General features: G+C 35.7%; 15 protein-coding genes and 1 long non-coding RNA gene across 19 annotated transcripts in view; 6 read left to right on the top strand and 10 right to left on the bottom strand.

Moving 5' to 3' along the window:
• Positions 1-1,212, bottom strand: part of LOC18043241 (phosphate transporter PHO1 homolog 1) — a 5,215-nt gene extending 4,003 nt beyond the window's left edge. The window contains exons 1-3 of the mRNA XM_006437705.2: positions 934-1,212; positions 510-810; positions 1-199 (exon numbers count right to left, since the gene is read on the bottom strand). The exon at positions 1-199 is cut by the window's left edge and continues 207 nt beyond it. Coding sequence (XP_006437768.1) covers positions 1-199; positions 510-810; positions 934-1,188 — 755 coding nt within the window. The 5' untranslated portion in view covers positions 1,189-1,212. The remainder of the gene's footprint in view (positions 200-509; positions 811-933) is intronic.
• A 14,398-nt stretch (positions 1,213-15,610) lies between these two features.
• Positions 15,611-22,004, top strand: LOC18043240 (probable isoprenylcysteine alpha-carbonyl methylesterase ICMEL1). Of its 2 annotated transcripts, XM_006437703.2 has the most exons (11): positions 15,611-16,952; positions 17,053-17,129; positions 17,327-17,396; positions 17,530-17,610; positions 18,106-18,180; positions 18,872-18,973; positions 19,070-19,210; positions 19,781-19,846; positions 19,935-20,078; positions 21,206-21,296; positions 21,649-22,004. In XM_006437703.2, the coding sequence occupies exons 1-11, from the start codon at positions 16,531-16,533 to the stop codon at positions 21,808-21,810; spliced, it is 1,431 nt and encodes a 476-aa protein (XP_006437766.1). In that variant the 5' UTR covers positions 15,611-16,530; the 3' UTR covers positions 21,811-22,004. The 2 variants fall into 2 exon arrangements, with proteins under 2 accessions (XP_006437766.1, XP_024041592.1); XM_024185824.1 differs by lacking the exons at positions 21,206-21,296; positions 21,649-22,004 and adding an exon at positions 20,527-21,190.
• Positions 22,005-22,779: 775 nt separating this feature from the next.
• Positions 22,780-23,315, bottom strand: LOC18043239. Its single transcript, XR_002906046.1, has 2 exons — positions 23,069-23,315; positions 22,780-22,984 (listed from the first exon to the last, which is right to left on the bottom strand). It is a non-coding gene; the product is annotated as an uncharacterized LOC18043239 (long non-coding RNA).
• Positions 23,316-27,903: 4,588 nt separating this feature from the next.
• Positions 27,904-31,218, bottom strand: LOC18043506 (ABC transporter G family member 21). Its single transcript, XM_006437699.2, has 5 exons — positions 30,806-31,218; positions 29,877-30,690; positions 28,989-29,177; positions 28,712-28,890; positions 27,904-28,619 (listed from the first exon to the last, which is right to left on the bottom strand). Exons 1-5 carry the CDS (start codon positions 31,046-31,048, stop codon positions 27,969-27,971), a joined length of 2,076 nt encoding a protein of 691 aa, XP_006437762.1. The 5' UTR covers positions 31,049-31,218; the 3' UTR covers positions 27,904-27,968.
• A 13,754-nt stretch (positions 31,219-44,972) lies between these two features.
• On the bottom strand, positions 44,973-55,306 carry LOC18043504 (phosphoenolpyruvate carboxylase 4). Its single transcript, XM_006437698.2, has 20 exons — positions 54,869-55,306; positions 54,023-54,186; positions 53,205-53,319; positions 52,889-52,966; positions 52,716-52,784; positions 52,464-52,542; positions 52,284-52,360; positions 52,092-52,187; positions 51,655-51,796; positions 50,863-50,994; positions 50,047-50,120; positions 49,670-49,939; positions 48,757-48,882; positions 48,573-48,674; positions 48,355-48,501; positions 47,639-47,737; positions 47,417-47,505; positions 46,604-46,730; positions 46,311-46,517; positions 44,973-46,040 (listed from the first exon to the last, which is right to left on the bottom strand). Exons 1-20 carry the CDS (start codon positions 55,022-55,024, stop codon positions 45,216-45,218), a joined length of 3,174 nt encoding a protein of 1,057 aa, XP_006437761.1. The 5' UTR covers positions 55,025-55,306; the 3' UTR covers positions 44,973-45,215.
• Positions 55,307-59,747: 4,441 nt separating this feature from the next.
• Positions 59,748-61,851, top strand: LOC18043503 (nudix hydrolase 1). The gene is made up of 2 exons (XM_006437697.2): positions 59,748-59,931; positions 60,679-61,851. The coding sequence occupies exons 1-2, from the start codon at positions 59,805-59,807 to the stop codon at positions 60,975-60,977; spliced, it is 426 nt and encodes a 141-aa protein (XP_006437760.1). The 5' UTR covers positions 59,748-59,804; the 3' UTR covers positions 60,978-61,851.
• On the bottom strand, positions 61,110-62,086 carry LOC18043505 (DTW domain-containing protein 2). The gene has a single exon (XM_006437696.2). It carries the CDS (start codon positions 61,843-61,845, stop codon positions 61,111-61,113), a length of 735 nt encoding a protein of 244 aa, XP_006437759.1. The 5' UTR covers positions 61,846-62,086; the 3' UTR covers position 61,110.
• An 8,279-nt stretch (positions 62,087-70,365) lies between these two features.
• Positions 70,366-72,502, bottom strand: LOC112099176. The gene is made up of 2 exons (XM_024186289.1): positions 71,662-72,502; positions 70,366-71,552 (listed from the first exon to the last, which is right to left on the bottom strand). Exons 1-2 carry the CDS (start codon positions 72,500-72,502, stop codon positions 70,366-70,368), a joined length of 2,028 nt encoding a protein of 675 aa, XP_024042057.1.
• A 2,955-nt stretch (positions 72,503-75,457) lies between these two features.
• On the top strand, positions 75,458-76,646 carry LOC18043502 (protein MIZU-KUSSEI 1). Its single transcript, XM_006437695.2, has one exon. The coding sequence runs from the start codon at positions 75,541-75,543 to the stop codon at positions 76,351-76,353; it is 813 nt and encodes a 270-aa protein (XP_006437758.1). The 5' UTR covers positions 75,458-75,540; the 3' UTR covers positions 76,354-76,646.
• Positions 76,647-92,039: 15,393 nt separating this feature from the next.
• On the bottom strand, positions 92,040-94,875 carry LOC18043500 (piriformospora indica-insensitive protein 2). The gene is made up of 2 exons (XM_024186435.1): positions 94,143-94,875; positions 92,040-93,412 (listed from the first exon to the last, which is right to left on the bottom strand). Exons 1-2 carry the CDS (start codon positions 94,353-94,355, stop codon positions 92,195-92,197), a joined length of 1,431 nt encoding a protein of 476 aa, XP_024042203.1. The 5' UTR covers positions 94,356-94,875; the 3' UTR covers positions 92,040-92,194.
• Positions 94,876-97,436: 2,561 nt separating this feature from the next.
• LOC18043499 (protein CROWDED NUCLEI 2) lies at positions 97,437-105,743 on the bottom strand. 2 transcript variants are annotated; one of them, XM_006437692.2, is made up of 8 exons: positions 105,107-105,743; positions 104,067-104,276; positions 103,184-103,437; positions 102,790-103,060; positions 102,606-102,689; positions 99,210-101,308; positions 98,107-98,320; positions 97,437-97,999 (listed from the first exon to the last, which is right to left on the bottom strand). In XM_006437692.2, the coding sequence occupies exons 1-8, from the start codon at positions 105,422-105,424 to the stop codon at positions 97,781-97,783; spliced, it is 3,669 nt and encodes a 1,222-aa protein (XP_006437755.1). In that variant the 5' UTR covers positions 105,425-105,743; the 3' UTR covers positions 97,437-97,780. The 2 variants fall into 2 exon arrangements, with proteins under 2 accessions (XP_006437755.1, XP_024041230.1); XM_024185462.1 differs by lacking the exons at positions 104,067-104,276; positions 105,107-105,743 and having other exon boundaries at positions 103,279-103,436.
• Positions 105,744-118,541: 12,798 nt separating this feature from the next.
• On the bottom strand, positions 118,542-119,730 carry LOC18043498 (clavaminate synthase-like protein At3g21360). Its single transcript, XM_006437691.1, has 3 exons — positions 119,365-119,730; positions 119,013-119,266; positions 118,542-118,887 (listed from the first exon to the last, which is right to left on the bottom strand). Exons 1-3 carry the CDS (start codon positions 119,728-119,730, stop codon positions 118,542-118,544), a joined length of 966 nt encoding a protein of 321 aa, XP_006437754.1.
• A 7,512-nt stretch (positions 119,731-127,242) lies between these two features.
• LOC112099175 lies at positions 127,243-128,772 on the bottom strand. Its single transcript, XM_024186288.1, has one exon. It carries the CDS (start codon positions 128,770-128,772, stop codon positions 127,243-127,245), a length of 1,530 nt encoding a protein of 509 aa, XP_024042056.1.
• A 1,088-nt stretch (positions 128,773-129,860) lies between these two features.
• LOC18043682 (probable transmembrane ascorbate ferrireductase 4) lies at positions 129,861-132,218 on the top strand. Its single transcript, XM_006437690.2, has 4 exons — positions 129,861-130,094; positions 130,195-130,246; positions 130,418-130,614; positions 131,699-132,218. Exons 1-4 carry the CDS (start codon positions 129,945-129,947, stop codon positions 132,005-132,007), a joined length of 708 nt encoding a protein of 235 aa, XP_006437753.1. The 5' UTR covers positions 129,861-129,944; the 3' UTR covers positions 132,008-132,218.
• A 728-nt stretch (positions 132,219-132,946) lies between these two features.
• Positions 132,947-137,335, top strand: LOC18043681. The gene is made up of 11 exons (XM_006437689.2): positions 132,947-133,282; positions 133,373-133,462; positions 133,550-133,717; positions 134,405-134,493; positions 134,865-134,953; positions 135,037-135,140; positions 135,248-135,347; positions 135,425-135,500; positions 135,625-135,739; positions 136,249-136,780; positions 136,886-137,335. The coding sequence occupies exons 1-11, from the start codon at positions 133,045-133,047 to the stop codon at positions 136,977-136,979; spliced, it is 1,695 nt and encodes a 564-aa protein (XP_006437752.1). The 5' UTR covers positions 132,947-133,044; the 3' UTR covers positions 136,980-137,335.
• A 2,143-nt stretch (positions 137,336-139,478) lies between these two features.
• Positions 139,479-142,295, top strand: part of LOC18043680 (protein CHUP1, chloroplastic) — a 6,056-nt gene continuing 3,239 nt past the window's right edge. Inside the window, exons 1-5 of one of the 2 annotated variants that reach the window (XM_006437687.2) lie at positions 139,479-139,764; positions 139,890-140,338; positions 140,504-140,595; positions 140,801-141,553; positions 142,155-142,295. The exon at positions 142,155-142,295 is cut by the window's right edge and continues 1,206 nt beyond it. In XM_006437687.2, the coding sequence (XP_006437750.1) occupies positions 140,230-140,338; positions 140,504-140,595; positions 140,801-141,553; positions 142,155-142,295 (1,095 nt within the window). In that variant the 5' untranslated portion in view covers positions 139,479-139,764; positions 139,890-140,229. Of the gene's footprint in view, positions 140,339-140,503; positions 140,596-140,800; positions 141,554-142,154 lie in introns of both variants that reach the window. The other variant, XM_024185992.1, reaches the window with a different exon arrangement.

The raw sequence follows: 142,295 nt of genomic DNA, 5'->3' as shown, positions 1-142,295 counted from the left end.
ATTCTTAAGTTCTTCCCTTGGCAATTGTACACACCACCCGAGAGTGTACTCAATTTGCTATCCACTCTTTTCATTCTCATTGACTTTCCCATCTCATCTGATCTTGGTGAGTCTGCAAATGGCACTTCATTTGTTTCCGGCTCATCAGTGCTGTTGTCTTCCAGTTGCTCCTGTTCTGTTCTGTCCTCAATGGACTCCTCTGTAGCCAAAGAAAAGAAAAATGAGACACAAATGTAACAGATAATTTAATTTGAGTCTTTGATTTGTCCTAAATTGAACATTTTGGCTACCTGCAATTTTAAATCACACTGAACCGAAGATCGTAGAAGTGATGCATATCCTGATTTATGCGAAATTGAGAAAATGCGGTACCTTATATATGCTTTATGTGTCTTGATTAATTGACTAAAAACAAATGATGTAAAATTTCCTTATATTGCATACGACTATTCACAGTTGAAAACAGAGCTTGTTTCAAAATTTTGATTGCATTGTAAGAGATTATATACCACATGAGATGGTGCATGAAATGGACTCGTCTTCCTTGGAGTCCTGGGAAGAAGCACCTTTGCCACGCTTTTTCTTCAGAGCAGTTTTGAGTTCAATGAGAATCTCCATCTGTTTCTTCAAAGACTCCCCTCTGTCCAAGAACTCTTTCTCCTTTGCCTTGTAGAATTGGTTCACCTTGTTCAGTTGCATGTCCAAACATTCAAAAAACTCCTTGGTCGCATCAGTGTCAGCAAATTGCTCCAGCAGCTCTGTCTCATACATATCCCCCTTACTTGCCGAGCTAGCGAGTTTCTTATGAACCTATACCACCAACACCAAAGAAGGGAAAAAACAAAAATAAGTTAACACACTTGAACGAAGCAAAGCATAATGCATGCATATTTGGATTCAACATCAAGAGAAAGGGAGAGATAAATTAAGTACTTGAATAGCACCATGATGTTCTCTATGCTGATGTTGGCCAAATGAAGAGAACTTCTTGCCTAAAGCAGAAATGAAGGTGCTAGCAAAAGAGATATGTTTTTGCTTCTTGGTACTTGAGGTGTTATTGCCTATATTATTAGTATTATCAAGGAGATGAATTTTCTTAATGTCTTTCTTGAGTTGCCAGTAATCAACAAAAGCTTCTTTCCATTCAGGAACAAGCTGACCCTCAAACTGCTTAGAGAACTTCACCATCTTTCTCTCTTTTCTCTTTTTGATTATTTTTTGGCCTCAAGAGAAAAAAGGAAAGAAAGCAAGTACTTGATGTTTAGCACCAGCAGCAGCAGTAGTAATAGAAGGCTCTGGGCTGTGAGTGTGTTCAATGGAAGCTGAAGTCCGCAATATTTATGGGGGTGAAGTGGAGAAAGGAATATAATGATTGATGCGCTGCTTGACAGCACATTCTAAAATATCCTCAGCACTTGATGCTTCCAAAATTCAGCTCTGCCTTTGGTTTCATTCCACTAGGCCAGGTTCGCGCGAGCAATCACCAAACCTCTACCGGATAAAGGTTTGCTCTCACAAGGCCAACAATGTTACTTAATTTATATGCTCATCAAGGTTTTGAAAGAGCTGGGAATTTAAAGCGGATCCCATCCATCGTGCATCTCTTAAAATTCACTAAAAAGACCTTGTGGTTTGCATGAAAATTGTTTATAGCCAAGGCCAATATTGATAATCAATTATCAAGCTGATACTAGCTAGTCAAGTGAAAGCTGATTGGCTAGTTCAAGTATCAACAACACACACAAAGGTGAGCTCTAATTAGACCAGCCAGATTTCCACTAATTCAGGATAATAAAGGTTTCAATTATTTCCCATCGATCACCACTTGCATTAATAATAAAATCAAAGTTTTTTTTTTTTTCTCTCCTTAAGATCACACACACACACACACACATATATAAGGGATGAAATATCAATAAAATACTGCAAAAATGGTGTTAGCACTCTGTAGGGATTACTGTGTTGACAATTAAGGGTAAATGGGACTGAGTTTAACATTATTTTTATCAGTATTTATCTATTTTTTTTTTTTTTTGGTTTGAATATTGGCGCTCGCTTCGCTCACTATCAAATATGCTTTGTGGGTAATATTCCTACAGATAAGGTAACTGCAAAATCATTTATAAAAGAAATTATGATGTACTTGGGATAAGCAATAATACTACATAATGGGAATTATAATGAGAGAAGGTTCCAAGTTATATTCTTTTGTTCCATACTTATTGCACTATTACTCCCACCCTTCCTTCAACTTGTCAACATGAAAATTAATTATTGCACTACAACCTTCTCTCTCTCTTTTTTCTTTTTTTCTTTTTTTCAGAAATTGAAAACTAAAAATTAACTGTGTTCCTTATTTTCAACTTTGCTGCCATGGCTATGTCTTTTCTTCATAGACATGGATTGCACTTGTAGCAGCACCAACACGATTATTTTGATTGTGGAAAACTGACGGCGGGCTTAACGTGGCTGACTCAAAGATACCCCCCGTACAATCTTTGTCCACATATATCTATTTTGTCCTCTTTTTTGCTTGATTTTTCTTTTCTTTTACCTTTATATATTCTCCTAATCTCTATCAAGATAGTTAATTATAAACTATACACCTTAAAGTATCATTATATTGTTAATAACGAAAAATTAACAAAACGTGTAGAATGTCCCAGAGAACAAAGAACACAAAATTTTCAGGGGCCAAAAAAACCTAAAAGCAATGAAGATGCCACCAGACATTCCGCACTAACCCAATAGTCGAAGTCAGGCGAATTTGATTGATGTGTAGTTGATTGAGTTATTTAAAAATTGCGCCTATCTTTTATAATTCGTCGATAAAAGTTCTCCAATGCAAACACATGTTTATTGCCAAACTTTGTGCTGGTTAAGCTTATGCTAGATATATTTCAACCCAAACAGGAAAAAAAAAAAAAAAAAACTATGCTAAATTTTACCTCTTATATTTTGGGAACGAATTTCGTGTATCTTGTGGTTTGTAAAAAAGGGAAAGAAATTTAATTTCCACGTAGAATGCCAGTGAAAATAGAGAAAAGCAAAAGGGGAACCCACCAAATCCAAGTCCCTTAGATTTATTGGACCAATTACAAGACATGAAAATGATGGTCTGATTCGGATTGCAATTTTGGGTGCGCCCTTGTAAGCTACCCACCTCTTTGTTTTCTTTTTTCCTCTAAGCCATTAATAACATTATCATCTCATGTACAGGCTGTATATAGAGAATTGACTTTTGACCCCCACAATATTTGCAATAATCGAAATTAAAGAACTTATATATACGGCTTATAACACATCAATCCGAAGCATCAGTATGGTTGATACAATTGCACACATTGACAATTCCCTAGTTGAGCACAAATCTTGCAAACTCCTTTCTATTTGAATGTTAAACCACTTGCTTTCTCACACATGTTTGGAGAGTTCCGAATTCCCCCGTGTGGTAGTTGCCAAGATTTTTTTTTAAAGATTTAAAAATGTATTTATTTGAATTATGAGATTAGAAATTGAGAATTATGATAAAGATTCAATGTTGAGCATTAAACCAACGGTTAGAATTATTTTAAATTTTGGGGGTTAAGGATTCAGTACTGAGCTGAAAAAATATAAGGTTTCAAGTTGTAAATGAAGGCAGGGTTTCAAGTTTCCCTTAATAAAAAAAAGATTTGCTTTTATATACATATATTTGAATGCAGATCTGATCAATTACTATGCCTAAATATCATAACTATACCAACCGGAATTGATGTAAGAAGTATTAACATATTTCTAATTCATAATATCAATAGACGGTAAGAGTAATATTACGAATATTTGGTTGGTACAAACTTTATGCTCCCATCGTTTTCTTCTTTAATTTCCTTTTCCGGTTTGAGGAGTACATGTGTTAGGATAATCTCTCACTGGCCCCGAGGCATATAACCCAAAAAGCAATATGATGGTACTAAAATTCAGGTGATAAAAGGTGATTTTCAATGGCTTCAAGTTGAACCATTTATTAATCTTGAGAATCGACGAGTCCTACTAATGCAATGCTTGCACGAACTTGAACAAAACCCTTAATTCCAAAAGAGAAATTCAAAATTCCTATCTTCACTACCAGTTTACCGCACTTGCTTGCCTTGATTTAAAAATGTTATAAATGTAAGTTTAATTTTCTAGCGCATTTCGTTTTAATTTCCTTCTGAACTTGATAAAAAATTGTTTTTGCTCAAACTTCAAAAGCGAGCAATGCAAAGTGATTCTTAAGCATATGATTCTGGATTATGGTTCCATAAACAATGCACTGAAAATATTAAAGTAGAATATCCAACACTTTATTAACAAATATACCCATCTTGCTCCTTCAAAATGGATTGAAAATCGATCTTTTTCATCTATTCGTTATCCATTTTGCATGATTCACCGGAGCATATACTCCTTTAACAACTGTACACGTATCAAACGTCATATCTTCTTATATCATGGAGTTATTTTTGTATAACTTTACTGTTGCAAAACTCTTCATACACCTAGGATTTCAATTAAAGAGTATATGCTTCTACTTTGCATCTAATTTCATGAAACGATTAATCAAATCGATCCACATTCCATCCCCTATTAGGGATTCTGATTCTTGCAAAGGTGTTCAGAACCACAATCTTCTGAGGAGTTTGGGAGGGGAATAAATAATGAATAGAAATTAAAATTTTATATCCATACATACATATGTGATGTGTAACTGAAGCATTGATACTTCATGTCTAGTGTTTAACTTATTCAAGTAAAATTATCGTAGTATACCTTATTTTATCTAATGTTTGGATTTTAGGGTTTCTAATCATACTCTAAATGGAAAAGATCTTCCGGAGAGTTGGAAAATAAGATTATGGAAATTGTCCATTTAATTATATTGTTGCTTGCTCTTGAATGAATTAGTACCATGTGTAATCCACTTAAGTCAAAAGAAAATTGATGGCTTCTTCATTAGGATAATTCTTTTGATCCAAAAGTTTATTTGAATTGTATTCCTTTATAAAGAGGTGCTCAGCTGTGTGCAATCGCATATTACAGCCGTTCAATGAGAGTTTGACACACGCGCAGTCACGCACAATAAAGTACTCGATTGCATAACACGTCTGATCATTCTTGTTCTTTTATATATTATATTGATATCTACAATTATCAGAGATCATGTTGATAATTAATAAATTTTAATTAAAATTATTTGCAATGAAATAAAAAAAATTATGAAGAATTTTAAGATGAATTTTAATCGAATTGGATCTCTTTCAATTGCAATTCAATAGTGTACACGATATTCTGATTCTGATTCTGTTTTTGGCAGAATCACCGGGAGTATAAGTGACATTATGTGACATGAGTTAACCTTTAATTTTCTACATAGATGCTATACGATTTGCTTCCATGATTAATTATGTTTTTTAATATTCTGAATTACTATGAATTGACGTAGTCTTGTTGTAATATGTCATTTATGAGATTTATGACTTATAGCATATGTTTTGATAAAAAGAATGCTTGCAATATTTTTGGTACGCAATAAGTCTAGTGTGTTGAAAATTATTTTACTTACTGAGTTGACTGTGTTAAAAAAATAGCATATCAACATGCTATTTTGAGGGCACATTTTGAGTGGGTCTCACTTATCTTTGGAGCTAAATATTCATTTACTTTTACTAGTTGAATAAGAGAATGATAAACTAATGTTTCCTTTACGTTTGTTTATTTTATGAACTTGTAATTGGAGAGTTTTGAAACTTATGTCATATTTATGTCTTCGGAAAAAAATATTTAGTATTAGACATATAGATTCATGGATTTATTTAAATAAAATTTGAGGTATTTCGGTTTAAGATTTTTGTGTAAGGATTTTGATTTATGAGTGACCTCCTTAACCACGTGCTCCACACGTATTTGATTTGGGGTGTTACAATTAGGGTTCATGTGCTAAGGAAAGATTCTTGTTTAAAGGAAAAGAAAAAAGAAAAAAAAAACTTCAAAGACTTACAAGCTGTTTGTTTTTCTGACTTAATAACTTAATTGACTTAGGTAGCGTTTACTTTTTGGATTGGAGTGGGAATCCTGAGGAGTGGGAGTGGGAGTAGGTTGTTTACTTATACTGGAATGGAAGCATGGAATGAAGATCAGAATCCAATTTATGTGTTTACTTTGTCTTGGATTGGAAGTAAATAGTTTCAAATTACAATTTTATCCTTATTTAAAGAATTATAGTTTTTAATTACAAAGCTAATAAAAAATATATTTAATGAATAAGTATTTATTTTATTATATTTGTAAATTTATAATAATTATTAATATTCTTAATTATGAACATCACATTTTTTTATTAATTTTAATTTTAATATAAAATGAAACGTTATTTTATTTAATTTAATATAATTATATTAAATTTAAATATAATTATATTAAATTTATTATTATATAAAATAATAATATAATATTATTTAGTACAAAATTAATATTTTCTTAGAATAAACTATTTATTATTATTATTATTAAATAAATATAGTACTATTATTTTTAAAATAAATATAATAATATAATAATTATTAATTCTCTATTAATATAATAATATTATTTTTAAATAATTTTAACTTACAATCAATGCAAATTATTATTTAGTTAAATATAATAATATTATTCAAATAAATATAATATTATTTATTTTATTTTATTAATTATAAAACATTAAATTGAATTAAATTATAAAAAAAAAGGTAGAAAAGGGAGAGGTGGGAGTGGGACTTGGAATGAGAGTCTCACTCCCACCTCTCCCAATGGGAGTCCCACTCCCACTCCCCACTCCAAAAATGAGTGGGGCCCATGGAGTGGGATTCCCAGTCGCTCCCCAATTTAGTGAAGTAAACACTGGAGTGGGAGGAATTCACACTCCTCACTCCCACTTCAGAAAGTAAACACAGCATTAATTGCAATCAGTTAAGTCATTAAGTCCATTTATTTTTTTCAACTTAATGAAATTTTTCAGTAATTAAGTCATTAAATCATTAAGCTAATTTTTTTTAGATTTTTGCTTAATCTAAAAAGTCTAAATGACATCATTAAAAAACATTCTTCAAAATATCCCTATCTAATTAATTAAATGTCATCCATACCTAAATAAGATTAATAATTAGATTTATTACTCATCTCTATAACTTATGATAATATAGTGGTAGAATATTTTTTTATTTTTTTTATTTTCTTCAAATTAGCATTACTTATCTTTATAATTTTTAATGAATATTTTTCATATAAAACATCATAAACAACAATAAAATTGATTAACATATACTAATTTAGAATATTAAAAGATTGTATTCAATTGAGCATGATTATATTATAAAAATATGTTATCTTATTTATTTTATTTGAGATGTTATCAATTGTTTGATATTTATAATTTGTAAGGGCATAGATGTAAAATTATTAGTTTTCAGATTTTTTTTTAAGTTAAAAAAAAAACAACTTAATACTTTTTTTAGCGATTCAAACAAAAAAATGAACATGTTATTCTGATTCAAACATTTAGGTTTATTCAGAATTCAGACTAATTTTGGTCTATTCAGATTTAAGATAAAACTGAAGAGTGATAGGCAATTTAGTTTATCATTACTAGGATCTTCAATCGGGTCAAGTAAGTATCTTTCCACCTCGGTCGTCACAAGCTTGCCCTCGTTTTGAATTAAAACTTTCTTAGCATATCCAAGAAAAGGGCGAGCAACTCGTAAAGTATCATCACCATGTTCCATTATGTACCCTTATTGCCGATCCGTGTCATCTATAAGGTGTGGAGAAGAACTAGAACCGCCACCGCCACCACTGGCACTGCCACTACGAAAACTCTTACTAGGCAATGGTGGTGAGGAGTTCCATTCACTATATGCATCAAAAAGTGAATTCAACAAGCCTTTCATCACCGCGACCATTTCTTCAATCTTCACATTATCATCGGAAAAAATCATACTAAAAATATGTTTAGTAAAATCCATTTTGCAGCGTGGATCAAGTATTGAGGCAATAATCAAGATTTTGTTGATTTTCTCCGTGCATTCCCAATATTTGTCATATTTTTCCCTCATACTAGAAGCCATCAAATGCACATAAATATCTTTGCTTTTTTCTAATGCACTCAATAAATTCTCGATTAAGCCAATTGTATCGTAACAAAGATTGAAAGTGACACTCAAAGAGGCTGAAAAAGTCAATGTAGCATCATAAAAGATCTTTAAAAACCTCACAATTCTTTCGGCATGTTCCCAATCTTCAAGCTCATGTGGCCCCACCCTATTTTTCCCATTTTCTTCCTCTAAAGTATGCTTCATACAATTTATCCACTTTTGCCATCCTCTCAAATGCCTCCCGAAATTTCAAAGCAGTCATCAACATCAAATAGGTGGAATTCCACCTAGTGATACAATCTAAAACCACAGTTCCATTAGGGTCTTTCATATGATTTACACACTGTTTAAATGCTTTTAATCTCAAAATGGATGATCTTACATACTTCACGGCATTTCGAATACCGGCAACTGAGGCATGCAACTCTTTTAACCCCCCAGTGACAATCAAATTTAAGATATGTGCACAACAACGCACATGCATGTAATCACCTCGCAACACAAGTGCATCAACATTCTTCCACATAAGCATTTGGTTCTTCACATAATCAATAGCAACATCATTGCCCGACGCATTATCAACAGTTATTGTACACACCCTCTCTATTCTCGATTCAAGCAAACATGACTCAATCTTTTTGCAAATGGACTTCCCTTTATGGTCTTCAATTATACTGAAACTAATAATCTTCCTATGTAAACACCAATCACTATCAATAAAGTGAGCTGTGATTACCATATAACTCATGTTTCTGAACTGAAGTCCATATGTCAGTTGTAAGAGACACTCTATGCTTATTCTTACATATCAAACTCTTCAAAATTCCCTTTTCTTCCAAGAACATATCCATAACATCTCTACTAATAGTTCTTCGAGATGGCATAATAAACTGAGGAACAACTACATTGCAAAAATGCCTAAACCCTTTGTTGTCAACAAAATTAAGCTGCAACTCGCCCAAGATAATCATTTTACTGACTGCCCTTCTACAAGCTTCTTGACTCCATCCTTTGGCAAAAACTATATTACTTGCATTTCCTTCACTACTCTCTGCTGCCAATTTTTGTTGTCTTTCATCTTGCTCTCGCTTCACGTTCAAGTATGCTTCACATACTTTTAAATGAGTTCCTCAAACCTAGGATGGCACTGATATATCTTGCCACAATAGTTGCACTTTGCTTTATATTGATTGTCCTCAAGTACAATGTAATGATTCCATGTCTCAGATCTTTTCTTTATTGGTCATCTCTGAGTTGGATTCTTCCGCTTTGTATTTGTCTTTTCTGTGGGTACTTGTACACTTTCAACTTCATCATCATCATTGGAATTTGATTTTGAATGTCCAGTTATTTGAAAATACAAAAATCATATTAATCATTATTGTTCTGTAACTTCCGTTTATGAATTTTCAACTAAAAAATAAATATAACTTTTGACTATATATAATCTCTCCAGCCTAGCTTACTAGCTAAACAAATTCATTCATCAAATTATTATTTGGAAATAAAGCAATTAATGACATTAACTTATCATAAAATAATTCTACTACCACAATGTACGGTATGAAGTTGAATTTTTAATTTTAAAGGATTGATATTGTTCCTTAGTTTATTAATAATTAATAAACTAATGTTATAAATGAATAATCATACATTAAATAATGATGATTATTTAATAATTAATAAATTTGAATTTTACATCAATACATATTCATGTCTTTCTCAACTAATATTACAAATGAATAATCATACATTAGAAAATATAAAAGGAAAAAACAGAACAATTCATGTCTTGCTCTCGGGTTTGGGGGCAGTTTGGCTGCTTGCTCTCGGGTTTGGCCCAAACCATTTGGTGGCATTTTCGATTTTTCATTTTCCAAGCAGTTACCAACCTACCCGCAAGGCTGCAATGCAACTAAAAAAACCCTAAAAGTCGAAAAGAAGCATGAAATTCTAAGTGAGTTGTGTTAACTTTCAATTGTCATGGGTCGGGTTTAATTGCTTACCATGAATAAAGTTGCTAGGTGTTCGGGAATAGTGGAAGTGGATTATCGGCGTTTGGCGTGGCAGCTGGTCGGCGCTGGACTTGATCAGTTCGGTGGTTGAAGAGGTAACTGTCAGCTGGGTTTAGGTCGATTAATTGGGTTCCGTTCGCCTGGGTTTCAGTCGAAATCGGCTAGCTTCCAGTCGATTGGTGTCAGCGGGCCGGCGGTGGCTGAGTTTTGGCGTGGTCGTTACTTGTTAATGGGTTCAAGACGGATGACAGGATGAAGCTGGTTTTGGCATTTTGCTTTTGCTCTGCTGCTCATGCTCGCTGAGTCCTGTGTCTTTTGTTAATGTCAGTTTGACAGTTTGAGTTGGTACTTGGCTCAGTTGGCTGTGACCTGTGCTGTGAGTCTATGATTGAGATGTAAGATCTGAGAGTGAGTGAACAATGTGAAGTGTGAACTGGTGAGTGGTGACTGACTGACTGGACTAGTGATCCGAAGTCCGAAGTCCGAATCCGAGCATGAGTTAAACTTATTTTTTAGCACTTTAGCTTATTTATTTAATTTTTTTTTTTTATAGTGCATATCCGATCGGATGATTCGGATTGATCCGAATCCGATTTGATCCAAACCAAATCCGATCAGATCCCACAAACTTCATCCAATCGGATTTACCTTCAAATCCGAATCCGATCCATTGCCCACCCCTATGCCTATGCATGCTTTCTTATTAATTTGGTCACCTTTTTCTAATAATATTAACTTGGAGAGTTCATTTGAGCTCCACTGTTCAATGAAGCCCAAAAAAATAAAAAATAAAAGTAATCCATAGAAACGAACTTGCGTACAGTAACTATGTAGCCTCCAGAGTCCTGATGATCTTGCATGAAAAATAAGTATTTGGCATTGTTATCTTTTGTTGTCGTGACGTACATCCTGTCATAAAAATGTGTTTTTGCGGCAAAATTTAAAAACCCGGAATGCCGCTCAAAATAACAGGGGAGGTGTTGAATTTCCATTAATTATATTAGGCTACATGATTTGGCACGGCAAATCACACAACTCGTCAAATCTAATTCTTTATAAATTTGGAGTAATTGCATGGCATGGGGCCTAGGTTGCTATTGTTGTATCAGACCCTTATCATGATAGGAGATTAGTTGTTTCAAGATTTGGAATACGCAAAAGAGATCATTTCAAGAATGATAAGCTAGTTTGTTTGACTTAAATCTTGACAGAAGATGGGATGGATCCCAGTTCAAAAGAAATTACGTACCATGTTAAGTTATTGTCTCTTTATGTGTCACGTACGTCTTTGATCTCTTTATTACACGGTGCACTCGGAAAAAAGTCTTCAATGCCTACAGGAGCATTGCTTATTACGTGACACGCAGTTACTAATCAATTTTTCTAACAATCCTTTCTTCTTTCTTTCATTCTTTTATTTGTTTTACATTTTCTTTTTCCTATTGACTCTTGAGAACTAAAGAACAATCCTATAAAACTCTAAAACAAATGTAGTTGGGCCATTTTCCAGCAAATGCTATTTGAAATTGACAAGTTAAAAAAGCAAATGTAGTTTATAAATAGTACACTTAATTTAGCACTTGATAACATTGCTGCTTATCCATTAAATATTTGGCAGAAGTGTATTAATAAAATCACGATTTTGTTGAAATATACTATGGCAAGAGTGAATGAACCAAAAAAAAAAAAAAACAATGTACGTAAAGCACTCAAGACTTTTCCTATAAATAGAATACCATATGATGAGAATACTGCTATAAGATATAGGTAAATTAAAGATAATTGGACACAATATTACATTCTCACACGTTCAAGATTAGTTACAATGATCTAATGCTGTGTTTCCTACTTTAAATCAAGAGACCGCAAATGGCAGTTTAAGTAAATGGGTATTTGCATGCGCCGAAAATTTTATTGTTTCGTATACGGATCACTAAAGAGAATCTATATTGTGGAGATAACTGCTTATACAAACCTAACGTAACTTCTCACTATGCCTCAAATATAAAAATAGCAAGGCTAATGATTTGTGTTAGGCATCATGCATGAGTGATAAGGCCAATTCAATTGATCGCATGCTTCAGATGTGAAGTCAAGAACCTCCGAGCAGCTTTTAAATAAAGTTGATAGTCTTCAGAATAAGTAATTTTTAATCATCATAACGACTTTATGGCTTACAGACTAAGCATCCATTAATTACAGGAGTTGGCACGATTGATTAATGTTTATGATTCCTTGTTGACATCTAATTTTAAACTATATTTATTAATTGTTATTCCTTATCTCACGACGGTGGCTATAATTTTAAGCTATTAGAGAATATATCGAGATCATGTTTCAACATGTATAATCGGAGAACATTATCCTAATTTGATCTTTTAAACTATATATATATATATATATAGAGAGAGAGAGAGAGAGAGAGAGAGAGAGATGTTCTAGTCTTGAATTTTTAAGTGCAGGAAAGTTTTAAAACCGTATGATTTTAAAAGTTTAAAATTGTAACTTTTAAAGTCGTGCGATTTTAAAACTTTCAGTTTTAAAACTTTTCCGCACTTTAAAATTTCTAATTAGAAAACTACTATATATATATATATATATATATATATATATATAACAAGGGTGGCTATAATGAGGTTGCTAAGGATCGATATGATCCTTAAGTGAGCAATTTGATTGATCAATCATATAAGTTAATGTTTTAACAAGTATAATTTGAGAACATTCTCCTAATTTGATCTTTTAATAAGTAATTAATTTATGAAGTTTGTTTGGCAGAAATCAATGAACCGAGTTGAGCATCTTTGATACGGAAACCCAATCATCAAACACATTTAAAATTGTGCTATCCAGTCTAGGTGGCATTAATTAACCCATCACCGACTCACCGTAAGAAAGTGAAAAAGAAAACAATTATAGTGGGAAAGTTTCAATAAAATTAATAGACTTGCTATCTCCCTCAATGGAGAAAAGCTTATTCGCTTAATTTATGGCTAAATGAACTAGCTAACAAAACAAAGTTCAACAAAGCAAAGCAAACACAAAAGAAAGAAAAAGAAATAGGAACTAGCTAGGGCTAGTAATAAGCAATGTCTTTGTCACAATTTATGGTTTAATCGATTTCCCAAAAAGCAGAAGCAGAAGCAGAAGATAATCTTACCGTGTAATACACGGGGTCATTCGGTCTCTGAAATGCGGGGAAACTTGCGTTCTGTGCGCTTTTAAAAGTTGAGTGCTTTTGCAATGGAATGCATGCTTTTGAGCTTTTGAGCTTTTCAATTGGGCGTTATTTCTCTCATCAACCACGCCAAGGCCAAACTCAGGAGATCATTTTCGCGACTCCATTCATATCATATCAAACAAAAACCGTATCACTTTTTAGTTGATTAAGCTTATGTCATGGTCGCGGACCCTATTCTTGCACCATCACCATTTTTTTTTTTGGTGGGGGGGGGGGGGGGGTGCTTTATAGGAAAAAGTAAAGTCCCATACAATATAAATCATTGTGCTAAAATATTTAGCTTGTAAAATGTAATGATATCATGTAATAAATTTTTATTCATGACCTAACTAGCGATGCATACGCAATTTGCTAATGGACGTTGATTTGTTCGATTGGCTGCACAGCCACAGTGCGAATCATCTTAATCCCTCATAATTATCTTCTCCACTCAATAGAGAAAATTGTCATAAAACTCATTGTAAAATTCAAAAGTGACTAGATATAGATGCATATGACATAGCCGAATCCTTCAGTGGACTTGATGTTTTAAAACTTTCAGTGGCGCATAATTTTTGTTTCCCATTTTGGTTTAATTTGCCAATCATGATCCACTAATTTAATTTTGTAAGCATTCATGAAGAGCTTTTGGCAAAGTACGATTAGGATTTAGAGTTGAACTTAAGCCTTTTCCACCAAAATACGACAGCCAAATTCATTTGAAGTTAAGCCTTTTTCAACTTTCTTTTATTGTTCATAAAGTGAATTAGTGAAAGTATAGTTTGCCCTAAAGAAACTTTAGGTTTTGTTTGACCACTGTCTTTAGCCAAAAAGGCTTGATAACTGTTGAGAAAGGTGAAACTCTTTAATTAAGTTGAAATAAACAGTGGAATTAATTATAGTGGGTCAATCATAACATAGCATATTAGCATTGTGTAAACTTTTAATTAATTATATATTTGATATATAAAACTATGATCCAATGACTTGAGTCTTGAATGTTTCAAGTGTTGAATTATTTTTAAGCTTAATTTGTCGATTGTTTTTTTTTTAAGTCAAAATTTTAGTGTACATTCATTCGCAAGCTAATGTGACATATGTTCGTTGATAATTCTCAAATATGATATGATCTTTGGTATTATTTAAATTTTAGTGAGAATATTAACAATATCAAAATTAAGAAAAATAATATGATAATTGCTTTCTATAAATATTATCTCTCTGTTTGTATATAGGGAAGATAAAAATTGTGATTTTTTTTAATTATATATACTATTGTGATTTATGGTATGTTTGCTTTTGATTCCAATCCATTCTGATTACTTATTAGTAAACACACCATTAGTGTGTGTAATGGTTGGATTTGGATAAATTGGATGGTCAGTTTAGTAACTTATAACTATACATTATGATTCCAAAATAAAATAAACATATCAATGGCAATACAGTTAATTCCAATTCTGATTCTCAGGCTAAAATAAACAGTTTGTTCTTATTTCTATTTCTCATTCCGATTTCAGTCCATTTTAATTACTGATTATTGATTAGTAAATACACAATTAGTGTGTGTAATCGTTGGATTTTGATAAAAGAGATGGAAATTTGAGTTTCTAGGAAATGATTTTAGCCCATTAATTCTATGGACCACAGCGCGCACAACAATTGAGAGAAGTGTAAAACCAGTGGCAAAAATGATGCTCCAGAGTTACTGATACACCCTCTCTGGGCCAGTCCGACGGAGTTACATACCCCAACTGAGAAACTTGGACTGGGCTTTAATTGTATATAGTTCAATAAATTTAATTGAAGATCTAAAGTTAAGGATCATTAATAGAAGGGGTAACTATACTTTTTCGATTGTATAAGCTTCTAAATTTCCAATGATATGACAAGAAAGGGATTTAATTCGAAGATCTAAAGTTAAGTTGGATTTTAAGTTATAAAAATTGATGAATCCGTCTGATATGGCAAATTGGCAAAGCCCACAAGTCAGATAGAGCCAGCTGCGCGCTTTCAGAAGTGGCCAAAATAAGCTGACATTGCAAGTTTATCAAAAAAAATTTGAACTGAAATGGAATGGTTTGATCTCATTTAGTACAAGAAACGTTAACAAGATTGTTTGGTATCAAAAAGTATCAGTTTATTTTAACATTATTCAAATCTACTTGTATATTAGGGCAAATCTCAAGATTATGAGTCCACTTTTCTTTTAAAGTACAATAAAACAAATTTCCAACAAAAATTTCAATGCTCCTGATACTTCAAAAAATTATGAGTATTAATGTTACTTATCTTAAAATATATCGCCCACCAAAAGAAAGTTCTTTTTAATATTTCTTTTAAATATTTATATGTGCACATGAGGCTTGGCTGGGTTAAAGAATTGAAGAAAGAACGGTATCTTATGGTTTTATTTGGTTCCATTTCTTTAGAAAAATAAGTTCATGGCGACTCAAAATATTATTCTATTTATTGTTTCTATATTTGTGTCTTGTGGGGCTGTTAGCCTGTTACTATTATTACTCCTATTATGATGGCGGTGCAAGAGCTTGGTATTAGATTCAGGCAAGGGCTTGTCAGCTTGCTGATCACTTTCTCCCTTCCGAGAAACGAAAGTAGAGGAGAGGACTGAGGAGTCTGACTCAGCTGGCGCGAAGCCAAGGGATGATCGGATCAGTGGGTTCTGTTGAGTGTGGATCAACAACATTTTGGATCTTCAAATACCGAAGAAAGTGAAAGTTTAAAAGTCATGGAAGGCAAATGCCCAGCCCAGCAAAAGCCAACGACCAATTCCAAGTTTCTCCACCAACGAAGTATAAGAACCCAATGAAATACTGCCATTTGGCAAAATCCCAGTGGCTTCTTCTCAAAGACTCCAAGCAACTTTGCCTCTCGTTTATCTTCTTGCACGGGTACATCCTCTGCTTCCTCGTTCCCAGAGGACTGAATTAACCAAATTTCACTCCGCTCTGCTCTTCTGCATAAATCATTTTACTATGACACCCTTCCCCCCTTGAGTATATATATATATATATAAAGGGAAGATTTTCAGAGAATAATAAAAAAAAAACTGAAAAAACAGTTAGGATAGTTCATTATTCTTCTTATCTTAAAAAAGGGGGGAAAGAAAAGAAAAGAAAAGAAAATGCCATCTCAGATCTTACCAGTAACTTATCATCATCGGGGAACAGAGGCGGCAGCAATGTTGATAAAAGCAGAGATAGAAAGGGATGACCCCACGACCAGTCTCTTAATTTCATCTGAATACGAAGACGTGGAGAAGGCCATCACCAACATCAAGCCTGTTCTTTCAAGAACCTCCAGTTACAACAATAATAACATCACTTCACCCAACGACAGTCCCGGTCTTGGCAATTGCTATCAGCAGCGACGCCGCCGATCCGCCAGCGACAACTCTCTCAGTTCATTGTCCGGCAGTAATGGCAGTGGCGCTGCTTCTTCTGCTGGTGGGTCCCGCCGCCACTCTTTTAGTAAAGATGTAGGCCGTGCCGCCGCCGAAACTTTCTTGGTCACTCGCTTGAGCTTCAAGCTGTTGAGATATCTCGGGTATGCTGCTGAAATTATTTTCTTTTTGATTCATTTATTTAATTTGTTTTTTTTTTTCGTTATTGATTGATCGATTGCTGATCATTTAATTTTTATTCAGGGTAGGCTACAGATGGATCGTGAGATTTCTCGCTCTTGGTTGTTACTCATTGCTGCTCTTGCCTGGTTTTATTCAAGGTCTCTACCATTTCTAGTCATTTGTGAAAATTCTCTGCTTTTTAATTCTAATACCACGTCAAGTGATTAATCCCATGCAAGCTTAGGCTAATAAGTAAGGGGCTCAACATTATGGCGATCCACACGTACATGTGATGTTGATGTAATTATTTATAAGGTGGAGTATGATAACTAGTTTGTTGGATTCTTTTTTGCAGTGGGATGTCACTATTTCTTCTCTAGTCAAGTACGCAGAGGTATAGTTTATGGTGATCAACCAAGAAATAGGTAGGCATATGTTGGGACTTAGTTTATTTCTTCTGCTCTGATGTGCAAATAATTTATGCAAATCCTTCTGTCTTTTATTTATTTATTTATTTTATTTGTTTAGCACAATTGGCTGAAATTTTGTGCAGCGCAGGCTTGATCTGTATTTCCCTAAAAGTAGTGATGGCCCAAAGCCGGTTGTAGCATTTATAACTGGGGGAGCCTGGATTATTGGGTGAGTTATTTCTTCCTTGATTTTCTATGTCTACTGTTGCCATTGAAAACTTGAGCTAGTTATTGCAGACATGGAAATCGAATTTAGACATGTGCATTGTAGGCGTTGGGAAAATTGGTAGTAGCTTACATTTTCTTATATGGGAATGCCAGTAAACTTTTATGTACTTGTACTTAATAATGGAAAGAACTCTACAGAAGTGAAAAAAGACAAAACAATTGAAGTAGGCGGAGTTGCATGCATACAACAAAGTATAATTACTTCTCTAGTCGCAACGATCTTACATGTATTGTTTATCTCGTTCGTGTCAGCATGGAAGGAAATGGATTTTGTTTTTTAATCTTTTTACTATCTTTACTTGGTTAGATGTTAATTCTTGTAAGTTTAGTCTGATTCTGTAAATTTCACAACAATTACCTGCTAATTTCCTGGATCATTTATGACTACCATCTTACAGCTACAGGCGTTGTTGAGTTTGTCTTTCTGTTGATGCAGTTACAAAGCTTGGGGTTCTCTTTTAGGGCAACAGTTATCAGAAAGGGACATCATTGTTGCTTGCATAGATTACAGGTGGTGTTTTTGTAACTTTAGCCATAAGTTTCATCATTTTTCTTTGCCATACATAGTGTCTTCCCAAGCAAATTGGGTTTTGTTTGTGTGCTACATTGCTTTGTATACCATTCACTAAGATGCAAATTCAGAACTTGAAGCACTTCTTGGCATTCGTCTAAGTTCGATCTATCATATGGATTCTGAATTGTCAATTCGTACATGAATATCACACCAGCTTATATTCACAGGCACATGAAAGTGGGCAAGATAAGCTTTCCGGTTAACTATTTTGTTAACTTAGCACCCTCTGACTCCTGCTTTCCTGTTTTGGTGGTGCCTTCTAAAATTGGATATCCCACGGTGCATTTATTGGCAACTATATTCCAGAAATAATCGAGTGTGTTAAAAAATTTTCTTATGCATCCACAAAAAATTTATTTCATTAATCTTAGTTCATTAGAATTTGTCAACAGTTTGTATGCCTAATTGTGTATCTTTCATTGACAAGGGCGGATTACGTGGATTCATTGACAAATGTGACAAGGAATTACATTTTTACAATTTTGATGTTAACTTATTAATAGTCCACTGCTCATATTGCATCAGTACCGAGGCTTTGGCTCTGTATTTTCTGTGCAAATGTGCATTCTCTATTGTATAACATCCAGGCACCTCCAACTTTGATCTCTTTATTGAAATATGCATGCAGAAATTTTCCTCAGGGAACCATCAAGGATATGGTGAAGGATGCTTCCCAAGGCATCTCTTTTGTTTGCAATAATATATCTGAGTATGGAGGTGATCCTGATAGGTAACTCTTGACTTTTCTTCTTCCCTTAGAATTATCTTATGTTTAAGAGGTTCTTTTGCTGAATATGCTATTCTTTATTGTTGATCCTTTGGATAGGATATATCTAATGGGACAGTCAGCTGGTGCACATATTGCTGCATGTACACTATTGGAGCAGGCAATCAAAGAGACCGGTGAAGAAGAGAGCACAACTTGGAGTGTCTCCCAGATTAGGGCTTATTTTGGTTTATCTGGAGGGTAATATTTGTTCAATGTTTTCTTGAGTCCTTGATATCTTCTTTGCTGTAGTTTAAAGATAATAAATTTGTAGATAAATCTAATGATAGTAAGCTATAATTTTGTTCTATCTTTTTCGAACAAGATGAGGAAAGTGGCTTAGTAATTTAGCACATTTCTTAATGGAGATTTGTTGAATACTGAGCCTTTTTACTTTTAATATAGTACATTCGCATTTTTTTTTTAACCCATATTTTCTAAATAGATTTGCTATATGACTGTGGTGTTGCGGTCTTGGTTTAAAACAATTTGTCTGACATTGTCTTTGCTCCTCAAGTGTAACTTTGAAACATCTAGTTCAACTACAGTTTGATAAGTTCCATCAAATCTCACTGAAGGAGATATGATTGTATCATCACAGAAGCATGAATATAACTTTCTTATCTGCCTTCATACCTATAGTTTGACCAAAACATAATCTGCCGCAATCCTTCTTTACCAAATATTTTTCTGTTCTCCATTTCCTCTATTATTTCATTTCAGTGTTTTGTGGTATTTTCTTACTGTTCTCCCCCCAAAATCTACAATCAGATACAATTTGTTTGACCTAGTAGATCACTTCCATAGTCGGGGCCTGTACCGTTCCATCTTTTTAAGGTACATACATGTTCTTTCAATATTAGATCTGGGTATGCATGCATTATCTTAAATCAATACATTATTCTTCTACTGTCAATTGCTGCAGCATAATGGATGGGGAAGAATCTTTGCGACAATATTCACCTGAAGTGCTGGTCCAGGACCCAAACACCAGACATGCAGTTTCTCTTCTACCTCCTATTATTCTTTTTCATGGCACTGCAGATTATTCTATTCCAGCAGATGCGAGGTTTTATTCTCCTCTTAAGTGAACTGTGCGATTGCATATGATTATCTTAATTCCAATTTATGCTTTCTTTCCTAGAGAAATTTAATTAGTTATAGAGCGTTCCTGTTTTTGATAATCCATAAAATCATGTAATTGAACTTCCCATTCTTTTCTGTGGTAAAAATGAAAAAGGTTCTTCTTTTTGCTTGTAAATGTATGTTTTAGCTAATCTCAATCTGCAAGTTTGTAGTGAATAAAATGTTATTTAAATATCAGCGGTACTTTTTTACTAACTACTTTCCATTCTCCATATAGGCTACTTGTTTATATCAAATTGTTAATCTTCTTCAAGTCATTTCACTTGGTGGTTGCAGTATCCTAAAATTGATTTTTCCTATGAAATATGTTCTGATTCTAGCTGTCATTGTTTAAAGAAATTACTCTTGAATACCTTTTTTTTTTTTTCCAGATTTAAAGATATGAAGCATGTATTTTATAGTGTTTAATGAAGAAATGATGTTGTGTGAGGCCTGTAATGCAAGAGGAGGATGTTTAGATGGGTCAGTTATAAATCCTATGGCAGTGGTAGAATAACAGACAACCAATAACCTCAAGATGGAGATGCTTCAGTTATATTTTAGGAAATTTATTGCTTTTATATAGGTTTGTCTGAGGGGAGTGGTAGGTCAAACAGCGAAAATGAAATGGCAATGAAGGGATTTAGAGAGGGTTTAAATAACGATGCTGTCTCTGCTGAATGTAGATAGAAAAAATATGCAGCACTTGTGTTGTAGAATCTTATGATTGTGGGTTGCATGGCACAATTGAAATGGATCATTGATATACAGCTTTTGATAACTAAGCCTTTGCAATTTGAATACAACCTATCCCCAGACTCAGAGGTTAATCCTAATTAGCCTAGCCCCCTCAAAGTTGCATCTGTATCATATGCATATGACATTTGAAGGTTAGAGGTTTTATCTATATTTTATAAACGTTCACTTCTCAGCAGTGGCCTGCACTTCAGCTGAACAATTATACAAGCCTCTAGTTATCATTAACTCCTGTTCTGTACTCCGTGAATGTTGATAAGCGATATAAATATCTTCAGTGCTTGTGAAGGACTTATTTTGATATCATTTGTGCAGTAAGAATTTTGCAAATACTCTTCAAAGAGTTGGAGTGAGAGCTGAATCGATTTTGTATGAAGGGAAGACACACACTGATCTGTTTCTTCAGGTATAAGAAGCAATCTGATGCCTTCTTTCTTGTTACCTCTGCCAAGTATTATTCATGGTTTGGAAAAATAGCAGCTTCAACAAAAATTTTGTCTCATCTCCATCTCAGGCATTTTTATTCCCAAAGTATACAAGTAAACTTAAATTACGTGGTGCATGAAAACTTATGGGGTTCTGCAAGATTTTTTTTTTTTTTAACAGTCAATAAATAGCATTAAATTAATGCTTCAATGAATAAACCTCCTGCTGCTCTGTTATATTTTATTTGTTCATCTTTTTGGCAGCAAAATGAATGCTAAAATCTTTATTTCTACAATTATTTACAACTTCTGTTTGGCTCATATGCCATTCAGGATCCAATGAGAGGCAGGAAAGATGACATGTTTGAAGATATTGTTGCTATCATCCATGCTGACGACCAAGAAGCCCGTGCCAAAGATGCAGTGGCTCCTCCAAGAAGACGCCTTGTACCTGAATTCATGTTAAAGTTGGCTCGCAGCATCAGCCCATTCTAACGATTTGCAACCTCTCAACAATCAGCTCAACATCAATTGGTTATTGATTTTATCTTCTCATGTTTTAGCTTTGCAATTTTTTCTTATTCTTTTTCTTTTCTCTGTGTACAGAAGAATTTTATTTTCTTTAATGTAAGCTCTTTTTATTATGAGTAACTTCGCAGATTTTAGGAGAATCAATCTAACTATAACAAAGACTGCAGCTATTTCAACACATTTTCTGCGATGCTGCAATTAAATTTACTAAATGTTAGTTGTTCAGTAATAGATGTTGTTGAAACAAATGGCAGGTGCAATTAGGAAATGAAGGATAGGCATCCTTCTGCAAGGGAAATGAGATGGAGTTAGTTGCTTGTGTCCTTCATATCTTAGGTCTTTGTGTATTGTTTGAGTGAACCTTTTCAAACAAGTTGCAGTAATTGATATTCGCATTTAATGGCAGCATCTGTAGATAGATAATGGAAAATCTCAAATCTATAATTAATTACTGGTTTACCCGGGGTTAACCATGTGGTTTTTTGCCATTGTCAAGAATCTTAGCATTATTAGGATGCTCTAAGTCCTGTTTAAAATTGGGGTTGGGTAGTTTGTTTAAATGTTACAGCACTAAAGTATTTGGTAAACAATAACTATTGTGTTTTAGAAGATAATTTAATTTTACTCCTCACTATCAATATTTATTTAATAACTATAAATTTTTTTCTCTAGAGCAGCTGCAGTTTCTATGATATAGCACCTCAATATCAAATAAGAATTTAATCGACAAGAGTCCTCTAAGAATGAGAAATTTAACTAACTCAAGATTATATGACTTTGTGTTAGTGCATCAGTAAGTGAATACTTTTGCCGTGTGTCCTTTCATTAAGGTTCAAGTGTTATATTATAAACAAAGTATACATCTACATAAATTTTATCGTGTGCGAATATCCATAAATACTTGGAAGACTGTGATTTGAGATTTTGAGTGGTAAAAGGGTGTTTGTAAAGAGCAATTTTATTTCAGTGCAAGCGTAGCAAGCGGCCTTACAAAGATGCCCAGCTATGAGGGGGTCAACTAAAGAAAAACATTTAGGAAATTAAATACTATGAGGTGATTAGTAGTACTTCATTGCCTCAGTTTAGCCGCTTCTGTAACGCCAAACTAGGGCTTCGCTGCTGATTTGCCACCTTTTCCCTATAAAACCGTCAGCAGTAATGAGCTTGGATACTAATACTAAATTTTCTGAGATATTGAACTTATTAATCTATATCAGCATACCTTCTTCTTAGGCTCCTGCGGCTTCTGTGCAGATTTCTTAGCGCCAGACTTGGAGCCTTGAGCTTTGGAAGCACCTTCGCTGGCCTTGGCTGCAGGTTCCTTTTTGGTCTGCCCAAAGAGTTGGGTACCAACAGGTTTCTCAGCCTTCAATGATGCCATTGCTCTCACAAAGTATTTAATTTAACCTTGCTAATAGAAAAAATAGTATGTGTTTTGGCTAATAAAATCACTCTTCTATGTGTAGTTCTCTCACAAACACAGACTATTTATAATGAAGATATGTGCAACTGTGAGTTGGAATTAGAATAACAAGTGTTACAAGGGGATGGGGCCAGATGGTGAGATGAAGAGAAGAGAATTCGAATATATGATTTGGAGATAGGGCACTGTAATTGTTACAGTAGTATCTGATTCTTAGCTATTTTCGTTCTTTTTGCTAACATTATATCAGTATCAACCAACCAACATGTGCTGTTAGCATATACTTGTAATAGCCCTGTTTTGTGCCATCTTGATTCTTAAATCTTTAATTAAAGTGAAGGCATAACGTCTTTCATAAACCAAATGATATATTATCCTGGGAGCCTCTAACGTCTTTCATGAACCACACAAAATTATAGGACCCACAATTTGTGTGGTTCACATGAAAAATGTATGTTACAATTATTATAACTTAGCATTTGCCTATTATCCTACAACTGCGTATGTATTATGGCTATAATTCATATATATTAATATATATATGACTGAGTGAATATGTCTAATTGCGGTGGTAGTTAATTTGAACTGGAAAAAGAAATCCCGGTTTGTTAATTAGTTTTAGGGTTAATTTTGATTTACCCATCATGAAGTGACAATCTTCAAATTGCCTCCCTTACTATTGAAAATATCAAGCTATCCTCCAAAACTCATTATCTTTCACAATTGACCGTCGTTAACTCGTGAAAGTACAATAATAATCCACTAATAATGTAATTCGTTAACTTAAATTGTTACACACCTACTATTTAAAAACATATTTCTTTTGTCCCTTTACAATTTCTAAAGCATCTCATCACTCATTTATTTTCTTATGGCGCACATTTTAGTCCATAGGTATGATAAAAATCAATATTAAAATGAAAAAAATAAATGAAACATTGAATTTCTCTTTTTTATTTCTTTTTCATCTTCCTTACTTCTTCGTGTTTTTCTTTTTTTCTTTTTTCTCCGCCTTATTTTTTTGTCTTTTTCTTCAATTTTTTTCCCTTTTTCACATGCATGACAAAAGTACAATCAGTATCCAAATCTAATCTCACATTGAATCAAAACTAAAACTTAATTTCTATAAACTAAAATCCAAAACTCAAAAGTTAGAATCTATAACTTACAAATGGGTGTTGCCAGCAACCATCAAAATCCTCAAAATCCAACAACCAAAACCTGAATTATTTGCCTCCTTAATGTCACTGCAGAACCATCCAACCCACCGCCGATTTAGTCGTATCATTCATTGTACGAATACTCAATCAACTCAGCAATCTTAGGCAAAAGCATTGCCATAGCACTGCCGAGAGCTTCGTCTCAATTCTTCTTCTTCGGCAATCAAAAGCCTCATTGATCTTTCATCTTATCGCAACCATTCAGCAGTCAAGACCCATACTTCTTTTGCTCTTTTCCAGTAGAGAATGACCACGTCGTGGCTGCGACAGTTGTGGAGTTCCAAGTCATTGAGGACATCATCTTACAACAGCTCTTTGACACCACAACTACCCACGATTGTTTATAGGTTTGGGATTGTTGTTTCAAATTTTTGTTTTGATCGTTTAATGAGGTACTATTACTAGAAAATTAGGAAACACTGTAATTTGATATTTGGGATTACTTAATTTTAAATTATGAATAATCTTTAATCTTGAATTAACCATATTATTAATGATAGATTGAATTTACTTTATTATTGTTTATTATTTTTAGTTTGGTGAATAAGCAAATGATTTGAAGAATTTTGGGTTGTGTGGGATGACTCTGGTTTTTTGTGAGACGGGTTTTGAAGTTTTAGATTAAGTTTGTGGTAGCATTTTTCTTTTGTTCTTTGATTTTTTTTATATCCATATATTTTTTTAAATACCTTTGGAAAAGGAAAAAAAGAATAATAATGATTATAATGATAAACATAAAAAAATGTAAAATATTATTCTTTTTCCATTTATAACTTTAATTAATTTCTTTATTTATTTTTTAAAATAAAATTTTCAAATACAAAAAATTAAAATTTAATCAACTCGACAAAATTAGACATATAGTGCAAAATGAAAATGTTTTAAAATATTAGGGATGCATATCATAAATATTTAAAATATTTGTGTGTGTTCTGAAAAACTTATTGACTGTTAAGGGAATGCACAAATACTGTTTTATCTTTTTAACCGTTAAAAGTAATAGATAGATAATATTTTTTTAAGAGTAGCTTAATGTTTTTAATTATAAGAGGGTCAATTTAAAAATTATCACTTCACGAAGGGAATAGGCCAAAATTTACCCTTAGTTTTAATTATCACCCTCCTTAAATTTACTGTTTTTAATTAGAAGACCCTATATTGTTTTATTATTTTTTCATTATGGTCCACCGACCAGTAAAGTCTGGGACTGGGTTATCAGCCGATGTCATTCACACCTGTCAAAAGTATGGAAGGAAAACCACTTTTAAAATTAATTTTCACGATTATATAAACACAAGATATACAATAAGGAGGTACATATTGGGTCTAACTGAACATGAATGCCCCTGTGGACAAAAAAAGGGTACAGTAAAATGATACGGTGAGTTATGGTAATGTGCTCGCAATAATGGAAAAATTCGCAAAAAAGGTGGCTGTCCAAATGTGAGGGGCTTCGCAGGCATTGTTGGGCCAATCAGGAGCCGACCCGTTATCCATCCACCGACGAGAGCGGGAGGTAATCGCTGCTCTGTGAAACCAGCCTGACGCTTTACCCTCCACTCTAAGACCCAAGAAGCCCAAGAGCCTTCGCTCGGGCCCCTGATTCAACTCTCTACTTGGATCGGGCAGGCCAGCATAACTCCCGACAAGCCCTTCCTGAGAAGCCCGGCCAAAGTCCAACCACCTCGTTGCCCCACTTGGTGACAGGCTCTCGTCACTGAGCCCGGCGACGAGTCGCCCCCTCCAGCAGCTTATTTAATAGTTGTTACAACATCTTGTAACCCGATGTGGGATAGATATGCGATCTATAAATCTTTTCCCAATAGTCGATAGAACCTGTTTCGTTTCTATCCAAATTAAAGTGTTTTATATTTGTTCTCCGTAACATCTCACAATCTTCTGTACATACACTTGCTCTACTGATTTTTTTTTTTCAAAAGAAATGCAATTTCCTGAAGAGGGAAAATATTCTTGAGTGCGTGTATATAATAGCTCGGGCCTAAAAATCAAGTGTATGTTATCCGTTTTAGACCTTTTCTTCATGCTTGGGATGTGTGTTTGCGCTTCATGCGAGCGTCTTTCATCCAAAATACGCCCCTTAAATGCATCCAAGGGTGCGGTAAAATCTATTCTTTAGTCCGAATTAATTTTAGCGATAACTATATATATCATTCGGAATATGAGCAGGTTAAACCAACTTCTAGCCAAACCACAGTACTCCAACAAACAGCTCATCCTTTTAATATTCAAGCTTTATTTATTAAGCGGGGCCTAAGAAGGGACACTTTGATATAAATTTCAAGCTAGAACTTTCATAATAACGACCCCTGTAAAGCATGATTGGCTTCTTGAAATCTTCACAGGCATATATCACAAAAGCTCTTAACCTCGTACTACTTAGTTCTTAGCTACTCCCTTCCCTCCTGATGCCTGCAAGCAAACCAAAAATGAAAATTTGATCCCATGAGTTAAACAAATTAAAAATAAGCAAGAGTTAAGCAATGGTCTTTATAACGTTTCAAGGAAAGATGAATGATATATGCACCTTCTTCTTAGTCTCCCGGGGCTTCTGCTCAGCCTTGTTAGTGGCCTGCTTGGTTGCTTTTGGTGCATTACCGCAGCAACCGCTAGCCTTAGGCTCTTTCTTGGCCTGCCCCGCAGGCTGCTGAGGTTTCTCTGCCTTGAGCGATGCCATTGACGTTCTCTTTGTATTGTCTACTGAAGAGATCAGAAAACACGTCTACTTAGCTGGCCTTGAGTAGAAACTCCATCAAATACCTCTCTATTTATAGCGGCGTTGCGGAGTAGTGACATAAAATAACTAGAATCATCAGTCACATTTGTTGAATGTTCGCTAAGGAAAGAATAGAATAACTCTAGACTAAAGCTGGAGGCCTCCTGGTGAAATATATGCTCTGTGATCAGATCAGATGCCTGATCGGGCATATTTTTTTACTGGCTTTGATTGATGCTTATTCTGTAAAACAGGTAGGATATTTTTAGGCGTATAAATCTTATACATATTTCATTTTCAGGAACAATTTCAGATACTAATTGATGTGAGACCGAATCGTCAACTGGAAAAATCTTATTTGCTCTTATTGATGCATAAAAAGAAGCTGATTTCGAAGGGAACATTTTCACATGAAATCAGCTAAACTTGTTCAAGTAGATAATGAAACTGGTTTTGTTTATGCCTTTTCTCTGCCCATTAATAGAATTATATAAATTCATTTTGTTCCTTCTGCTGATATTTCACAGTGAAATTTTCACTTGCCAGTACAAAATAAGAATACGAGTATCTTAAAACTGATTCCCCATGTGGGTAGCAAAGTTACATGAAATTGGATAATATATTTTCAATCTTTCAAATATTCCAATTCAATTTACATTTCCTTGAACTGGTAGATCAAATTATAAATTATAAATGCACACTATCTCAGAGTCACTGAACATTTTATTCATCATATATTATGTAGTCAGTGAGGCTGCCTCATCCGCAGAGTCACATAAGCCAATAGCCTATATCCCACCAGCATCATTGTCAAAGCAGCAACATCAATCAACTTATTATCAACACCAAGATACTTAATGGCCGGAAATTCCATTACGCTGCAATGCAATCCCGAGCCACAAGCATAAACTTCATTTGCCGAGTACTGAACCCCCACCAGAAGCTTATAGCAATAGTGGCTGAAAGAGATGTACTTCAGCCAAGCAATGAATGGTGACATATGCTGAATGTAGTACCCACCAGCCATTAAAAACACTAGCATTGTTACAGAAGCTAAGGCTGTGGCCTGTTTTACATCCATTATAATGGCACCGAGTAGCAGTCCTAGGCTTTGAGCTACTAGCACATTGAAAAGGATGATTGAGAGGGTTAGTAAAAATGTGATGAGTGAAGGCTTGAGACCCCCCATCCAATATGTAACGGTGATGAATATAGTTGGAAGAACAAGCTCCATTGGTAAGTCACCCACCATTCGCGCAAAGTAGTAAGAAGAGAGACGGTACATTCCTGAAGAACGTTCTTTAATGAGCATTGCCCTTTCTTGAGGGAACACGAATATGGCATTGTTCAACGGAAAGAAGCCCCAGAAGATTGAGAAAAAAAATAGGAGCCCCACCTGTTGAAAATTGAAAATGCATTAGCAATTAATTAATTGACAAAGGACATGGTCGTGGTCTGTCACAAAGTGCCACCATATTGATAATGCACCTGATCTTGAATGTGTGATCTATCAGAATGCCACCACAAGAGGCCTGAAAGAATTGAAACTGACAGGACTTGAAAAATTCTTAAGTATGAATACGATTCATGTTTCCTCTCCTGTAAGCCCCTTTTGAGGAGCACTTTGAATTGTTCCCACCAGCTAGCGGTCCATTCATTGTCACAATCTGCATTACACATAAACATAATGATGATAATAATTACTCAACGCAGTGAATGAAACAACAGCAATAATAAAACAGAAGCAACGATTATTTTCACCTACTTTTTCGAGATGATTTTCCTGATGCAATTGGGTCCCCAACATTTTGTTGAATCTCAGCCATTAAGGCAGGGTGTAAATTCTTTTTATATGATGAGATTAAGGACTGTTTTGTTGCATTTTGATCATCGTGGTGTTCTAATCTCCCATGAAACTCAAGCTGATCATCCTGTTTGACATCAGGAGCTATCCCTGAAGCACCAAATATTTTTAAAATTAGGATTAAATAAATTAATTAGTAGTCTCATAACTTATTAATTTAATAAGACAATAGAACTATATTTTCTTGGAAGGAGACCAATGGGAGAAAAAGTTGAGAAAATAAAAAAAAAAATACCCAAAGAAAAAAAAAAGTAGCGGCGCTGAAATTATTGACGCAAGATCACCATTAAAAAATGAAAAAGAGGCAAAAGCAGAATACATGAAATCATTAGACTCTGCTGAATTATTATTTCAGCGACCATTATGCTGGAGAACATTTTGTATCACACTTAGCTCTTAATAAGAATGAAATTTAAACCGTTTAAATTTGAAATTAAGTGCTGAAACTCATGAAGGATTAATTGTGCTTAGTTTCAGCACTTTTTGAGGGAGTTCAATTTCAATTTCAATTTCTTTACTTTTGTACGGCAAACTGTGAAAGCCACTAGAGTTTAATAGTTAGTTGTGAGTTAGTTGCGAGGTCGACAGAGTTCTAAAAAATGTTCATATCAAACATTTGTATCATTCACAAAAGCAAAAGACACCTCATGCATGTAACAACGGCATAATCTAATATTAGAACTAATTACTCCGTATATGCATTTTGGGTGAATACGAAACGTGACAGAAGCAAAAGGCTAGCTATTATTAATACAACAAAAGTAAAATAAAAATAAATAAATTACTTACCATTAGCAAGATCAAGCAGAAAATCAGCAGGGTTCAACAAATTGAAACCAGGCACATAACCAATGGAGCCAAAATAGTCCATGACTTGAGCTGCGCGGCCGCTGTAAATTGGAGAACCCTCCGATAACACCACCACCTTGTCAAACATCCGATAAAGCCGGCTTGAAGGCTGATGAATCGTGGTAATTACAGTCCTGCCACCTCTAGCTAGCCCTCTTAATGTGGCCACTATACGTTGAGCCGTGGTGGAGTCAAGCCCTGAAGTCGGCTCATCTAGCAACAAGCAGCTTGGATTAACAAGCATTTCTTGTCCAATACTAACCCTTTTACGTTCACCCCCGGATATGCCCCGAAAGAGTGGGCCCCCTACGACGCTATTCCTGCATCTTGTCAACCCAAGCTCCATGATAACCATCTCAGCTTGTTCGATTTTCTCTTCTCTGGTCAATTTCTTTGGTAGCCTCAACAGAGCAGCGTAGGACAAGGTCTCTAACACAGTGAGGTGTGGGTACAGCACGTCGTCCTGTGTAACAAACCCTGTTTTGCGCTTCAAGGAGCTCGAGAATTGGCGGCCATTGTATGTGATTTTGCCCGAGAATTTTCCCCGTAAACGGCCGGCAAGAGCTGTGAGAAGAGTGGTCTTGCCGCTGCCGGATGGCCCGAGCATTGCTAGTAACTCGCCAGGTTTAACCACGCCGCTAACACCATTGAGTACCGAGACAGTTCTTGTTTGCTTGTTAGGCTCATCATGCGAAGTAGCAAAACAACTTCCCTTACTTGTATGCAAGTTGATACTATATGCTACATCTTCAAACTGCAACATCAAAATATACATAATCAGTTGAAGACTGTTAAATACATGAACATTAATTTTTATATATATATATATATAGGGTCCCATGCATGCACATGAAAAAAATTCAAGGTACCTTGAGGGTGACAGGGTGTAAGGATTCACGAAGAATGGAGAATCTAATAACTAGGGGTGGTTCTTGGATTTGGACTGAGATTCCATCATCATCAGAACAAGGACTGACATTGTTAGCAGAAACGGATGGTTGAGCGTGGACCAAAACGGTGTCGGTTCGGTTAGAGAGAATGGTGTTAGCTGCAGGTGGACCGTTGCCGGTCATGCAGCTGCTAGTTTCTTGCTGATGATCAGGGGGCATCATTTCAATTTCATGTAAGGCTAGCTAGCTCTAAGAGAGAGAAAGAATCAAAGATGAAGAAGAAGCAGCAGAAGCAAATTAATTACTAAGAGGTAATACTGGACAGGAGAGAAATGGCAGCCACAATACAAAGCAAGAAGAGGGTCATGTGACTGACTTATATAAAGTGAGCAACAGGGCACGAGAATGTAAAGAGTCATTGGATGGTGATTCATAATATAGCCTCAAGATCAGTTCTACTGTGCCACACAATAAGGTAGTCTAGGGGAGATGCATAATGCATTCACGAATTACAGTTCCCCTTTCCACCTATCCTCCCGGCATTTCCTTTTATTTTTTCATTTTCTTTTTTGTACATATGTATATCTTATATTATATATAGTTGGGAATTAAATTATTTGCTTTAAATCATGTATTATTTTTTTTATTTATCCCATATATATATATTTTTTACTTATACCATATATATATATATATATTTTCGATCTAATTTGAAATTTGAAAGTGTGGAAAAATTTAAAAAAACTTTAATATCGTGGGGTTTAAAAGACTTAAAAGTTAAAGCGTATAAACCGTACAATTTATAAATTTTCTCGGACTAATATATATATATATATATATTGGATTTGATAAATTAATAAGTAAAAAGAAATATGTCATAACTGGAAGGGCTACTAAATGACAAGACAATACATACTAAAACGAATGAAACAACTTAATTTGCAAAATAGTACGGTAAAGAAAACAACAGATCAACGCAATATTACAAGAGTGCACGTGACTCACTTAAATCAGCTAAATCAATCCGAGTCGTCAAATACGAAGGACAGCTCAAATCAGCTCAGAGGAGAAAATCTCACTTTCCTGCTTAGAAAACTAACCATAAATAGTGCCAAAAATTTAGTTGGCACTGTTCGTTCAGCATGCATAAAGAATTATACAATTTTCTTTCTCATTAGCTAAAACACTTACTAAGGTTCTCAGTGCCTTTTACATATCAAGGAAAAAAACTAAGATTTAAAAGGTAAAATACGTATGACCAGGGACTAAACTACTTCATTCGTGTATGATTAATAGAATATTAGCATAAGTTTTTTTTTTAATTATTTTTTTTAATGGAAAATATCATCATGTCTATGGATCCGTACCAGTTGGCAAAGCTGTATTTGGACAAAAATGTATGCGTAGGCCCTCAAAGATGCAAATCTAAAGCAAGAAGAGAATTGACCCGCAAAAGAACACATAAGTAATCAAAAAATAACAATGCTTACGCTTGAACATATGCTACAAATAAACAGAATATATGTACATTTCTTTAAAAAAAAAAAATTGGATATGAACTATGAACAGTATTGTTAATGTTGAAATAAAGTGAAGGGTTTTAATCATCATCCACTGAGGTGTCGAATTCAAATCCAACTCCAACTCCAGCCAACCAAAACCAATATTTTTTCTTTCATCATCATCTTCTTTTTTTCTCCATGGAGCTGTAAATAAAGGAGGTATCTTCTTTATTTATTTATTAATTATTATTATTATTATTATTTTATCAGGAGATATAGCCATGAGAAAAGAAGTTGGTTCCTCTTGCTTTATATAGGTGTCAAATTCCCATTCAATGAATGAGATAGTGGCTCAGATTGTGTCGCGTTTGCTGTAAAAGGCATTGTTGAAGGTTGTCTCCATCATTGAAAGGTCTATGCTTTTTTGGCTAAATTTCGACAGTCTCCTCCTCTGATTTGTAATACGTGTCAGAGCCGTGGAAGTCCATAAAGGATTTTGTATAGGAAGAGCACGACAATGCTGTATAACGGGAACTTTTCTTTTAAATAAATATTACAAAAATTTAAGTATAGACCATGCATCATTTTATAATGGAAAACTTGCATCAATTTATTGATTAATTAATGAATTAGTTTTATTTTTTAAATTATAAGAATCAAAATAAAGATTGGCAAGCCAAGAATCAAGTGCATAATTGACATAAATTAAGAAAAAAGAAATTCAACTCGCGTAAAGATTAGCCAAATCTCCTTAAAAAATAGTGTATCTTGCTATGATCCTATCGCCAAAACTAGGACACAACTATTTTTCTCTTCCAATCATTAGCTATCGAAAGCTTCAATAATATATCGAAAAGATAGATTACCACTTCCCTTCTAATAATTTTTGCTTTTATCACTTAATTTTCTATTGAAAATTTCAGGGATAAAGTGAAAATCTCGATCATTAACGACAAATGTTATTCTTCCCACATTTTATTTATTTTTTTAAATTATTACTTAGCTTAATGGCAACTTAATTTCTCTCCATCCAAGAAATTGAAATGATGCTCCTGATCATCAACAAGAAACTAGCTGAAATTTAAATTGAATCCTATTCCTCTTGTTTTTAATACAAGGAAGTTTATTACCTCAACTAATTGATATCCGCTTCTCATATGCCATTTTCTTCAAAGTTTTTTCGGCCAATATATTCCATTAGTGCTTTTATCTTTTATTTACTTTTGTAAATTTACGAAAATTATATATTTTCTGAAAAAGTTGATACCATCATAATAATTAACTTTTTTATACGTAAAAATTCACTTGCAATGAAGTTATTAAAACAATTTGGAAATAACTGCGTTTTAAATATAATTTTCAACTAGAATTAGATCGAGTCCTCCTTGCATTACAAGAAGGTTTATGGGTCCATTAAATCTCCCATAAATGGAAAAAGAAGAAAGAAACTTTATATCATATTACTTCTCGAAGAAAAGCATATATAAGGAAAAAAGATGTATTCCAGGGCATCATTTTGATGGTCATATTCCCTCTAACTTACTTACCAAATTATTCTCATAAGTTAATTTTTGCATATCTCTATTCACATATAATCGTAGCCATTAATAGTTACACCAATCTCGATCCGAATATGACATGCCTAATTTTCCCTATTGGGTGCATGAATTTTTACTGTAACATGGCATGTGCAAACAGTAAGCATCACTATATATCCATAATGTGTCGAAATTTAAAATAAGAAATCTGATCGGATGAGTGATGGTCTAAACTCTCATGCATGCACACAGTATCAAGGCCTTTTGCCTTGGATCCTCACAGAGAAAATATCCGCGATATTTATCCTTTTTGTGTTTCCCTTTACTGTATGTTAACAGTGATTTGGATTCTCTAGTACCAAATGTGTATTATGAAATTGCGACATGTGGATGTGGTTGTCTTCCTGTGCTTGAAGCTTCGTGTACATAAGACCTTTCTCTTCCTCTTCTTCTTCCTCTTCTTCTTCTTCCTTTTTCTTCGCATCGCCATCAAGGGGAGACGATGCAACTTTTACACGTGGTCTCTGACACTGTGAAAGTGCTTTCTTCTTTATCTTCTTTCTCTTTTTCAATTAATTTCCGAAAGAAATGCATGCAATAGTTTTGATGTGATTGGCTCAACAAGATCCTTCGCTGAACTTGGAATCAAAATTTTCGTTTAAATCACGAGATCTTCAGAGCATAATCCTAATAATGATCATTAATTATTATCACTTTATATACATACTTCCATTGAAGCAATTTAGTATCATATCACATGCCAGCCGAGGACGAATAACTTAATTTTAAAATCATAAGATGTCAGATGGGTAGGTGACAGAAAAACAATTTTATTTGCCAGCACTCTCTAATTGATCGACATAAATTAGCTATATAGCTAGCTGGCTGCTAGTTCAATTAACATGCATTTTTCAGTAGTGTATTGGTGGGAATTAATAACGAATAAAACAATGCCACTTCAAAAGGATTTCCAATTAAGAATTGGCACTTCACAACACTATTTTATTTTCTTGTGCGGAGAGAATATTTTCTTTCATAAAGAACAGAAACTATGTGTCGATCGATTTTTCATAAAGAATAATAAAGTCTGCTTAAAAAAGAAAGAAAGTAGAAAAGCTTATGAAAGCATTACAAGCCGAGAAGAGAAATTAAAACAAAACAAGGTAAAACGGATAAAAGAAATGCACGTTTTAGTGGGACCATCATAGTCGACATTTGTCTCAACGGTAGTGTATTAGTGGAAATTAATAATTAATCAGATATATATTTCGCACCCTCTATAATATTATGGCATTTCTTGAACGTATATATATAGTATTTTATTGGATCATAAAAGGTGTCTTTGTAATCAAAATCAAGCACACAAGATACCATGATTCTCGTAATCTTCTGCTAACTTTGTTCTCGTGGTTCATTTGTGGTAGGAAAATTATTATTATTATTATTTAATATTTTTATCTGGGACTTATTTGATATAACTCAAATAATTAGGGACCCCTATGTTATTACTCCAATTATTCTTAGAATTGTGATGTGTTATTATTATTATTATTATTTTATATACATTGGAGCCTAGTAAAACTAGGCTAAAACAGAACGGGAAATAGAGGTCCCATATATATCATTACATAACCAATAACCAAGACCCTCGGGGGGGGGGGGGGTTTCAAAGACATGAAGTCCAAGGGGTAAGGAACCAGCAAGTTTTGCTATGGAATCTGCAGCACAATTGGCTTCCCGATATATATGCTTTATGGTAATGAGCCATTGTCTATTCATTAGTTTCTTTATGGCAGGTATGAGAGAAAAATGTGCATTAAGCATCAAGCTAGTAGAGGAAAATAAGTTGGGAAACACATTGGCTATCCACCTCTGCAATTAAATAACGAATGCCATGGTCCCAAGCAATATTAAGTCCTTGAAAAAGACTCCAAAGTTCTGCAGTAGTCACCGATCCAAATCCAATGTTCATGCCAAAGCCAAACTACCACTTTCCAGAACAATCCCTCACCAAGCCCCCAGCGCTGGCTAGACCCTTCTTTAATCGTGATCCACCAGTATTTAATTTGAAAAAAGATTCAGGGAGAGCTTGCCATCTAACATCTTTGATGATCTTATTACTCTGACTGAAACTAAGAGTTGATCGTGCATTTTGAATGTCCTGAGCCCAAGATTTAATTTCAGCAACAACATGATCGTGCAATAATAACGAATTGTGATGTGTTATTATTACAAATAATTTTACATATTGACTTTACTATAAATACTGTCTGTTAGTGAACCCTCGTGACAAACATGCAGTGTGAAATATACTTTTTCTTTTTCACTTGATTTTATCTTTTTTATAAAAGCGCACAAAGAGTTGGTGCCATTGTATATAACCAGAAGCAAGCCTACAAGCTTTGCAAAGATTAAAGTTATTGTAATTGAAAATTGAAGCACAATATGTGACAAATTGGACTAATCAATATTAAACTAACACATCAACCATCCCTTAAGCATCTGCCATCTCAGATGCAATATCTAGCTGATATATGTATATGAAAAATGCAGTTGCCGACTGGCAACTTTTTAAGCATGTGCGTTTCTGTATATACATTATTGTCATCAATAAAAATAGAAATCACTTTTTCCCATTGAGGTGGAAATTCCCCAGCAGCAACCCAATGAAAATTAAAAAAATGGAACCAAACGAGGTTTAAGAATCGTGCACGATACAGATTGGATGGGACATTATCACATTAATGAAGGAAACATGTGGGGAGACGATTGAGAATTGAGAAAAGCAAAGTTAAAATTGCAGTGGACAATAATCGTATGAATTAGTGCTTTCTCGCAATGGTACAAAACACTTTGATTATTTTTTACTTTTTTGACAGCTTTTCTTTTCTTTTTCTTTTTCTTTTTTTAAATTTACTTTGTTTCGATCGTTTCTAGCTTTCTGTAAATATATATTTTCAGAAGTGGCCATTCAGAATTGCAACATCTTTAAATCTTTCAAACGTTTTGTTTTGGGCAGCTGTGACTTTCTTGTCCGTTTCGATTTTGACAACTGCGATAAAGAACCTAATGGAATGAAATGTAAAATTGCATATCCCTTACGATTGAAATTCCTCAACAGAGCTGGCCGTTGCTCTCAGTGTAAATGACTAAATGTGCATGCATAAGTTTAGTTTCTCTGTGTCGTATAATATGTGCGTGCACCATTCAAGGCAAAGTTAATATAAGATTCAAGCTTATGATAACTACAAATAATATTATATATGAAGAAAATGGAGGTATAACTTTATTTTCAGTGCACATATATGAGAAAGTTTCTTGAAAAGAAAATTGTAGAATAAATTAAAAAGAGATCATAAACTTTATTCTCAAAAAAAGTTTACAGTGAAAGAACTATATAAACTTTTTAATGCTAATATAATTAAAATGATTGGAGTTGTCCGCCACAAAATTTACTGTGAATGTTGCAGCTGATTTCAATAATAAAGTGAAGCTAGCTAAAAAAATTCAATAAATTATACAAAAATAGAGATTTGAAACTATGTTGAAGGGAGGCTAGCCCTCAGGCAGTAGTGTCGTAAAAATTTCTAAAAAGTAAGAGACAAAATATACTGGAATGTGAGGCAAGCCGAAGTGGAGAGTACGGAAGAAAGATAGTGTAGTCCTTCCCAAATTTACTTTATGTGCACTTCAATTTGGCATCATATGCTTGTTGCCTAGTTATAGTATTTATCATTAATTATTATCATTTGTACAAACTAGCAATTTTAATGCTTATAAAGTCGTATTTAATGATATGCCAATATTTATTATCTGGTGTTGTACTAAAGTGAAGCATCCGTATCAAGTTGAATGAGTAATTTCAACACAGCTAATTAGAGTGCTTCTTAGCAAGCTGTTCAATCGTAACCATTATAGATTCACCCAAAAAAAAGGGATAAAACGTAATATATGTGATAAAATAAAAACAAAAACTAAGTGCAATTTAATGAATGGGAATAATTTAGTTTTGTCACAAAGCAAGTCATGATGGATAAATATTTTGCGTCAGAGGAATGCCTTGTAAACACACACTTGATTTGGCAGAAACAAACGATAAGGAGTCGTAGCAAAATTGGTATCATCGTGGTTTTGAATAATGTAACTACCGCAGAATTGAAGCACTACTAAATGTGTATGCATTAATGGACAAGTCTACCTTCGTATACAATTCAATGAAACCTGAGGGTTGGCCAGCACACACACACACGCATAAATACAGTACTCTTGTAGTCTTGTTAGTGGGTCTAGTCAATATATCTATGCTTTTCTTGCGGAATTTATTTTCAGAAACATCTCCATTACATCCCACTTTGAGCTTATATTTATAAGTTGGCGGGCAAAGATAAGCAGCTGGGGTCACCATTTGTGATACGTACTAAATACGAACATGACATCAATTTTCAAGGTGAACCATTAAAATGACACAACTATTAAATAAGACAAACTCGTGTCGGGTTCAAGTTTTAAATTTTCAACACATAAGAAGACAATTTATTATGAGGAGACGGCCTAACTAACTCAAGTGGTAAGAATATGACCTCCTTAGGGCTAAGATACTAGGTTTAACTCTCATTAGGGGGGAATGGAATGAAATCCGATAATCCTCCCATATTTTTTTTTAAGAAGAAAAAAAGACAACCCATTGTTCACACGATTAACTATTCAAGTTGTTATATCTTCCTAACCGAGTACATCTAGATTCTATTTTTCTTATTATACAAAATTTTTGGTTTATATCACATTAGAAAAAAATAATTAGAACTTGGGTATGTGCTCAAATGGTAATACGAAATGCAACTTTTAACTTTAAATCCTTACCGTTGAATTGTTGTGCATAAAAATTAAGTTAATTAAATCAAATTTTTTTAGCAGTTTAAAATGTTGTAAAAGCATTTAAAAAAAATGAGGACGTCTGCAATTGAGAATATATATATATGAAAAGTTTTTCAATCTAGAATCAAAGTTTGCGACAAATTTACGATGTCGTAAATTGATATAACATTATAAACTAATTTATGACAGCATTAATCAGTCCTGAATTTTCATCCTAAATATATGTACAATAATTTTTTCATAAATAATCTCTTAATTATTAAAGTAAAAGATAAGTTAAAAGACAAATAAAGAAAAAAAAAACTCTAATGCAGTGTATTTTTCCAGAGTAGATTGAAATTTATGTTTTTTTTATAGTCTTGTTCTTTATCATATTAAAATAAGGGGACCTTTATTAAATAGTAATAACATATACATGTGTGTTTGTGTGATGAGAGGAGAGGAGTGGAGGAACAGGATTGGGAGCGTCACTTTTTTGACACGAAATATTAAGATGAGGTTGATTTAGATTTTTATTTAATTGAAAAATAAATAAATAAATATTGGACCCATTCATTATTTTAATTCTTCTGTTTTCTTTCTCTAAAATTTATTCTTCTACCGTAGTTTTTGCAAAAGTCGTTTCATTTGCTAAACGTTTGCCCCTAAATTTTCTAATCTCTGTCATTCGAATATAAGTTTAATGGATTGAATGGCTCTGCTCACTTAATAGACATCCAGAAAACAACGATGAAAAGACTAGCGTACCTGATTAATATAGTCACTAATAACCTGTATGACAACCAAATTTAAACACTAATAATAAACTCATTGAATTCGTGTTGGCCTAAATTTAAAATGATACGACAACCAAAACTGCTACCCTGAAAAAGTGTTGCATGTCCCTAATATTAACTTCTTAGTTAAAAGATAATAGCGCTGATTATTTTAAGGATAAAAGAAATTAAAAAAAAAAAAGAAAGAAAGAAAAGAAATAGAATTGGCGTTTTGACTAAATGAAGAGAGAAGGTGGCACTGAGGAATTGGGCAGTCAACTTAGAAAATAGTTTTTGCAGATCGTTACTTTTTAGCCATGATTAAATTATTATCTTTTTGTACAAGTATAACTTAATTTGCAACATCCAATTGAATTTTATCGGTAAAGATATATGACATTTTACATGGCTAGCTAGTCTTTAACGGGGTAAATTAATTAATCCCGTTTTGACTTTTTGAAGTTGAAAACACAGCAAAGGGGTATGATGATGGCAATTTGCTTATGTGGGGCGAGTAGAGGATCTCAGAATCGGCTATCGAGAGGGCCAACTTTTGACTTTCGAGTTCCCCCCTTCGTTGACACATGTGATAATTAAGGTGGATGTAATTGTCATGCAGTTGCAACCCGCGTCATCAACTATTAATTAAAACACTTTGAGATTGAAATGTGGCCTTAATTATTACCAACATTTGCCATTAATTAATTCCACTACTCATTACCCATCATGTCTATTGTTTCCTTCTTTGCCACCTTTGTACGACCTTCCATTTTGTATAATTTTCTTTGCAGTTTTCTACGTTTTCTTATTGTGTTAGTCCCAACTTCTTTAATTCAATCGTGTAGAAAAAGAAAATGCAGAATTTTGGTATGTCATATAAATTAATATGGTCAAAGATAAGGATATATAGATAAATGTCGTGTTTATATTGGTTTCAATGGTGATAGATGTCGTGTATATATTGATCTCTAGTGTCAACACAGTGAAATTATGTATATATCAAATCATGGAATAGAATAGTAAATATTTAATTTAATTATTTAAGTTTGAATTTGACAAATAAAATAAAGAAGAAAAAAAAAGGTCATGCTTGAAATGAATCATTTTTTTTTTTGTCTTAATCACGAGTTATTTTGGGGAGGGCTCTAAATGTGGGAGGCACCTTTAAGGCTTTAAGGCCGTACCACGGCCCAGACTAAAAGTTTCCGCTCGAACCGGAGGCACAGGTTCTCCCAACAAAAGAGACTTCCCTACGACTCGAACTGGGAAACAAACACAATCAAGCCACTTAAGGAGACTTTATTGTCAGTGGAGCCAACACTTTATTGGTTGCTTGAAATGAATCATGTTGACACTTAATCAATCAAAAATCTAACATGATTTTTTTGGCACTAGCCGCGAGCTCCATTACTGCATTAAATATCTTTTTAAAGTCGCTTTGCAACGTCTTACATCGTTAGTAAGAAGGACTCTTTAAAGTTGAATCATAATGAAACCGTCTGTTGCAAACAGACAATACCTCGATTACAGAAGAATGTTATAACTTTATTTTCTAATTAGCATTCCATACTGCGGTAATGGAATGATAATTTACAAATGGTTCATGATGACATTGTCTTTGGTAATTAGTAGAAGGACGACTAGGGGCTAATTAATCAAATATTTTTTTGACAAACGTAGTAGAAGTTGTTCATCATCAAAACATAAATCGCGTCCAAAACCTATTTTAAAAATAAATAAAATAAAATAAGAGATTGACGTCCATTTTGAATAGTCGTTGGTTGAAATTCAAGGTGGAAATAGACATCGATCACTTACTTATCATGAGAAAGCATCACTACCATTTTACTCATAAATGAATGTACCTCAAACTCGAGGACTCACGTGTAATAACATGTTCTAATCTAAATAAGATAGAACAATATAAGTTCTAACCCTCGTCAAATTCAAATCATATAAAATAAGATATAAGTTTTCTTAACTTAATTATACTTTTAATCATTTCTCTTATACAAAGAGATCACTACTCGAATGTAGGGATATACAAAATACAATAAAAGAAGAGAAACAAGATTCCAACCATCTTCGCTACGTGCAACTTTTTACGTCACTACTACTTTTATCTATTTATTAACATCTTTGAATCCTTTGTTACTTTTTCCTTTTCTTTTTTTTTTTTCATTCTCATGCTTTTTTGAATTTTGAAACGATTTGAATTTATGGTGAAATAGGAAATGAATAAGTTTATCATCTCCTAAATGTATGATCTCCTATAGCCAGTCAACATTCAGTCCAAGTTGACGCTTCGTAGTTACTTCCCTTCATTTTTTACCTAGCCGTCTGATTATTAGTTGTCTGTTACGATCTCTCCACGGGGCGCACAATGATGGGATGTGTCTGATTATGCGACGTACTTACATAACTTCCTATTAATGCACACGTGTTCCTAGGTTTCATCTCTTTTGTATCATGTGATCTATTTCTTTCTTTATCCTTTTAAATTCCAAAATTTTTAATCGGTTATTAAACACCTCGTTATCTAAAATTGTTAGTCAGATTATATCATCGGCTCATTAGTTTACCTGTTTTATCACTTTGGGCACAAAACAAGTAAACTAGAGCCTAACTATTATGTCCTATTTTCCCAACCATACATATGTCGGTAGACTAAACTCAACACGACAATAATTAAGATATCATTCTTCGTTTAAAATTATACATGCCTTCATGCACTTGTCGTCCCCTTAAAGTGTTTCAAATAGAATGTGGATTCAATAAGGTCTCCTTGAAAAAAAGGTCCCTGATGAGGTAAGTATTCTAGTTTAAAGCATTCAGAACAAAACTAGAAACCTCCTTTCTCTTTTTTCTCTAAATTATTGTCATTATGATTCTCGATCTCTAACTTAAATACCAGATGATTTTTGCCAATAACAACACCGGTGCCTTTACAATTCTCTTGTTTTGCAAATACGACATACTACTTTGGGCCAAAACCCATTAGATCCCATCTCTTTGTAATTGGATCACATCGATGCGCAAAATTCTGGTGTCAATAATAGCAATTGATATTTACTAGAAGGATGAGTTGTGGTAAGAGTATTAAACACTTTTTTCTCACCACACAATTAAGATTAGGTTAAAGTTTTAAGATAATGTGTTTATTAGCCATTTGAGATTTTTTATGTTTTTTATATGGCAGTGACTAAATTGGATCAGTTTCACAGTAAAACATTGATGACGACTGCACAATCTTAGAGATAAATATTAAATTTACACCACTTGTTGTCATGATCTGACGGTTATTATCAGTTTTTTACCGTAGAGTTCGATTCAACTTAACCTAACCCTTTTTATATAGAAATGAAACTACTTTTTTTAAACAAGAACACTCTTCATTGTATTTTTTTTTTTTTTTTTTGGCATTGTTCCATTTGCATTATTGTTGAAAGATAATGAAAGGCATTTCATTTATTGATCATGATGAGGCTCTTGAAAAGTAAAAAGCTTCAAGCTATAGAATTAATCAAAGCAATCCTGTTCATTTTAGGGCTGCATTATCGAGATAGTCAGTCAAAAGTTAGAGATGCCTATACCTATGGAATTGGGACTTTATTTACATAGGCAGTGCCGTTTAAGTGTCCTACATAATTGTCCCATGGGAAATTATAAATTCTATATATTTAGTTTACTCTGTTATCAAATTTATTAAAATACTTTCAAAATATATCATTCGTCCATCATAAGTTAACAAAATATATATGTCGTCCACTAAATCGTTTAAATATAATGACGTCAGAGGGATAAGCTGATCTTTTTATATGATACAAGTGATAATTTAAGGGTATATAAGTGATAATAAGATATTTTAAGAGTATACAAGTGATAATTTTTAAGGATAAAATCGTTAATTCATTATAGTTATGTTAACTTTCAAACGACGGTTAACGGTTTAGTGGTCGACAGATAACTTTTGTCAATTTAGGGTGCACGATTGATACACCCTTAAAGTGTGTGGTATTTTTAATAAAAATACAAATTTAAAATATACAAATGATAATTTCCTTTGTCCCATCAAGCATGCATCATGTTATTCTCAAAATAAAGAAAACCCCAAACAGTTTACTTATTGTAGCAAATTACCCTCAATGGCACAACATTCATTGACTTAGTTAGTTACTTTAAAAAATAATAATAATAAAGTTAGGCCGGCGAGCACTTATTCGACTGAGGATCATATATGCTAAGTCCAATTGTCACTCATGCATTTGCACCTAAAAACATCAAGTGTATAATGGAAGTCGGAATCCGAAGTGACCTCCCACTCAAAAAGAACACAGAGAATTGAAATGCAGACGTGCTGGTACGTACAAGCTGCTAGCTGCGAGTGCGTCACCATGAAAGTTGCATTGAGCGAGCTTGTGTTCAAGATTCAAAATAATTTAAAAGCTGGACCGGACAACACTAAGAGCACCAAGGGCGCGTTGGTGGAAGCTTGAGGAAGCTTCAATTATGGCAAAGTTTGCAGACTTGATTGATTGACCCTCACTTGCACAAGTGACGGCACCGAATTTTCCCCTTTAAAGAACATCTACCAATTGGCAACTCATGTCCAAAAGTGTATTGATGAAAAAAAGAAATGGTGAAAAAAAAAAAATACTAAAATTAGCAACTAGATTTTGACATCGGATTCCATGCAGGCATGGAGGAGATTACAAGAATATCCTCTTTTTGCTTCACCAAAAGTTTTGAGACTTTTCACCCAGTTGATTGCATAAACGCTTCTTGATATTTTGTGTAATCCTGTTAATTTTCACTCTCATCCTATTACATATATTCGTTCTGATATACATATTCATATTATTTTGAAGAAGATTACTATGCCAAATGCATTTGTTTAGAAAGATGTGTCGATATCATTTGAGGAAGAACGTATGGATCACTGAACGATAGATAAGTAAGGCGAAACGTGGTGCGTATATATAAAATCTTCAGGCCAGCGGTAATATTATAAAACATGCCGGTATGATCTTGTACGACGTGTCGACTTGTCGGATAAAAATTGTAAGATCTATCAGTTAGGCCTTTACACCAACTAAGGGTTTCAGTTTTACGACAAGATGGGTGAGTTTGAGAGACGACCCATTTATAACATGAATCGTGTAAAGCAGAGAAGAAACAGAGCTCGATAGATCTCTGTATGCTTTAATTTTTACAGCTTCCATTAAACAGACGTAAATATGCTTCATATTTTTAATGATATCCTGCAGGCGCAGAAAGTAGTACTTTTTCTACTTTGAAGTGTATTAAAACATAATATGTCCCTTTCTCTTAACTGAATCCGAAGTGATCACAAGACGACTGTACCACAGTTTTAAATACAAGACATGTTATGCTCAATTTGAATCGCTTTTACCAAATGTCGATGATAAATGAAAAGGCAATTGCTTCCACAAAGAAATAAATAGACTAAGGGAGCTCACAAAAATACTACTAACTGAAAATTTTCCACAAATTTTTCCACACAGCCTTTGTCAAGTACATTTAGTTGTGACCTCAACCATCAAGCCGCAGTTCTAAAAAGAAAATTACAAAAATAGAAATAGGAGTAGTTTCCGGCATACATTAGCAGATGACAAGCGAGATTTTACTAAACCTGTCTTCCCGATATGCATACAAGCCACTTAAACTTAACCTGTGTTAAACCAGCTAGCGAATTGACTTAACCTGTGTTCCTCATACCAGCAGCTATTCCATTTATAGTGATGAGCAATGCATCTCTGAGTTTATGGTTATCATCATCCTGTCTCAATCTCTTCAGTATCTCCACCTGCAACATATTCATAGGATTGAGATATGGGAGTCTGCTCTCAATCAGCCTCCTCAAACTGCGGTTATTCTCAGATAGCTTCTCATGCCCACTAACCACAAGTACGAACTTCTCAGTTGTTAAGAGCTCCCTCCTTAGCTCAGCACCAAGCTCTTGCCTACTCTCTGAAACAAGGACTTCATCATAGCGCTTGGCTATATGAGTGTCTGCCTTCCCTAAAACCATCTCTATAAGATCTATGGTAGACTGGAAAAAGGGCCATTCTTTATACATTTCTTTCAAGTCTTCAGTATTTCCCATGTCACAAACACCCTTCAGCCCTGCTCCGATTCCAAGCCAAGCTGGAAGGACAAACCTGGTCTGGGTCCATGCAAATACCCATGGAATGGCTCGAAGATGGCCAATTCCTGTTGAGCTCTTTCTTCTTGTGGGGCGGCTTCCTATATTAAGGTACCCTAGTTCAGCCTGGGGTGTAGCCTCGTTGAAGTAGGCAAGGAATTCTGGGTTTTCATAGACTGTGCTCCGGTAATTCTGGCAACTAATTTTTGAGATCTCCTCCATGAGATTACGCCATTTTTCTTCTCGAGGAGGTTGAGGAGGTCGCATGGTTGCAAGCAGCACAGCAGTTGTGTATATCTCTAGCTGTCTAACAGCTGTCTGTGGCAACCCAAACTTGGCCTGCACCATCTCCCCTTGCTCAGTCGATCGAAGTGTTCCCTGCCAATTCAATGTGGCCATCAAGTCACGTATTATAGGACTATCTTTCTAACAAAAAATTAAATTTCAAGAAACTAAATTACAGCTTCTAATACTTATTGAAGAAAGTTAATGATAGCACACATGGTTAGAAGAAACTAAAATTAGCAGATCACAAAAATTTTAGCACTCCAAGTCGCACTATATTAAAAACAATATGTACCAGCCATTTTAAATCAAGAGACCACAATTAACTTTGAGTTTATATACAGGCTTTATCATAAAACTCACCATTACAGAGCCAGGCGGTTGAGACTGAATGGCAAGATATGTAGGGCCACCACCACGGCCAATACTCCCTCCTCGCCCATGGAAAAGAGTCACTTTAATACCAAACTCATTGCAGGCAGCCACAACATCCTCTTGGGCTTTGTATAGTTCCCATGCAGCAGTGAAGCGTCCAGCATCTTTACCAGAATCAGAATATCCAACCATCACCTGTCCAGGATAACTCTGTAACATCCACAATATCCATGGAATCTGCATATAACTGAATCCAGAAACTCTCTGCACAGGACACATACCTCTTGATGCCCGTTATGGTTTTTTATAATGTGCTTTCTATACCAGTCAATTGATAACAATTTCCTGATCACCAAACCAGCTCCTCTCAAGTCCGTCACAGTCTCAAACAGAGGAACCACACGTAGCCTATTCGAAGATAGAAATAAATCAGTTGAGAATACACATGTAATTATTATGTGAAGATTTCCACAAGGACATGCTAAAATAATCAAATTCATCACTCAACATGCTATTGCAAACATGCAAAGTAGAGAGCTCAGTGCTTTCCTCTTCCTCATGAGGATCTCTGTTACCCATAGTATGTTAAGTTATTCTGCCCTTCCTAATGTTTATTTTTAAATCACCTAGTGAGGAAAATGAACTGTATAAAAGCAGAGAAATCATGATTCCTCATGTCAACATTATTTTGGTACATGAGTTTATATTTTCATGTAAGTGAGTGTGAATGTGTGTTCATTGCACGCACTTGTGTAACATAAAAGTTGGTGCCAAAGACATCTAAAGCTAGTGGCACCATTCCCTCCTACAATGAGTCTGGAGTGGTATTGAGTCCTGGATTTGAACCCAGGGAATTGAAAAGTAGGGTTTATGTAAGATTATTTGATGATTCAAAATAATGTTACTAACAGTGTATGTAATAGGTTAATACATTTCTGAAAAATCCTAAATTGATATTCCCATACATGACAGTATTTTCGATGCCACAAAAAACATAGATGCAATTCCCATGCTCCAATAAACATATGATGAACAAATATTAAAATAAAAATTTTGTACAAGAAGTTTAAGGTATAACAGAAATGTAAACTTACGTTCCACCAGGACATGGTCTCCCTAACTCACCACTAACAGCAAGTCGGGCGTCTTTCTGCAAAAGCTCTACGGCAAGGACATCACTTGCCTGCCAATTAACAAACACAAGTTAAATTTACCATCTATGCTATATATATTACATAATACGAAAAAAGGCTCTTTTCCAAATTTCACTAACTGAAATGACTTAAAGAAACCCCAGTAGTGGTAGCAGAGTATACATTAGAAGCCATAGAAATGACGTATGCCCCAAGTGAATCACTCCCTAGCTCAGCAGCAACACGGAAGGTATCCAAGACTTCTTTAACATCAGAAGGAACCTGAAAAGATCCAATGAAGTTAGAGACATGCATTCATTAAACCAAATTAGGAAAAGAAAATGAGGGAAGGTAGAAAACGTGCAGGCCCTTCTGATGCCATCTCGTTTAAATATCCTGGAAGGAAATATAGATTCCAACTCAACTTAAAAAGTATAGATTACTTATTTGATAATCAATTTACTCAAGAATTTCTTCCATAGATGCTTTACATAGTGCAACCATGATAAAAACTCCAGGTCATGAACCATAAAGTCAAAAAAAACACATCACAGCGCAACCTTCATGGGGCAAAACTAGTTTTACCATAATGCAATCTTTCTTTTTCCTCAGGTGCATAACAACTCATGCATTATCTAGGTTTATACTGAATTAAAGCACAATGTTTTTCTCCATGATCTCTCACTAAAACTAGACCTCATTAATTGTAGATCATTAACTTCCAACGTTATAAATCCCCACAGATACAATAACAAGACAAACAATTGGAACCCAACATTTGAACTATTCTCTTTAATATTACTAAGTAATCGACTGAGAAAATATATTGTCCCATGAAAAATGTATAAGTTTTGATTTGTAGACTTGTTAGTAACAGCAATATTTTCTAAACACCTTACCTCAATAGTAGGCGGAACTAAAGGCCGCTTTCCTTTCAACTCCCTCGTTAGAAATTCCAGTTTTTTGTCTTCGTCCCACTCACTGTATGTACCCATATCCAAATATCTCGTAATTGCATCTAGCGCTTCAGCATGTCTACCAGATTCCTGATACATTGAAAATCTCAGTTAAAATGGTTTCCTTCAGAAAGTCGATGGAAACATTCTTAAGAAAGCACCTGACGCAAGTCAAGCTTCATCAACACCATTCCAAAGGTGACAACTCTCCTAATAAGATCACCGAGCCGACCATCAGCCAGAACCCCAGATCCACATGATTGCTGCCATTTCACATCACAATATAATAAGAGCTCCGTTAGATGTGCTGTTAACAGCTGATTTGTAAAAGAGAGAATATATTACCAGTGACTCATAGCATAGAAGCAACGGCTCCAGCAGTTGATCCAATGTTTCATAGTAATCCCAAGGATCAAAATCACAAGGAAGATCCTCGAGAAGAAGTTCCAGCCGTCGTCTTGTCTTCATAAGCTGAATAATGGAACATCATGCACTCAATTACTTTCTTGTTGTGTATAAAGAATGCCAATTAAAAGTCAGAAAAGAGGCCTTAGCATGAGTTAATAATGAGAGCAAGTAGTGGATCAAGTAGCTGCCACACAATTATGGATGCACAAGAATAAAGACATAACTGATACTTTCCCTCCAATTCTTTGTCTAAGCAAAAATGCAATTTCCTAGATCTACATAATAGCAGTGTGAAAAATTAAATTTTTATTCTACCGCTGAATTTAGAAAATATCAACAGCCTTAATCCACTCAAATACGATATTATCATTTTATGTTACACATGATAAATAAATGCTTGTCTTTCAAACACCTGTTGAATAATCTTGGATTTTATGAAGAACTTCAAGACATTTGTTGCCCTGGAGTAATCTAAACATACTTGCTTCAGAATAATCCAACAAGGACCACCATCATATGACTAAGATTCAAGATGTGTAACCACATAGGTTATTAAAAAGCAATATAGAATCTCTTACTTAGCCAACAACCAGATTTCCAGGGTCTGTAAATTTCATTGTTAAAAAAATAAAAATAAAAATTGTAAGTTTCCAGTAACGGTGATTGCATCCTTATTAAAGGAAATCATATTTGAGAAAAATTCCATTCTCTGCTACACTAGATAGAGGCAGATATCCCTCTTCTTCGCCATAAATCATCATATCACCATTCATTTCTCATGCAAGCTTGACATTTTTATTAAGTTTTTATAATTACACAAGTATGAACTGGCTCAGAAAAGGAACAATACCTTTTCCTTCACATTGCCGAGAACAATTCTGTAAGGAGCAATTCCAGAACGTTGAGGCAGACTTGGCTCCAAAAGCTTCTGGAAGCTGGACCTTCCTATCTGAGATTCTGCAAATATTTTCCTCTGAGCAAGCAGTGGCATAGAGGCGAAAGAAGAATTACATGATATCCCTGCCTGAGAACTGTTAGAACTAGCACCGTCTCCATTGGCAGCTGGTTTGCTTGTATTGTTACAAGCATTTTGGCATGGTGATTCTGGACCAGTAGAGTCCTGACCAACCAATGTAATTCAAAAGAATTGAAAAAAGGAAGAACAAATGCAAATTTTAAGTAATCAAAAGTTTCTAATGAACCTCAGTATCCTGCGAGATGCTTTACCTGGCCACTTAATGGAATGTAATCAGTCACAGGCAACTCTAGCTTGGGATAGTGTGATCCTCCGTCATTGCATTCTGCAAAAGGGAAAGTTAAGGAATGGTTGATCATGCAGATCAAAGAAAAAACTGAACTAAAACATCGTTCATAGTTGAACTATTTTCACAAACCAAATGATAAAAAGAAAAAGTGCCATAATTGCAGATAGTGTGTATGAAGAAAATGTAGGCTGTGCAAAAACGTTACATACATTGGGAGAAAAATAATAAACTAATGTCCTAAAATCTCAAATTAGTTTCATATCCCATTATAAATTTTGTTGGAGTAATGCATTGGTTAACCATATGATTTGACAAGGCTATTAGAAACCTGAACATAATAATGTAAAATTTCACATTGAATTTCTTAGTCAAACTATCCATAGATTATAGAAAATTGAAAACGCATTTGACAAGAATAAATATATATTGATTTAATAGTAATTTAAAAAAAAAAAGATTGAGAAACCATCAACCTAATAATGTAACCTGCCACATTGAATTCCTCAATCAATTTGTTACAAGGATCATAAGAAACATAAAATGAATTTAACAATGCGTATAGTCGACTGAAAATTTGAAAAAGAAATATAATAAAGGTTATGAAATTTGATTTCCTACAGCAAGTATATGAACAAAAAAGTTGATTCAGTAGTGGTTTTGGAAAAGAAATTTCCCAACTAGCTATATTGTAAAAAATAAATAATTAAGATTCTCTATTACCCAAAATTAAACCACGATCTTTTGGGGAAGAGAATTTCCAAAAGCAGCTTTTCCTTACCAGTGCATGAGGGGAGATCAGCTCTTGCAGGAAGTTGAGTAGGAAGGGATGGAGCCTGTTGGCCATGATGCTTCAACTGATTTCTGCTCAACGCTTGGTTCCAACTCTCATGCCTATCCCCTGACGAAGTTTCTAAGGAAACATATGGCCACCAATAATATAAGTTTGGTACCAGGAGTTCACAAAATTGGGGATAGAATCACTAGGTGATGCAATATTTGATTCGTGTTATTCCCAGCTTCTATCATAATGACTTATGAAAAAAAAAAACTTGAAATGTTTTATGGGTGCAAAAAGTTTTCTCATAATTCTGTGTAATTGACAGTTATGACTTCTGACGCTTTAAGTACGTGTTTCTTTACTTTAATAAACTAATAATTCAAATAATTTTTCAAGTGCACTAATGTTGAGTAGCAATTAACCTCAATATCCCACAGTAATATTTAAACTTTTAACACAGCCCACAAATGCAAGAATGTGTATAATCCAACAAATTTCTGCACAGATTCAAAGGCAGACTCCTGTCTTCACTCTTATTTTGCAGCATATAACAAGGGATTATGAACACAAGACCTCTCAGTCAAATAGACTCTTAATACTAGAGGAACAACTAAACCTTAATGCTTAAAGCTGACAGATAAGGTCATATTACACCGTAATAACTAGTCATGAAAGATAAATATTTGTCAGCCATCATTTACCATAAAGATGAGCATGAAATCAAATAACAATGACACTTTTCATTGTGTACTCAGTCAAGGCATCATATTAACTTAGTATGCTAGATAAAACCTCTTTCAAGAATGTCGTGTGCCAGTCTTGACATTCTGTCACTGCATCGGTTCATGGATAGCTCAAATCTAAGGCTATCAACTTCCCGAATGTAGAGATCAATGGCCATCCACCTAGATAAAAGCGAGACATCTCTTGTGACCTGAAACAGTAAAAATTAACCAGTTAATGACATCCTGAACCCGATAGGAACAGCACACTGCAACAATAAGTTCATTTCAATATAACTATTGGGGTGCCTCAAGCTATTGCCTTAGCGCTTTTTCAACCTGGATTACTCACAAATGTAACAAATGCTTGTATCATCTAGATGATAGCAAAGTCATGAATTATTCTACCACAAGAGTTTTAGAATATTTGTCATTTCAGATTATTTTGTCAATAGTGGAGATTTTAACTCAACCCAGGTAAAGAGCAAACATTTTGAAATGCCTCACCTTAGCTGTCACATTTGGATTTCCATCTCTATCACCTCCCATCCAAGACCCGAACCTTATTGGTGCACAAGTTAATGGAAGAGGCTTTCCTGTATGCTGAAAGAGCAAAATAATATGAGAATATGAAGGGTATTGAAGACCATATATGCAGAAAGAAAAACTGACAACTTCAAACCCAAACGAAGGATAAACCTTTTTTAGAGCATTGCTGACACGACGTAGATAATGAGGTACAGCTTTCCAAAGGGATTGCTCCACAATGTTCAAGCCTGATATATAAAAAACAAAATAATCACAGAATGTATATAAACACAAATCTACAGAGGACAAGAACCAGCATTTTGTGACACATCCAGAAGACAAATAGATTACCAGCCCTAGCTTCATCTACTGGTGTAGGTTTGTGGCGTCTAAGCTCATCTGTCTGCCATACTGAAGTTATCTCTCTCATCTACAAATACCAGCCAGAATGAATCATGAATCACGAAACACAGACAGATAAAACAGCATATTTCAACTTGACCATATAGAGATCCCCCGTTCCCACAATAAATCTGAATGAAAAACTTGTCCATGTGTAAGAAAGGCAAGGCAGGAATTTGCTTCAGTGGAAAAAAACAGTACCATATCTTCTATTTGCATTTCTCGATCTTCATGACCAAGATCAGGTCGATCGTTGTAATCTAAAAGATGCTGCAAGAAAGGCCAGGTTGGCAGGTTCAGATTTAGAGAGGTATTGCGTTATCACAAATTTTAATTATTTAAAACTTCATCATGAAAAATATAAACACGCTTACAGAAAGTCTGAGGTGTTTGTATTGTAAGGTACGTCTATTAATTTGGGTGGGATGTGCTGTAAGAACAATTTCAACCTCCTACACCAACAAGAATTTAAAGAACACATTATAGAAAATTGAATGAATAGATAATGTGCCAACAATTAAAAATTTCAACTACATTGTGCTCCATTTGGCAACTAAGAAGAAATATAAAGCTAACCAAAAGAATATGTTTATTTGATATTAGCGAACAAGATAAGTAAGCCTCGTAAATATACTTTGACTTAAGAGAGAAAAATAGAATTTGAAAAAGGAGAAAAAATAATAAAAATACCTGCTTGCAGACAGTGTCATAAAGCTCATCTGGAGAAATTCCACCCTGCACTAGCTTACTGAAAATGTCGTCACAAGATTTTGACAAATGAGCGACATTTCGTGACTTACGAACCCTGCAAAAAGTTTTATATATCCAGAAGATCAATATAGTGGGTATAAAACGTAATAAAGGAAATTATGTGAATTTCCAGAGCACTTGCTCGTTACCAGAAGGTATTTCAGTTTTGACATAAATTTTAAGCTAAGGCAGAAGTTACTGCAGTTGGATTCCTAAACCATGTGGTAGAAAGAATTGCCAAAGCGTAAATTGAAAGTGAAAAGGTTTACTAAGGAAAGAAAGTAAGGAGCTAATGACTTAGGCCCTATTTGGCACTGAGATGCTATAACTTTTAAACCACAACTCCTATGGAAATAAAAAATTGTAATATGAAATATAAGTTGATGGTATGTAGTAGATATACTTTTAGATAATAATTTTGAAAAAAAAAAAGATATTCTAAGTTTTTCATCAAATAATTGTAGGATCACATTAACTCAACTTCCAAGCCATGACAGCTAGTGCTCACCAAACATTTTAATTACTGTAGCTTAAAGCTACAGCTGCGCAAACTCAATACCAAACAGGGCCTTAATGCTCTGCGCACTTTCCTCCTTAGCTTACAAAAAACAAAATGGAGCTAAGTCTTTCACAATTAAACATTAGACCAAAAGAACTATAAAAACATTTAAAGAAAACCACATTACTTGTTAGCAATAACATGATGAGATAATAGAAATTGAAACAATTTGATCAAATGGATTCCTAAGTATAATTACCTGTGATGGGTCTCGGCAATTCCCATTAAATTGAGGTAATGACTGAAAGCACGAGCTAGTATTAATGCTTCCTCTAGTGTCATTTTGGATATTTCCGATGCAAGCTGCTTCTCGAGCAGCTCTGCAGTGTCCTCAATCCCCGACAACCGCATGGTACAAGCACTCTATAATACCAAAAATAGTTTCATTCTCAATTGGTAATCTCTTTGCTTACAAAGAGAATGTCAAAATGGAAATGATATTATGTTACAGACAACAGACTTTTCCAAGAATAAAAAAATAATGAAAAACAAAAAAAAGGTTGTACATATTTAGTTTGGCAAGGAAAACTAATAATGATGAGATACAATAACTATTTCATCCTTCATATTATCTCGGCAATCAAACGGACAGAACGAGAAAATTACATAATAACGATGGAAGAAAAAAGAGAAAATATAATAAATATAATATGAAATCATCGAATCAATTCATCTGATGACAAAATTAACAGATAAGCAAAGTGGACACCGTCACTTTTTATTTAAAAAAAATAATAAAAATATATAAAAAACTCTTTTACGTTTCATTTTCATTTTTCTAAGAATATCCCGATCGGGTTCTTCAACAAACGAGCAAAATCACAAAAGCAATAACAGAGAAAAAATTAAAATGAAAAAACTAACAGACGACACCTATAATCGGAAAAATGAAAATATAAGTAACTATTAACTCAAAAATATTTTAAAATCTAAGACCGTTCACTGCATCATAAATATCGAGTCATCCATCATTCCTCCAACACAAAAAAAAAAAAAAAAAAAATAGAGAGGAAGAAGGAAAAAATGTTAAGAAAAGGAGAGAGACCTGAGCGAGGACACGAGTGCGCTCGACTCTTTCCATGGACTCGCTTCCAACTTCTCTTTGCAACACATCGTTTAAGAGATTTCCGAGCAGCTTACAGTCATCATCAAAGCTCTGGAACGATATCTCCTCCGCTATGTCGTCCGTTGTGTCCGTCATTGTTCCTAAAACGACGCCGCCGCCGAGTGTGAGAGATTATGAAGACCAAAATACAAAAAACGAGCGAGAGAAAATGTGTTTTAGGATTTCTGATTTGAGAATAAGAATAGACAGTGGTGTGTATTGTGTTGTGTTGTATTGTGTCGTGACGTGGTTGTAGTAGTGGCAGAGAAGGAGGGAGACTCTCTCCTCTCTCTGTGTTCGTACGATTGCGAAATAGTTTTTCTGTTAATAATGCGGGGTCCAACTACATATTTTAATAATTTTCTAAATTTTGTATAACGAACATCGAATCAAGATTGCCCGCGTGGCCATCACTGAGGGTTTGTTGCGAAGCATTTTTGTTCGTTTCTTTACCTCCTCGTCGTTGACACTCATGACTGGCAGCTCTGCAGCTGAAAAGTTAAATAAAAAAAAATGTTACTTTAGAAAATATTAATAATTTTCTTTTGCCTAAGATAAGAACAAGGTGCTATCGGATTCTGTGGAGTTACAAAGGATCATTCCGCGAGATTCTTCGCATATATCAAATTAGGAAAATTTTCTTTTCACCTAGAATAGCTTATTTTATTTTTATTATTATTTAAACCATAGATTTCTTCTTCTTTTTTTAAACAATAGCTTAAAGTATCTTTTCATGAGGGATTACAAAAATTCTTACGGGGACGAGTACTCTCGAAGATTTTTTCCAATCGAATAGGGTACGGAGATAATTCTATACCCAATTTCTTATTCGGAAAAGGGACGAAAAATTTTTTTTACCCAGTTTCTTATTTGGGGAAGGGGCGGGGATGAGGTAGAATCCCATCCCCTCCCCATTTCCCCATTTTAATTTTTAATTTTTAATTTTATTTTTAAAAATTACTAGTAAATAAATAATAAACTTATAAATATTGGTAAAAGTAACAAATATCAAAATATTTATTTTATTAAACTTTTAGGCTTAATTAACTAATTAAAGTCTTAAATTTTTATTTATGACATTAAAAAGGTTGGGTAGATTCTATTAGCCCAAAAATTTATTTTAATTTTAGTTTTGTTTTATTAAAAATATTAATTAAGTATCTACATTTATTTCATTTATTTTATTGTCGATATAAAAGTAAATTCTTTTTCTTTTTATTCTAGGATTATGAAGATTGACAAAGATAATTATTTTGATAATTTGTATTTTGCATGTGACTTTTATAATGGATCAATGTTAATGCAAAATATCTTTCGAACTTTACTTTTGTTTGAATTTTTTATTTTAATATAATTAACTCAAAATAAAAAAAAATGTATTAGTTATTCGGGGATCCCCTGTTATTATTCGGGGAGGGGATGAGGATTCTCTCAAGCAATTCTGACGGGGATGGGGACATACGCAAAATATTGGGGATGCGTACGGGGAGATTGGTCCCCTCCCCTCCCTCCCCATTGCCATCCCTACTTTTCGTTAATTTATATTTAGTATATTACATAATTTATTGAGATCTGAGGGTAAAATAAAAATTTCAAATAATGATATTCAAACTATTTTAAAGTAAAACTCTCAAACAATTAAAAATCATCAATTATTACGCATAAATTTAAAATTTATAGATAACTTAATAAATAAACAACAATAATACTACATAATATGTAGAATATATATTTAGGACAAAATTTAAAAAAAAACTATACATTTTATAGGCACTCAGATGAGTTTTTTTTTTTAATTTTTTAACTTGTTCTTAACTTTAATATCGTCAAGATAAATAAATAAATAATCAATTAGTATTGTTATTCTACCAAAAGTAAAAACAAACTCCTTCGTTTACTTAAAAATATATATATACTAAGAATATAAAAACACATGTTTAAGAATACTACCAAATAAAATATATTACATTGGTGTGTGTTTTTTTATCTTTTATGCAAAAAGACATATGTTATTTAATTGTTCTTGAGATTTTTATTTTAAAATAGCTTGTATTTATTTAGCTGAAAATTATATTTTGCCCTCAGTGAATTATAGAATAAACTAACTATAAATTTACATAATAGTATTTTGAGTTATTATTTAAAAAATAACGATAAAATGAACTATGGTTTAAAAAATGAGAATAAAATAGATATTATATTAAACCTCAAGGATGAAAAGAGAAATTTATCAAATTTAAAGTTCCAAGATAAAATTTTATCGTATAGTGAGTTTCACAAAGGTTCCTTTTCTTATCTTATCAATAAGCTAGAGTTTTATTATATATAAATGTATCTGAAGCATAGCTTATTTCTTATCTTACTAACTAATCAAAAAAGTCTTCATCAACTTTCTTACGAGGTTTTTAAAAGAGATACTAATGTATCATTAATTAACCATTTAGGAAGATAAATTATTCTCTTATGTAGCAATCGTACCTAATTAATAATTACAATTAACTGATGGTTAACATAGATTAACTTTCAACTTTTAATGAACAAATTAGTTGAAGTTTTTTTCAGTGATTTTAACAAAAAGTAAACATTACTTGTGACGGTTGGTTAAAAAAGGGGGAGGCCTCAAGGTCATGTCCGTGACTTGGTGGTGACACAAAAGAGAGGGAGAGGCCGGGCGTGATTTGGGCTACCTTTTAATTTTATGTGGTCAGCACACAGTTCGTTAATGACTTTGTTTTGTTTTGGTAGTCCGATTATGAAGGCAGCGTGGTTCGCTTAACTTGGTCAATTATACATATTGATTTTGCTCCTCCTTTGGTTCATGAACAAGTGGCACACTAATATTTATGTTTTAAGAGTAGTGCTATTTTCAAAGGGTAAATTATTCATTAATTGAGTGATAGTTAATCCGCTAATGAAAACTGTGGTGGAGAGTGTTTTAAGTTTGAGTTTTGCCATAATAATGCCGATGCGTCTTGATTCACAACCACTGAATCAAAGTCATGATGTTGTTACTGTTGTTGCATCATATCATACAATTTATACCATATAGTATTGAGTGTATAAGATGAAATTAATTAAACGCATGACTTCGTGCAAGAATATGATGATACCCCATCTTGGGCTAGCCAATTATTTTATTATGCAAAGGTGTAATGGTCCCATTGGCCGTAGTATGTGGACAAGGCAATTAGGCAAGCACAATCAAGCAGGAGGCCCGAGAGTCTTAATCAATCACGACCAAAAAGGCACATGCCGCCGCCCCCTTTCACTCCTTTTTAGCCTGCAGCCTACAAACAAACGAATCAGAAAAGAACATCATAAGAATAGAGCCAAAATTATACGTCGCTTAGAAATACTCTAGTTCTTATCAGATCCACCCAAAATGTATCCACATGAAATTTGTTATTAACTTTTCATTTATGTGAAAGATCAACAGATCGTGGCATCTTTGAACAAGTCAAGAAGGGCGTGTTTCTCCACATATAACGGGATGCGATGCAATTTGCCTCTAATTTGGTGGTCTTTTGGGCCTCCTCTAGAGCCTAGAGGCATTTTATGTTGCACAAAGTGCGGGCTTCACATTTTTAAAATTTCATGAAATAGTGTGTAAATGGTAAGACAAAAAATGAATTTGAAGGAAAATCAACTTCTATTGTGCCCGTCTTTGGTGATAGAGAGTGGCTTTAAGAAGTCTGGCAAAACATGAATTAGTAGAGCCAAAACTTACAGTATAAAGTTATGAACGATGTATCTTTTGTGGAGCTGTAATTTGTTATGTGCACATGCAATCAACTTAGGTGGAGTTATATCTTCTAATAGTATCTCTAGAGGCACAATTGCTCTGCTCCATAATATTCATTGTGAAAATACAATGGGTTAATTAATTGTTTCTAGTTATAGTTTGTTTACATACCGAAATGTTAAATCAATTAAATTATAACGATGTTTGCTCACAATCTATATCGATTGACCTGAGTATTAAACTATTAATGGGTAATTAGACCTGAGTATTAAACTATTAGTGGGTAAGTAGAAATTGACCAAATTACTAAGTGGACAAAAATAGACGTAGATTATATTGAGTTGCTGTAACTTTTATATAATAAAAATTTCACCGTGAAATAAATGTTTATAGTGTGTTAGAAAATATGATTTTTTTTTAATAAATCAAAGGGTACAAATCATTTCCTATGGAAATGTTTCCAGCCGGACAACCATTTGCGAATAATTAAAAGTTAATTTCGCTAAAAGTAAATATTAAATATGACTTTTAAAATCAAAATTTTAGGTTGCATGTGCTCCATCTTTGTTGAAGATCCATCATTATATTGGTTGAAAAAGCCGAATCTAGCAATAGAGAGCAACTGAAAAGAGCTGAGGCTGTATATCTCGCATTACCTTAAGTTATTTCACATTGTTACGAAGACGTTCTTATGTAAATGTCTCTTGTATATTTTATTCTTCACCTTCGTTAGTAAGTAAAAACTTTCTCGATCATGTATTATTTTGGTGTTTCTATAAAATGATATTAAAACTAGATCGCACTTCACTTATCAGTATTGTTGAATTAAATTTTGTGCTTGTGTTTAAGAAAAAAAATATTATTTTTAAAGTTTGGGAAATAATAATTTTAACTCCAAAAATAAGTAAAAATAATAAAGGTTTTCAAATTATGATGTAACAATAAGAAGCCTTCTGCGCATTTGCATTTGGGATTGATAACAATCCGTTAATCTTAAGGGTATTTTAGACTTTTCAATGCAATTTGGCCACTTTCATCAGTCCATTTGCAATTTTCCTTTTCCTTTTTGAGGGCCGCGGCACTCTGTTCAGTGTTCACTGTTCAAACTTCAAAAAGTCGTACGAAAAAAAGGCCATGGAAAATAGGCCGAGAGTTGGAGTCGTAGTGTTCGTGCTGCGTGGGAAATCGGTGCTGTTGGGGCAGCGCCGATCCTCCATCGGTGACTCTACCTATGCTCTTCCCGGCGGCCACCTCGAGTTTGGTCAGTTTCTCACTCATTACTTTTCCATCAAGTTCGAGATCTTTTTTTTTTTTTTTTAACTCATCACATAAATCAAACTCCGTTTTGTTTCATCTCATTTTTTATGCGTAACATTTCAGTTAATTTCTGGTTCGGGCTGCGTCAGGTTTTATCACTAATTACAAAGAGAGAAGAGAAAATATTTTGGATTAGAAAATAAGGACAAAATTGCATTAGATCTAATTTATTGTATCTACATTTGTATTTGTAATAGCTTTGTGGCCCAAGTTTGCGGTGAGCTAATTGCAGTAAAACATCAGATAAAGAGAATATTTTGTGATATATTTTACCACTAGTGCAATTTTGTTACTCTGTTGGAACTCACTAATGTAGATTTGGCTGACAATATATGTATTAAGATTTAATTAGAGTTCACATATGTGCATCTAAATTTAATCAAGAGATGAACTAATTACAAATTCATACATGTTTCTAAAGGATTGAATAATGATATAGTCAGTATTCACGAGTTCCTAAAGGATTAGCATAAAGAAGAATTTATTCCCTTTCTTGATAGAATTCCCATCAAATAAGGCTATCAAGACGGAATAAACTAGAAGATCCATTGTATATTTGAGTGTTTTCGGTACTTGAACAACAACAAATTAAGGTACGGTAAATTTACTGATGTTTATGTATTCGATAGATATTTCTGTATCATAAAGTTTTTCTTTCATACTCAGATTTCTGTTTCTTCTTCATCTTCAGGGGAGAGCTTTGAGGAATGTGCAGCCAGAGAATTGAAAGAGGAAACTGGGTTGGATATTGAGAAAATAGAGTTCTTAACCGTGACAAACAGTGTCTTCCTGGAGAATCCTAAACCATCACACTATGTCGTCATATTTCTTCGCGCAGCCTTGGCCGATCCCCTCCAGGAGCCCCAGAATCTTGAACCCGACAAGTGTCACGGTTGGGATTGGTACGATTGGAACAATCTTCCTCAACCATTGTTCTGGCCTCTAGAGAAAATGGTACAAAGTGGGTTCAATCCCTTTCCAATTGACTAGATAATTTGATATTAGAGATTGCTTCTGTTGCTACATTGTCAAGCTCATTCAACATTTTTATGCCATGTATTCTATATTATTACCTAGTTTTCAAATCTTACACCTGAGAGGAATGAAAACAACGAAAACTCATTCATTCAAGCAATGTTTTCATTTCGTTCTGTTTGCTCTTTTTCAACAGTTTAGGCCTTAGTTTGACAGGCTTCAAAAACCCAGCTTGTAACCTAACCATCTCTCTCAAAACCCCAATTAAAACCCTCTCAATATCATCTCCTTTATCTTCAATTGCCCCCAAAACCCTAGCCACTGCTTCCAAAGTACTAACGCAACCCTTAAACGGCTCTTTTCTTAGCACCAACTCGTCGTCGTAAATGCTCCCACCTGTCAAATTCTCGTCCACATCCAAACAAGCCCTTATGGCTCCTACACTTTCCAGAACCCCTTCGCTCGCCTTCACCATCTCTTTCGCGTGCTTCCACGTGGCATCGAACGCTATTAGGAGTACATTGTCGTGGTTGTTCAGCGTCTGTTTGAGATCCGATAGCGTGACTGCGGGTGTTGTTGGGGATGGTGGGAAGAGGTAGATCGTGGCGAACGGGGATTGGTCGGTGAAGTGGGAGTGGAGGAGTTTGCGGGAGAGGTGGGTGGTGACGTGGCGGACGGATTTCGTTAGGAGACGTGCCGTGTTGAGCTTGTGGTGGGCCTCGTGTGGGTGGTGGATGATTAGGATTCTTGTGTTGGTGGTGATCGGTGTGGTGGGGATGACGTGGCAGAGACATACTGCCTGTGGACGGTCGCAGTTGCCGCATATCCGGCGGCGCTGCGGCGGCGGCGAGTTGCTTCTGCTGCTGGGGTCGTCTGATTCCATGTTTGATGTATGTGTCGCCGTATGCTGATCGAAGCTTTTCCTTTCTTTTTGTTCCGCGTAATGGGACAGTCAAAACGCAGCGTTTGCTTTCTTCTATTTTCGCCGTCACTAACCTTAGGCCCACATCTGGAATATTGGCCAGCCTATGGAAGCCCAATAAAACCCACATGACGGCCAATAGCTGGATGGTAAGTGGACCAAATTAACCTTCGAATACAGTTTAATGTCAGGGCCCTGGGCCCCTGCCGACCGTTAAGAGTTTCAAATTTAATATAATTACTTCCAAAATTTGTTGTGAATATGATTTGAAAATGGCTTACGAGAGGATTTCAATATTGTTATGAAGAGAGAACTTTTTATTCAATATTGTTACATCTACATATCGATATGATTTTCAGGTTTAAAATTTTAGAGGCTGTGATGGAATCCAAAAAATCGTCTACATAACTTTTTTGGTTGAAGTGACTGTTAAGTAAATACAAGCACCAGGTCGGCTATGCTATTATTTCCACCCCGGTGTGGATCACCTCAGCCTATGGTACGAGCCGAACACAGGGACAAGCATAAACCGACCAGAGGGGAACCCCTGCTAGGGGAATGTATCGACCAGAGGTATACACCGAGCCGATACCTGTCCCCCAGAAAGCGGGAACACAATCCCACAGAACCGCGGCCGTTACGCTGTTCCCAGAACACAGAATCGCGGCCGTTACGCTTTTCCCAGAACCGTTGAAGGACACGTAAGTCCCCACGTTTGCGACAATGCAACGGTTAGAGTCCCGTGAGGGGCTGCCACTACCCGAAAAAGGGGGGGATGAAGGGCAAACGGAAAGGTGGGGACAGCGGCTATAAAAGAAAAGGAACTCAACGGAGAAATGGACAGAAAAACTGAGAGAGGGAAAACGCTGCCAAATTGCAACCAGACCATTTTCCTACGAATTTCAGATAAACTTCTTGAACCCAAATCACATTGTTTTCCCGTAAACACCTTGAGCTAACTTAGGCATCGAAGGGTTTACGCCGGCAAAACCACCGGCGTCTCTGATCCGTTTTTTGGTGAGCGCATGTCTATTGAGAGGAAGGGGGACGATTCCAGTTCCAGTGAACGAGCAACAACAGATAACACAAACGTTGGTGAAAGAATCTGGTCGGTCAAAGGGCGAGCAGATTTCAGCATCAACATTTTGGCGCCGTCTGTGGGGAGCTGGATAAAAAGCTACCACCGAATTAGCACTTACCAGAGAGACAGAGAACAAGTAGACATGGATTTGTCAAGGAAAGACGCTTTGAGGGAGGATAACGAATCGGGGGAAACAATCACCCTTCGGGAAATTGCAAATGAAGCCCGAGAGAGGGTGACGCAAGATCGATTGGAACGGATGGAGAGGCAAATGGAGACTCTCGCCACCATACTGAATGAGCTAAGAGATGAGCGGAGAAGGGATCGCGAAATCCTCGTGGGGAGAGATGATGTGGGAGCAGAGCCCAACATCCGGAGGCATAGAGTCGAGGAGATCCCTCCGCCAGCGGACCAACCTTATGGGGTTCATCCCCACAGAAGCACTGGTTGGATTCCTGGAGAACAAGTAGACGAAGGGAGGAACCAACCTCGCCCCAGGCAAGTACCGGGAGCTGATGGCCGAGGAGTCAACGCTGATGAAGGAGAGCTCAGACAGCGGTTGCAAAATACCGAGCAGGAGCGAGATCAGATAGCTGCACGTGATCCTGACCGTGCTGTAGAATTGGAGGGAGAGGTGCGCAGACTAGCGCAAGTGATAGAGGAGATACAGGGTAAGAGGAAACCCCCGAGCTGGAGGATAATGCTAGATGAAGAATCTCCGCTATCAGCTGAGATCATGGGTACCATAATCCCAAGAGATTTCCGCTTCCCCGACCTCAAATACTCCGGGCGAAGTGATCCACTGGTGCACATTGAGCGTTTCAACGACATGACAGGTGTGCAGGGGCTGACACCAGCTCAGAGGTGCAGGGCGTTCCCGTTGACGCTAGAGGGACGAGCTCGAGAATGGTACCGCAAGCTACCCCGAGGAAGTATAAAGGGGTATGAGCAGTTGTGTCAGGAGTTGGCCGAGCAGTTCCGAGGGGCAGTAGCCCCAGAGGACGACATGATGGAACTGATGGGGATGAAACAGGAGGAGCACGAGTCCCTACGGGATTTTGTAAAGCGATACCACCGAGCCGTACTTGATTTGGGAGCTTTCAATCACCCGCAGGCGTTGAGGGGTTTAAAGGAGGGTGTGAGGATAGGCCGGCTATGGTATAACCTGAGAAGCCCCCTGGTGCAGAATTATTCAGCAGGGTATGAGCAGGCGAGACGAGATATTGAAATTGAAGAGGAGAAATCAGCAAGACTAAAAAGTGAACAGCTAGAAGAGCTGAGGCGGAAGGAGCGGAGAGCCCCGAAAGGGAGCGGGTTGGGAAAGCGAACTGGAGAATCTTCAGGGATGGGCGGAACATCAGCTCGGTCCCGCCCTTACCCCATAACTCCGAGAGCACAACAGTTCCAACACAGCCGGGCTCAACCTCCACGCCCCCCAATCCCAGAGCGGCAGCGAGAATTCCGGCAGATGGCTGCCCACCCCTATCACAACACTCTCAGAACATTACATGCAACCGATTCCAGGGCTAGTCGACTAGATCAATTAGCAACTGGGACAGCCCGAGGTGACATTCATGATAGCCGATCAGTTCAGCTAATAGATCAGAGCTCGGCCTATAGACAATACACTCCATTAAAGATCTCCATGGATGAACTATATGAGAGGATCGAGGGAAGAGGCCTGCTATACCCTCCAGCCCCAATAACAAAACCGGCTCATCGACGGGATAAGAACAGATTCTGCAAATTCCACGACACTCACGGTCACACAATCAGCCAATGTCGTGACCTGAAGATTCAGGTGGAAGATTTAGTAAGGAACCGATACTTGGATGAGTATGTAGACGGAGTGTCCCCTGTCATTGAGTCAGAGTACATACGGGATGAAGGAGTTGAGAGGAGTCTGGAACGAGAACAGCCGACCATCCGTGTGATAGCAGGAGGGCCAACATTGGCCGGGGATTCAAACAGAGCACGGAAGAACTATGGGAGATACGCCATGGCTGGCAAAGAGGTGCTTCTGAATTTACCGGCAGCCAAAAGAGCAAAAGTGCGGCAAGTTCCTATTATGTGGACGGAAGATGACGAAGAGGGTATTTTGTATCCTCATGAGGATGCCTTGGTGATTGAGGCAAAGGTGGCCGGTACAGAATTGCAGCGAATACTGGTAGACACGGGCAGCTCAGTAGACATTCTGTTCAAGTCGGCCCTAGATGATATGTGGATTTCAGATTTGAAGCTGGAGCGGACAAATACTTCCTTGAAAGGATTTGGAGGGGGACGGTTAACTCCCTTGGGGATCATTGAACTCCCGATTACTGTAGGGACAAAGCCGTTTGAACGAACGATGATACTGGACTTCGTCGTGGTAGAGGAAAGAAGCCCTTACCAGATGATATTGGGGAGACCGTTCATGAGGATAACCCAATGTGTAATGTCCACGCATTATCTAGCGCTGAAGTACAGAGTAAATGGAGTTGTGGGTGTAGTAAAGGGCGACCAGAGGATGGCCAGGAGCTGCTATGCTACAGCGGCCAAGGAAACGTTGCAGGTCACCTCTCTAGATAACCGGGGGGAGTCAAAAAACGGTCGCCAGGAACCTGTTGAGAAGCTGGAGGAAGTTATTGTTAGCAGGAGTGACCCGAGCAGAGTGGTTAAAGTCGGATCGGAATTGGGTGAAGAAATAAAAGGCGAGCTGGTGAAGTGTCTACAGTCCCATGCGGACATATTTGCCTGGTCTCATGAGGATATGCCAGGTATTGATCGAGGGGTAACTTGTCATAAGCTGGCAGTCAGGAAAGGGGCAAGGCCGGTGAGGCAGAAAAGGAGGTGCTTCAACCAGGAACGGTACGAGGCCATAAATGCGGAAGTAGAAAAACTGCTGAAAGCGGGATTTATAAGGGAAGCCAAGTACCCGGAGTGGATTTCCAATGTAGTACTGGTAAAGAAGGCCAATGAGAAGTGGAGAATGTGTGTAGACTTCACGGACCTCAACAAGGCATGCCCGAAAGACAGCTTCCCCCTACCAAAAATAGATCAGTTGGTGGACTCAACCGCGGGTCATAGTCTGCTCAGTTTCATGGATGCCTTCTCCGGATACAACCAGATACCCATGAACGAGCAGGATGAGGAAAGCACGACCTTTATAACTAACATGGGTTTGTTTTGCTACAGGGTGATGCCTTTCGGCCTGAAAAATGCAGGAGCTACCTATCAAAGGTTGGTGAACAAGATCTTCAAGCCATTGATCGGACATACAATGGAGGTATATGTGGACGATATGATCACAAAGTCCAAAGAACCAAGGGATCACGTGAAGCATCTTGAGGAAACCTTTGAATTACTGAGGAAGTACGAGATGAAGTTAAACCCGGAGAAATGTGCATTTGGGGTCAGCTCTGGCAAATTTCTGGGATTCCTGGTGAGCCATCGAGGGATTGAGGCCAACCCGGAAAAGATACGAGCAGTGATAGAAATGAGGTCGCCACGAACAGTAAAGGAGGTGCAGAGCCTTACGGGGAGGTTGGCAGCATTGAACCGATTTATTTCGCGAGCCACTGATAAGTGTCACCCTTTCTTCCAAGTCATAAAGAAAGGGAGGAAGATGGAATGGACACCGGAATGCGAGGAGGCATTTGGACAGTTGAAGGAATATCTAGCCCGCGCCCCGTTACTATCAATTCCGAGAGAGGGTGACCAGCTGTTTTTGTACTTAGCAATCTCTAAGTGGGCTACCAGCTCGGTTTTAGTCAGGGAAGAAGAAGGGAAGCAACGCCCGGTATATTACGCAAGCAAGGCCCTAGTGGACGCAGAAACTAGATATCCGCTAATGGAGAAATGGGCGCTAGCTCTGATAACGGCGGCACGCAAACTCCGACCATATTTCCAAGCCCACCAGATTGTTGTGATGACCGACCAACCCCTTCGGCAAGTACTTCAAAAACCGGATGCGTCAGGTCGGTTAGTAAAATGGTCGGTGGAGTTGAGCGAATTTGACCTGTCGTACAGGCCCCGAGGGGCAATCAAGGCCCAAGCCCTGGTAGATTTTATGGTGGACCGCATTGAACCAGGGGAAGAGGTCCAGGAGGGACAACCAACAGAACAGGAGGATTCGAAGAGGATATGGTTGGTGATGGTTGATGGTTCACGTAGTGAACAGGGATCCGGGGCAGGAGTTATAATACGAAGCCCAGAAGGTGTTGAGGTATCCTACGCTGTAAAGTTCGAATTCCAGCTTACGAACAACCAAGCTGAATATGAGGCCTTCATTATTGGTCTCGGTCTTGCATATACGCTACGAGCAGAAAGGGTTGAAATCCGAGCAGACTCCCAGCTAGTATGCAACCAGCTCAGCGATCAATTCCAAGTAAGGGAAGAGAAATTGGGATTTTATGTAAAGAAGGCGAGGCAGATGGTCGAACTATTCAAGGAAGTAGAGGTGAAGCAGATATCCCGGAACGAAAATTACCGAGCTGACATGTTGGCTAGGATGGCCGCAACTGTAGATCCCAAATTACCTAAATCAGTTCCACTAGAGGTGAGGACCTCGCCGAGTATAGGAGAAGAAGTAGAGGTAATGAGAGTAAGCACTGAAGAATCCTGGATGGACCCGATCCTTGCATACATCCGCGATGGAGTTTTACCAGAGGACAAAAGGCAAGCGAGAAAGCTAAAATGCCGAGCAGCGAGATACACATTACTCGATGGAGTACTCTATCGCCGAGGATTCACTTTGCCCCTGTTGAGATGTGTGGATGATGAGGAGGCAGATTATGTATTAAGGGAAATTCATGAAGGAATTTGCGGCAATCACTCGGGAGCGAGAACTTTAGCCTTCAAGGCACTCCGACAAGGATACTTCTGGCCAACTGTTGAGTGTTAGAAAATGCATATTTATAAAGGAGAAAACCGTCATTTTACATTTTAAGTCTTACTAACAACCCTTACTTTTATATATTTAACCTTCTTGTGATTTAATTACATGTGTTTTATTTTAATTAAGTATTTTATGTATTTTAGGGGCATTATAGTCATTTCACAATAAAGGAGAGATCAGACGGCAAAACGGACATCACTTTTGAACTCAGGACGGTCGAAAACCTTAGGAGGAGCATAAAAGGAAAAATGGCACTATTCACATGTACGGTACTATTCACGTGTACGGTACTGTATACGTTACTGTTCACGACACTGTTCACATAGACGGATGATGACGTGGCATTGACCGATGATGTGGCATTGACTGATGAGATGTCACGATCCTGTTGGACTAAAATTCTTATGTACTGTTGATGGTGACGTGGCAGCATATCAGTGGACGAAAAATCTCGCGTACGGTGCATGCATCACACAGGATTATTTTCAACCAAACCGCGTTACTGTTCATCCGGGTCAAACCGCGTTACTGTTCAAAGTCGGGTCAAACCGTGTTACTGTTCATCCGCGTGGTCAAACCGTGGACTGTTGACTGATGACGTGGCGCAATCCTGAGCGTCCAAACAGTTTTAGCATATACCAAATCATTTCCACCATAAATCCAACAACCCATTTACAAAATTAATTCTACACAATTAAAATCCACCTCCTCGTGGGATCGACACTCGTCACCATAGATCTATACTACAATAGATTCGTGCGCTTGCGAGTACATTAAAATTTGCACAACACCAACCATGCATCAGGATGCGAAAAGGATGGCAAAAAACTGTAAAACCTGCCAAAGCTTCTCCGAGGTTCCTGCACAACCCCCAGAGAAGCTGACCACCATGACATCCCCGTGGCCTTTCGCTCAATGGGGAATCGACTTGATCGGACCGTTACCTAAGGGCCGAGGAGCGGCGACACATGCAATTGTGGCGATAGACTATTTCACCAAGTGGGTGGAAGTGGGAGTCCTCAGCCAAATCACGGAGAAGAAGACAACAGATTTTATTTGGAGAAATATCATCTGCAGATACGGGATCCCCTATACCATCGTTACAGACAATGGGAGACAGTTTGACAACGGCAACTTCAGGGAATTTTGCCGAAATTTGGGGGTGGACCTGAAATTCTGCACCCCGGCACACCCCCAGGCAAACGGATAAGTGGAAGCAGCCAACAAAGTGATAAAGAAGCTCCTGAAAACTAGACTGGGAGAGAAGAAGGGGGCCTGGGTTGACGAGTTACCAGGAGTGTTATGGGCTTATCGGACAACTCACAAGACCGCCACAGGGGAAACTCCGTTCGCCTTAGCATTTGGTCATGAGGCGGTAATCCCAGCAGAAATTGGAGTGGGGACACATCGAACGGAATATTTCAACGAGGAGCAAAATGACGAGCAGATTTGCTTAAACCTAGACTTGCTTGAGGAGAAGAGGGCAGGGGCATCGCAGAAAGTGGCCCAGTGTCAGCAAAGGATGATGCGTTATTACAACAAGAACGTACGCGTGAGGCAATTCCGAGCAGGAGATTGGGTACTTAGGAAGGTGAACCAAAACACCAGAGAACCTAACCATGGCGCCCTTGGCCCGAAGTGGGAAGGCCCGTACAGGGTGATACGCGCCACTGGACCAGGAGCTTATAAGTTAGCATACCAGGATGGGCGAGACGTGAAAAGGTCGTGGAACGCCGAGCACTTGAAGAAATATTTCCAGTAAGCAAAATGCTCTACTGAATTCTCGTTCTGACAAGTTATTTCTGTTAAATGCATGATAGCCTGTTGTACATGCATATGTTCTATGTTTTTTGTAAGGCATTCAAATTTCAGTAAAGATGAATCCAGCATGAAGTCCCCTGGTAGCAAGACCAGTAAAAATATTACTAAGGCAACAAAGTGCCTGCTTCTGCTCGGTCAACGAAGACCAGCAGCTAATTTCTCGAAAGTGTCACTAAGGCAAGTAAGTGCCTGCTTCTGCTCGGTCAACGAGGACCAGCAGCTAAATTTATGAAGATGTTACTAAGGCAACAAAATGCCTGCTTCTGCTCGGTCAACGAAGACCAGCAGCTAAATTCTCGAAAGTTTCGCTAAGGCAAGAAAATGCCTGTTTCTGCTCGGTCAACAAAAGACCAGCAGCTAAAGCTACGAAAATTCTACGAAGGCAACAAAGTGCCTGCTTCTGCTCGGTCAACAAAGGACCAGCAGCTAATTTTTCGTAAATTTTATTAAGGCAAATGAGTGTCTGCTTCTGCTCGGTCAACAAAGGACCAGCAGCTAATTTTTCGTAAATTTTATTAAGGCAAATGAGTGTCTGCTTCTGCTCGGTCAACGAAAGACCAGCAACTAATTTTTCAAAAAATTTTGCTAAATGCAAGTAAACACCAGACAAGAGATCCAATAGAAAGTATCTGGAAATCTCATAAATGTTCAATTCTTTATCAAACGAATACAACTCAAGAGTTCATACAAAAAAAAAGGGGGCCTAAAGATTATGAGAGTCAGCGGCTCCAGCAGCTGAAAGATCAGCGACCTCGGGAGGTAAAGGGTCAGCAATCTCAGGAGGTGGGAGATCAGCATTACCGGGACGTACAGGCACGGACCCTTGACCTACTTCGAAAGCACGTCCCCCAATTTCCTCCTCCTGCGCCCTATCCAAAGGAGCCTCCACCTGATCCTGCTCACCCTGCTCCTTATCTCCCTGGCTGGCCCCAGTCATATACCTCTCCACCCCAGATTCCAGCTTGCTCACGTCGAGCTCGGGGTATTCTTCCTTGAGTACAGACATGATACACTTATAGCTGAAAGCAACCCCGGAGTTGTACTCAGCATCCAACCGATCATCCACATCAGCGGATTTGCCTTTCTCTTCAGCCAGCTGGTCACTCAGGGATTTGATCTCTCCCTCAAGGGCGGTCCTCAAAGTATCCCTTTCACTTTGAGCAACTTGAAGGTCAGACTTTAGGCCACCCAACTCGTCCTCAAGATTGGAGGAGGTGGACTCAGCAACCGCAACCTTCTCCGCCAGCTCCGACATCTGCTGGTTCAGTTCGGCCAGCTTCTCCTTGGAACGATCAGCAGAGTCAGCTTTCTTCTTCAGCTCCTGATTGTCAGCTTGAAGCTTCCTCTCATGGCGCGCGGCCCCGGCCTTGTAACACGAAACCATGGTGGCCAGCCTGAAGGATACTCTCTGAACAGAAGCAGCCAACTCTGAGAGGTCCATACTCTCAATGTCCTTCACCATCTTGGGCCCCACCGATCTTTTGTAATCCTTCTGATACAAGCTCAGGTAGTCGCCTTGTTCCCGAGATGGCAGAGGGGAGGATCGGTCCCCAGACTGGAGGCTGACCTCGGGACTCTTGTCAGAAGTTCTCTCCCCACCACTCTTACGGGGCGGGGGAGGGGGCAGAGCAGGAACAGGAGCCTTGGATGGGCCTACGCTGGTTTTCTTCGGAGGAGGAGGTCGGTTGCTGGAGCTGCCTGAAGCTCGACCACACTTTCTGGTCATAGCACTGAGAATCTTGTTATCCATCCCGGCAGCTATATCCACTAAGCCCGAGCCGACCAGACTTGTTGGTGACAGGAGGTCTTGGCAGGTAGACGCGTTCAATAGAGCCGTTTCCACCTGAAGCAAAGGCCAATCTTCAAGCCCCCCAATCAGACCCCACGATTCTGAAATAGCACAAAAGGTTAAAGAACCCAATAAGTAGCAATTTTATCAATAATATAGGCAAAAATGAACGACCTGGGGTGACAAAATTCGTTGGAAGGTAAATATCACCACCCAGCGAGTGAGCTGCTGGACACCAATTCCCCCCAGCAAAGAAGAATTTGTTCTTCCAATTTTTGCACGAGGAGGGGAAGCCGGTGATTAGTTTCCTCTTCGCAGAGCTCGACATGAAATAATACCAGCCTGCTTCCCTCGGGCTACTCCTCAGTTGGTATAGATGCTTCACTTCAACAAGGGAGGGCTCCTCTGATTCACACCTCTTCCACAACACATACATAGCCGAGAGAACCCTCCATCCATTGGGATGTAGCTGACCTGGGGCCAGGTGCATACCACCCAATATCTTAGCAAAATAACGTTGAAGGGGCAACCGAGCTCCTAATTTGAAGCTCTCCAGGTGCATCGTCACATACCCCCGCGGAGGCCGACTGGGGACGTCACCTTTTCCTGGAACTACCAGGAGAACCTCTGAAGGAATGTCGTAAAGGTTCCTCAGCTTGAACAGATCGGTTTCGGTGGTAGCACAAGCTGTGTAGTCAATAAGGTAAGAATCCGCCTCTGCCCTATGACCAAGATGCCTTCTTTGAGGAGGTCTGCTCGGTCCGGAGCTACTCCCCTCACCATCACCGACTCCTTCAGGAACCCTAACCCTACCATAGCTGTGGTTCTCACCAGAGCCCGAAGCAGGTCCGCCTCTATTACCTACAAGCTCTATTTCGGGGGAGGGAAAGACAACTAAGGGGCGTGGATACTCAAGGGTATCCCTCCCATAGGAAGGACCTACACTACTGGAGGGACCTAAGAAGTCGGTGGGTATTGGCACGTTGAGGCCTGAACTCTCCGATTCTTCATCACTCTCATCAGCAATCAACTTTCCTCTCCGGTTTGACATATCGGAATCCCGAAAGAAAATAGAGAAAACTCGAGTATATGGACACAAAGAGGGCAACACAGAACCCAATCAACAACAACCAGAGGAGAAGTTAAAAGCAATACCTGGATTGAACTGTCACTGATGGCGCGGCCGTGATAGAGAAAAAATCCAACAAGTGGATACTCCAAACACGAGAAGTGTAAGCAAAGTTCAGAGAGGGGGTTAAGTAACGACGGAGAGACGAGTAACAAAACGATGACGATGTGAGTCTAGGGATTTGAAACGAAAAGGGGGAAACGATGGCATTTAAAGTGATGGAGACGCCAGCTCACTCACCGTACATCGAGGACAGATAACCCGTCGTTTCAAATTTCAAATACGAAGAGTATGGAGATGCCACGTCACTAACCGTTACAAAAGGCCAGGGTAGATGTAAGCCCAGATATGCAATGGGCGCGTGTTCATTTAGGCCCATGCTCAGGTCGGAATCTCCTCAGAAGAAAAATGATATCTCAGATCCGTCCCATTAGACAGAAGACCAGAGGAAAAACCCCCGAATGGATAAGATCCGACTATCAGTTTCTACTCTTGACTCATTTCACTCGCAAGACCAGAAACTGGGGGACTGGTGTTAAGTAAATACAAGCACCAGGTCGGCCATGCTATTATTTCCACCCCGGCGTGGATCACCTCAGCCTATGGTACGAGCCGAACACAGGGACAAGCATAAACCGACCAGAGGGGAACCCCTGACAAGCATAAACCGACCAGAGGGGAACCCCTGACAAGCATAAACCGACCAGAGGGGAACCCCTGCTAGGGGAATGTACCGACCAGAGGTATACACCGAGCCGATACCTGTCCCCCAGAAAGCGGGAACACGATCCCACAGAACCGCGGCTGTTACGCTGTTCCCAGAACACAGAATCGCGGCCGTTACGCTTTTCCCAGAACCGTTGAAGGACACGTAAGTCCCCACGTTTGCGACAATGCAACGGTTAGAGTCCCGTGAGGGGCTGCCACTACCCGAAAAAGGGGGGGATGAAGGGCAAACGGAAAGGTGGGGACAACGGCTATAAAAGAAAAGGAACTCAACGGAGAAATGGACAGAAAAACTGAGAGAGGGAAAACGCTGCCAAATTGCAACCAGACCATTTTCCTACGAATTTCAGATAAACTTCTTGAACCCAAATCACATTGTTTTCCCGTAAACACCTTGAGCTAACTTAGGCATCGGAGGGTTTACGCCGGCAAAACCACCGGCGTCTCTGATCCGTTTTTTGGTGAGTGCAGGTCTATTGAGAGGAAAGGGGACGATTCCAGTTCCAGTGAACGAGCAACAACAGATAACACAAACGTTGGTGAAAGAATCTGGTCGGTCAAAGGGCGAGCAGATTTCAGCATCAACAGTGACGAAGACGGGCATAATCATCTTCGATTCGACAATTTTTAATCAGACCCTAAATTTTATTCTCCAGTAATTAGGTCAGTGGCAGATACAGGATGTTCATCAAAGCTTATCAACTGAACCTTGTTTGTAAACCGAACGAATTTCTATATGTGGCAATGATTTGGTGCATTATTAGCAAGACAATCAATTTGTTAAACCTTAGAAAATTATTTGTGGAAACTAAAAAGCCACTACTAGTTTAATATTTCTCTGAGCTGTTGTAGATTTTTGACTTGGAGAAACTTTAACTGTACAATATAATAGTCATTTTTGTCAACAATTTGGAACTATCATCTATCTGCATAAGGATTTTATAATTAGTCGTTAATACATATCTGATCACTTGTCATTAAGTCGTTGGCTATGGACCATGGTTGGTGATCTACGGCTTTGGTCGATCGGTCTAAGATTAAAATAAACAAAGGGCCAAAAAAATAAAAAAATAAAAATCATAATAACTTGTGATTTCATGTGGGATCGACGGACTTATCATGCTAATTGCTACCTCATAATTCAGCATGCATGGTTTGACTCACGGAGCTAAAAAACGTCCGCATCTCATGTGGAGCACACATGTTGTCTGTAAAGCAAAATCCTAGATGGTACATCTGTCTTGGGATCGCTTCCATTTACACTAAATAATTACACAAATAATTATATGGCTATCAGCCACATTGACGAAGTTTATTGGCTCGATGATTGTAGCCATCATGATTACTGAATAGTTCACTTTTTGACATTGATGCTCTTTTTGGTGTGAAACTGCAGCTAGCTTTATTAATGATTCAGTTTTCTTAGGTTGCGATCGAAACCCATTGTATAAAAAAAAGTGTCATTTAACCAAGAACCTTCTGAATTCACCGCGAAATGACTGCTTGGTCGGGGCACATAGTTAGCTGCAGTATTATGAACTAATAATTCTCTTCTGTTTACCCAAAGGGATAAACAAGAACTGCGATTATTAGAGGATACAAAACACAAAGGTGGCTGACGGGGTGGCTAATGTCTGGGTATATGTGAAATTGGTGGTGGTGGGAGCATGAAATGACTAAAGGGGCAGCCTTGGGGTAGCCCTGTTGGGTACGGTTTGGTGCGTCTTTACCTGCTCGCTCTTAATAAGCTGTTTCCAATGCAAAGTCAGATCAGACTATTCAGTCAAGCTCCCCTCCCTCTCTCTCCCTCTCTCTCCCTCTCTCTCCCTCTCTCCTTTTTCTATACAATTTTCAACTTCAGCCCCCACACTTTTTGATAAAGAAATTAGTAAACACAGCACAAACACAAGCCATTGTCTCCTCAGACTCAGATTCCTTTTACTGCATTCCCATTTCAAACCCCTTCTCTTGTCTCTAATCAGTTGTTTGTTTCTTTGTTTCTTTGTTTCCTGCTGCAGTTAGGTGGGGCTGCTCACCTTCTTTTTGTCAGGATTCTCTTCCAAAGTCCTTTCAGTCTCACAAGGCTGACAAAAGATCACACACAACCAAAGAATAAATTCACTTCCCCACATATCAAACTACACACTAGAAACTTTTACACATAATTAATATTACTCTCTCTCCTAATTAAGTAGTCTCTCTCTCTCTCTCTCGCCAAATTCTCTCTGAAGATCATGAGGACAATCATGGCCAAGACTCCCCATGACTCATCTTTCTCTTTCTCCAGGAGATACTTCAACTGGCCGAAAAAGAAAGTTGAAGATGATGATGATATGGAAGAAATCTTAACCGACTCCTCCTCCATGCATTTCTGCGAAGAACATAACAAAGAAGCAGTGGAGCCGGGAAATATTCCAGGGCCAACCCAAGCCACTTCCATGATGCCAGCACGGAAGAAAAAGTCATCAGCTGTTTCAAAGCTCCGATCAGCTCTCACTGTCTTTGGCAAGAGCAAATCGGCATATCACTCAGGTTTAGGCACTCGAGTGGTCGGTACCCTTTTCGGATACCGACGTGGGCATGTCCATTTTGCGTTTCAGGAAGATGCTAAGTTGAGTCCAGCGTTCCTGATAGAACTGGCAACACCCACGAGTGTTCTGGTTCGGGAAATGGCTTCGGGACTTGTCCGAATTGCCCTGGAATGTGAAAAGAAGACCGAAAAGAAAGGCCTGAAGCTGCTTGAAGAGCCTGTTTGGAGGACTTATTGCAATGGCAAGAAATGCGGATATGCAATGAGGCGTGAATGCGGGCCAGAGGAGTTGAAGATTCTGAAAGCTGTGGAGCCGATTTCGATGGGAGCTGGCGTGTTGCCAGGGGATAATGAAAATGGTGAAGGGAATGGAGCAGGTGGGTCCGAAGGTGAGCTGATGTACATGAGAGCCAGGTTTGAGAGGGTTGTTGGGTCCAAAGATTCTGAGGCCTTTTACATGATGAATCCCGATTGCAGTGGAGGTCCTGAACTTAGTGTGTATCTGCTTAGGGTTTAGCTTTCAAGGTTCAAGTTATAACCAAGACTAAATTTGGAAAAAAAAAAAAGTTGGAGAATGGGTTTGTTGAGATCTGATCTCCATGTATTTTGCAGTTTTTGGTTTTGTGGAATGGGAATGCAAAAGCATGGTAAGATTATAAGATAAATGTGGGCTATGGGTATATGAATGTATAGGTATTAATTCTCTTTTTTGGGAAGTGGTAACAAGGAGCAAATGTGTTTCTCTTTCCGAAAATTTTGTGATCTCTCTGTTCTTTTTCTTGTCTTGTGCTTGCTGTTATTCATATAAACTCTCTGGTCAAATTGGTTTTATGGCTTCACATTTTTCATTGTATTCAACAAGATGGCACATGATAAGCCATCGGTACACTTGCTTAAATTGTGTAATGGGGCTTGTTAGGGCTGGTAACTTGTTAGATGGCACATTAATTTTGCCTTAAATGGAGTGATTAAGCCAATTGTTTGATTTATGGTGACCGTTTTACATGGAATCCTCCTAGTTCTTAGTTGTAGTATTCAAACTATTGGGCAGATGCACATGAATTTGCCGCAAGTCTTCGTTCAAGAACATCCGGAAGCAATTTACTGTATTTATTAGGAACAGTACTGGTCCATTTGGAGATATGGCACCATTGATAATTTTGCTATAACCCTGCCACCACAAGAAATAGCTTTAAGTAAGTTGAGAATTCCTCTGGGTCTGTTAGTTGGGCTTATTTATAATTTATGTGCTCGGCTAATTCGACCTAATAATAATAATATTTACTAAAGCAAAATCTTCCCGGACAAATGTCTTCATCGCCAGCGGATTTTGTTTACCCAACCAAATCAAAATCTCCCCTTCAAATATCTTCTAAATAAACATATAAGCAATTAGGCATCACGAGATTCAAAAATGCTTCCAACCCCATACATATAATCATTTATTATATTTTCAAATCAATTTTAAACATTTTCTTTGATGCGTATTGATTACAGCTAGGAGGAGCAAACAAAATCCGTTGGGATTCCTGATATTGGAGATGCTATTTTGACTGAATCTAAGTTTCAAAGATTCTTGCTTTGGTTGTTAGTTGTTACATGTAGATGCACGAGTCCAAGTTATTGCCTTATCAATTAACTTTAGTTTTTTAAATTTTATCTTCTCCCGAATTGAATAATATAATTCCCATTTATTTTTGTCTCCATATCTTCAAAATGGGCATGCCACATTCCCAATATTCATATCTTTTGTCTTAAGTGATCGAACCAAATTACTTATCTTGGAAGTTGGAAGCAGTACATAACATCTTTGGTTTTAGAGAATTACACATCTCGCAAAGAACTTTGTGGTCTATTTATGTAAACTATGTTCCATAATAATATACTGAAAATTCCACCTATTTTGAAATGAGATAAAAGTTTTGGGAATAATCATTATCTTTCAAATTCTTGATTGCATATCCCCAAGTTTGCACTCATATTTTCTTGGTTTCGCATTCGCCAATTCTCCTCTCATTTATTTAATATATGTATTGGGACAATAAGATGTCGTCTTATTCCGGTCTGGTTACAAGTTTGGACTATAAAATGTAACTGGGACGGGATTGTAGTAGTCGGTTTTAAGGTGTGTTGATAGCATCACTCTCTTAGTATTAGCCAAGGATCCACTTTAAATGAGCCTCTATCTGAAAGCCCAATAAAATCGGGCTTCATCATTTGGCGGAAGTTAAGGCCCAGTTTTGCCTCTACAAAAGTTAGAAAGTGGAAATAATTTGTTTTTGGTTAATTTGATACTTTTGGCAAAAGGGCAAAACGTGAGCGTACTAAATAGCTTCTACGTTATTATTATCTTTTTTTTTTTGGCAGTTTGGAGAACGAAAAATGCTAACCATATAAATTAAAATGGTACCAAACACTATGTTAGTTATTGAATGAGATTTACTATAAATTTTCCTGTTTTCGGATGTTTATAGGAGACGTCTTATCAATAGTTGGTGACTGATGTAGCCTAACTTACAAACTAAGGTAACTTTTAAGTTGTGCAAGGGTGGGAAGAACTAATGCCTTAAATTGTCTAATGTGCATGTAATTTATGGAATTAGGTTTCTGTAGTTCTCTTTATAAATGGGTGCATCAGAGCGAGGTTTATGAGTGGCTGGACACTAATAATAACTTAGGGAAATAAGCCATGGTTGCAGTAGGAGTTCTTCACATGAATGCTGGAGATGGAAAAACTAGCTATGCCAATAACTCCTCCTGCAGGTCTCTTTTAATTCTTTCATTAATTTGTGATTATATTAATTGATTGATTACTGCTTGTAAATTTTGGTGATGTCAATTTATCAGAAAAAAGTAATCCTGCAGGCGAGGGCATTCCTGTAGGAAACTATCAAAAATTTGAGCAGTACACGAAGTACTCTCCCAAGCAACTGCTGTTTCAATGTTGCGGACTTGGGTTGTTCTTCAGGACCATATACTCTCTCGGTCATATCAGAAATCATTGCATTATTCATGGAATTTGTTTGTATATGTTCAGAAAATCACAGAATTTCAGGTGTTTCTCAGTGATCTCCCTGGAAATGACTTCAACACCGTTTTCACGTCTCCTTCTGCTTTCTAGTATCAGTGGAGCCTCAAAGCAGCTGACCAAAATTTATTAGACCCTTTTGAATCTTGTTTCATATCAAACGTCCCTGCTTCCTTCTACACAGGCTTTTCCCAAGCCCGACTATTCATTTTATACATTCTTTTTACAGTCTTCGCGGACTCTCTAAGGTTAATTAGACTGCTAAATAGAAATTGCATATGAGTTAGTATTTTCTTAAATAATGACTATAGAGTAATGATTAGTGGGTGACTGTACTCGCCTTATGGTTAGTGATAGTGTCACGTGACGTTATTTGATTAATTCAAGACTTTAATAATATTTACAAAGTCACAAAATTCTACCATATATTTTAGATATTTATCATAGGATAGGTACTAAATACTCACTAGACTATACCTTTCCTGCTTTCGCAGTTGTAAGGTTTTGAGTTAACTACAGGATTTGCTTCCTAGCTAATAATACTAATTAGTAGTATTGAACTTCAGACTAGATATTTTCTTTACCTCTAGTTGGAATCCGCCCTGTCCACTTGCCACATATTTCAAAAGCTACCATTTCAGATCTTTAAAGTGAATTCCAAATCAGTCTTTGTGCTTCCATTCCCCTTACACTTACTTTTGCTAATATATGGTGAATCAGCAGCCCCTTAAAGATAACCTTATTTTTATATTAACTAATAACCTTCATATTTGTAGCTAACCAATAGTTGAGGTTTATTGTCATTAATACTAAAAATTAATTAATGATTTTATAAAAGTAGATTTAAGACACTATAAATCCATCCTGAACTTTAATCTAGATTCTAAGCTCGGAAGTTATGATGTTGTAAACTCATCCCGCGTAAAATGTTGAATATATATACATACTAACAATGCTGTGAATTAATATTTATAAAGTTAGGTTCCGGAAAATCTTTGGAATAATAAGTGGAATATATACATGGCAAAGTCGAGCCCTGACGGTGTATAAAAAGCTTACTTAGAGCAATTCCGGAGAGATTTGTCACTGTCTCTCAGCTTAGGATCCGAAGAATTAGTGCGTGGAGGATGTATGTTTCTTACTCTCCTTGGGAGGAGCATTGCTATTACCGCTTGGAGCTGCTAACAATATCTCTCCTTCAATTAGTCGATGAGGTTTCCTAGTTTTTCTGTTCAGGATTTGAGTGTTCCCTCCAGCGTAGAGAAGTTTTCTCGACAGAACCCATGCTTGCTACTCATTTTGGAGGCCGTATGGTGAATCCCTCGTTCGCCAAGTATGCCAAGCATGTGGCTCAGCATCTGGCTCTTCACGACCACCAAGAAGTAAACTACTAAACTAGGATTGGATTACAGATTGTCATCCCGTTGCCAATTTTCAGTCTATTTCAAACCAAATTTAAACATTTTAATTCATGCATTATTAAGTGTGTTATTTCTCGTCTCCCATCCATGAAAAAAAAAAGGTACAGATCATGTTGATTTCAGCCCAGAGGCAAGAGCCAGATAAAATCCATTGGGATTCCTAATATTTGGAGTATTATACTGATTAAATCTAAGTTTCGAAGATTTACTTGGGTTACTCCGCGAGTTTATTTTCTTTACTTTTTTATGTTGAAAATGCACCATCAATAAAAAGATAGAAAAATTTTAATTTTATGTCCTTTGTGCCTTTTGTACTAAATCTTGTGCGGTACATTTTGCATTATTCTTTTTTGTATATTTCTTTGGGCTTATCAGTAATTTTCATTTCTTTTTGTTTTCCGTATATTCAAAATGCTTGTTCTTCAAGGCGGCGTGTCATTTTCCTTCCCGATAATTAAAATCGGAGGTGTTTGATAAAAGTGCAAAGCTATTTGATGAAATGCCCATGAAGACCCGTTTTGGCGTGAAAGCAAGAATTTGAATTTAAGCTCTAATGTAAATGCAATTCATCAACAGGAAGCAGGAAGGAAAGCTCATGAAGAATCCAGAAGAATGACAAGGACTACTTGAATCACGGGTCGGTATTGATGCTGCAAATTGAAGGGTTTTGATTTATCAGTGAATGGAGACAAACAGTAAAATTACAAACCTTATCACTATTGTTTGAATTCAACGTGTAATCTCGGCCCTCGATCACTATTTTAGGTCAGCAGGTGTATAGTAGAGTTGATGTGTATGTATTGCGCAGAAATGCAATGGATGAAATAGGTCGGCTTAGACAAATTTGTTGTGCAATTGTTCATTTGTTCTTTATATTCTCTGCATACGTGGGATAAGGTTCAGATTTTCAACTCCAATTCCTATACGTTTTCTTATGTGATTTTATCAAACGTCTTACCAAAATACTTGTAATTTGTCTTACATTAGGTATATTGGGATAACCTCTTAAATCAGCTGGCATGTCGTACGATCAGACTTTTGAGTTTTGTACAACACACTCCTGCATCCATTTATACAAAATCAAATTTGTTTTTTTTTTTTTAATAGATTTTCATTTAATGAACTTTTTTAAATGAATGGTGCTACAGAATGGCCAACAAGATAAACGGAACAACATCGGGAGCCGAATAATCAGAACGCTCCCATGGGCCATGAAAAGAAAGGAGCATTACAAATAATAGTGCAGTTTTGCAATGGACAATAGCTTTCGTTGGGTCAGGGAACCAGCAACAGCCTCTCTATTCAGGGCCCTTAACAAGCCCGTTTTCACCTACTGGTCTGTTTCTGCCAACATTTAATTGGTCCAGCCCAATATTACTGGGGCTACCGGGCTAGTGCCGATGGAAGCCACACTGTGTGTAGTGTTAGGCAAAAAGTTTGTGGATGAAGTTTTGAAAATGTTCAATGGTGGTTGTTCTTTTTTTTTTAAAAAAAAAAAAAAAGGGAAAAAGAAATAAAAAAGCAACACATGGGTTAATTTTCTTAAAATATTATTTAAAAGTAATATTTATCAAACATAATCAATTTTTATTTTACAATTGTTATAATCTTTACACCAATTCAATATTACTGCACCAACTTAATGTTAGACAGATCCGAATCACATAGTCTATATATATATATATAACATCCTAATCACATAGTTGTTAAGTTATCCGATTTCTCTATATTTTTTATTATAAATATTATGAAATTGTAATGCTACTCAAAAACAAAAAATAAAAAAAAAATAAAAGAATGGACCATAGCATATTTAATAGGGCGGAGAATTAAAAGATCTCGTATCTTTCAATCCATGATTTTTCTCCGATTCTTGACTATTAGACAATACTATAATCTCCGGATTTACAATTACAGTGAAAACTGATTCTTCACAAAGTTGTAATGTTTCAGAAAATTTATATATATTATCAGTTGCAAGAAGTCAAAGGAAGTGGACTCTAGGATAGATATTAAACACACAAATATGTTCAAAGAGACATTATGATGCTTAGTCGCTATAATACAAGCTTTAATTTGGTAAGCTAAAAACTGCTTTGCATTGGAAATAGAGAGCTGGTGGTTTTAAGTCTTAACCTAATTTGTATACGGCCCCATCAAAGTAGAATGCACAAATTCAAACTATTAAAGCAGTGATGAATCCTTCTTAATTATGAATTTTAGGTTAAAAAAAGAAAATTCATTGATGATAATTTTTCAATTAATTTTTTTTTTATTTGGCCGATAAAATTAACATAATCTTTCATGTGAATTACACCTTAAGACGTGCACGATATCAGGCAGCTTAATTATAAACTTCACCACCATCTCTGTTTCTTTTTCTTACTTTAGAAAAATGCATTAATTAAGGCTTTTGACTAAGTCATCGCCTTGGCAAATTATGGGATTTGTGACATTCCTTCTTGTGCTAATTTTCCTTATATTATTATATGAATAGCGTGGTTGCAAAGAAGTCATTTTATAAATTTATTGATCACACTTTCAAAATAAACAAGTTATTACTCACAAAGCTAAACAAATGTGTAGGATATAAAATTTATACGAGGATAAACGAAAAGCACGTGCATGGATGAATAAAACATGGGAATAGATGAACAAAAAGAAACAGCTGTTTACAACTACCACATTGTAATATTAATAATATTTATTTATAATTCATTATTAATTTTTCTAAGATAATAGATGAACAAAAACCAACAAAAAAAAAAAAAAAATTGCTCGGTCAAGTGAGTCTCTAAGATATATCTAACTTTATTTATATTAATGTGACATTCCCAAAAATCTGTATCTATAAATATGAATTATAATCACTTATTCATAAAAGGAATACAATTAATATAAAATAATTCATATATTTTCTCTCATAAATCTCATTATTACTTTCTCTCACTTTTTACTGTTTTCTCTTCATCCTGATACAAACCCTTAAATTCTTAAGAAAATAATGAAGGACCATGGGATCCTTCAAAGTGTCCAGCAAAATGAATGCCGAAATTTAGGAGACAATTTTCCAATCTTTAAACTCTTACTTTGCATTGGAAAATAGTAAAAGAAAACCGTGAAACACGACCAATCTAACAGCAAAAATTAACTTAGCCGGAAAGAAATTAAGAGTAATATTATTTGATGGTCTTGAGATTTGGCCATTCATCAAACGAGGAAATTAATTAATTGCACACAAATCTAAAGGGCACGTGACCAAAGCCGAAATGATTGCATTCATTGTGTTTCTACATTCTTTTCGATATCAGAGCAAGAGAAAAATTTTGTTCTTTGGGTTATTTTTCTTTATAATCATTTCCCATTAGATATATTATATAACACTTAAAAGGGTCACCTAGCGACTTGTATTTTAAGCCTAACACAACTTGTTTAGGGCGTTCACATTAATAATATCAATTATGGAAATTAAGAAATTACCCCAAGGACTCAGTCTAGAAATATGTGTGTAATGCATATCGTGTATGTTAATTAATTAATTCACGGAATCAAGCATAAATATTTCGACAAAATCTGGCAGCATATCAAATTATGTTGACATTTTACCCTCATCTAAACAACTCGCCAATCTTCAAATAGCCAATAGGAGTGCTCTTAATAGCATTATAGATAACTTGGTAGCAAGTGCACCTGTTTTTCTATTATTCTATTAAAATTTTGCTATTTTAGAAGAATGCAAAAAGGATCGTATAGGTGGTGTTGTTTTAAATTTGGATCTCGTGCCGTGAGCTGTCCTGATTTAAATCATTCTTTAGTTACGAATTGGCTTCAAAGAAATTTTACCAGTTAAACTATCTGGCACCCACTATATAATAATAAGTAGGTAAGGAATTCCAGAAGAGACGATTGGATTGAAAATTCAAAATTGTAAGATTTTTAACACATTCACCAATTGCCAAGTGACTTGCCTCTGTGCTTAAATACACATACTTGTCTATAAATCCATGCCTTATACAAAGCTTCCATTTGGATTGTTTCCTCATAAATAATTGTGTCTTACGTATTTGGTGTATATAATACGCATACTTAAATCATAGATTTCAAATGAAATTTTGAAAGTCTTTGGACCAATCATAAATTTCATACAATCATACTTTACATGTATAGTATGAAGGTTCGATCATATGTATCTTACCAAGTTCCCTTAAACAAATACGAAATTTCGTAAAGGTGGCATTCCGTACAATTAATTTATTTATCAACTCCCATTTTTCAATAATCTAAGAGGTTAGTTAGCCGATTAAATATTATTGCGATAGTCCAAATTAAGTGACACACAATGTTTAGCTAAGACCTAAGAGGGCCGGACACACTTTAATTAATTAATATGAGATTATTGGAACGCACAAACAGAAAGTCTGAGGACACAGACTTTGCATGAGTTATATATTTTAATGAATAATTTGATGAACAATATTCAAAGGTGATCTGGCTGGCGACTTCTGAAAGCATGAGTTTCATGGCGTTATAATCGTTTAAAATTAATATTATCTCTTTATTCTACTTAATCATCATATGGTCGTACATTGCTCCATATTCACACTATATTCATTAATTGGCCTTCTATTTGGAGTGAAATGTTACAAAATTAATCAACAAATACAAACCAATGCAAGTGGATCTTTGCCATAGTTGAGAAAGCATGGTGATCTTAACAGCATATGAGTCTCTTTCACTTTGATAAAATCTCCAAATGTTGAACCAAACTTTACTCAAAATAAAGAGTCCCCTTTTGTTGAACAGTGAATTCAAGATTCAACATATAATATTCAACTTGAGGCTTAAAAAAGGTGTGGGCCAAAAGGCAGCAAAGTCTACACTCAAATTGCTGAAGCCGACTTCAATTCTAGCTCGGTAACCATCTCAGGCTTCTCATGTACAGTAGTAATATTGAAAGTAGAGCCATCATACAAATGCTGGCTCTTAATTCAAACCTAATCTGTTCTGTAAGGTCTTCCAAAACTTTATGGCAAAATTTATTGATAAAATGTAATGCAAAACCAATCATATGTAATGATAAGCACATCATGATCACAAAAATAACTATAAGGTCACAACTCACAATTCTAATTTGAACTCCTTCACACGATCAAAATGAATATACTCTGTCATCAACTAATACAATCTTTCTATACAGTATACATAACTAAGAAAATCACAAACCCAAAAAAAGAAAGAAAAAAGAAAAAAAAGAAAAAAATGAACCCCATAATTGTAATCTGATCACCTCATCTCATCAGAATTTTCATATACAATTTCGAAAAACTTAACAATCTCAATAATCCCCCAGATACAAAAGAGATAATGAATGTTTACTCAATTTTGAGTAGAATCCACAACAGAATTGTGCCTCTTTGATGGACCAGAAGGCGGTATCGGAGTCCCTTTAGGCAAGAAGTTGAACCTCTGCCGTTTGTACCTGAAACTGGTCTTGTGAAGCTTCACGTTCACAGAATCCATGGTTGTGCCGGGCCGAGCCGCCTCGCAAGAACCAATAAGAACAATAACGATGAGAAAGAGAAGATATATTTGTTTGCATGATATATGCAAACACTTAGAAGAAGAAGAAGAAGAAGAAGAAGCCATATAAATTGTTTGTTTTGGGTTGGCAACTAGCTAGGGTTTTAGAAGATTATGAGAGAGCTAATTTATAATGTTTTTAACTGAAGCAAAGGGTTGCTCGTTTATTTATGTATATAGATATATATGTGTATGTGCATGGGAAAAGGGAAAAGGGAAAAGGTTAGGCAAATGGGTATGCAAAAGCAACGAAAGGGAAGAGAAGCAAAGGGAGAAGGAAGTGACCAATTGCACGCTAACGACTATTGAGATTTTTTTATATCTATTTTATTTTTTTTCCAATGTCAACGGTTGAAAATAAAAGAATTGTTAAGTATTTGGTTGCCGGCTTAGACTTTACTTTGATGCAAAACTTTCCTACTATTTTCTTTTCCTTTCATTTTCTATTGGTATTTTTTGGGTTTATTAAGGTCAATTGAAAAGATTTTGCTTGAAATTAAAACAAAGCTTACGTGTAATTACGTGATTTGAAATTTAGGTGCATACAAATGGCTCGGTCCCCGTACTCAACACCATCCAATCACAAATGGCTTGGACTTGAATTTAATGCTTGCAATTGCAATTATGTATTCTCTCTCAACAACAGGGATGTTTGGCAGCCTAGAAAATGATATTAATCACATCCATTGTGTATATCATTTGTGATAATTTTGTTGTTGTTGTTGTTGTTTGTTATTATTATTATTATTGGAAAAATAGCATTTAGGATCCTGATTTTTTTTTTAAATATCCTATTATAATTTACAAATATGATTTTAAAATGTTAATTAGTGTACTATTATACTTATATTGCTAGTTTGATGTGATATGCTGTATCAAATTTGAAATTAAAAGTCACATTTATTCTTCGACAGTAAAAAAAAAAAAAAAAAGGATAATGCCATGAATTATGAATATAATGGTTATTAGAAAAATCAGAAAGCTAATTAAATGATAAAAGTGAGAACCAAACTATCAATCTTTTTTTTTTTTTTTTTTTTGGAAAAAAGAAATTAATACACCTATCATTTGTTTGTGGGAATGAGGTAGCCTTGTCTCACACGTATATAATGGGGGTTTCCACATACGACAAGTATGGCAAGTCTAGGAAATAAAATAAAGAAATAATGTTGTAAGTAGTGGACTATTTCGCAAATCTGAATTTGCTCTTCAGCATTATCCACATTTGCAGCACATTTGGCAATCATCGAAATGCTGAGAAGCTTGTACAGCTGTTATCTAGCTAAGCCAGCAGATGTGGGAGAAGGACCGCCAGAGGAGCTACGGCAGGCATTTATGTATATACGAAATACAATTGAATAATTTATACAGGCTCTCTGAAATGAATGTCTCAGCTCTCTGTTTTGCCAAAATTGCGCAATAGATGAGCAATTACGACTCTTATTGTAATATCGAACTGTCAAAAATTGGTCACAAAAAGAGACAATTTCCCCCTTCACTAGTATGACTCTTCAATCACGAGGCAACCCCAAATAGTTAGCATTTTAGAAATATTCTTAATTAAATCTTGAGTGCATGTATATTGTCATTCGTGTAATATCTCAACACTCACGTTCAGTAGATGAGGAAATTAAATAGAAAAAAAAAATAATAATTGTACTTTCAAAGACAACCTTGAAGAATAGCTTTTTAACATAGAGTTAATACTAATCCTTTGTTTTTATTTTTATTTTTTAATACTTTTGAATGAATCAAAACAAACATTATTGGAGCTTATAGGGGCCACCAACCTACCTCAAGTATTATGAGGTGTAGAAACTAAATGTCAATGACTTACATCCATTCTCTTATTAACAATTGATTTTTAAAGAAAACCAACAACGCATGAAGAAGAGAGATATTTTATGAGAAATCAAATTCTATTACTTGGTCCTTCTCAAAAAAAAAAAAAACTCTATTCATTGATGTTTATCATCATGCACCATCACATCAAAAGAGACTGGTTACATGTCTTTTTACATAGGAAACGAATCATGAACTAAAACAACAAGACCAAGCGAATCAATACTTAATTAGGTAAAGACTCGTACAACTTTAACAAGATAAATTTTAAACTTCTAAATTTGATTAAAGTGAACTAGATAACTCACAATCTACAACAGAAAAACTCGTCGAAAACGAAAATTATGTCTAGTAAAGTCGTGAAGGACGTACATCTTTGAAATTCTCGACGTCTATGGAATTTTTTTTTTTTGTCACTCAAAGCTTGATTCAAAAAATAAATTTTCTTTTAGTCTTTAGAGTTTGAACTAATTACTCAGATAGTTATCTATATTCAAAGGAATATTCAAAACATCCATGTTGTTATTTTTATATTTTTATAAAATTAATTAGGGGAATGATATTTTTGTCCAAAATAACTTTAAATTCTTACAAGTCAAACATACAATAGTCAAGAAATAGAGAATAACGAGGTGGCTGAATCTTAACGGAAGCATTTATACAATACTTACCTTTGAGGTAATTTTGAATCTTAACGGAAGCATTTATACAATACTTACCTTTTCAAAAACTAAAGAAACATTAATCCTAACTAGTTTTAGTGCTTCAATTCTCATTAATAGTGAGAGTTAATTTATTTGCATGTGCATTTAAAGTATCGTTTTACATAACTTATACTCAACTATTGCTTTGCTTAATTCAAAACTCGTATATGTGAGATCCAATGGAAAGGGTTGCCTCATCATAATATCGAATAAAACAAATATGAATATAATACATAATAGGGCTCCAAATAGGGGATTTAGATAAAATAAAACAAATCAATTAATTATATAATTAAGGGGTATCTTTTGCGTGAGAAGAGACATCACAAGCTTCATGGGGTCCATTAATCTGACGTTGATAGACATCTGTATTTAGTACAAAATCTCAGTGCTGATTGCAGTCTTATTATATATATGTTTGTTAATCCTTACGTTATTTTAATTAAATCATTAATCCGTAAACCCTAATCTCCATACGTGCTATACACCACAAGGAAGAAGACAAGTTAATTACAAATTCGATTTAACTAAAACTTTGTTTAACTTAAATTGACCAAATTACATGCGGCCAGATCTATCATGGAATTTTAGTTTATTGAGCGATAAATATTGATGGTCCATTTGAAGACTTTAGACAAACGTGACTGTGTTGAACACGTGACGTGTGTCGCAGTTGGTTGATTGCCATTTTCAAGATGAGAAATATAATTTTAATTCCGTTCCAAATGTCAACGTGATGCGTGTGATCTCAGCCGTTGGATCAAAGCTTAATCCTTGGATAATTACTAGTGGCAATACGTGACTAACTGTGACCGACATTCTTGTATGGGTAAAAAGTGAACCCTTGAATGGCAGAGCAAAGACTTACATTGTTGAATCTTGAATGGGTCTCATGTTAAAATCCCATCTTAATTAACAAATATGACGACGTGTGACTCGTTGTTTACTATTGTAAGCTCAAAATCGTCAAATAATGTGGTGGAATTTGGGAGCTGTCGTGCCTAAGCGTGAAACATACATACGATGGTTCAATAATTAACGCCACGCATTTGTCACGTCGCGTGTCAAAATCACATGATTTTTAGATGTTATGAGCTTGATGTATCACTGAAGACACTGCCCAATTTTCGATAGTGGTCCATTCCAATACCGCTTCGTTAATCAAGGCAGCAGAATTGGCCATTCATTTCTGAATTCAGATCGTAAGCTTGAATCGACAGAGGTACGCTATTTGGATTCATCACTTCAAATTTCTACAGGAACACACAGAGTTTCTGTTATTATTAGTAATAATTTTCTCATTATATATTTGATAACTTTTTGTTCTAACTGAAGACGAAAGTAACAAAATGTAGAGATGAAACTGTTACTTAATAATGAAAAATCTTCATAATTCAGCAGTAGTAGGTTTTTAAGTTGTTAAAATTTGAGATTATTTTGTCACGATAGTTGGTACGGTTGCAACATCATCACTACATCACCTAAGTAAACTGAGCACTGTACTTGGGCTCGTTTCCCTTTGCTCACTATATAAATAAGAGAAGTTGTAAATGATTTTCGCTATAACTTATTCAAGAAAGTGATGGCGATGGATGCTGATTTAATAACGTCTAAATTTATTAGTTATGGTACACTTTTTTTTCAGATTAATGCATGCATGAATCAAATGATTAATTTGACTGTAGCGTAGCCAATTCAGTCAAACCAAATACATTGTGTATTACCAGATTAACACAAAATGGTTCTTTCTCCTGCATCTCCAATTCAATGTCGAAATCATTACAATTATCATATGATTAGAGCTTTATCTGTTCAAGTTCCTAACTATTTTAGCAGATAAAGCCAAATTTTTCATCATGACTCCTTCCTATGTTTAAAGCGGCGTGCTGCGGCAGTGTTTGGTCCAAGCCTTATAGCTGCCGAGGTCCATTTTGGCATGAGTTTCGGCACTAAATGGGCTGCATACTGCTATAGCCCGTGACCATTTTATATGTGATAAGAACAAAATTCGAACCGTTCCGATAAGATTGGTAAAAGTTTATAATTGATTCGGCTTGTTACGGTCAAAGATGAAGACAGGCCTAATAATATATATATGTAGAGAAAATGTCGTTAGGGAAGTCAATTGAATTAGCCGACTCCTAAAACTGAAGCCCGTCAATATCTTTCTAGTGAATCACTTGTGAGCGACTGCACACTGTCAAAATCAAATTTGGGCTTTCATTTGTTTCGAAAAAGAATATATATTGGGCTTTTTTTTTTCATCACAAGACCAATTGCACTGCTATACATAAATGGTGGCTGCGCATTCGCCGGTAATCTTAATTAGCTGATCGAGATGTGCATACGATAACGACGGACGATGTGGACAATAAGTGGGCAGATAATTCACGTAACCATTGGTAATTTAGTTTGAATAAAAATATACTAAATTTTTAGAGTAGGCCTTTAGTTTTGAGGTCCCTCAAAATTTCCCATAAAATCTATTTTTAATTGAAATTACCTAAATAGATAAATAAATAAATTTCTTTCTTTTTGAATGGAAATTCAAATAGACGCTTAAATAAGTTATATTCACTTAACATAGTTTTTTATGAACCCATTTCGTAATTTATATTGATTATAAGAGTTTATAGTTATGGAAATAAAAACTATATGATAAGAACAAAGTAATTTAAGATTTTAGGATTTGTATTTAAAGTGAATTTTATGGGAAGATGATGGAATTTAATATATGGGTTTGTGATTTCTAAATTAAACAGGAAGAATTTTTAAGAAATAAAGTTCGAAAGGGTGTGATGACTGATGAGGATTTTTGGGTTGTGAGAAGCTCCACTGAAATTTTTAATGTTGAGCTATAGCCCACGGCCCACAATCGTGGATGGGCCTTCGTTTTCTGGAACGGCCCATGGAAACGGACGAGAGACTAGCCCGAGGTATTCATTCGATTATGGTCCTTGTAATACTCTACCGTGGAATACAAAAGAAGCTACAATTATTTCTCAACCCACTATGGAGATTAGATCACGACAGGTCCCAAACTTTTAATGAAGGCAAAAGTTAAGTGAGCAGCAGTGAATTTGCTTTCCACAGGACGGTGATCTTTTAATGTCCCCAAGAACAATAGAAGAAACCAACATAGAACAATGTGATGAAACCCGCACCCAGATCATCAACTGACAATTTTCATATTTGTCTGTCTTTTCATTTAATCAATTGACTCAGTATGTTCAGTTTTTTTTTTTAATAAAAACAAATCAATGGATTCGGCTGCCTCATCATCATCATTTTCCTAAACCTAATGTCCACAGAGACATGGCTATGGCTGCACCTGTTATTAACCAAAGCAGAGGCTATACCTACACGTCTAAATGAACCCTACACTTCACTTTCAACTTATTAAAGTTATAATATTAACTGCCATTGCCTTTAATGTATATTGTACTCTAGTGAATAAAACCCAACGACTCGGATCCCGATTTAAAACTTGCAGAAATTCCCAGCTTTTAAGTTGGATATGGACTTCCTGTTGGGGTTGCTGGTAACTTTATCAAAGTATGAGACTTCAATGCAATGGCAGGGACAGTACTGTCCCGTAACTTGTCCACGAATTGATAATTCATTCCGGTAAATTAATATATGGCTATGAGAGATGAGAATTACAGATGAAAAGCTATCAGCTTTTAATACAAGATAAAGAAAAACAAACAATAGAGGTGGCCACATCTAAACAGGTTAATTTCTAGCTGCTGGTGCTAGGATCTCAGCTCTAGGCATAGGGTCCTATATGAAACTCAAAAGCAGAACCATCATCAACTGCACCAGTAAAACCCACCGAAACCCATTAACGCTATAGCTTGAGAATCCCAAAGAGGCCATGAAATGGGCGTTTTGATTCAAATTTTCACCACCCAGTAAGTTTTTTGAAACAGGTTGAAGTAATGTGACCTCTTGCTGGCATGGTTTTACCCCAAATGGAATGTGACTTGTTGACGTTAAACCAGAAGGGTAACAAAGATTTGGATTGTTCCAGGCTCCAAAGCGCCTACCCATTTTGCCATAAAACCATTCAGAGAATTGAAGCTCTCCAGATAGATTGTTTCCATTCAGGTACAATGCACTTACACAAGGCATTGTTGCTAGCTTTGGTGAGATGCTGCCTGTTAGCTTGTTGTTACTGAGACCCAAAAATCTCAGCCTCTTCAACTCAGCCATGAACTCAGGAACCTCACCAGCTAAGCCCGTGTTGGAGAGGTCCAAAATGACCAAATTTTGTAGGTTTTTCCACTCTAGGCTCTTGAGGTCTCCACCTATTGGGTTATTTGAGAAGACCATCTCCTCTAAGGAATACATTTCCTGAAGTGACTTGGTCAATTCACCTGAGAACTTATTGTTTCTAAGGTCCAAAAGGGTAATATTCTTTAAATAACCAATCTCTTTTGGTATCTTTCCTTCCAATTGATTGTTACTTAAGTCAAACTTCAGGAGTGAAGTCAAACCTCCAAGAGACAAAGGCAAAGGCCCAGATAGTGAGTTTCTACTTAAATCCAGAATCAATAGCTCACTTAAGTAACCAAAACTATCTGGAATACGACCATTTAGCCAATTTCCAGATACGACCAGCTTCTTCAAGTTGCTTAACCTGCCAAGATTTGTTGGTAATTCTCCTGACAATCCATTTTCCAGTAGCACCAAGGATCTCAGCTTCATCAAGTGACCTAAGCTAGTAGGAATTGGTCCAGTGAGACCGGGGTTTGATCGAAACTCCAATGATTCAAGGCTTCCAGCAAGATTTTCCCAGCCACTGATGGGGATGGTGGTCGGATGTTGCTGCGAGGATGTGAAGCAGTTGAAGAAGGAGAGTGATTTTAGGTGCTTAAGCTCAAACAATTGTTCTCTAAATTCCACATTTGTGACACACCCAAGAGAATTGTCGTGAAGAGAACCGAAGCTCAAGGCAGTTATATACCAAAGGTCATCATAGATATCACACGAGACACCCTGCATTTGAAGAAAATCAGAGCAAGAAATATCGCATTCAGACCTTATATCAAAATTAGTCACATTTATTTGCAGTCTATATAGGAATTTTGTACTATGTTATTTTCAACGTGTGAAAGTAAATTAAATATGCCTTTTGTGAGCCTAACACTCAAATGCCAATAAAATAAACAACTTTCTGTTGGACCGTTGAGATTTAATGAAAATGAAAAAAAGGGGGTTCTTAAAACTGTAGAATGTGATAATAAATGTAAGAATTTTCACTAGAAAGTTTGATACAGGATTTTAGCTGAAAAGTGCAATAAGGATTCAATTCTGCCATTTACCAATTTTGGAAATATTGTTTGGCAAAATTTTAAAGCCCATTCTAGATTTGGTTTCTGAAAAATTCTACATTTTTTCACCCTTATTATGAAACTAACATTCATATCAAAATGCATCAAACAATTGAAAGTCGTTTTCTTGTATTTTTTTTCTTTTTCATATTTAGTAAGAATGATAAGAGTATCACCAATGCTAAAACTTGAATATGTCTAAAACATTTCTATAATTTTTTATTAAAAAAATTGCAGAAGATTACACAAATGTCAAAAAGTGCACTATTCCAACAAACAGAACTGGCCAATCTTTATTGGTTGCTACAAGCGCACCAGAAAAAGGCGGCAGCGACCAATTGGAAATTAAGCGAGGAAACAGCTGCAGATAATTAATAGAGGTTAAAAAGCAGTACCTCTATAGGAGTCCACCCACATGGGTCCGGAAAAAGATTTGAGCCATTCCACCAATTACCTACAAAGCCTTTTATGGCAGTGTAAAGTGCTTCTTGCTCTGCTTTCTCCATTGGAGCTGCTTCCATTTCTCCTTCTCCGTAGCACCTCACTCCCAAACCCAGGACTATAAGTGGAACGAAAATGAACAGCTTGATGGCCATACCGCTTTTCATGGGTTAATAACGGAATTTAAGTTTTCTTGAAGCTCAAGAAGAAGCTTGAAAACTTTTTTTCTCAGAAAAAAAAAAACTTAGTAGAAGCAGAGGGAAAGCAGAGGAAGTTGGAGTGAAGTAGCTTTGGTTGAATGGTCATTGAACTGGATGAAATCTTTGACGGTTGAAAGCACTATGGGTATATAAATTCATTTTTTAATCAAAATAAGATGAAGAACAAACCGAAAAGACAAAGGAAATAAGAGCTCAAAACCATCAACAAAGGATGCAAAGATCTTGAGAAATATAATGGCAAGGCGGGACCCTTTCGGAAACTGTTGAGTTAACAGAGTGAAGGGAAAATGAAAATGGGGAAAATACTAAGGCAAAGCGAGAAACTAGAGCTCTTTGTTGCCTCATGTTTATAGAAAAGCTAAGGAAAGTATATAGCAGAGGAGTCCACTGGCAGGGAGAGAAAGAAAGAGAGAGAAACACAAGATCAATGCATGCACAGTTCTCAAAGCAGAACACTAATAGTCGAAATGACAATAATAGCAGGATCAGAATAGTAGCCAACTGAAAGCGAAAGGAAAGGGCAACCCTTTATACGGGCCCTTGTGATTCTCCCATCGGACTTTTGATTTAATTACTATTTACTACTTTTAATGTGGGTTTATCAGAAGTGTTGGAAAGGAAGTGGTTGTTGGAAGATTTATTGTTTGAAAGATTAGTTAGGGTTAGGGTTTTTAGAGGGGGGGGCCAATGACAATTGTTGTACATGCAAAGAAAGAGAGATGCATGTAAATGCATGCAAGACAATGTTGGGTTTTTTCTTGGTCTCTTGCCCTCTCTCTCTGTGCTGAGCTGCCTTTCTGTTTCTTTCCTTTTGGGTTTGGTTTTTTTGGTTCTTAACAGTCACAGAAACACATAGGAAAAGACAAAAAGAGCTTTGAGGTTGTCGAAACGTTTTGCTGTGGCCTGCGGGGTTACTGTTGTGTCTGGCTGCCTTGGCTATAGCAGTTATGGCACTCTGCGGTGGTTTAATTAACAAGTTCATTTAAGGCAACAACAACAGTGCATCAGTGCATGTGTAAATTTAATTTATCCCACTTTATTTTGCTTGGCTTATTTAGTGTATAATGTTTGTGTTTCAGATTCTCCAGTTTTGAATATTGGCTAAGCCTGAGGGGCGAGGGCCTCTATCTGATGTTGAGACCAATTATTCTACACCATATTCTGTATATAAATGAGCTTCTCTTCTGATTTTGGATTGAATCCTCTGTTATCGTCTTCATTCATTATATAATCTTTTTCATTTGCTTTTTTGCTAAGTAGCTTCTCATGAGCAAAATACAAAATAGATAAAACTATCAAGCATATATCGTCATTAATTGATACGTGACATTAAAATTTTAAAAATTTATAAAAACTTAGATTATGAGAGGATAACACACCTCCTTACTAATATTTAGAAGCAAATTTAGTTTTTTATTTCTTTTTTCAAAGGCTCATATGCCTAAATTTTTCCATCACAAAGTTAATATAAAACGATCCCAATAAGTTTGTAATTATTAAAAAAAATTAATATAAAAAAATCAAAGATTAAGCCAAGTTCTATCTCCAGTAATAAGAAGCAATTTTTCTAAGTCCTGTGTTCAAATTTCATGGAAATTTGAGTTATTAATTAAAAAAAAAAATACAAGAAGACTTGTAAACTTTGCAGTGTCATTGTAATAAAAACATGTCATGCTCTCGACTTTCGATTTACTTAGAAAGAAACTAACCCAAATTAAGCGAGAAGGCCCAGGTAGGGCCCATTTAGTGAATCAAAGCCCAAAGGAATTACCAATCTTTTGTAAGTTACCGCTTGCGGCTTACCAATAGGGTTGACAATGGGACAGGATGGGATGGGATTTACCAATCCCAGTCTCATCCCGTATATGCAAACGGGATGAAAAAACGTCTTAATCCCGTCCCCATATTTTTTTTGGGACAAAAATATGTCCCAATCCCGTTCTAAAAGAGATGGGATCCTGCGGGATTCTATCCCAATTGGAAAAATTTCCATTCTTAATCGGTAATGAGACGGGATGGGACGAAATTTGTCAATTCCACTCCCGTCCCGCATATGTAATTGAGATAAAAAAATGTCTCAATCCCGTCCTTAAATTTTTTTATGAAACAAAAATATGTCTCAATCCCGTCCCAAATGAGATAGGATCCCGCAGAATCCCATCCCATGGGGGAAAATTGCCATCCCTACTTACCAAGTACATCCTAGTCCCACTCTAACCAGCTAAGTCTCCTTCAATTGAACGAGAAAATGATAGAGACAAGGAGGGAGGAAAGGGAGCGAAAGAGGACGACAAGATTAAATGAACAGTTTTAAGAAGCCAACCTAACTTGGACCACAAAATACAGAATTGATCAGGGCTCAGAGATAAGAGGCCTACTGAGTCTAAGCATAGCCCATAAAGTACTTAAAATTTATGTGGGCAGGCCTGCTGCCCTAATTCAAGCTGTCAAGTCCTTTTCTCTCTTACCTTTGTAACAGTGACCCCATTTTACAGACACATTGAGATTTCATAGGGAGATGGGGCTATCTGTGACTGTGACCGTGGTCTCCAGCACCAAAGCGACGATACCAACATAGGCCACACTTTAGCCGTACCCCTCTCATTTTAATTTCACTCCTATACTTTTTCTGTTTTTTCCCTGATAATTAATCCAAAGTATTCAACCATTCTTTTTTTATGAATATTGATGATGCGGACTGAACAAAACAAAGCAAGGGGCACTGATTTCATCAAATTGAGACTTCGATTTTTGCATCAACAACAGAAACTAGGGGCATGCCGTGTGCTCGGCCTCCGCCAACTTTTCTCCTATATTTCAGCTTCTTTTCCCCATAAATAATAATGAAGTGGCAAAAAGCAAAAAAGAATAGTGAAAACTGGAGCGTTATTAGTGATTAATTTGATTTAGGTTTTCAAGTCTCTGATGAAACTGAATATTCACACAATGCTGTGGTTCGTCTCTAATGACGATTGGAGACTGAATCCCTTGCTTTGACATGCTACAGCAAGCTAGAACTAACAATTACCATTTTCCAATAAATTGGCGAACGGCAGCTCATTTTCATCATTTGGAGATACTGGTTAAAGAATTCCATCCGTTAAATTGAAAAATGAAATTACAAGTAGCTTAAATCAAATCAACGAGGGCGTGGGTTCAGCATCTATCACAACTCGCCTCCGAATTTTAAGCAAAACCAGTCAATCATCCACCGCCTTTCTCTTTTTACAGCAGATGAACTTTCCCGGTTATACTAATTTCTTAATAATACCTATAGAGAGAGAGAAAGAGAGAGAGAACAGCTCCAAATACAAGCCTTAAAGAATAAGGAACAAAATTAAAATACAAAAAAATGGGAGTTGGGAAGTTCTTCAGGATGTGAAAAAATTCCAAAGCTTCTTCCCTATTGAAGCTTCCCCAGGATGATCTGAATCATCATCGTCATCTTCTTCATCCTCAAGGACTCTGCCCCCATTCTCATCTTCATCAACATACTCTGATGTACCATTAACTTCCTCACTCAACACAGTATTTTCAATTGACTTGGGGGCATCAGCATTCTCGTCAACTATGTTCGTAGTTGACTTAAACTGCATGAAATAAGAACAAATGAAAAACACACCCAACAAATAGATTGTGGAGGAACATCAGCTAAAATTAGCTACTAGCCAAAACTTGGAAAGTAAAAGGATTTTACCCTAACAGCCCTGTCCTGTGAGAGCTCCATGCTTTTTACTGAAGTAACCTGCGCCAAGTGGGTAGATTTCCTATTCTCATTCAGAACTGCAGGTGGGAATGTAGAAGCAGATTTCGGATTTGATACCACTTCCACTGGATTAGTAACTTCAGCTACCGTCTTATTAGCCTTGCTCAGATCAGCCGAGGCCTCTAATGCCAAGACTGCGCTAGAACTGATAAGAGTTAAATAAGATATATTAGACTAAAGAGTGTTGGTTCTTGCTCACTATAGCTTTAGCTATATTCAGAAAAAAAAACCTAACTGGATCGTGCAAGTAATCAATGAAGTTACCAATCAAGGACAGAGCACAATACTGTTTTCTGTGAGATGGAAAACCACAGAATAATTCATGTGAGAAGATATGTTCCATCTCAATGAATTTTACTTTCACTAAAATGTTTCGATTTCAGAAATCAACTCTCATTCCATTTTCTATTGTTCAAATTTACACATTTTTTAGATTATCACAGTGAGATTACCAAAGATGGTAAATATAGCTCAACCTTTAGCCTCAGTGATTACAAATATTTAACAATGCCCTTCACCACAGTATACTTCAATGAACCTACATTACAAGAGATTTTCAACCCTTGTGACCATACACAAAAGTGAGACTATATCTCAAGATCAAAAATTTGAAAGAATGTTTTGCAATTTTCGTTTTCTAAAGTGGAAATAAGATGTTCTTCCAATGTCAGAATATCATTTTATTTTATTTCAGCAATTTCTCTAGTAAAACCAATTCAGGAACAAAAGCTAATAAAAACCCAACTCGGTAAACATGATAATACGTTGATCAAGCATACTGATACTCAAGCCCTTGGAAACTTTCTGAAGTCGGGGAAAGGACTGGACAGAGAAACTGGCCAGCAGTAAAAACATTGATTTGCAAACAGTCAAACAAATTACTATACCATTAAAGCTTGTTTCTATTGAATAATTTCACTGGAAAAGTTCATCAAATCAGTGCACCCCCTGAAAAGAAGCATCATTCTAAGATAGAACTACAGCTTTATTTCATCACAAACACAATCCACACACAAGAAAACATTAATGCTTACGTCTTGTGTCGCCTGAGGTTGTATCGCCTCTCCCCTGGAGTTTGTGACACTGTAGCTACAGTTTGACGCCTCTTCCTACGGCCACCACCAGCTGTGACACTGTCAGAATATCCCTCGCTACCAGCACCATCTTTCTCACTCTGCGTAGTTTTTGAGGTTTGAGGTCGTCGCCGCTTCTTTGCCATATTACTTGCTTCCTGAGTATGACTAGAAATGCCTTGACTGTCCTCGTGTGCCTGAAAACTTGCATTCAATCCTGCACCTTCTGGGCTTTCCCCAAGAAACAACTTTGCATCCTCAACCGCAGCCTTTAATGAGCGTGTCCTATTCACTCCAGACTTGCGCTTTCTACCAGGTCTCCGTTTCCCACTCCTCAGTTCAGACTGTTGGGAATCCTCAGCAACATCTTCTACTTTACTATCCATGTAGCTATGCCCATCTACAGATGGAGCATATTCATCATCCACCTCTCTGTTTGTGGAATCATTCACTAGCCTGAAAGATGATTGAGGTTCATCTTCAGGACTACTGTACCCTATTGCTTCTTTACTGACAAGCACACCAGGCCCCTCAGCTTTTTCTTGCATAATAGTGGGCACAGCTGACTGTGGTTCTTCCTCTTCCAACATTGAAGTAGAAATATGCTCACTCTTTTTAATTGGAGATATGCTGAAAATTTTTGAAGTGCATTTACGCAGCCAAGACATGCGACCTCCAGAATCAGCTCTTCCCAAATTCATTCCACCATGAGAATTACTGATATTTGAGTCATAAGGAGCAGCTACATCACCTTGAAGGTTCCCTAAACATCTTTCTGCCACCTGTGGTAGAGGAATATCATTCCTGGCTTCATCATCAGGGAGTTGCAGGTTTGAAATTACAAATGCTCTCATCATTTCTCCACAATTCTTGCAACTTGTGTGCTTCTCAACAAACTCCAGAAACCGTTCTTTTTCACGTTTAAATTGCTCTCGATCACCATAAAGCCTCCTACAAAGAATATCAAGCTCATCAATGTCCTTGCGCATTCCAAGTTGTTGTTCTTGCAGCTTCTCCCTGTTAACTTTAACTTCATGCTTCTCCTTTTCTAATTGATCCCTTTCAGACTTTATTTCTTGTATTTCTCCCTCTGCAACTTCCTTCAAGTGAGCAATATCATTAAGTACTCTCTCCCTCTTCTCCTCAAATGTCCTTGTTCTTTCTTGCAGTTCTTTTTCCATTTTGTCCCGCCTATTCAGCAGCTCAGCCTCCTGATTCATCCTCTGCATTTCAAATTCTTCAAGCATCTTCCTGCGATCATTTTTAGCTTTTTCAGACAAAACCAACTGCTCATGCCTCATTGTGGCTTCAAATGCTTCTTTGTCTAGTCTGATAGCTTCTATCTCCCTCTGAACATAATCCCGCATGGCACATTCCTCTTTCTTCAACCTTTCTTCTGCAGAATGCTGCAATTTTTCAAGCTTCTTTTTCTCGTCAGCAATTTTCTCTTGTTCTTTATTAATTTCATCTCTTTTCTCATCCAGCACTTCCCATTCTTTCTCAAATTTCTCCCGATCCTGTTGCAAATCTTCGTGCTCCTTCAAAAGTAACTCCTGCTGATGTCTGTACGTTTCAATCTGTTGTTTCAGTTGTGACTGCAAACGGAGGAGTTCTGACTTCTCTTCTTCATTTATTTTCAGTTTCTGACACTCCTCTTGAATCTGCAATTCCTGCTGAGCATTTTCAGACTCTATCTTATCAATCTCAACTTTAAGAATCTGCAAGCTTTCTTTGTCAGCAATCAATTTTTGCTTTTCCAACTCCAACTTTTTCTCCTCAGCTTTCACAAACTTTTCTCTCTCTTTTACAGATTTCAACCTAGCTGCGAGATCATTCTCTTTCTCCTTCACTCTATCTGACTTCTTATCCAATGCTTGCTCACGTCTTTCCAACTTCTCTTCCCTGTGGCTAATTTCAAACTCTTGCTGATCCAGTGCACTTATCTTACTTCTCATTTCCTCCTCAATTGATTTTCTCTTCTCTTCCAACTCCAACTCAAACTCCTGCTGCTTAGCATCCAGAATGGCTCTTTGATCATCAAGAAGCTTCTGAATCTCTACCTGAAGAAGACCATAGATACAGAAGTTTTTGAACGACAACATAAATTCATTAGTAGATACTTTCAGAACAAACACAAACTGTTCCTCTTAAAAGCAAATATAATCATTTACTTGCTCCAAGCCAACAAATGAAACTACTCTAACCAGAGCCAGAAACAGATGAAGAAACTTACACAAGCAAAAACACAAATATGGAAGTATAAAATAATTTATCGCCACAACCCAACACAAGTCAAATGGCCAAAAACATTCACCACACCCTCTCTAATCGTTTACAACAAAAAAATGCAAAGTCATCATAAAAATGCTGAAACTGTCCCAGTTGAGCTATCATTTAATTAATGAATCTGTGGCATAAGTTCTCATGAACACACAATGACAACATACCTTTTCCAACTAAAAACACATCCAAACAACTTTAAATACCGAACAATGTTATTGTAAGGCTATCGAAGAAGCTCTAATCAGTCAACAATAATTTTCTTATTCAATTGGCCTAAACTTGGCATAAGTTTCTATGCATGAAAAAGCATTGTCAGTTTAATAAATACAACACGTGATTCGACTCTTAAAATTAAGTTCTGCAAGGCTCATCACCGTACTTTTGCCAATTAGTTTTGGGCTATCAAACTAAATAATGAGTGAGAAGGAAAAAAAAAAAAAAGAGAGATTGGAGTGGGGGACTGTGAGAGAAGAGGAGTTAAGAAGGAAAACCTGATACCGGCACATACACTTGACCCAGAAAAAGTTCAGTTAGGCCGTAAATATTGACAGAGGATCTAAATTCAGGCTGCAATAGAAGTGAAAAAATTTTGATTTCAAATGACCTTCAAATACACTTGCAGCAGAAGGCTCTCAGTGACATTTATGCACACAAAAATCTCAGAGCGAAAGAGAGAGAGTATGTAGCATTCATTATTTGCTGAGTATACTGGCTAGACCATCTTGAATCATAACCGATAGCAAATTAAAGTCAATAACAAAAGAAGACCGACTCACTCTTCATGTATCAGGTGTGAGAATATCATCCAAACTCCAACTCAAAAGTTTTACACCTAATAAGCTTGCACAGTTTCATTACTAATAAGCAAAAAGCATTGATGTTGAAGAAACTTCAAACGACGTCGATAGAGCATCGGCATATTGTGCTGGCAAATAATGATTGAAAAATGTCGTCTATTGCTTCATGGTTCAAATTGAAAAGAAAAAGTAAACTACCAAACAAGATGTATTCCAATAGTTGCATAATGTACATAGAGCATTTACTTAGCAGGAAAGAACAAGCACTGGGACTCACTCTTTCCCTTGCATTAAGTTTTTCTTCTATTGTCAGGAGTCTCTTTTCTTTCATTTCTACGGTGCTTCTCAAACAATCAGCTTCCTGAAAAAAAAAAATTTAATAAAACATTATATGAAAACGAAGGTAAACTGTAAGCACAAATAAAATACAACAAATAGATCAGATAGGCCAGAAAACCCACTCTTTCCTTTACAACTAACTCTGCTAGTCGACTATTTATTTCATCCTCCCTTTCTTTCAACTTTGAGCTGGACAAATCAATTTTCTTTTCCAACTCTTCAAGGTCCCTTTCTTTCTGCTTAAGAATCCTTTCGTTTTCGTTTGCCTTTACCTCTCTTTGATTAAGAGTTCTCCTAAGCTCAGATAGCCTTTCATCCCCTATCTGTAGTTTCTTCTCCCACTCCCTTAAATCTTCTCTTTGTTTATAGAAAGCAGCCTCATGTGCTTCTCGTCTAAGATCAACAGAACCAAATACAAAAATTAATGCAAACACCATCTTATGTTACTTACATACTCAAGAAAGTTTAAAAGAAGCCTTTATCAGAAATTATAAAAGTACTAAGCATGAAGCGTACTCTGTAACTAAAGAAAGGCGCTCCCTCTTAATCACACTTTCACGAGATTCCAACTCTTGCAATTTCATCTCTAATTCAGAGCTCTTTCTATTTACCTCAGCAAGTTTGGCTTCAGCAGCATGAAACTTCTCTTCCACCTCCAAAGATTTACCCTCAATTCCACCAAGCAGAGTATTTGCATCAGTCAACGTTTTCTCAGAAAACAACTTGGTTTGGGCATGCTCCTCTCCCATATCACGCAAAGCCTTTTCAAGCTGCAGTGATAAAGCCATGACCATGATAAGGGCATAAGTAGCCAATTACAATAGAGGCATCATAACCATTAGTTCAGTAACTAGTGATGTTGGAAAAATAAAATAATATATATACATATACATATATATATATATAGGGTACTGTTCCAATCCGGGAGTCCCGGATTGGAACAGTTTCCGGGACAAAAACTAGTGGCTGCACATGGTGGGGTCCACCATGTGCAGCCCACAAATTAAATAAAAAAAAAAAAAGAAGCCACCAGCGGCCGTTGGATTGAAATCCAACGGCCCCTGGTGGATTCCCGGACAATGATTCAATCCGGGACTTCCGGATTGGATCACTGTCCTATATATATATATATATATTTTATTGTTCAAGCATTCTAAAGGAGATCCCAAATCATCTAGTAATGAAGTGTATTACTGCACAATTTGTAGTAAGACTAATGCAATACATATAATATAAAACATGAAAAAGATTTGCTAACTGAAAGCTAAGAAGGTAACCAAAAAGAAAGACATTTGAACAAAAACAAGAAAGTATTGTAAAACAAAATGCATAAGCATACATGGATCATTAACTTCCATGATTACTAGATAAAGCAAAAAGGAATATAGGAAAAGCATACATCTGCAACACACTGCTTTTCCATGCTCAAGGCTCTCCTCAAATTATCTTCACGCTTCTCAGCCTCAGAAAATGCAATCAAATGAGCTGACTGTTCACGTTTTAGAATCTCCTGTGTTTCTTCAAATGATTGCCTCAGTTCTTCAATCTTTGAAGTCCACTCTTTTTTCTCAATAAGGAGAAGCCCCATATTGTACTGGTAATCATACAACTGCCAGAAACAATAGTTTATCAGGTGGTGCAAAACAATTGCTAAAATTTATTATAAGGCTTCAACCCGGAAGTTAATGTCATCTGACACTATACTAAAAACACAGGTAAAACAGGGGAAAAAATGTTATGAAGAAGACACAGAAGAAAGAAGATTGAAAACGTGATAAGAAAATTGATTATTAAACTATAGCTTTCACAGAAACCAAAGGAAGTACAAATAGAGAGACTATGCATCCCAGTGGCGAGTTTGGCCAAAGAAACAAGCTTTAAATTTTACTGATAGTTATGTGAAACACCATGCTACCATAAAACAACTATGAAATTCCCCTAAGCAAATTTATAGTAGTGGACCAACAGGCACCAAACATATCTGTTGAATACAGATGTAATTTGTCACATGTTTAGAATCCTTCCAACTAAGATATATAGATTGTGGTATGATGATGAAGACTTCTTCAAACCACAAGTAAAACTAGAATCTTTTAACCCAACAAAACCCAAAAAACAAAAATTGTTTACCATGAAACGCTTTTCGACTTCATTTTAATCGATAATAAAACAAGTTAATCATCTCTTCAAATCCGGTGCACAACACAAGATGGGCTAATACACCCATTAGAAATCTTTAATAATAAGATTATCGAATGGTAAACATTTGATTAACGGTTAACAAATCAAATAGTAGTTCAGTTCTATACTCAAACTAAACTCAAACTGTCTTAGTTCAATAAGCAGTCTAGGAACAATATATTTTATACAACTGCTCTATTATAACAATAAAATCAAGAATTGATATCATGCATTCAACTGCAAAACAAAATGAGCGACCTCTTTCTCAAGCTTGGAGACTTTCTCCATAAGAGCCTCGCGGTCTTTCCGCTCCATCGTGGCCTCGTCCAGCAACCCGGCCTCCCTGAACCTCCTCCAATCATCCTCCGATTCGGCCGGAAAGACCGTCGCCGAACCACTATTGTAATCCAACAAAGAATTTACCGGAGGCGGGGGTGGAACCGACGGGGTTTCAGCAAAAGCAACGGCCTTCCCTTTAATATTCCTTGCATTTGAAATGGCGCCACTCCTCTGCGCTTCGGTGCCTCTCGGAGTTAGCTTCGTTGCCGGAATCGGCCTTCTCTGTGGTGTGAACATCGCTGTCCCAGGAAAAGATTACAAGAATCTACTTTTCTTGAAAAAGAAACCCTAATATCTTTTCCGTTCCGTTAGATTCAAATGAAACGGAAGAGGGAACGGGGATTAAAGGAGTACCGGAGAGTTGGGAATTGATTTTTTTTCACTCTCTGTTTCTCTTTTGAATTTGAATTCTGAAATAAAATTGTGTGTGGCGTCTGGTTATTAAAAAATTAACTAAGAAAATCGAGTGTATTATCGAGCGAAGATGACTCGCGTCCTCAGTTTCTGTTTCTTGTTGTGGTTTTATTTTATTATCCCCGATAAGATTTCTGAAAACAGTCTTTGTTCGGAGGGTATTGCAGTCATTACATTGGAAAGTCACTTGAACTCTGCGGTGTCCGGTGTTCTCGGTGAAATGACGTGTCTCTCTCTGGCTGCGGGACTGAGATGGAAGAATCTGGGGATTGTTTGATTGAATTTGAATTATGGTAGCAGATCAAACTCATTAATGCGCCATTTAAGATTATTTTCTTGGAGAATTAAAAATAATTTTAAAAAATTAAAATTTAATTTTAATATTTAATAATTTTTTAAAAAAAATTATTTTCGATAAAATCACTTTATCTTACAATAAATGTAAAAAATAAAGAAAAAATTACTTTTAAAATCTGATTTTAATAATTACTGTTATATTTAATACAATTTCATATATATCCCATATATATTATAAATCTAAAATTCTCCTTATTACTTAAAAAATGAAAATCACTATTTTTAAAGGAATTATTATTATTACTAATTATATTGAGGTAATAAAATAAAAAAATTAATAGTACAAATAAGGGTAATTTTTAAAAACCTCCCCTGAGGTTTGGGCTTGTTGCAAATAAATGGCGAGAATTGATTTATTTGTAAAAAACCCCCTACCGTCAGTTAAGTTTAACATTGACCGTTAGTTGACCGTGCAAAGACAATATTACCCTTAATAATAGTTTATAAACGAAAATAACTAAAAAAAAACCAAAATTATTAGCTATTTTACACTTTTTAAATTATTGATATTTTCTTAAAGTTCCTATAAAAAAGTTAAAATTAAAAAATTAAAAAATCCTCTTTAAATTATTGATATTTCCTTAAAATTCCTACAAGAAAGATAAAATTAAAAATTTAAAAATGAAATAATCATAATCTTTACCTATGATATTGTAAATTTTTAGAATTGACAAGGATAAAATTGTCAAAAAATAGGGTTTGTGCTTTTTGCATCAATAATTTTGGTTTTTTTTTTAGTTATTTTCGTTTACAAACTATTGTTAAGGGTAATATTGTCTTTGCATGGTCAACTAACGGTCAATGTTAAACTTAACTGACGGTAGGGGGTTTTTTACAAATAAATCAATTCTCGCCATCTACTTGCAACAAGCCCAAACCTCAGGGGAGGTTTTTAAAAATTACCCGTACAAATAAATGAAGAAAATATTTTATATACATGTTTACATATGTATAAATAAATTTTATTTAATATTATATTCAATTTAATCATTTATATTCTTATAACAGTTTAATAATAAGATTTATCAAACACATATAACTGCTTTTAAAACTTACAGTATTTTTAAAAATAAATTTCACAAAATGTTTAATTAATTCTTTTCATACGTGATTATTTTTATAGTACAACTAATAATAATTATTTTAAAAACTACAGTATTACTAAACTAGTCCTAAACTCATTATGTAATTAAATCACTTCAAAATAAATTATTTTTGAATGCCTGTGACTTTTTAGTACTTGAATTCTCTTCAATCACAAATTGCTGCAAAGTTACACTTTCACTGAGGTCTATTGATTTAAAAGAGAATAATTTCACAAGGGCATTAAATAAGGCATTATACAATGATGAATACTGCTTCCATAAAAATGTTTTTGGAGTTGAGGATGTGTTTGCCTGCCAGAACGGGGAATAGAAATCATTCTTGGTGTTTACTTGCATGGAATTCGATCCATAATTTTTTTTTTTTAATTTCATAAGACTTTTGACCATCTTTTCTTAAAATGAAATCAATGAGTAGCGCACTACTTAAAATTTATTCTTTATTAAAAAGTTTTAAAATAAAGTAAATTTTTTTATTAAATACGATAGTCTAATTAAAGAATATGGTGATTATATCAAATTATATGATATGATCATGGTTTGATCTTGATTAAGTGAATTACTCATAAGAAAAGATATTTTGGAGATAATTTATTAGGCCAATCTCTCTATTATTTTTCCTAACATAACATATAGAATACAAGGTTTATCATCTATAAGCGGTGAAAAAAAAACATAATGACCAATGAAATGTATAAAATATTATGTTAATATAACAAAAAAATCATAGATACATCATATATTTTTTGTTTTAAATTAATTAATTATCAATTTATCAAATATTATTTTACAAGGTTTTATTGTAGGTCATTTATGTGTAGAAAATTTCTAAACCATATGTCATGCATATTGAAAATGCACCCATTCTTGTCATACAATTATTTCTACCCACAATTTTTGGAAACCTACCTAAAAGGATAACTACATAGAGTTCACATTAGTTATAATTTGAAGACAACTTGATTTGTTTAAGATTGGATATATTATCACTCTTCCAAAAAAAAAAGAAAAAGAAAACTGTTAGAACTCTTATTCTCAAATAACCCCATTAAAATATTAAGAAACAATTTAAACAATTTTATAACACTCACTTATCCCTAAAATAAGCCTAAATAGTAATAAACACTGGCAGCGGTTGGGAAATTCTTATTACAAACATGTTGTTTTTGCATTCAATTTGTCTTCTTCCTCTTTCTTCTTACTTCAAGTGGGAGATATAGTTGGATTTGTAATCTAATATTGTTAGATCTTTAATTCAACATTAAGCTTATATTGTAAATAATTATGTGTTGTAAACTGTCATATAGGATTAAGCCTAATTAAAAATGATCTGTTACGGTTTTCAGTAATTTAGGCTTTAATGCATCATTTAATAAGGTGTGAGCTTTTAATGTATAGAGACATAAAAGGTAATTTCTATTTCTATGATGAGTTGAAATAGAAATACCTAAAAATAATAAGAAAAGTTGTATATATAAGTGGTCATGGTCCTCAGGTCACATGTATCTTTTTACTATTTCTGACATCTCATCATCAGAAAAAGAGAGCGCAACAAAAATTAAAGGATTCTCATAGAGAATATGTAGATTTGGAAGGCCAATCACACAACTCCAGAGAGCAATAAAGTACTATAGATTTAGGTACGCTTCTACATAATTTATTATTAATTCTTGGTGATACAACATGAATGTTCTCAAATTATAGGTGATGGTTTTCGCCAAAGGAATTTCTTGTCCCAACACTCACAGTTAGCCAAAAATAATAAAAATAATAAAACAAGTTGTTCTAAAGCAATTGTAGTTTTGAGTGCATCACTATAATTGAATCTTGATGTTTCGACTGTTTTCAATTCCCTTTACACACTGAGATAGACAAAATTTGTTTTTTAAGGACAATGTTCCTTTTGGCACAATTGCTTCTTAACTTCACAACTCTTTGCGATTTATGTTTGTTGTTTTTATTGTTCTACAAGATTTTGAATTTTTAGGAATTGATACCTGTCTAGTTGTTAGTTGGCCTAAAATTTGGGACATTGTTGGCTTCCTAGTTTATTTTGATTGAAATTTAGAAGACATGCAAGTTTTATAGGGAATAAAGAGTTTTCACTGAAATCAATTATGAGAGTTTTATCAAATATAATGTCTTTTTAGGTAATTTCAGTTTTGGGTGAAATGTAAGAGGGTTTTAATAAATTTTTAAAGAGGTGCCAATGGTTTAATTCTTTGTTTAAACTCATTTATTTGAATTAATCAATCTACCCATTAAACCCATTTACTAAATAAACTCATCCTTAAATTTTAAAATTTTAAATTTTACTCAACAAACCCATTTTAAGGACCCAATATATCATTACTAAATCCATTTCGTATAATAATAGTGTTTTTACTTATTACACCTATGACGTCATCTTAAATGCTAGAATAATACTATCAAAAGAATAAAATGGCCTCAAATCATGGTGTGGAAGGTATGTTAAGAAATTCATACCTCTTTGCGATTTAAATTATTCTCAACATTGTTTTGCTTCTCCATAAATCAATATGAAACACTTGATATGTATTCTAAGATTGATAAAAAATAACAAATAAAGAATATCAATTTAGGGCTAACAAAATGGATTTAACTTTGCATTAGTTTTATTGATGTTAAAAGTTTTTAAAGAGTTATTTTCTCGTGAGTTTGTAAAAAAAAATTCTCAATAGAAGTGGTTTTATACTCGTTTCCCTCAGCAATTCTAACTTTTTAGTAGCCTTCATATCAGTTCACTATTGTCAATAACTATTTAAGTGATAGAAGCTTTCATTCTTGTATTGGAAATTTTTATTTCATTAATCTTTAAGTACATTGGATAAATTAATAGGACATTATAATTTTATTTGTAAAAAAATGCCAACAAATTTAAGAACAAAGGGCCATTTGAAAAAGATAAGTTAATTAAATATGCAAAATCATATTAAAAAATGTTGTTTGTTACTATATAGTGTTAGATTTTCATAATGTCACAGTGGCTATAATAAACTTTTAAAAATTATTTTAGCTAAGTCTTGAAAATTAAAGAACTTATTTTATAAATTGAAAATGATATACATAATTAAAAAAAATATACATACTTAAAAACAAAAAAGAAGGATACTCATTATAAAAATAAAATGTTGTTAATAAATCTCATGAGGCAGGATAGTAATAATGGTGCTAGTAAGAGTAAAAAAGTAAATAATAATAGTGATAATAATCTAATCATAATATAATAATATTTATAATTAATAACATAAATTTTTGGTTATGGTAATAAGAAATAAAGAAAACTAATTTGAAAAGAAAATAGAGAGGTAAAAATTTAATTTGAATTGAAAAAAAATTCTTAATTCTTGATTTATTTTAGTTCAAAGATGAATAAATATAATTAATTGAATGATAAAATGGGAAAAAAGTTTTTAAAGATCAAAAGTTAAGTATAAATTAATTCAAGTTAAAAAATCTCATGAAGTCAACTAAGTCTAGAAAAGAAAAGGAAAAAGATTATTCAACATAAATAGATCAAGAACGTTTTGCATTTTTTTTGTTAAAAATTATAATTATTTAAATATAAATGAGTGTAAATGTGAACAAAGGTCAAAATCTCTAATATAAATGATCAAATTCAAGATTGGATCTCCTAAAGTAATGAATAATGGTTTCAACTAAAAAATAATAATCAAAATGTTTTAAGAATATCTTAGTAGTCTAAAATAGGGGTGGGCAAAAAAAACCGAACCGAACTAACGGTTTTTTCTAATTCGGTTCGGTTTTTATTTTAAAAAAAACTGAAATATACAATTTATAAAAAAAAAAACCAAAATGTCGGTTCAGTATTCGGTTCACTTAGCTGAACCGAAAAACCGAATTATTTTTAAATTTTGTTCAAATCAAACATGTATTAATTTTTAACTGATTGTGTAAGATAACTAACATAAACTTGCATACACACAATCAAGAGTATATATATATTAGTGTTACAATTTCGTAAATCTTTATTTCCCCTAAAATAAACCCTAAAGCTAAAATCAAAGATTCAAAATCGAAACCAAATCCAAATCACTCACCCCAATCCACTGCAATCACGGCCGACGTTGCTCACCGGCGATAATGTCACCGTGCAACACCTTCTTCTCACTGCGCAACACATTCTTCTCACCGCGCAAAAGCTGCAGATTCTTTTCACCGTGAGGTAGCTTCAACTCACAGGCCTGAGGCCACCGCGCGACAGCTTTTGCTCTGCTCGCCAGCCACCATGCGACAGCTTCTTCTCTACTCACCAGCCACCGCGCGACAGCTTCTTCTTCGCTCGCCAGCCACCGCGCGACAGTTTCTGCTTTGCTCGACAGATTATGCTTTGCTCGCTAGCCAGTAGCCACCGTACTCTAGTAGGTATGTCAAGCCTTGTTTATTTAATTTTCTATAATTAGTTGGTGTGTGAGTGAGAACTGAGAACATAAGATATATATGCATGCTATTTTCTTCAATTTTCTAAGTGTTGGCTTAGTGGCTACCGATTGATTTTATTTTGACATGGCTGCCAAATGTCTGTTGACAATTTTGCTTTTGAAAAGTTGACAATGTAAATGAATCTTTGGCGGCCCCTAGCTCCTGGTCTAGCTACTCTTGTGTTGTATCAAGCAAAGGCAGCAACCAAATAAAAACAAATGTCCAGTAACTTTTTTTTATTTTTTTAATTTCATTTTCCTCTGGTTGTTTTAATGTCTATTACTATGTAGATATAAATTGCATGATTTACAATATATAACTGTTGATTATGTTTATAATATGGCTACTGATTGTATGTTGGACAGTGGCTATATTTACTTATTTAGATTTTATTTTGACATTATAATTGTTCTAATTTTATAGAATGATTGAAAATGTTGGTAAAGTACAAATTAGTGATGAAGTGCAACAAGTTAGTAGTGAAGAAGAGGTCAGTGGTAGTAAAAAAAGAAAAATTGAGTTGAGATCATCTGTGTGGAAGTATTTTTCGAAGCTACCTGGAGGACTTAGAGCTAAGTGTCATTATTGCGGAAAAAGTTATGCAGCCCATAGTAATTCTGGAACAAGTGGTTTGTCGACTCATTTGGATAGATGTAAAGTGCGCAAAAAAATGAAGGTTGCAAATGATGCAAAACAACAGACATTAGTTTGTAAAAAAGGTAAAGGTAAAGATGATGGTACTGCTAAGGTTATACACATAGGATTTAATAGAGAGGCTTGTAGAATGACACTTGTGAAAATGATAATTAAAGATGAGTTACCTTTTAGATTTGTAAAGGCTGAAGGGTTTTTGGAGTTCATGGAAACTTGTTATCCGAAATTTGAGGTACCATCTCGAAGAACAATTACAAGGGATATTCTTGAATTGTATCAAAATGAAAAGGGGCTGCTGAAAAGTATTTTGAGTGCAAATAAATAGAGAGTATGCATTACCACCGACACATGGACTTCAATTCAAATGTCAAACTTTATGGTAGTTACGGCTCACTTTATTGATGAAGAGTGGGTTTTGCACAAGAGGATTCTCACTTTCACACTTATTTCTAATCACAAAGGAGATGACATTGGGAAGTTAATTGAAAATTGTTTGATTGATTGGAGGATTGAGAAGTTGTTCACAATTACAGTGGATAATACAAGTGCTAATACACTTGCAATAGCTTATGTGAAGATGAAGTTGGCAAATTGGAGTGGAAATTTGATGGTTTTGAATGGTTTATATATGCATGTGAGGTGTTCGGCGCATATAATCAACTTAATTGTGCAAGATGGGTTGTCACAAGTGAGTCAATCAATAGCTAGTATCCGAAATGCGGTGAAATATGTTAGATCATCTCCGACAAGATTACAAAAGTTCAAAACATGTGTTGATAGAGAGAAAATCTCACGTGGAGGGCTTATGGTGTTAGACGTGCCGACTCGGTGGAATTCAACATATTTGATGTTAGAAAAAGCGGTAGCATTTGAGAGGCTAAATGAAGATGATGGCCATTATACAAACTGGTTTGATGAGGATGAGAGTGAAAAAAGGAGGGTGGGGCCACTGATTGATAAGGATTGGGAAAATGCAAAGAGGTTAGTCAAGTGTCTTTCGGTTTTTTATCATGTGACTTTAAAATTCAGCAGCTCTTTAACAGTCACTTCCAATAATTTCTTAAATGAAATGTGGAAAGTTTATATTCATTTGAAGTCACTTGTTGATTCTAATGATTTTTTGTTAAATCAAATGGGTTACAAGATGGAGGAAAAATTTGTCAAGTATTGGGGTCATTTTTTTGAAAAGGTTAACATGTTGTTGATTGTGGCAAATGTGCTTGATCCTCGCTGAAAACTTGACTTTGTTATATGGTGTTTTAGTAGCATGTATGATATTAGAAAGGTTGATGAATTGAGAGCTAATATTAAAGAGTTGTTGTTGAAGCTTCTTGAAAGCTATAGTGGTGAGAGTAATCCAAATAGAGGTGAGAGATGTAGGGCTGTTCATGATGGTGCTAGTAGTAGTATTGAGTCATTTGATCCTTTTACACAATTTAAAAAGATGAAAGAAAGTTCAAATGATGACATTAGTGGAAAAAATGATGTTGAAAAGTACTTGTCAGAGACTTGTGAGAGTGCTAGTAATCCTCAGTTTGATATTTTGACTTGGTGGAAATTGAATGGGCCTCGGTATCCGATTTTATCTCAAATTGCCAAAGATGTTTTGGCAATTCCGGTGTCTACTGTGGCTTTTGAATCAACATTTAGCACAGGAGGGCGCATTCTTGATCCTTTTAGGAGTTCTTTAACCCATAAAACAGTCGAGTCATTAATATGCACTCAAAATTGGCTTCGCTTAACTCTATTAGAAGAGTGTACAATACAACCAAGTCAGGAAGAAGCTGAATTCTATGAATTAGTTGAAACAGGTAATATTGTAATTTATTATGTTATTTTTTTTTCTATTTCACTTATAACATTTTGTATATTAGAATTAATTATTTTAATATAATTGTTTCAATTTCTTGAAGAATTTTTTAGGCCAATGCAATCTCAAGAACAACAGCAAGTAGCTGAGGAGTAAATGACACTTGATTGATGTTGCTTACCAGTAAGTTTTCTTTATTTTTTTTTAAACTAGCATCTTATTTATATAGATTGTTTATTTAATTATTTATTGTTTAAAATTTTTTTTATAGATCCAAATATTGAGTTGGAAAATGCCTAAAGTTGATGTTGATATTGATGAAGATGGGAGAATGTTGTTGGCGTTTGTTTCTAAATTTCTTTTTATTTTGTGTTGTAAGTTGTAATTGTTGTTATTTTAATTTGTCTTTACAACATTATGATTATGTTTATATAGATGGAGTATTGGAGTTTAGTTATGTATTTTGAAATTTTAATATTTCATATTTTGGGAGTATCTTATTAATAGTTAGTAAGATATTGGTGATAAAATATGTTTTGAATACTTTGTATTTATTGTTAATATTTGTAATGAAATTAGGATTAACTAATTGTTGAAAAAAATTATTACATTTATGAGGCCTAATGGGCTAAAAATTTAAAAGTTCAAAATAGGCCCAATAGGCCCAGAACCGAAAAAACCGAACCAAACCGAACCGATTCGCAAAGAACCGTTTGAGTTTGGTTCTTTTTATAAAATAACCTATTTAAATCGGTTCTACTTAATTTTGATCCGAACCGAACCGTGCCCACCCCTAGTCGAAAAAGGGTACAAAAATAGCGCAGGACATAAACATATACATTCTTATTATGTTCAACTATAAATCTAGTGAGGCATGATAGTAATAATAATAATTGCAGTAACATTATAAATAAATAATAATAGTAGAAGAAATACAAATAAAATAATAATACTTCTTATAATAACATGAATTTTTTGCTGAAGTCATGAGAATCTAAAGAAACTATTTTGAAAACAAAAATAAAGTGGTGAAATATTTATATGAATTAAGTTTTTTTTAATGAAATTTTTTAAAATATAAATCATTAGAATTAATTGAAATGATAAAATAGGCTATCCTAAAAAAAAAGTTTCAACACAAATGGATTAAGTAAGTTTCAATTTTGTAAGTTAAAATAAATAAATAAAATTAATCGAATGTTAAAATGGGTATAACGTTTATAAAGATCAGAAGCTAAGTATAAATAAATTCAAGTTCAAGAAATCTCATGAAGTCAATTGACCTCAAAATGAAAAAATAATAATAATTCAACCCAAATAGATTAAGAAAGTTTTAATTTTTGTAAGTTTAAATATTTTTATAACTTATACTGTCACAACTTCTAAAATAATTTTTTTGAGAAGTATAGCAATTGTATGCACTTTTACATGTTATTTTTTTATTTACTGTCGAAGTTTTCAAAAATTAAAGAAATTATTCTAAAAAGTAAAGAAAAGAGGAAAATAAATGCATTAATTCATTTTGAGGATAACTAAAAATAATCAATTAAAATATTAAAATGAGAATAAATATGTAGAAAGACTAAAAGTTCAATTATATATACAATCAAGTTCAATAGATCTGATGAAGTAATCAAAATAGAGAGAAAAAAAAAGGGGATTTAGATTATGGACCCAAAATATTAGAAAAGATTCAGGGTTAGAATAAAGATTTTTCAATATTATATGGTAAGTTGATATTTACTAAAATAGTAAGGGGTCAAACATAATTCACCTTATTAATATTATTGTTTTTGTAACACAAGTAAAATTGGTATTTAATCCAAATAACTGGAATCTTTTCAAGTTAATTAGAATATTGAATGCAAAATTAGTAGAATAATAGTTTAAATATATAAACACATTAATGAAAGAGTATAACCCAAATTAGGAACTTAGCTAACCAAAAATAAAAATACAAAAAATAAATTTGGTAACTAACCCAAATAATTGGAATCTCACCAAATTAATGGGAATATTCAACACAAAAATAGAAGAATAATTAGCTGAAATATATGAGCCAATAAGAGAGAAAATGTAACGAAAATTAGGAACTTATCCAACAGAAAATGAAAGTTACTTGGAATATAACCAAAATATTAGTACTTAACAAATTTAAGAGGAATATCAAATACAAAACTGGTGACTAATATGTTGAAACATGTAAACTTATAAATGAAAAACCTTAACCAAAATTAGAAATTAATTTAACCAAAAAAGTAATTTTGTTATTTAACCCAAATAACTGAAATAAGTTAATTGGAATATTGAATTCAAAACTAATGGAATAATAGTTGAAGCATATATACACATACGCGAGAAAATATAACCTGAATTAGGGACTTACCTAACCAAAAACAAAATTATGAAAAATAAATTTAATAAATAAACCAAATAATTGGAATCTCACCAAGTTAATGAGAATATTCAACACAAGACTAGAGAAATAATTAACTGAAACACAAAAACCAATAAGAGAGAAAGCATAACGAAAATTAGGAACTCATCCAATGAGCAATAAGAGTTACTTGAAATCCAACCTAAAATATTGGTATTTAATGAATTCAGTAGAAATATTAAACACAAAACTGGTGACTAATAAGTTGAAACATGCGAACTTGTAAATGAAAAAGCTTAACCAAAATTGGAAACTAATTTAACCAAAAAAGTAATTTTGATATTTAACCCAAATAACTGAAATCTTACAAAGTAAAATTGGAATATTGAATGCAAAACAAGTGGAATAATAGCTTAAACATGTAAACACATATGGGAGAAAGTATAATCCAAACTAGGGACTTGCCTAACCAAAAATAACATTACAAAAAATGAATTCGGTACCTAACCTAAATAATTGAAATCTTACCAAGTTAATGGGAATATTCAACATAAGACTAGATAAATGATTAATTGAAACAAAAGAACCAATAAAAGAGAAAGCATAATGAAAATTAAGAACTCATCCAATGGAAAATGAAAATTACATGGAATCTAACTCAAAATATTGGTATTTAAATAATTTAGTGGAAATATCAAACACAAAACTAGTAGGCCAATAAGTTGAAACATGTGAATCTGTAAATGAAAAAACTTAACCAAAATCAAGAACTAATTTAATAAAAAAAGTTATTTTGGTATTTAACCTAAATAAATGAAATCTTACCAAGTTAATTGGAATGTTGAACACAAAACTAGTGGAATAATTATTGAAACATATAGACCCACAAGGGAGAAAATATAACCAAAATTAGGGACTTATCTAACCAAAAATAAAATTATGAAAAATAAATTTAGTACTTAACCCAAATAATTGGAATTTGTCCAAGTTAATGGGAATATTCAACACAAAACTAGAGGAATAATTAGCTGAAACATTTGAACTAATAAGAGAGAAAATGTAACAAAAATTAGGAACTCATCCAACGGAAAATTAAAGTTACTTGGAATCTAATCCAAAATATTGGTATTGAACGAACTTAGTAGGAATACCAAACCCAAAACTAGTGGACTAATAATTTGAAACATTTGAACCTATATATGAAAAGCTTAACCAAAATTAGGAACTAATCTATAAAAAAAAAGTAGTTTTGGTGTTTAACCAAAAAAATTGAAATCTTACCTAGCAAATTGGAATATTGAACGCAATGCAAAACCAATGGAATGATAGTTGAAATATATAAACCAAAAAAGGAGAAAGTGTAACCAAATTTCAGAACTTATCCAATGAGAAATGAATTTACATGGAATCTAACAAAAAATACTCATATTTAATGAATTTAGTAGGAATATTATACATAAAATTAGTGGATTGAGAAGTGGAAACAAATAAACCAATTATCGAGAAAGTTTAATAAAAATTAGGGACATGTGAAATTAATTTGGAATATCCACCTAATGTATTTATATTTAACCAAAAGAATTGAAACATAATTATTTTACTTTTTTTTTTACCTTTCATTTAAATTAAAAATATTTTTCTCGCTCAAATATTATTTTTATGTTAATTGTTTATAAATTTCCTTTTTTTCATTTTATTTTATTTTCACATTAAAAATATTTATTTAAAAAAATTATTAAATGAACAACCGGTAAAATACGGGTTGTTCAAATTTTTTTTCACTGTTGAAGCGGCTGTATGTACCATAAGAAGACTGTTAGAAACAACATGTGACGGGTTTGTGCAGTTGCCGCACGGGCACGAGCGCAAGCCTGAACGGGGGGCTTTTGCATTTGATTTCTGGAGTTTTGGTTGTCTAGTTCTGGAAATGTAATTAAAAGAGATTGGCGAAAGATCAAGAAGTCAGTGCGTATCACAAGACAAGACTAAGAGAGGACACACCATTGTGTTATTGGATTATTATTATTATTATTATTTTTTTTTTATTACAAGTTATTGGATTATTTAAATTTGCCATAATAAGGGAAAATGTTATGACATCCAAACAGATGCACATAACAATACACAGCACACGTGTGAATGTATAGAGCACCGGGAGTCAACCAGAAGTGAAAATTACTTGCATGTCGCGACTAAGACCTTTCTTGGAGGCATAGAAGGCCTTCTTCCATGGAGCACAGCCAAGTTATCTAAGAAAAGAACATCACCCTTTTCCCACTTAAACTGGATGCTCTCGTCTTCAATGATCTCTTCACATCTCTTCACTACATTTTCCGGAATCTCAGTCCCATCCGCCATGCAGGCCGAGCTAATCTCCTTCCCATGCATGCCAACAACGGTGTTGAACCACATCCTCCTCCCTTTTCTGCCATCAAACACCTTGGTTAAGGCTCGCGGCCCCAATACTGTCTTCACACTACCATCTGGCTGCCACTCCAGATCCATCCCTAGAGCTTTGCATCTGTGGAACAAAATTTTTAAGCGCGGTTCAAGGATCATAGGGCAATATTTAATTATTTGTATAAACAAATTATAGTGAAGGGTAGTCGTGCATTAGATAATACATATGTGGCTGCTACTAGGTACCTTTTCTCGGCTTCTGCACGATCTGATGTTCCAAAGGCATCCTCCCAACCTCGACCTCTCATGGAGGCGGTGTCATTTTTGCTAAGAGCTGTGAATGAGTACTTTAATCCCTTGGAATCCATTTCCTCCACAGCTTCTGGGAACTCTTCTAGCATCCGTTCTGTTATTTTAAAGCTTGGAACAAAGGGTGTCTGTCCTCCTTCTGGGGGCGGCACCTCGCAGAAAAGTATCACTTTCTTGGGGTATTCCGATATCTGGTTAACCAAACATTAATGAAATGTGATATGTATACTCAATTTGGATATGCAATATGTATACTCAATTCTCTCACTTATTAAGAAACATGACTTACCAAAACCATTTCATGATGATAGTAAATGAACTCGGAGAGGGGTCCTTCATTGGCAGTCCACACTCGTTTGTACACATGGGTTCGAGGTGCTGGTCCTACATAACGAATATCGTCCCACCCAAAGGCTTCAACGATCTCATTGAAGTCTTGTGCATTTTTCACGTCAAAACCTCGAAGCAAAACTGCACTGTTTTTAATAATCATCTGCTCGAACCAGTCTTTGTTGGTCTTAAGAGCCAAGAGAAGTGATTCCAAGTCACTCTTGTTTGGCTCTTGTGGGTGTAGCACTAGGGGCATGCTCTCACCATCCACAACCTTTTCTCCTTCACATTTTCCCACCTTGAAGTCCTTGCAAGAATACTCCATAGCTCTCTGTTTCTGTTGCACGTTGTGCTATTGCGAATATTTGCTTTGATATACGTTTTTTTCCTTCCAATCTCGATGGTGGATTTTATAGTGGAAATTGGAATTGTTTTGGGCTGCCGTTTGGCATGACGGAACAAAGACATTGGGTAGTTTGGCATTTTGCCATGTGTCTTACGGAGGTTCTTTGTATGTCGTTAATTTCTTGAGGGGTTGAAAATTCTTGGCTTTGGTATTGCAGTTTAATATGACGGCCATTTTGGATGCCGGCACGACTCTTAATATTTTAGTTATTTATTATGTAAACACATATGTCGAATGAAGCAGACAAGTAAGATGGAAGTGAATTGAACTGGATCGATGCCACCAGGGCATTAATAAGCGTAAGTTTCAGTGTTTTCGCTTGCGGCTTTGTTGTTTTGCCTCAAGGACAGGAGACTAGCTAGCAATTAGCTAGGCACAAGATTCCTCACACGACATAATGGAATAATGGATAGCAATATTTGCTAGCATGGGATCAGATTTCCAACTGATTTTTTTTTGTTTTGACCACGGGGTATCCTGGAGAGGGCCCCAACTGTGGGAGGCACCTTTAAACCCGTACCACAACCCAGACTAGAAGTCCCCGCTTGAACCTCCCCAACTGTGGAAGGCACCTTTAAGCCCGTACCACAACCCAGACTAGAAGTCCCCGCTTGAACCGAGAGGCACATGTTCTCCCAACAAAGGAGACTTCCCTGCGACTCGAACTGGGGAGCAAACCCAGTCAAGCCACTTAAGGGGACTCCATTACCAGTGGAGCTAACACTTTGTTGGTATTTTTCAAAAATTTTAATTTGCCATGTAACACAATTAAGAAATTTTTTTCATAAGCTTGTTTTATTTTATTTATATCTATTCCTAAATCATACAAAGCGTTCACTAAAAATGATCGTTTCTATGTAAGATTACCAGCCGTCTCTTCATTTTTTTTCTTCGGGAAAAAAAAGGAAAAGAAAGAAAAAGGTAGAAATTAACCAATAATGGCTGCTATAAATTTAACGAATACGGCTGTAATAGCCTTTAAAGACACTGATGGCGTGCCTAGTTAAACTTCTCGTGGCAACAAGATTTCAAATATATATTCCTTAATTTAACGTATAATTGTAAGAGCATGATGCTTATGTAGTAGTTTGCTGTTAAACGGCCATGAAAATTTTACGAGGCATGTACAAGAGTTCGAAAGGGATTGTATCCTCATCTTAAATAGCTTTTACCTTAGCTTGACGTGATAATAATAAAAAGGAAAGAATAGACGAATAATCTTAATCATACATAATGTACATGTGGCAACATATGATTAATGATATGTTTAAAAATTTGAGATACAAATTTTTTTACGTCATTAATGAAAATTAAAAAAATAATTATGGGAGTAATCAATTGGTGACACCTCATTAGAGATATAAATTTTATATCTTAATTTTGTAAGCATATTATACACTCAAGAGTATATATATCTTCAAAAATTAGTAAGTGATATGAAGAAGATCCTTCTCCGTATAATTTAATTGAAGCTCAACTAAGAACGAAGTTGTTAGCTCAAAGCTTTAGTTGAAGACACTGAAGCTAAATTCAATTAGTTATGAAACGCAATATTGTGTAAAATTTGGAATGTGTAACAAAATAAAACGCAAAACCAACATTCCAGTCATTGTGGTAGATATCCAGTGACATTATGCAAAATCAATCAGGTAATATCCAGTGACATTGGATTCAGGCTTCGGAAATGGTCAAGTCAAGCATATAGCCACTAGAATATTGATTGATTGATACCCAAATAATCTATGGAGCCTTCACTTCACCATCTCAGCTTCTTTTGCCGTAAATGTTGGGAAGCATTTTCTCCGTCAATAACTAGCATTGGTTCTTGGACACTCCCCATTTATATGTAATTATTAGAGGATGTAGAAACCTACAAATTAAGATCACAAAGTGGGATCTGAGCCAAAGCCATATGGGTACTTATGATCTCACAGACCCTACAAAGAGGCATGCTTGAATAGCAAGCACAGTTCATTAACTGCTTCGATTGCTTTACATGCAAGCTTCACTAACAATCTTGTCGTTGTAGTTTTAAGATTAGTACTTTTAACATGTGCATATATACAGTATACAAATATCGCTACCTTTCTGAAAATGATTGCGCCCTACTCATATTGGACTTGTACAAATGAAAATTAAGCAGATTAATTAATTAGAATATGACACTAATATGTACATGACATAAAGTTATCACAGACCAAACATGCATATTTTGAGGAAAAGTCTGTAATAGAATGGATTTAGAATCAACTGCCATTTGCCAGTTGCAAACTTGCAATGGATACCCATTAATACACCTGTAATTAGGGGAAATATTGACCGTGGGTTGAGCTATCCTTCCTGTAAAAAAAGCCCAGCTAATCCGTTTGGTTAGGCCAGTAGCTTGGCAACAGTCCCAAACCGGGCCTAAATTACAAAAAGGTCATTTGCCCTTTAAGCTTCAAGTGTTCAACCATAAAGACAAGTCATGTTACGTACAGAATTATATTTGTTCTTGAAGAAAACGACGCTTTAATTATTGGAAGCCCAGCGAACGCAGGTCACGAGACCTGACCTACAATGGTCAACGACTCCAAATTTACGATGAACACGTACCTAAGAGCAATCTTGAAATCAACAATGAATGCTTCTTACAGAATATTATTAATTTGTTTAAAATTACTAATTAAAGGTAACTTTTGTATTTTCTTTTTCAACTTGTTATAATTCTACTGAAATATTACAGTTTGAAATTTGTTGGGATTTAAATGTATATATTTGTTATAGAAGTCCACAGTTTACTCCGAGGGGAAAATATACTCTTAATCCACATTTCTTAAATGGAAGACTGAAATAAAACTAATTGAGCTTTTGCTTCCATAGGCCAGGATAAACAACATATGACACAGAGGATTAATCAGGGAGAAATCAAAATGCTTCAGGCATGAATTATCAATGGTAACTTTGGTTTCATTTTAAAGGAAAAAGAAAAAGGAAACACATTTTCTTGACCTAGCCCATGAGTAGTGTATTATGGTTGCAAATGTCAATTGGATATATGAGTGCTGACTGTGCTGCCCACTGTGTAATGTGTCATCTATTCTGTAGTCCATGGAAGCAAAAGCTCAATTGATCTTATTTTTGTTGTCTGATTAGGCACCCGCAATCAAAATTTGTAATAAGCTTTGGGTATGATAGAGTTAGGTGATCCTTGATCAAACGGTTGCTAAAAGGCCGGTTCAATGGCTTGTCTTGTGATCTCTATGCTTTTTTTTTTTTGATTAAAAGGGGCTCTTTAAGACGAGCTAAATAGGAACAAGGCGGGGTTGACAAACCCCAAACATATCTTGCGAAATAATAGAATAAATACCCACAAGCGGGTTAGAGAATAAATGTAAACCATGCGGAACTAAGTGAGCCATATTTGCCATGAAATCTGCAGCTGAGTTTGCTTCACGGTAGATATGCGAGATAGAAATCTGCCAATTCCTGCTTAAGAAATCACGAATTGCCACCACTAAAGTATAGAAAACATTAGGCACGACCACCTGCTGAGATATCATCTGAGTTACACAGAGGCTGTCTACTTCCACCAAAAGATGTCTAATGCCAACATTCCAGGCAAGGGATAATCCTTGATACATACCCCAGAGTTCGACCATAATCACTGAGCTTTCCCCAATATTCATACTAAAACCTGAGATCCAGTTACCAAAAGAATCGCGAATTACCCCACCCGCTCCAGCTTCTCTTGTATTTCTATAAGAACCATCTGTGTTCAACTTACACCATGGCCATGGAGGATGCAACCAACTAATAAAAATCTCCTTACGCCTTGGTTGTTGGCTAAGATGAGAGTTATTAATTCTATGGATCTCACTAGCTCTGGCCATTATATCCAAGTATATTGTCTTGCTATCTACCAAATTTCCAGCCATAATAAAATGATTCCGCCAAAACCATAACCTCCAAATAGCCACTCCAAAAATACAATCCCAAGGAAGCTCAGAATCAATTTTCCACTTGTTTTGCATGTTGGCAGCAATCCATGCACGTAAGTTAGATTGGAAAAAAGAGAGATGGTGACGGGCTGGAACAAGATGAAGCCATAGATTCTTAATGCATCGACAATCTCTCACAGCATGAAGAATGTCCTCAACCGAAATCCCGCACCTAGCACAAACATCCGAAACGGGAATATTACGCCGACTGAGTTCACGGTAGGTCTTCAATTTGCCATGCAAAATCTGCCAAATAAAGAGCTTTATAGATTAGGGTCTTTTCCAAGACCATGGCAAGTTCCATACTTTGTCTTGAGCATCCATGTTGTGATGGCAAAGAGATTCATAAGCGGATCGAACAGTGAACAATCCTCTTGGATTAAAACACCAATACAGTCTGTCAGGTCCAAGATGCGGAGCAGGAGGCATGATCGAAGCAATCTGCAGAAGAATGAAAGGGGGCAGCAAGAGCTCAAAGTTCGACCATCTCCAGCCACCATGTTCATTAGTAAAATCGCTAACAGTTGCATTGAGAGAGACTTGAGGGATCGGTTGGAGAGCAAGGCCAATCAAAGGTTCATATTTCGTCACCCAACAGTCCAACCAGAACTGAATGAGAACACCATTGCACACTGCCCAGCGAGCTCCATGCATTGCTGCATCCCACGTTTTCCTTATAGCAGACCAGACGTGCGATCCTTGCTTGTCAGGGAGGGAAGACGACAAATTGCATGGGTCCAGTCCATACTTAGAACAGAGAACCCTCACCCACAACGTATCCGAGTTGGAAATAATGCCCCAGCTAATCTTTATTAACAGGGCATGATTCATCACCTCTAAATTTTTAAAACCCAAGCCACCACGTGATTTGGCAAGCAGAATTTGTCCCAGCCTACCATGCACATCTTAGGACTCTTCGACTTCCCATCCCAAATAAATCTACAGCAACACTTATCGATTCTATGGCACACCGATGAGGGAAGCATGGTCGTTTGCATTGCATAAATCGGCATGGCTTGAATCACTGATTGCGCCAACGTAACACGACCAGCAAAGGATAAGTGAGCCGCGTTCCAGCCACTGAGCCTCATGTCTACCTTATCTAAAATAGATTGGTACGTGGCTTTATTCACCCTCGAATGAAGTAACGGCATTCCAAGATAGTTTCCCAAGTCATGAGTAATCGAAACCCCCAAGGCAGCACCAATGAGTTTTGCCTCTCTTGAAGCAACATTCTTTGAAAAGAAAATTGTAGTTTTCACTTTATTAACCTTTACTTCAGAACTTCGACAGTAATTTTCTAAGGTCGCATCAATAATATAAGCTTGATCTATCGAAGCTTCTGCAAATAAGAGCAAATCATCAGCAAAAAAAAGGTGGGTAAGGGGAGTGCCATGTTTAACCAACCGAATTGGCTTCCAGCTTCTATCCACCACAGCTTGGGTTATTCCATGGCTCAAACGCTCGATACAGAGCACAAAGATATACGGAGATAAAGGGTCACCCTGCCGAATTCCTCTTCCCGGATAAAACTCCTCAGTTACCTCACCATTCCACAGGATGTTCATGATGGCTAAGGTAACACATTCCATGATGAGCCGAGATAAGTGAATCGGGAGCCCCGTTTGTTGAAGAGTTTCAAAAATAAAAGACCAGTTCAGCCGGTCATATGCCTTCTCGAGATCCAACTTAATAGCTATGAGCCCTCTTTTACCAGTTTTCTTACGCATGGAATGAACCACTTCCTGAGCAATAACAATGTTATCCACAATGTGCCGTCCGGGAACAAAACTTGTCTGTCGAGGCCCGATCAGCTCAGGTAATAAAGCTTGTAGACGATTGGCAATAATTTTAGTCATTGTCTTATAGGCAACAGTGCATAAGCTTATAGACCGAAACATCTTTAAACTAGTAGGATGATCCACCTTCGGAATCAAAACCAACAGAGTTTTGTTTATGTTTTGAGGGATTTTACCAGTATTAAAATGTCAATGATAAAAGTACAGAAAGAGGGTCCAACAGTGTGCCACTGGGATTGATAAAAGATAGCCTACAGTCCATCAATACCCGGCGCTTTAAGGGGTTTCATGCTAAAAATAGCTCTTTTAATTTCTTCCTCCACAACCGGATCATTAACACAATCAAGATAATTAGCATTCACGGCTGGAAAAAAATTCGGAACAGAGTATGTTTGATAAGAATGAGCTTCATTTTTGAATAAAGAGGAGAAATACTCAACTGCATGGCTACGAATATCTTTCTCATTGTAGATCCAGTTCCCCATACTATCCTTAATAGCCTCAATTCGATTTCTTCTGCGATGAGCAATAGTTTTTTGGTGAAAAAAGGTAGTATTTCTATCCCCGTGTAGGATTTAGTCTTTCCTAGATTTCTGCCACAAAAAAATCTCTTCCTCAGCCATCACCATCTCCAATTCACTTCGTAAACGAGCCTCTAACCGAATCAGCCCTCTAGAATTATATTGTTCTAAGGCTGCTTGAATACCATTAATCTGAGCCAGTAATCTGCGTTTACGCTGAAAGATGTTACCAAAAACACCGCGATTCCAACCTTGCACCGCTTGAATAAAACTAGTAGCTGCAGTACTGTAGTGAGAAGTGGAATCCTACGCCTATTTGACAAAAGAATTAAAATGCTCATGAGTTAACTAAGTAGCCAAAAATCTGAAAGGCCTAATAACCTGTTGTCGGTAATCAGCTCCCTCAAAGCGGGCCAGGATCGATCTGTGATCTGAGGCAACTTTCGGAAGGTGAAGAATAATGTTATCAGCAAACTTCATCAGCCAATCATTATTACACACAACTCTGTCAAGCCGTTTAAACAGGGTGCCACGAGACCAAGTAAAATGAGGGCCTTTAAATTTTAAATCAAAAATTTGGTGGCCATCAAACCACTGCTGAAATAAATCACACACTCCAGAGTGTCTGGTAACACCCCCTGCTTCTCATAAGCAAACAAAATAGAATTGAAATCCCCTCCAATCAACCAAGGACCTTGAACTGAGCCGGCAAGATTCTCCATACGACTCCAGAAATGTCTCCGTAACATTGGATTTGGGCTAGCATAGACAACCGTTACCCAAGAGACAAAAATATTATTTCTACAAACTTTGAAATGAATAAATTGCCTATGATTAATTACCACCTCCACCTTAACACAATTCTGCCACAGGATCCAGATTCCTCCAGAAAAACCAACTACTTCCACTCGATGAGAGAACTCAAAACCACTTTTCTTTATAAACACATCTACTTTCATTCCACTTACACGAGGTTCCATGAGAACCACCATAGACGGGTTATAATTTTTTACAACAGTCTTAAAAGAGCGCCGAAAATTTCCAGAGGCCGCTCCTTGGACATTCCAAAACAATATGCTAATCATCATAAAAATAAATAAAAAAGAAAACCAAGGGCCCAACATATCAAAGCTACTGGTCATGGATATCATCCATCATCACCAAAGGTGATTCTTGAACCATCGAGACTTCTTCATCTGACATCTCCTTCCCATCATCTCCACTCATTGGAATAACAGGGTGTGTATAAGCATGCTTAAAAGCATTTACAGTAAAGACGTGACGGCCATCTGGGGGGTCAGCCAAAGGTTGGGGGTCCAGATCCTCACGATCTCTATGATTCGTGCCCACACCCTTCATATCTCCATAAAGAAGAATTTGTGAAGAACAAAAGACCACCGTATGCTTTGTAGGATCCAAAGTGGTAGCTACATGAGGAGTTTGTTGGTTATTAGGGGCAGCATGTGTAATAGGGCAATGGATTTGGCTAGGGTTGTCATGGGGTATGGATATAATAGTTTTTTCTCTTATGTGGAGGGCAGTAGTCTGGAAAGGATTGCGGGTAGGGTTCATTGGAGTGGAAGGTTTCCTATTTGGTGGCTTCGAAGCAGCAGATTTTGGAGTCTGCTGACGTCTAACAGGAGGCTTAAATACTTTATCATTGTTAAAGGTAAATATCGGATTTGAGCTGGATGGACTAGGTTGTTTTGAGGTTGAGGGGACGTCTATGGAAGCGCCATGCAGAGAGTTTTCATGCAGATCCGTCATCTGAGCTAGAATGTGAAACCTTGACTTACTCGCCCCATTAGGTTCACGGTTTTGACCATTGTTTGGCTTCCTTCCTTTCCTAGTTATAATCATCCAAGGGTCGAAGGGCTCAACCATAGCAGCATCTTCACGGTTGGCTTCTGGAGAAGTAGGATCCTTCCGACTTTGCACACCAGCTGGAGGCTGTGCAACGTTGTCAGAATTTCTCTCAGCAGCCGAGATCTTGCAGTTACTGCTATTATGACCGTACCTCCCACAAGCAAAACAAATTACAGGTAATCCTTCGTACTCTACCTTTTGGATCCTTATATCCAATTCAAACTGAGAAACTAAAGGCTTGTCTAGGGAAACACTTACTACAAGGTGAGCAAACCTTCCGCGAGTAGAAGAAGCAGTGTTCGAGTCTATTTTGATCACCGTACCCACCATCTGACCAATTTTTTGCAGAACTTTTTGGTTGTAGAGGTGGACCGCAAGGCCAGGTAAGCGAATCCATACAGTGACTTGGTCAAGATCCGTTTTGGTGAAATCAAAAGAAGATGACCATGGCTGGACTGTTAAGTAATGCTCCATTATAATCCAAGGGCCTTTAGTTAGGGCATCAACCGCGTCCCCAGCAGATCGAAAACGAATCAAAAAATAATTATTTTCTAAGTCAATCACCGAGTATGTCATGGTTGTTCTCCACAATGCATGTAGCCTAGTGCATAAAGTTTTGTAGCCAATATTTCGGCCTACCAACTTGACAACAACAGAGTGCTTCCACGGTTCACTCAGCTTCGCATGAATCCTATCCAAAAAACTTATTGACGGCAAGGTTCCATTGTTACGCTCAATCACATCTCCTTCCTCAAAATCCCAATCCACTACACCTCCTCCAAATCCATTCTCCATTGTTTGTGATGAATTCACAAGCGTTTCTTTGTAGGAGACCTATTTAGTAGTTTCACTATCGTTTTCCTCATCACGAAAGCGTGCCTTTTTTGTCGTTCTAGCTTCCCTAAACGGCGGCGGAAAAGCCTCGCCGAAGTTAGGGTTTCCGCCACCTCCGAGATTTTCGGAGTTTTCATTCATCCCTTTTTTTCAGTTGTTCTATGCTTTATTTCTCATCCCAAATCATCCCCCCCGCAGCGCGTTAAACTCTAAGCAATCAATGCTACTTTTATTTATCCAAAATGGGAATTTCATACTAACAGAGTAACAGACAATTACATTATATATTATACCGAAAATGCCCATGTTTGGCTTTGCCTACTCGAAATGGAAGAATCTATACATCTTTAAGCATTCCAAAAATGAACACAAAAAAGGTCAAGAAGTTTATATAAATAGCTCCAAAATTTTGGGATTTTCAAAATCATTCACTCTATTTTTTTTTTCTAGCATTTTCTATCATATTTAGCTAAACATCTAATCTTTGCACCAAAATACATTTGTAATCCCAAAACTTTCAAAATCCGAACTTCTTTTCTCTCTCTCATATTTGGAGACTTTGGCCGTGACTTATCACACAAATTCATATGTAATATATACCTATTAAACAAACTCATGTATGACTAGTAATAAGTGTCTATCGCATATAAACCGATCACACATTTTTAAAATTGTCTCATAGTTCATTTTTACTCACAATACTTGAAATTTTTTCAAATAAATCGAAATAAAAAAACTCATGTTGGGTAAAAATAAATACTAACTTTAATTTCTTTCTTTTCAATTAATTATTTTATCTTCATTATTTATAACTACATTTGTTTTATGAATTTAGTGATTGTTAAAAATAGTGAGGTTTGATATTTTGGTGAGAATATTATTAATTTACTAATTTGTTGACAGGTTTTGAAGGTATTTAAGTCTAGAAATTAGACGTTTAGCTACATATGATGGAAAAATTAAGGTGGCTAATTTTAAAAACACAAAAACTTTCAGGCTATTTGTAAATTCCCCCAAAAAAAGACTCGCTTTATTCTTAGTGGCCGTATTATACTATTAGACAGGCAGATCTAAAAGCTCAGCTGTCGGTGACTCTTGGAAGTAACTTCAGTGAGGTCAGAGTATTTGAAGCCATGGCCGCAGTGTCTGCTTCAATGCTTCCACTTCTCTTCTTTGCCAGAGCATCAGGGCTTGTAGTTGCAGCTTTAGTTCTCACTTGGGCTCTTGCTTTCAAGTCCAGCTTCCTCCCTCATTCTTCCTCCCAAGAAGACCTCATCTATGCTGTAAAATTGCTCTCTCCTTATCCATCTCTGCATTTGCATATCTACAGCTACTTTATTTTCAGCTAATATTGACGAGTGCTTTTGTTGCTTGTTTTAACAGGTGCTTCATCCTTTGTTAATGGTGATTGGTTTCATTATCATCAGTGGAGAAGGTAGAGAGCTTTTCCGTTTTGAGTTATTTATTGTATTTGACATTACATCAATAACAGGGTCTATCAAGCTAACTAATTGAGAATCTGCATCAATCATAGTATCAAAGTGCATAAGGCCAGTGATCAACTGATGATCAAGAAATTAACGGGGAGTTTTTGATTTGATTTCAGCTATTTTGGTGCATAGATGGTTGCCTGGTTCAAGGAATTTGAAGAAATCAGTGCATTTGTGTCTTCAAGGACTGGCTTTGTCTTCTGGGATTTTTGGGATTTGGACCAAGTTCCATGGCATAGATGGGGTTGTGGCTAATTTCTACAGCCTCCATTCTTGGATGGGTTTAATCTGTGTTTCCTTGTTTGGTGCTCAGGTTTTTGCTCTTCTTCCCCTTAATTTACCTTCTTATTTACCCTTTAATTGAAATTAATCTTTTTTTCTGTATACAATCATATACTTTCTGCTTTATTGATTGATAAACTAATAATTTCAATGGGTTTCTTATACTTTATGTTGATGCCATTGTTTGTGGTCCCTTAAATATTCTCCGTAAGTTTTAAATTGAGCCCACAATTCGATTATTATTTTTTTACTATGAATCACATGTAATTAGAGGTACTTTATCTACGAGTAAATTTTTAATGAGGAAAAAAATACATATTTTATTTTATAATTGTGCTCTTTTTATTTTTTGATTTGTCCATTGCTTTAATAAAGCCTCTACTCCTTGTCCATAATAATTGAAGCCAAAATTCTGGATGTTTTAAGAAGTTAGGTGGCGTGTAACTGTATCCGCCCCATTAGATAATCCAGACGATGGGCCAGAAGAGGCCCGGTGGGGTATAAAATAATTGCTATTACATGACCAACATAGTCAAAAATTCTTCTTAGGAATTCACTACTATTTAGTTTAATGATTCTAAAAGTGGTGTCTTTACCTGGAGATAGGCTATTAGGATTCTCTCTTGGTGTTTTTTTTTTGACATATTAGGTTCTAATAAATATAAGAGGAGAGGAAAAGAAGAGCTGGGAAAGAAATAATAAGGGGAGAAAGATGAATTATATGTCTAAACAAATAATGAAAATGAGATTGACTCTCCTTTTCACTCATTTCCTCTCCTCTTCTTCCCTTTCCATTCCTCTCGTTTTCTACCGTCTCTTCCAACCAAGTATGGGCTTCTAGTGTCTCCTAGTCTTCTAAATCTAGTGAAAAAGATTGGTCTAATTGTAAATAAAATGAAAAAAAAAAATTATTTTGATTATCAAAATTAAAATTTAAAACTCAATCTTAACCACTCACTTCACTAGAAGAGAGTAGGAGAAGATTCTTTCCCCTTAGTCATGTATGTAACTTATCCATAGAATAGATGTTACCAGTTATCCATCACAAAATCACAGTAATGCATGCTAAAGAGAAATGTTTTGACAAGATTTCGCCTTCATTTCATCAAATGCAGTGGATGATGGGTTTCTTGAGCTTTTGGCATCGAGCGGAGGTGCGGATGACTAGAGTAAGGGTTTTGCCGTGGCACATTTTCCTTGGTCTCTACACGTACGGCCTGGCGGTGGCGACTGCCGAAACAGGGCTTTTGGAGAAGCTGACATTCTTGCAAACAAGGAGAAATGTATATAAAAGCTGCCCAGAATCCATGGTGGTTAATAGTTTAGGACTTGGATTAGCCTTGCTTAGCGGCTTTGTAATATTCGCTGCCGTTTCTCCAAAGTCCCATGTCCCTGTAAATAAACCCAAATGCTTGTCTTCTTGATGAAAGAGTAGAGAATGGAGCACGAATCGATCAATATAATAAGATTCAAGATTCAATCTTTACTCTTACATCCATGTGCATAGGCGTTTTGTGTGCATTTATACGACGCAATGGGCTGTTCTTTTTTTCTTTTTTTTTTGTCATTCCCAGTTCATTTTTATTCGATTTACAATTTTTTTATATCAATTTTCCAGATAAAATTGATCATTAATACACACATGGACCAAATTTACTTTAGTAAGAAGTTTATTGAGTAACTTAACTATGAATCGAAGTTACCTCATTCCATCTCCAATTTTTGTCTTTATATTGTTTATTAAAAGCAGAGTCCTTACTAACAAAAAATTAATAGTGCGTTTATTTTATGAAATGTGAATGAGTTGTGAATAGAAATGGACTAGAATGAGAATTAATTTACTAAAATATTGATAATATTAATAATTAATAAAAATAATTAATTTATTATTATTAACCATAATTAATAATAACTAAAATAATAAAGTTAATAAAATTTAATAATAATAATAATATTATTATTATTAATGACATTTAAAATAATAAAATTAATTGTGATTTAAATAAAAGTAATTTGAGAAATATAAAAAAATTAAAAAAATACAAAAGTAAATATATATTCTCATTTCCTCATTTTCATTCTCAATTCTATGTAGGAATGTGATTTTTATTCTTTATTCCTAAATTGTGTAGAACACATATATTTTACTTATATTTTTAAATTATATTTTACCAAACAAACATGAGTTTCATTCTCATTCCTTTATTTTCGTTCTCCATTCTACGAAATAATCACACCATAAAATTAGAAATAATTTTATAGTGAATTATTTTGACTACAATTTGCTCTGGTACCACGATACAATTTGCTAGCGGCCTTAATATTGTTAAAAAATAAAGGATAAAAAACCAAAGAGAATAAAATGTCAGACAAATTTCACCGAACATTTTGAGTTTCATAATTTCATTTCCTCGCCGATTTTGATCTCTCTCTCACCATTCTCGCATCTCAAGTGTCACAAATGAGTTCATCCACATCCACAGCCACGACTCCTCCATTTCTCCTCGTACGACGCCGAATTGACAATCTCTCCCCAACGTCCCATCTCAGACCTAGGAAATCCAAGTTACTAGGACGCCTCTCAGTCTCAGCTTCTCTCTCTCACCTCACCTGGCTCTCGCCTCAACTCATCGATAACAACGATTACAATGGCTGGGCCATTGTTCAATCACCTCCTCCTCCCACCAAAACCAAGAAAGGTTTCATCATTTTTCTTTTTTTTAATAGTTTTTCACCATTTTCCATTTAAATTATTTGACCCATTATTTATTTATTTGTTTATTATTCAGGTTTGCCTCTTGTTGTGATTGGAGGTGTTGTGGGTTCTTCACTTGCTCTTGTACTTGCTGCCATTTCTTACTTCTCATTTTCTAGAAAAGGTCAACTTTGTTATTTTTCTTTACATAGTTTGTTATTTTTCGTTCTTGGACCTCTAGTTTATCGGTAGTCATTGCTTTGGTTAGCAGGGTTCAAGCTTCAATTGGGTAGTCCGCTGAATGCTCTGCATGATATTTTAATTTGGAACGAAACAAAATCCAGGGAAAGGAAAGCCGTGGACTCTGTTGAAACAGATGCCTCCAGCATCGCTGGTGCAGAGTCTGTAGCCGATGAGACTAGTGGAACTGTTGTTTCAGGTACTGTCAAATTACCTATTCTTTAGTGTTAGTTGCCTTTTTGTTTCAATCTATGAGATGGGTCTTTATTATACCTATGGATAGTTTTTGTCTTTCCTGAATTCTGTGAAATCTAGAATTAACATTGTCACAGACGAAAATCAATACAATGATCTTAATTTCAGATGCCTAACCTTTAATTGATCAATGTGTATTAGTAGTTGGTTGGGAATAAATTTGAGGGGGATCAACTGGCTTTTCCCTTGGAGATGTAGAACATTGCATTTTTACTTTTCTTCGGAGAGTCGTTCCAGAAGTAATATTGGAAACAAACTTTAAACTAGTAACTCCTGCCTTTTCACCTTAACCTACTGGAGTCTGAGTCTTTTAGGAGTAGAAGTATTGTACTTTATTTTATGAGACATTCTTGGTAATTTTTATGCACCACTCAGTCTGGACGCATGAAAAATAAGTAATCTATATTTGTGCTTTCCTATGGATTTTTCCATCATTTTCATAAGTAGGCAGTACTTCAGCATAGACTATGCGGTTTGATCCAACAGTGGTCAAAAGTAACTTTTGACATGTTGGACTTCGAACAGCCTATAGTCCATCTTCTCTATATTGTTTCCCAAAAGTGATTAAATCTTCCATCTTCTCTGTATTTTATACTATATCATCTTTTTTTTTGGCCCTTATGTGCTTCAGGATCAGTGGACAAGATTGAGCGTGTTATACTATCCGTTGCGGTGGATTCTACTCAACAAGAAGCTTTGTCTGTTTTGAAGAAACTGAAGGTTTCGTCCTACACTTTTGTTTATTTTCCTAATTCTCTTGGTTGCAATAACTAAACACTCTTAGCCGCATATTTTGTTCTGGGCTCCTGAAGCTCACATTTGGCTTAAGAAAGGATTGGATAGAGAACATTAAAAAAAATCATGAATGCTAATTACCTAGGGACAATTGTTATGTTAGACGTGGTGAATAAGATGGCTGTTCCTAGTTACTGTTGTATTGAGATGTTATGTTTTGTGCTTAGACATTCATGAATTTCTAAAAGTTAGATATGTTTCTATTCCTGTTATACAACTGTCAAACTCTTTACTTATGGCAATAGAGCTTGGGTTCAGTTCTGAGCATGAGCTCCAAATTGTATTAAGGTATGCAGATCATTGAAGAAGATGTAAATGCTGATGAATTGTGCACTAGAAGGGAATATGCCAGATGGCTTGTTCGTATCAATTCATTATTGGAAAGGTATAAGCTTATTGAAACCTGTTCAAAGTATCATGCTTACCTATTTAAGGCCTGTCCAAGAAATTTATGTTTTGATCTTGTAGGAATCCAAAGCTCAGGATTGTTCCATGCAAATCACTTTCTGGGACTGTGGTTGCAGCTTTTAATGATGTGGATGTTGAAGACCCGGATATTGAGTCTATCCAAGGTAGCTTTATTGTTGATGTTTGCATACAATTTTTAAGGGTAGACTTTGAGGAAGAGAAACGTTTGAGTTTTTTTTTTCTTTTTTCTTTTTCTGTATTTGCAATTTAGCACTGGCAGAGGCTGGTGTCATTCCCAGCCAGCTCCTGGGAAAGCATTATGGTTCCGATGGTTCAAAAGGGCAGGGAGGCATCTATTTTTTTCCTGAGAGGTACGGCATTTGACAGATTTGAATGCTAGTGGTATTAAATTTCCTTTGCACTCAGCAAAGCGTGGCTGATACTGCAGGTTTATCTCTCGATATGATCTTATAAATTGGAAAGCCCAAGTCGATTATGAAGTCAAGCCAGATATAGTAGAGCAGGTACATTAAACTCCAAACTCTTTTTGCAGTCAATTTTGTTTCTTGGATAAATTTAAAAGATTGAATAACTGATGCTTGCCCAGTCTTTCTATCGCTTTTAAAACCTGACCTGTTTACAGTCCAGATATCAAGAACAAAAATGAGTTATATGGATGTGAGGGAGATCAATTCAGAAGCTTCTCTAGGACTTTTCATGGATATGTTGGCTGGGGAAAAGAGCATAGCCAGAAGAGTTTTTGGTATCCTCTTTTCTTTTTGATCTCTGTTTATGCTCGGCAGTCAAAGTTTGGCTTTTCTTTTTCATCTCTGTTTAGCCACAAAAATGAGTGATTAAATTGCTTACTATGATGCATATGTGGTTTCTTTCTTCTTTGGAAGTCTTGGGAAGTACTTTTGCCCAACACCTAGAACAAGCAATAGCTTAGGGCTATATCATGGGAGAAAGGAAAGAGGCAAGTTAAAAACGGCATGGGCAATCATTGCAGATTACTTAACCCTACCCATTTCTTCCTTTTTTATTAGTAAGAACCCATGGAAGAATATTTAGATGCTGATGAGTATGTGTTTATTGATAATTATAGATACAAGGCTGATGATGGATGACTTTGTGTTTATTGATACTTTTCACTTTGATAATCCGGAGCTCTAGCTAGGATCTTCATGTAGGAATGAGAATTTCTACGTAGGAAAAACACTTGCAAAACATGTTCATATATGATGACTTCATGCTGGAATGTTCATTTTATAGGTCAGAGCAAGCGGTTTCAACCAAATAAACCCTCAACGAAAGCACAAGCTGCGGTGGCATTGACAAGTGGAAGGATGGCAAAAGCTATTTGTAATGAATTATCAAGATTAGAAGCTGAAAGGTCTTCAAGGCAAGCTGAAATGGCAGAAATTAGATCCCAGTTGTTTGATAGTGGGGACATACAAAGGTGGTGGGATAAGAAGTTCAGTGAAGAGAGAGCTCGTGGTTTTGAGGTGGAGAAGCTTTATATTGCTGCACGTTGCGACTTGGAGGAGGAGTTGATTGTTCAAGAGAAGAACTATGCTGAGGATTTAAAGGAGAAGGCAGCTATGGACTGTCAGAGGCAACTGCTTCTTAATCTGAAGGACGAGGTTGATGAGATGTCAGGAAGGCTTGAATCTGAGAGGGCTACATATGTGGCTGAGAAGTGTACATTACAAGATACACTCAGTGATTTACAGACCAAACTGGAAGGACTTCTTGATACAAAGTCTAGATCGGAAGCTGAGAAAGAAGCTCTTCGAATCCTTAGGTGAAGATTATAAATGCATTCCTTTACTGTTATCAAAGTTTGATTTTTCATTTAAAGAATTTGTACATGGTAGCTTTTTAACACCAATAGAATCTATGAATGCAGATCTTGGGTAGAGGATGAAGCAAGGAAAAGCCAAGCTCGTGCTAAGGTTCTTGAGGAGGTGACCCGAAGGTGGAGATGGGGCAATCATGCTTGAATGTCTTTAGTCCTCTAAAAGCATACCATCGAATGTCAATTTGAAATAATAGTCAGTTCGGGGCCATGTGAAAACTGTCGGATTGAGTGTGCACCCAGCCACACACTAAGGTTCCTTGTACAACTACCAGCGCATGTAATTTAATTCTGATGGGGAGCTTCAATGGATCTTTTCTCATGATACCCGGTTATATGCAATCTAGTTTCTATAGCAAACAATCTAGATGATCATCTGAATCTTCATAGGCTTGTACCTAATAAAGGTCGTTGAACCGTGTGGTGACATATTACCGAGGATTGAGTGGTTTGAAGGTTGAATACTGGCCTCAGATTTCGGCTCTATTTGGTATAATTTTTTAAATAGAATTTATTTAAGTAAAATTTTCATCAATAGAATTTGTACAAGTAGAGCATTTATTAAAAGAAATTTTAGTTGTTTAGTTGTCAGTGAGGATTTTTATTAAAAATTATAAAATTATTTTAATAGATAAGTTTTTTAAAATTATATTATAAAAGAATAAAATATGATTGTTAAATAATTAAAGTAATTTTAATATTTTAAAAGATTTTTTTAACTTAGGTGGCATTTGTTTTTTTACTTAATGACTTAGTTGACTTAATTTTAATCAGTTAAGTCATTAAGTTTGTTTTTTCAACTTAATGGAGATCTTCAGCAATTAAGTCATTAAGTTATTAAACTAATTTTATTAACTTATTACTTAATCTAAAAAGTTTGAATGCTCTCATTAAAAAATATTTTTTAAAATATCCCTATCTAATTAATTAATTTTCATCATTAGCTAAATAAAATTTAATAATTAGCATTATTATCTATCTGTATATAACTTGTGATATTGTATAGTGGTAGACTATTATTATTTTTATCTTTTTATTTTGTTTAAATTAGCATTATTTATCTTCATATTTTTTTATGAATATTTTTCATATAAAAATATCACAAACTATAATAAAATTGATTAACATATATGATATAAAATATTAAAGAGTTGTACTCAATTGAATATGATTTATGTTATGATAATTTATTACCTTATTTATATTCTTTGAGATGTTTATTATTTGTTTAACATTATAAATTGTAAGGGCATAAATGTAAAAATATTAATTTTCAATTTTTTTAAGTTAAAAAAGAAAACAACTTAATATTTATTTTTAGCTATTCAGACAAAAAAAAAATATCATTCAGATTCAGACATTCAGCTCTATTCAAAATTCAGATTAATTCAGGTCTATTCAGATTTCAAACAAAAAAAAACACCACCTTATATTCTCAAAAATTTAAATTTTGAGTTTTTGGTCGTAAGAATAAAATAATTTATTTAATTTTTAAAATTTTTATTTAAAAAATAATTAAACAATAATAAAAAATTATAAAAAATTTATAAAATTATATATTTATTTATAATTATTAGAGAAGTCATATTAAATAGACACTTAAATACAAGGGCCATTAGCATTCATGCTGTTATTATTATTTTTTTTGTCTAATATGATTAAGATTTTTCTTTTTCCTTGCTTTCCGCACATATCTGTAGATGCAGGCCACAAACCAAACAACATAAAAAAATCACTCATTGGATTTTTTGTTTTTTGGGGGTCATAATTGTAAATCTCAAAATCTTGCTGCAACAAACAAAATAGGAAGATGATACCATTCGGCAAGAGTTTAGGATGAAACATCGGAAGCTACAGAGCCGTTGGAGCCCACAGAATTTTATATCATGAACATGGGTTTCTGCACAGCTTGTTTATATGATTTCTTTCCGAAGAGTATGAATGATCAATTGTCAATAAATTCCTCAGGCTCAATGGCTGCATATTGACTCGTCCATCTATCTTATAGACTTGTCTGAGTGAATTTTTATTTTTTTATTTTTTGGGTTTAAATATTATCTCCCGCAAATTGAAACTGAAAGATACCTAACTATTTAAGATTTTAGGTAAAAATAAATTCCCTAGGGCCTGATTTTATTTGTAATTATAATAATATAAATATCCAAAACAAATAAGTAGAAATATTATCAGGTGTTTGTGGCGAATGAACAAGATTAAACTTCTATCAGCTAGCGCCACAAACATCCAAAAAGGGTTTGAAGAGTCGAGAGTACGAGACATGGGCATAATTTAACACCACTGATTTTTCAACAAATAATCCCAAAAAGTAGCAATGGAAAAGCCAAAAGGGCCCAACATGCTACATGTGAAATTTCGACATGAACCACCCAAAAAGTTTTGGTTGACGAGCTTTCCCCTTGGCTTTGTTGGAGAATAAATTTCAGCCTTACTTTGGCACTTACTTTACGCATGCCAAAAGAAAAACATGACTGCTCTCATCTCACCTTGTATAGTTGTATGCCTTTGTACTTGTCTCAACTCCCCATCAAACAATTTAAACCCTTCAATCATAGATTTTACTATTTGGGGTCCCACGTAAACATAATCGGAGGGCTGAAAATGGGCTAAATCGCAGCCTGGCGTTCAGAATTCTCGAATCAAAAGATTTACAAAACAAAATCCGCCAGTTAGCTGTAAATAACAGCCAACAAAAGCATTTTTTTCCGTTAACGAATGATAACAGACAAAGAAGGTTGTTTTACATCCTCGTTTTTAATTGCAAATCCGACGGTAGATACTTAAAACAAGAAAGAGAGAAACAAATGGGCACTTCTCTCTCAGGGTTTCTTTTTGTTCAAATCTACAGTTGCTGATTGTCTCTTTCAGTCTTGCTTTTCAGTGTACATATTCTTCTGAAGCAAAACAAAATGGTAAGGTTTTAGACTTAAGTTATATATGTAAGTGTCACTTCTTTTTGGACCAAAACTGGCCACTAGTTATATTGGTGGTTTCTGCAGCACTTAGCATGACAGTTGTGTTGGATTTTTCTTATCAGGAATTTTCATGCATACAATAAAAAAGTTTTATCTTTGAAAGGGTCTACAAAATATAAACCAGATAAGATGAAAATGCTGATGGTCTAAAAATGTTTGTACCTAGATAAAGATGTTATCTCCGGACATATTTTGAGTACTTCTTATCTGGGTTTTGCTTGAAGTTGCACCTGAAAAAAGATTTTATATGCAAATTCTGGATACGGGAGTTGGGATGATGTTTTTGCTCTTCAAAGGACCTGATGGTTTGAGTCAATAGTGATGAGTATGAAGAGAAATGGGTAGTGGGGTAGTGCCTTTTGATGTGTTTGAGTTCAGGTTCTTCGTATCAATAATACCTACATGATAGTCAGGGCTGGATTCCTGGTTGCTGCTTCAATTGCAGCCTATGCAGTTAAGCAGCTCAACCTCAAAGCATCCAATTCATCGGCTCCTTTAACTAAACCCTCAGGTGATTTTCCCATCATTGAAATTCGAAAATTCTGCCTTTTTTTTTTCTCTGTTAATTCATTGGTAATTTTTTTTTTGTATGAAATAATTTTGGTTTGCCTTGCTTTCATCTGTTTTGAAGTTCATATTTTAATAATAATTTTTTAATGTGGTAACTGGAATTTAGGGAATGGCGAGGCTAGATTTGAACAACAACAAAGTCAGGGGAAAGAGAAACAGCAGTTTACATGTCCTGATGGTGGCCTCAGAGAGAAGAAGGTAAGTACAGATATGGTCTTAAAATCTTTCTTACACATATGAACAACAATAAAATCAGCCTTCAATTTAATTCAATCTCTTTCTGATGACTTAAAATCTAGTTTGTACAAGTTTGATATGGTCTTTTCTCTTACTCTGTTAAGAAGGGAAGAAGCTCTTCTTCAATCATCTGTTGAACTTTAATAAACTGTGCTATTTATTGTAGAGGGAGGAAGAAGAAGAGGAAGAAGAGGTTAAATTGATTAGCAGCATATTTGATCGAGCTCGTGGTAGCTCATCTAACACTGATGATGAAGATATTTTACCTGAATTTGAAGACCTTTTATCTGGAGAGATTGAATACCAGTTACCTATTGACAAGTATGACGAGGCAGAGAAGAATAAAGTTTATGAAACTGAGATGGCAGACAATGCAAGGGAACTAGAACGCTTGCGCAGCCTAGTACTGGAATTACAGGAGAGGGAAGTAAAGCTTGAAGGCGAGTTGCTAGAGTACTATGGATTGAAGGAACAGGAATCAGATATTGTGGAATTACAAAGGCAACTCAAGATCAAGACAGTTGAGATTGATATGCTGAACAGCACCATAAACTCCTTGCAGGCTGAGAGAAAGAAGCTTCAAGAACAGATTGCACAGAGTTCTTATGTAAAGAAGGAACTTGAGGTAGCAAGGAACAAGATCAAGGAGCTGCAGAGGCAAATTCAACTTGATGCTAACCAGACAAAGGGTCAATTATTGTTGCTCAAACAACAGGTTTCTGGTCTTCAGGCAAAAGAGGAAGAAGCCATCAAAAAAGATGTTGAGCTTGAGAAAAAGCTCAAATCTGTTAAGGACTTAGAAGTGGAAGTTGTGGAGCTTAAGAGAAAGAATAAAGAACTTCAAATTGAAAAGAGAGAATTGCTTGTTAAACAGGATGCCGCTGAATCAAAAATATCATCCCTCTCCAACATGACAGAGGTAGCCTATTGATTTCTTACGTTGTTATGTGCTGCAATTCACATATAGTTTTCCCTTTGCTCATCCTTTTGTTGCCTTTCTATTTTCTTCGTGTGTTTGTCTGTGTGTTGGTTTGGGGGTGGGAGAGGGGAAGGAAGGTTTGTGGGGGGCTTGGGGATGTTCGGGATCTTTCCTGGTTAGTGTCTTCACATTGAAAACTAACTTCATTTTATCCCTCAGGACAATACTGTAATTTTCTGGGTGAATAAATGAAATTAATCAAATGATAAAGTTGAGTCATAGCTGCAAATATTTCTCAATAAATGCTTACTTGCATCTTGTAGCTGTAGCTATGTTGCTTTTTCATGAAAAGTGAATAAAGTTGCATCATAACTTTCTCTAGTGATCTAAGTAGTTAATATTCAGTTATATTTTTTTGTGCCTACTGTGCTATCTCGGCCAAAGAGGTTATTGCCTAGGGATGGATTTTATAGATGTCTAAGAAAAAGTTTAATTGTAACTTGTAGATAATATATCACCTAGTTGCCACTAGAAATTGTAATTATACTTTTATTCTTGGTATTAGTTTAATATTTCTAGAATGCTTTGACACATACTGCAGAGTGAAAAGGTTGCCAAGGCGAGAGAGGAGGTTAATAACTTGAGGCATGCAAATGACGATCTATTAAAGCAAGTTGAAGGACTTCAGATGAACAGGTTCAGTGAAGTTGAAGAGTTAGTGTACCTTCGGTGGGTCAATGCA

This window comes from Citrus clementina, unplaced genomic scaffold, assembly GCF_000493195.1.
Source record: "Citrus clementina cultivar Clemenules unplaced genomic scaffold, Citrus_clementina_v1.0 scaffold_4, whole genome shotgun sequence".
Lineage (NCBI taxonomy): Eukaryota > Viridiplantae > Streptophyta > Magnoliopsida > Sapindales > Rutaceae > Citrus > Citrus x clementina.
This window is presented reverse-complemented; position numbering and strand designations above follow the sequence as displayed.

Coding starts and splice junctions, on each gene's coding strand:
- LOC18043240 (XM_006437703.2), top strand. CDS start 16,531: ATGCCATCTCAGATCTTACCAGTAACTTATCATCATCGGGGAACAGAG. Junction 16,953..17,052: donor AAGCTGTTGAGATATCTCGG/GTATGCTGCTGA, acceptor ATTTTTATTCAG/GGTAGGCTACAGATGGATCG. Junction 18,181..18,871: donor GTTGCTTGCATAGATTACAG/GTGGTGTTTTTG, acceptor ATATGCATGCAG/AAATTTTCCTCAGGGAACCA.
- LOC18043506 (XM_006437699.2), bottom strand. CDS start 31,048: ATGATGCCCCCTGATCATCAGCAAGAAACTAGCAGCTGCATGACCGGC. Junction 30,691..30,805: donor TACACCCTGTCACCCTCAAG/GTACCTTGAATT, acceptor TTGATGTTGCAG/TTTGAAGATGTAGCATATAG. Junction 28,891..28,988: donor AGGAAAATCATCTCGAAAAA/GTAGGTGAAAAT, acceptor TGTGTAATGCAG/ATTGTGACAATGAATGGACC.
- LOC18043504 (XM_006437698.2), bottom strand. CDS start 55,024: ATGACGGACACAACGGACGACATAGCGGAGGAGATATCGTTCCAGAGC. Junction 53,320..54,022: donor ATTGCCGAGACCCATCACAG/GTAATTATACTT, acceptor AACTTTTTGCAG/GGTTCGTAAGTCACGAAATG. Junction 49,940..50,046: donor ACATTCCATTAAGTGGCCAG/GTAAAGCATCTC, acceptor TTGGTTGGTCAG/GACTCTACTGGTCCAGAATC.
- LOC18043503 (XM_006437697.2), top strand. CDS start 59,805: ATGGAAAATAGGCCGAGAGTTGGAGTCGTAGTGTTCGTGCTGCGTGGG. Junction 59,932..60,678: donor CGGCGGCCACCTCGAGTTTG/GTCAGTTTCTCA, acceptor CTTCATCTTCAG/GGGAGAGCTTTGAGGAATGT.
- LOC18043505 (XM_006437696.2), bottom strand. CDS start 61,845: ATGGAATCAGACGACCCCAGCAGCAGAAGCAACTCGCCGCCGCCGCAG.
- LOC112099176 (XM_024186289.1), bottom strand. CDS start 72,502: ATGTCAAACCGGAGAGGAAAGTTGATTGCTGATGAGAGTGATGAAGAA. Junction 71,553..71,661: donor AGCAGCTCACTCGCTGGGTG/GTGATATTTACC, acceptor GTGCTATTTCAG/AATCGTGGGGTCTGATTGGG.
- LOC18043502 (XM_006437695.2), top strand. CDS start 75,541: ATGAGGACAATCATGGCCAAGACTCCCCATGACTCATCTTTCTCTTTC.
- LOC18043500 (XM_024186435.1), bottom strand. CDS start 94,355: ATGAAAAGCGGTATGGCCATCAAGCTGTTCATTTTCGTTCCACTTATA. Junction 93,413..94,142: donor GTGGGTGGACTCCTATAGAG/GTACTGCTTTTT, acceptor CTTCAAATGCAG/GGTGTCTCGTGTGATATCTA.
- LOC18043499 (XM_006437692.2), bottom strand. CDS start 105,424: ATGTTCACACCACAGAGAAGGCCGATTCCGGCAACGAAGCTAACTCCG. Junction 102,690..102,789: donor AGTTAGTTGTAAAGGAAAGA/GTGGGTTTTCTG, acceptor TTTTTTTTTCAG/GAAGCTGATTGTTTGAGAAG. Junction 98,000..98,106: donor CACAGGACAGGGCTGTTAGG/GTAAAATCCTTT, acceptor TATTTCATGCAG/TTTAAGTCAACTACGAACAT.
- LOC18043498 (XM_006437691.1), bottom strand. CDS start 119,730: ATGGAGTATTCTTGCAAGGACTTCAAGGTGGGAAAATGTGAAGGAGAA. Junction 119,267..119,364: donor ATCATCATGAAATGGTTTTG/GTAAGTCATGTT, acceptor TTGGTTAACCAG/ATATCGGAATACCCCAAGAA. Junction 118,888..119,012: donor CGTGCAGAAGCCGAGAAAAG/GTACCTAGTAGC, acceptor TTTGTTCCACAG/ATGCAAAGCTCTAGGGATGG.
- LOC112099175 (XM_024186288.1), bottom strand. CDS start 128,772: ATGGAGAATGGATTTGGAGGAGGTGTAGTGGATTGGGATTTTGAGGAA.
- LOC18043682 (XM_006437690.2), top strand. CDS start 129,945: ATGGCCGCAGTGTCTGCTTCAATGCTTCCACTTCTCTTCTTTGCCAGA. Junction 130,247..130,417: donor CATTATCATCAGTGGAGAAG/GTAGAGAGCTTT, acceptor ATTTGATTTCAG/CTATTTTGGTGCATAGATGG. Junction 130,615..131,698: donor TTTCCTTGTTTGGTGCTCAG/GTTTTTGCTCTT, acceptor CATCAAATGCAG/TGGATGATGGGTTTCTTGAG.
- LOC18043681 (XM_006437689.2), top strand. CDS start 133,045: ATGAGTTCATCCACATCCACAGCCACGACTCCTCCATTTCTCCTCGTA. Junction 133,283..133,372: donor TCCCACCAAAACCAAGAAAG/GTTTCATCATTT, acceptor TTTATTATTCAG/GTTTGCCTCTTGTTGTGATT. Junction 134,954..135,036: donor ATCAATTCATTATTGGAAAG/GTATAAGCTTAT, acceptor TTGATCTTGTAG/GAATCCAAAGCTCAGGATTG.